Source organism: Petromyzon marinus, chromosome 31 (genome assembly GCF_048934315.1).
Source record: "Petromyzon marinus isolate PM22_M1 ecotype Great Lakes invasive population chromosome 31, UKy_Petmar_22M1.pri1.0, whole genome shotgun sequence".
NCBI lineage: Eukaryota > Metazoa > Chordata > Hyperoartia > Petromyzontiformes > Petromyzontidae > Petromyzon > Petromyzon marinus.
Window position 1 is genome coordinate 9,696,849 of NC_133697.1, and position 101,050 is coordinate 9,797,898.

At 48.4% G+C, this 101,050-nt stretch overlaps 5 protein-coding genes across 12 annotated transcripts; 3 read left to right on the plus strand and 2 right to left on the minus strand.

Annotated features, from left to right (window-relative positions):
- Positions 1–519: 519 nt before the first annotated feature.
- On the minus strand, positions 520–14,625 carry LOC116947796 (activator of 90 kDa heat shock protein ATPase homolog 1-like). Of its 2 annotated transcripts, none has more exons than XM_032963945.2 (9): positions 13,445–14,625; positions 9,540–9,730; positions 8,468–8,553; positions 7,946–8,063; positions 7,255–7,343; positions 6,720–6,845; positions 5,916–6,017; positions 5,178–5,229; positions 520–4,695 (listed from the first exon to the last, which is right to left on the minus strand). In XM_032963945.2, exons 1-9 carry the CDS (start codon positions 13,522–13,524, stop codon positions 4,514–4,516), a joined length of 1,026 nt encoding a protein of 341 aa, XP_032819836.1. In that variant the 5' UTR covers positions 13,525–14,625; the 3' UTR covers positions 520–4,513. The 2 variants fall into 2 exon arrangements, with proteins under 2 accessions (XP_032819836.1, XP_032819835.1); XM_032963944.2 differs by having other exon boundaries at positions 6,720–6,848; positions 13,445–14,624.
- A 993-nt stretch (positions 14,626–15,618) lies between these two features.
- ANAPC1 (anaphase promoting complex subunit 1) lies at positions 15,619–58,396 on the minus strand. 5 transcript variants are annotated; one of them, XM_032963950.2, is made up of 50 exons: positions 58,303–58,396; positions 56,551–56,835; positions 55,931–56,101; positions 54,739–54,799; positions 54,194–54,288; positions 53,762–53,844; positions 53,095–53,168; positions 51,911–52,056; positions 50,668–51,086; positions 49,799–49,999; positions 49,313–49,408; positions 48,111–48,204; positions 47,892–47,957; positions 47,374–47,517; positions 46,424–46,567; positions 45,753–45,813; positions 44,756–44,943; positions 44,307–44,381; positions 43,355–43,471; positions 42,827–43,008; positions 42,202–42,296; positions 41,704–41,861; positions 41,431–41,509; positions 40,984–41,020; positions 40,144–40,214; positions 38,972–39,147; positions 37,800–37,899; positions 36,884–37,127; positions 36,399–36,517; positions 35,453–35,733; positions 34,435–34,669; positions 33,788–33,879; positions 33,409–33,543; positions 32,716–32,798; positions 31,719–31,797; positions 30,317–30,391; positions 29,446–29,531; positions 28,359–28,449; positions 27,642–27,695; positions 26,917–27,110; positions 26,179–26,265; positions 25,534–25,651; positions 24,961–25,038; positions 24,437–24,504; positions 23,616–23,754; positions 22,409–22,495; positions 21,875–21,970; positions 20,440–20,677; positions 18,327–18,464; positions 15,619–17,079 (listed from the first exon to the last, which is right to left on the minus strand). In XM_032963950.2, the coding sequence occupies exons 2-50, from the start codon at positions 56,812–56,814 to the stop codon at positions 16,985–16,987; spliced, it is 6,309 nt and encodes a 2,102-aa protein (XP_032819841.1). In that variant the 5' UTR covers positions 56,815–56,835; positions 58,303–58,396; the 3' UTR covers positions 15,619–16,984. The 5 variants fall into 5 exon arrangements, with proteins under 5 accessions (XP_032819841.1, XP_032819842.1, XP_032819837.1 ...); XM_032963951.2 differs by having other exon boundaries at positions 36,884–37,124; positions 37,800–37,902; XM_032963946.2 differs by having other exon boundaries at positions 37,800–37,902.
- Positions 58,397–59,357: 961 nt separating this feature from the next.
- RCE1 (Ras converting CAAX endopeptidase 1) lies at positions 59,358–75,262 on the plus strand. Of its 3 annotated transcripts, XM_032963953.2 has the most exons (9): positions 59,358–59,614; positions 61,745–61,847; positions 63,142–63,165; positions 64,955–65,044; positions 67,159–67,237; positions 67,911–68,078; positions 69,209–69,280; positions 70,615–70,677; positions 71,975–75,262. In XM_032963953.2, the coding sequence occupies exons 1-9, from the start codon at positions 59,505–59,507 to the stop codon at positions 72,193–72,195; spliced, it is 930 nt and encodes a 309-aa protein (XP_032819844.1). In that variant the 5' UTR covers positions 59,358–59,504; the 3' UTR covers positions 72,196–75,262. The 3 variants fall into 3 exon arrangements, with proteins under 3 accessions (XP_032819844.1, XP_032819845.1, XP_032819846.1); XM_032963954.2 differs by lacking the exon at positions 63,142–63,165; XM_032963955.2 differs by lacking the exon at positions 63,142–63,165 and having other exon boundaries at positions 64,961–65,044.
- A 1,523-nt stretch (positions 75,263–76,785) lies between these two features.
- Positions 76,786–81,382, plus strand: LOC116947799 (uncharacterized). Its single transcript, XM_032963956.2, has 2 exons — positions 76,786–77,054; positions 79,228–81,382. Exons 1-2 carry the CDS (start codon positions 76,979–76,981, stop codon positions 80,016–80,018), a joined length of 867 nt encoding a protein of 288 aa, XP_032819847.2. The 5' UTR covers positions 76,786–76,978; the 3' UTR covers positions 80,019–81,382.
- Positions 81,383–88,577: 7,195 nt separating this feature from the next.
- LOC116947961 (uncharacterized) lies at positions 88,578–97,131 on the plus strand. The gene is made up of 3 exons (XM_032964309.2): positions 88,578–88,662; positions 89,689–89,856; positions 91,985–97,131. The coding sequence occupies exons 1-3, from the start codon at positions 88,578–88,580 to the stop codon at positions 95,611–95,613; spliced, it is 3,882 nt and encodes a 1,293-aa protein (XP_032820200.2). The 3' UTR covers positions 95,614–97,131.
- Positions 97,132–101,050: the final 3,919 nt, after the last annotated feature.

Below are 101,050 nucleotides of genomic sequence, written 5' to 3' on the forward strand. Positions count from 1 at the left end.
CGTGTTACGAGCGGAAGGCGTACCCACACTTTACCCTACCACTAACGTGTGGTCTAGCAAGTTTATACTGACGCGGTGGACAACTTTCAATCTGATGCTTTTCCCGCCGCGCCGGGCGATCGAGTCGAACAGGCGCCCTCGGGATTGCAAGCACGGTGTGCTAAGCTCACCCTTCCGTCTTTTCAGGTTTAAAAAAGGTAAACATCTCAACAGTATATACATTTTTTTGAAGCTTTCGTGACTGCAGGAATCCATACTCTTTGGTTATTTCGGTAATGTCACGTAGTTAGAAATAATAATACAAATGTCTAAGTATATCAATTGCTGGACATGTGTGCGCGGCAAACCGGTAACCAGTTTAACTGTTGAGTTTTTTTTTTCCACGTGATTACCGATGACACTGGATGAGCCACCCAGCAAACATCGTCTGTGGGCCATCTGGGATCGCGAGGCCTCATGGGATCGCGGGCACCTGACCCACGCGAATAATGTCGAACACAATGAAAACGCGTGCAGAAGTTTGTTCGATAGGAGTGTGGCTTTAATGCGTAAACATTTTCATTCCACCTCCCGACATTCGCAGCAAGCCTCCAGGCCGAAGTACACACCGTGGCTTGATTTAATGTTACAAGTGGGACATTTAAAAAAAAATATACAATGGTCGACTTGGAAGCGCAAGAGGATTGTAAAGCACGACGTTGCCCCAGGCGCAACAGTTGTGGAGGATGGACAGAGATCTGAGAAGACTGGGTTTTTTAGACCAACATCTGGTATTGATTCTCAGGAAAAGAACTTGCCACTATTTAACCGATACCACCTCCACCCCCCCTCCCTAAGACTCGCCGCTTAAAATGGAAATCTTTTGACATGCCCTATCCACCCATATATTATATTAAATAACATAAATTATAAAATACATAAAATGTATACATGAACACACGCGAAGCTTGTTGTGATCACTAATGCAATTGTAGCGAGGCATATATACTTTTTTAGTACTTTTACCCTGTAGTATACTAAAATCAAGTTCAATTCGCTGTGCTTAAGTGCAAACATGTGGCGGATTCATGATATGGAATTTTGGCATGCTAGAGGGGCTTGGGGAGGGCCTTCATCTAGCAGTGGATGAAGCGCGGTTGGTGATGTAAACGGTTAATTCTGGTAAAGAATTACCCCTACCTATTTCGCATAATCAACAATTTGGTAGTGCATCACGATGTTGGGATCACGGTACATTGGATTTCAGCTGGTCTAACTTAACACAGCAAAGTGGGCAGTCATCACACAATCTGACGAATTCTTGCCATGAATTACCATTAGCGAGGAACGAATAAGAACTGTACAATGCACCAGGTGCAATTGGGTGGCACTACATGCTTCACCACTGTCATCTCCCACACAACAGATAAGAGCTGACAGTTGGTGGTCGCCCCTACATCCTGCCTCTCGAAGGCAGAAAACTGCCTGCAAGCCAAGCCCAGAGCAACACCACTGACGATGTCAGTGTTCACCATCCATGCAATAGTAATCCACATCCGTACGATGGCCCGTGACGAACCGTGGTGCAAGTAGCACATTTGCTGTTACCATCTTCCTACAAAGGCCGGCAAAGCACACGAGGGGGTGGGTGGCCAGCACCACGCCCGGCCACCTTTGTCTCCCTTGTAAGTGTTCACACATCGCACCATGCACTCATTTGAGTTGACCTTTGGGAGGCCCAGGACCGGTTCAGATATGGCTGTGTGCGGGGAATCGAATTTGAGTCACTCGGTTTGCAGTGCAACGGGCGAACCGCTACACTTATCGCTCCCAATAACCGCCATTCGCCACTCAGTGGCAGTGACGTCACCACGACGCTTGCTGGTAGGTCACGGGGCAGACCCAGGTGCCACGGGTCGACTGAGATGACTGGCTGATGCACCACCTGTGCCCCCTACTGTGCCAACTTGCTGTGCTTTAGCCACCTGGCGCTCTGCTCGTTGTTGTGAGTGTCCCTCCTCCGCCCTCCGTTGTTGTTGGAGGGCGACTGCCTCCAAATGCCCAGTAGCGTCCTTCATGAGCCTCCTCCACAGAAGCCGATCTTGACACCGCTGGTACTAGTCATCGGTAAGTCTACTCAGCTCCACATCCTCCTGTACCACATCACTCCATCTCTTCTCTAGCCCGTGCCGCGCCCATTGAGCCCCCTCGATCCGGCAGAACAAAAGCTGTTTAGGCATGCGGTGACTGGGCATGCGGGCTACATGGCCCAGCCTGGTTAAACCCAAGATGGATGGTAGGCAGGCCAGCCTAAATGTTTCTAACCAGTGAAGATGTTCCATTAGGGGGGGTCCACGTTTCGCAAGCATAGAGAAGGGAGGGAATGACCGTGGCCGAGAAGACCTGAAGCTTCGTGCAGAGCAACAGACCAGGTAGCTTTCACACAGCGTTATGCAACCGATGAAAAGATAATGCCACTCGACTGATTTGGAATGAGACCTCTGCTGTTAAACCGGAGCCGGTCATAAGCACACTGCCCAGATATGGGAAACTCTCCACTCTCTCCACAACTGCCCCATCACCAATTGGGCGTTGTAGGGGTGGAGTTTTGTTGGGTTTGATGGTAAGGCCCCACCTCTTAGTGACAAGCTCCAGGTTTAGCAGCAGCGCCTCCAACTCCTCCTCTGAGTGAGCAGCGATTACCAGATCATCGGCATACATAACGTGGTTTCGCAATAGGGAGCTCGCTCCCAACACACAACATGCATACAGGCAACTCTCATTTGACTCAAACATTTAAACTTAGAAAAACACAGATCAGTCTATGCAGCTGCTTCTTGTGCAAGGAATACAAAAAAACTAGAATAAAAAAACACATTTACAATCAATTCTAAACAATATATAGTAATAAAAACAGACATTTTTATAAAATGGGAATGGACGAGTTAACATTTCAATAATATAACGCAGATTTACAAATAAAAATCGTACAAAAAAATGAAAACGTTGCACAAGTTCGGAAGCATTAGGAAACATGTTGTCACGTTAAGTAGCGTGTGGGAGACTGTGTTATGTGGCGAGCGTTGTGCGAAGGACGCTTGTTTATGTCCACCTGGAGACAAATAAACTCGCGGAAACCGCACACTCCATGGGTCCGATTACCCAACCGGTCTAAATATGGATTCACACCTCCGGCGATCAGTAGCGCAACCATTCCTTCTTGGAATCGCACAACTCAATCGCCTCCTTACACGTGAACGTCCCTGGTTTTGAAGACGTCCGCATATAAGTAATTCAATCGCACACGGCCAAGTTGCGCAACCGATCGCTCAGGTGCGGACCTGTCTTAAGGCTTGTCGAGGACAATGTCCTTCTTACCCCTTAAAATCAAAGGAAACCGCCCCAGACTTGACGCGCCTACCAAACCTTCGAATGGCATTGCACGGCTAATCTGCAGTGCAGTTGCGGCTCGTGTAAGTTTACAATGTGGACTGGGTTTAGCAGACCGCAGAGTGCACTCGTTCTTGTTAGATTTAACAGTTGGGGTGAGGAAGGGAGCAAGGCAGAGGCATTTTGAGAAGCCCCCCCGCGATTGGGGGAGGCAGTTCAGCTGCGGCGCGAGTCTGTCTGGACGTCTAGACACACCTTGCCACTGATGGGACACTGCGTTGTGCAAATTGCATGTGGGCGGCCACAAAAGCGCTTCTCTGCAATTTTGCACCTCTTAACTATCCAAGGCATCAACGCCGTTACGAAGGCCACTGCATAACTGGATTCGCCTTTTAATTATGGATTGGTAAAATGGTGTGTCGATTCACTGCTCTGATCCATTACACCTTCAAGGTAGGGGCGGTTTGTGGTCTCTCCAAACACCTAGTTATCCTTCAGAAGAGGTAGCAGCATTGGCTGCATATGAAATTAACATTAGTGGTATTTTCTTTCCTTTTAATTTGCCAATGGCAGCAACAAATGGTGAGCAATAGAAATTGCAGCAGGCCAAGTATTGCCGCTGAAGCAAAAGTGCAGCTACAACACATCCTCAGCCGACCTCTTCTCACCCCTTACAGTCTTTCACACATCGATCCCACTAACTCCAAAGCACAGCTTGCAGAGACGACAACCGAGCGATCACTCCGTGCCGCACGCCACCCTCACGATCCAAGCCCAATACTAACAGCCGTGCAGTTGGTGGACATGTCAGGCTTATAAAGAGGGCCCACTATTCACAGTCTAATATCAAAGCATGGGAGGGCTTTAAGTCTGCACAAGGGGTCCCAATTTGAGATCCCCCCCCATGACAAACAATAAAAGTGCAATCTTTCCCATCCGCCCACCCATCATCCACTTGACATCCCCTCCCAGTGGGCCCCAGATCTGCATCATGAAACTAGCGCCCCCTAGCGCTTGGTAACGCAGCCACCTGTTCCAGTCAACGGGAAAAATTGTGCGGCTTTCGGTAGGAACCGTGTGTGCCGCGGTGTGGCGTGCGCGGTGCGATGTTGCGGTGTGACGTGGCGGGGCGGGTCGAGGTGGCTCAGAGTGGCGGGGGGCTCGCAACCCATCCGAAGGCTTGACGGATTCTCTGGAAGTAGTGGCGCTGCCAGTCATGGCGCGTTGCCTCCTCGTGCCTGAGCGGCACGTGCAGGCACTCGAGCCGCAGCTCCGTGTTTCCGCCGTCGGCCTTCCGCAGTCGCAGCGTCACGTCGGCGTAGTGCTCTGCGTCGCACCGTCACGTCGGCAGGCAACCGGGGGAGAGCGAGGAAGGGTAAGGGCGCGTCGATTCATCCATTTTCACGGTCAACGATACGTTTATTGAGAGTTTTTGGCCGATATAAATGTCCACGTGATAAGCCACTTCGTTGAGCCATCATTTGTGGCGAGGTCGCTTCTGAAAAAGAGCTATGTAGCTCAGTGGGCCTTGTCTGGTAAAATAAAAAAAATAGTTAAGTTTTTAGTAGTGTGCAAAAGGTAGAGGGGGCACGTGTTGCAGATTTTTTTGAATTAATCCCAAAAAAATCTGGCCTTAACACTCAATTTCGGAGGATATGCAACTCAGCAAACATTTTTAAATGATCTGAAGCTATGGTGACGTCAGTTCTGCTGCCAATTTACTGCCAAAAGTGGTGTCACATTGCGTAGGATTAGAGGTGTGCGTTGTATCCACCAAGCCCGAGATGACAGATGGCATTTACACTCACCCTCTGGCCACGTCTTGCATCGCCACTTCATGACAATTTGCTCGTTCTCAATCTGCAGGCAAACGCACAGAAGACACAGTACACACTCTTGTTGTTGACGCTGTTGTAATTTAGACTTGAGGGTTATGGATCATAGTGGGCGGTAAGTCGAACATTCGCGCCTGAAGTGAAATCCATTTCCGTTTACTCTTAAATGAATATAATGGGGAACAAACATCACTGAAGTGGTTCAGAGTTGAGGTTTAAGATTCAGTTTCGTACGGTGGTATATAGAGGTGATGATTTGTATTTCGCATGAGAAGTTATGTTTATGGGTAAGCATATTTCTCATCCCCTTGAAAATCCACTGCTGGATAAAGGCCTCCAAAAAATGTGTCAGCTGTGGTGGTTGTATTGACCGTACTTCATTATGCTGGTCAGTGCCGGTAGGTAAAGGTGGGGTCATGACCGGTTCAGATGTAACGCACCACTTAAGATGTCCAGGTTCATAGCACAGTGCGCTAACCACTGTGCCACTGCTAAAATGGATTAAAATATATTTATAATTTTTATGCCGAGTGTCTGCTGCTGCTGTATCCTGTACAGCGCATTGAGATCCTTGATGAAAAGCGCTACATAAAAGGAATTATTATTAGTGTCTAGAGTTTTGTTTCAGGGTTGTGGGTGAGAATTTAGGGGTCAGTATTTAGGGTTGGAATGAGATTTGGGCACAGGTGTTAGTTGGACCCGGGGCCTCACCAACTCGCAGAACTCGCCGCTCACGTTCCCGTTCAACATTCGGATGCGGCCACCCTTCTCCGGTTCCACCAACGCTGGGGCATTTGTGAAGAGGGACACCAGCTACACAGCAAGACACAAAGATCCCACTTAACAAACCTGTTGAAGACAAGTGCTAGTAGCCGAGGACCTACGAAGGCCAACAGCACACGCCTGGCCACCTTTGTCTCCCCAGTGGTCATGTTTACACATTGGACCAGGTACTCATTTAAGGCGACTTAGGGGAGGCCCACAACTGGATCAGATATTTTTGACCAGTGTTGGCCTTGAGTGGGAAAAAAAACTAAGGATGCAGAGTTCGTCGTACAGTCCACTTACCACTACACCAACCGCTCCCCCACAAATCGATCCATCACAATAACAGCAACCACCATTTACCATTAAGTGGCAGTAATGTTACCGCAGCGCTTGTGCCAGGCTAGTCCTCAAAGCTTTAACAGAATGTTGGGGCAAGTGCTGTGAGCAAGCACCTACGAAAGACGGAATGGCAGACGAGGGGGTGGGTGGGCAGTACCTTGCCCAGCCACCTTTGTCTCCCGAGTAGCGATTTTTAGACATCACACCAAGTTCTCATTTGAGGCCGAGTCGACTTAGGCGAGGCCCAGGACCGGTTCAGATAATCGTCACTGTTGGTGGCCGTGAGCGGGAATCGAACTCAGGATGCTGGGTTAGTAGCGCTACGCGCTAACCGTTACTCTCCGGCTCCCCACAGGCTAGATCCCCAACCCCCCTCGCACACAGGGGCGTAGTTATCTCTGGCCGCACCTCCTGGGAGGTGAATGTGCGGTACAGCTCCTCGGCGCACGTGGGGAACGTCTCCATTAGAACCACGGAACACGTCGGGATGCGAACTCCGACCTCCTGGCTTGGCCGCCGGGCACAAGCGTCTTTCTGCTGTGCAGAGACACAAGCAAACACAACACGCACATCATGCACCTACCACAGGCACAATACATAAAACACACGCATTACACTATATATATGCAAACACGCACTATACACACGCACCACATGCACAATGCATAACACACGCCACATGCCACGTACATACCACATACAACATAAAGACAACACACACATTACCGTATTTTCCCGCATATAGCCCGTATACGCATATAACCCGCAGATGCATATACCCCGCAGGGTCTTGTTTTGTTTGTAAAAAGTGGTATACCCCGCGGGTTATATGTGGGAAAATACGGTACACACACTACACGCCTCGGTAAGGAGACGGTCCCCCCAGCCGTGCTTTAGGTAATTTGAACACGACACTGGAGGTCGTGGTGCCACACCGACCCACCTGCTCGTCATGCCCGCTCGGCAACGTGGCGTCCGGCGTTTGGCAAGTGATGCCGTTCTTGGCAGGGAGAATCATGCCCTGCGTGAACTCTTTACCAGCGGCGAGCGGTCAGAGACGCAGAGAGGTGTAGGGGTGGAGACACAGTGAAAAGAGACAGGCAGAAACACAAAGATACAGGGACACAGAGTGTAAGAAAGACACAGAGAAGGAAACTAAGACAGAGCGAGGTTTAACCATAAGTGTACATGTTATTGCGAGTGTAAACCAGTGGTGTAGCTTGCACTTGTCTGTCCCAGAGGGGCCAGCAGGAAGCACAATAATGATCACTGTGGAAGTGAATGGCAAGTATTCAAAAGTACAATTGGTTTGGATTTTCTACTGTATTCACAGAACTTTGCTGTATTTGTACACTTTGCATTTAACGCACGACTATTAGAAGTAATATTATTAAGTGTAAATCATCGTCATCATGAGCAACTGTCTTTCCACTGCTAGATGAAGACCTCCCCATGTCATTACCATCCCTCACTGTCCGGCGATGCCACAATCAATCTCACTCATCGCTCCGTCTCCGCAGAGTGTCCTGCCCAGCCTTGCCGACTTTTTTTAACGGTTCCACGCGACGCCTCTGGTTGAACGAAGTGTCAATTAACTTCCAATGCCACGGGCCCGTGGGTCGCGGCCTCCTCACCGGACTTGAGAGTGCGAACGTAAGTGACCAGCGCGTGCTTGATGCCGTCGACGCCCGCGGTCCTCATCACCTCCAAGAGTGGCGTCTCCGCCTCATCCTTCTTGAGGCTCACTGCCACCTGCAGTCCCCCCCCAGATGACACGAACGTTTGGTATTAGCGCCTATCCTATTGTGCAAGGCTATAGCACGGTCGGCTACGTACGGTGCGAAAGAAGTTCCACACACATGCGTTTCACATATGTAGTCTCCAGCAGTGTTGGACGATGTTCGTTGCGTGTAATCCCAACTGGGTAATTCGGACCACGAAGCCGGCACACAATGGCTTTCTCATTTCGAATGACGACAGAGGGATCTTTAACGTCCACTTTGAAGTAGACAGCACGTATTATACGGTTAATACACCCGCAGTAATAACCGGGGGTGGGGCCTGATAGATTTGAACCGTGTGAACCTCTGCTTCAAAGCTCCTTGAGAATAAACGGGTGGGGGGGGGGGGGGCCGCCAGGGTCAACAGTGATGCACCTCTATCTCGTCAATGTCGTTCTCCTCCGAGAGGTTGGGAATCTTCACGATACCACTGTACTTGGTGCCCATGGCACTGCCAGTCGCTGCAGGGAAGCGAGACGGACACGACACACAGTTTAGAAAGAGAAACCAAAACCGGGGGACATAAAATCGGCAGCCAGGTGAGGTAGTCTTCAACGTACGAGTAAAAGGGCTGAAAACGCATCGCCCATCAAGACACCGAGGGATCAGTAACCCAACGCTCATTCAAGCACCTCCCGATTAAGACTGTTGGCTAAGTACGGTGCGAAAGAAGTTCAACAACCATATTGGTCACCTGCCCCAACCTCTTTCTGAAATGCAATCAATTGTCAGAATTTTGGGTTGTCATTCAAGAATGAATTCGTTTGTCTTAATTTTGTACATCTTCTTGGCATTATTTCTCACTCTCAATTATAAATGTTTCGTCTGCTCTACGAGCATACATTTCTAATGATCAAATTTACATATGATTTGCATAAACTGTAAATGACTTTCATCACATGCACAATATGATGCAGGTGTCAAAAATATAGGAATGAGTATAAGTTTTAATAATGCTCTTTAATTAGCGAGGAAAGCCTCATTGAGTCTCAAGAATATTTGACTCAAGAGGGTCCTACATTGTGGTGCTTGACCAATTCCATTAATGAGTGCTTGGCTCATAGTGCAGCATATATGTATGTTGAACTTCTTTCACACCGTTCGTAGCCAACCGTGATAATCGGAGGTACAGTGCGCCAACCCCTGCGATTTCACCCCACCTTTTTGTACGGCCGTCATAACAAAAGCGCAAACACAGTCCCACAACGGGGACTGCTACTGCAACCGGAGTTCCCATACCTGTCAACCCCTAATCAGTGCCAACCTTATTACAGACCCATTCAGATCTTATTGGTCACCCCGTGCCCTTATAAATCTCAACGTTCATCCTATCACAAACAGCTGCACGCCGTATGGACCCGAAAACTAAATTTCCCTGTGCTAAAATACGGGTAAACCGTATGGGTTGACAGGTATGTGTTCCTGTCGCTGCTGGCCCGCGCCACACCTTGCCAAGCGAGCTCCAGGTCCCACTCGTAGAAGAAGATGAGCTTGCCCTTGCGGTTGTTGCAGGAGGCCTCGCCCTGCACGCGGGTGACCTCCGTGACCTCGCACGTCCCGTCCAAAGAGGTTGCCCGCACGTCCATGAGCAGCTGCCGCAGCAGATCCTCTGACCACTTGGTCACATCGCGCTCAGTCCTGCAGCGGCGAGTCAGGTGGTGTTATAGGTCGGAGGTGGTGGCATCAAGGGAAGCCACACAAGCCAAAAATGTAATGGCCGTTATCCTGTACATTAAAGGTGTGGAACCTACAGCCGACAGGCTAATTACGGCACACAGCCACGAGACGTAAGGCCGGGTACAAATTGCTGAGCAGATCGATGCTTGAAAGCAGATCTCTCTATTGTAACCAACTGGTTAAGCAAACTGCTCACAACTGGTAGCAAAAATGTCCATGAGATTGAGATGCATGCAACTAATGTGAGCAACTGATTGCTTAAGTGTGGACCTGCATTTACACTTAAAAATGACCACTTTTTCAACGGTTTTACTTAACTTGATTCCTCTGTTTGTCGTGGTCACATCTTGTAATCAAATTTTCGTCCACTTCCCGTTGTCCAACCAATTCCACATTTTGCACACGTACTCAGATCCGGTGACAATGCATGCCTGTATCAAAATCGGCATAAATTTGGTATGGATGCCTTATTATTTATATATTTGTTGTCAGTCAAAAACGCCGTGGTCCCTAAACTGTGGAATCAGCTCGCACAAAAAGCAGGCGCCGCATGTCTCAGGCACCATTGATGTACTTCTCGACCGTGAGTTAAACGAAGTTGTTAATAAAACTGTTGTTTTTTTACTCTTTTAAAGGAGTGCATGAGTTAAATGCTTCCAAAAAGACAGACTATAATACACGGAGCAACTTTATAAACGGCATGTGACCAGCTCCGTGATTTCAGGTGTACATTGGTGCAATCATTAAATCTCTTTTTTGCATGGGTCGAATGCATCAGACAATTAGGGTTATAATTACGATAGAAGTAACGTGTGCACCCTTATTGACACAGGAGACACGCTCGTGAAAATTCCACAGGGTCAGAGGTATCCAAACTGACTTGTTTTATTCATGCTGGGATGGTGATGGTGCATTTATTTTCATTTCTTTGTTAAACCATTGACTTTTTTCCATAAATAAGGAATATTTTCTAACGTAGTCTCCAAAGTTACTTCCTAAAACTGTCTAAATGACACCCCATATGCATTTCCGATGTCAAGGGTAATCTGCAATCAAGGTCGCAGTTTCAATTTCGTGGCACAGCCGTGGGCAAAATTATAAAAATTCTCACCCAGCAGTATAGATTGGTACACCAGTCAGTCGATCGGCACGTCAGATGCGGTGGGGTAAAGTGTGAGTATTCCCACGTCTGGCCACCGTGGAAGAGTAGGCTGAAATACCATCAAGAAGGGCTCTTTAGCAATTACTTGCACTAGCAGTGGAGCAAGTAATTGCTGGGCTGCAGTTATTTTTTACGTTGCTGGGATGATTTACATGAAGTAAATTGTTCTTGTAAACCGATTAGGGTACATCATTACCAGCACCACCAACGTCCGTCCCTTTGTGGTTGGAAAAATCAGCACCATTGAAGTGACTGAATGGTGGCAAGTCAGGAGTAATATAATACTCATACAAGCGCACAACTTTATCTGTGATGAACGCTGCACTTTCTGTCATTTTCATGCAGGGGGCGCTGCAAACCTACGCGCCCCCAGGAGGGGCAGGGTCAGACGTTCGATCTGCAGACGGCGGTCTTCTCGTACGGCCAGCTCTATGTCGCCTCATCTCGATCCCGCAATCCCAAACAGGTGAAAGCCCACCTCGAACCGAACCCCCAAGCAAGGCCATCTACTTAACGACGAGAGAAAAATCACACAAAATGTTGATTTCAATGAAGTCTACCAGATGTAAAATGATATATGCTTTTAATGAAGAAATAAAATGATCTAATTCAAAACAACACAATTCAAAGATGTTTCATTTTAAAACTTCAAAACGGAGCATCGGGTGCTTGCGTGAATGCGTCGTTCGTGTGCAGTTTTTTTTGGTGACTTTCCTGGCCGAAGGCCGTAAATGATTGTGAACAACTCCTAGTGTTATTATAACAGTGGATTAATACCTGTCATAGGAATGAGGAATTTCAACAATTTGCACCAGACCCTAGAAAAACCATCACCATGAGGCAAGAATATAACCCATAAACAGCCCTTTGTCAATCCGCACAACTGGAGAACAAGGCCTACTCACGCCGTTTCCGTCACGGGGCCTTTGTGACCATACTTCACCACGGTAGGGGCAGTGCAGGTTGGTGAATAAGGGGGGGTTGTAACGCAGCATAGCACATCTACTGGAACGTCTGTGAAAAAGAGCTTTATAGCTCATCGGATTCCTCCAGGATAAACATTCTGAAAACGATTCAACTGAAAAGAGCCTCAAATGTATTGCAATGTGCATTACTCGAAGAGTAGATTTTCTTTAAAGATTGAAAGTCACGCCTTAAGTTGCATCAGCTAATAGAATGCTGCTGTAATTAAACACTCCCGGAATGCCGCGTGACTGATGGAATGTGCATACTTTTGTAAATTACATGTTCAGCTAATTTTTTACATTACACGCTACGAGAAACGTCAAAATGGTAATTGTGCACGCAGCCTTTTCTCACTCCACTGCTGAATGAGGGCCTGGGAGAGAGTGGCAACCCCCCCGTGTCAGGGGCGAGAGGATCGCTGGACCATCCCCATCCATCCCTCACCACGCCGGTCAAGTGCACGGTCGGCGAATACTGTACACATGAGTTAGAACGGCAAGACGATCTTTAATGCAGATGTCGCACACGTCTCTTTAGCATCATCGCTTCACCCAGCTATACGATACAAACCGCAACGCTTGACGATAATAGCGCTAATTATTAATGAGCGGATGGTACACGCGAATTCATCATGGGTGTCACAATATGCATTTATACTGGAGAAATCCGACGAGCTATGTACATCACAGATGCACACTTGACGATAATTATACATTAGCGGATGGTACACGCGCATTCATCATCGGTGTCAGAATGTGTTTATAGTGGAGGAATCCAATGAGATGTAAAGATATATATTTTTTCCCCTTAGATGTCCGGAGACATCGGAGGCGATATGGGAGCGTGTGGTTTTTTGTTTTAACAAAGCTTATTCCGCCAAATTATCGTGCGCACGTTGCATGCACCACATTCCGATAAAAAAAACGATTTGGTGATGCTGCTTCGGTTAGTTGGTGCACAATCACAATGAAACGTTACAAGCAATATCGCCCATCAACAAACAATATCGCACATCAACAACAAACAATATCACCCATCAACAAATACCACCCATCAACAACAAGCAATTATATCACCCGTCAACAAACACTATCACCCGTCGACAACAAACAACATCACCAATCAACAAGCAAACAATACCACCCATCAACAAGCAAACAATACCACCCATCAACAAGCAAACAAAACCACCCATCAACAAGCAAACAATACCACCCATCAACAAGCAAACAATACCACCCATCAACAAGCAAACAATGCCACCCATCAACAAGCAAACAACATCACCCATCAACAATCAAACAATACCACCCATCAACAAGCAAACAATACCACCCATCAACAAGCAAACAATACCACCCATCAACCGTGTCCAATCCACTGCTGGATGAAGGCCTTCCCCTCACCCCCCCCACCACCACGACCACGGCCCAGCGACATCCACGCAACGCAACCCCCCCACAAATCCGCTTCGCAAATGTCGCCTTCACTCGGCAGGAATTGGGTTGAAGAATGCCGGTGGAGGAGTACCTCGGCGAGCTACGCACCAGTGCCAGTTGTTGACGTTCGTGGCGTCGGCTCTCTCCTCGACGATCCACCTCGGGTCTCCCTCGCCCCACTTGGCCATCGCGAGCGCCTCGGCGGCAGAAATAATTACGCAGCGAGGCGATGCGGGGTTTTCTTTTTTGTACGGGTGAATTTATTTGTGTTGTGTTGTTTTTTTTTAGAGAGAGAGAGAAAGAGGAACGACGGCCGCCACCGCCACCGACAGACAAACAAACAACAACGAAAAGACGTGGGGGAAGAGTTTGCAACAAAATTTTTAAAAAGGCTGCGCTCAAAACATAGTTGATCGCTCGCTTGAGCGCAGAGGGGAGAAGGGGTGGGGGAGGGGCCAGAGCCGTGAACCGGAAGCAAAGAACCTTCCAGACGTGACCCCCCCCAAAGGTCCCCCGTGTAGCCTTGCCCACGGATTGTTGGGGCAAGTGCCGTCGTCAGCGTGCAGCGCCTATGAAGGTTGCCGGCACTGTGGCACGCGAAGTTGGGGCGGGGGGTGGCCAGCAAACAACCACGCCCGGCCGCCTTTGTCTCCCCACCCCCTCCCACACACACAGAGCGGAGATGTTTACTACACACCCGCCACCGGGGTGCTTATTTGAGGCCGAGTCGACCCTAGGGGAGGCCCAGGACCGGTTCGGGTATTTCTCCACTGGTGGTGTTGGTGGCCGTGAGCGGGAATGGAACAATGCGGTGGTTTTACCGGTGTCGGGGGGGGTGGGGGGAGGGGTTGCGTAACGTGATGTCATCGCGTCGTTGTGACGTCACGCGCGTGGTGTCGGGTCAGTAAGAGGTCAACACTTTTCCAAGGGCGTGTATGTTGAACTTCTTTAGCACCGTACGCGGCCGAAAGCGCGAATCGAAGGTGCGGGTTAAGTACAACAAAACTAAACACACAAAAACAAGCAGCTGGAAAGACACGAGTTCGTCAATCTAGGTGATTTAAAAGCGCCTAGCTCTGGTGGCTTACCGAAAATTGGAAGAGCGTTCCAGACGGCCGCAGAAGCGCGTTCGAAATTGCGCGCGACGCAGTGACCGTCAACCCCAAGGGGTTTCAGAGCAGCGAGACCCCTTTACTGAAAACCGAGAAATAAATCCAAGAAACCGAGGCACTGAACCATTTAGCCATCACGTAAGGGGCCGTCCATAAATGACGTCACGCGATTTTGGACGATTTTTGACCCCCCCCCTCGTCACACGGCGTCACAAAAAGTCAGACCCCCCCCCTCAAATATGACGTCACAAAGCTCTACCTCCCCCAAAACCATATTTCCATTTTTAAAATAAAACATGCTTCAAAACGCTTTAAACTATTGTCATTGTAGTGCGTATTTAATGTGACGCTGCACTGTTGTAGGAGAAAACATTTATTAAGTCTAATTAAGTAGAACGTGTTGTCTATATTTATTTAAAGTTGCGCATTTTGATGTGACGTCACATTTCTCAAACCCCCCCCCTCGTCACACATCGTCACAAATGTCTAACCCCCCCCCCCCCCCAGATGCGTGACGTCATTTTTGGATGGCCTCTAAGGCAAGGACAAGTACTTTTGGAGAAAAGGGTCTACTGGTCTTGTCTACTTATAGGTGGACGGGTTACGAATTGAGTTTGCGTAACAGCAACACTCATGTCAAGCACTTGGTGAACCAGCTTTGCCCCCCCCACCTCCATAGCAAAGGAAATGAGAAATACCTGGCTTGGCTCTCATACAAAGGCTGAGTGAAGACAACACTTTTGGAGCTGACCCTTATGTGAGACTTTAACCACTGTCCAGTTTCCTGGGTGAAAAGTGGGCCGAGTTTTGTTTCCCAACCATGCCCAGTTGGCTCACAAACTTAAGAAACGAATTCTATTGTTTTTAGCTATGGGAGGGGGGGGGGAACCGAAAAACCGGAGGAAACCCATGCAGAACAGGAGAACTCCACACAGTACGGTGTTCAAGGCAAGATCGAAGCCGAGTCCTTTCTGTTGGGGCACACCTGTCAACCACTGCACCACAATGTTACCACCCAGAAAAGCTTCGGGATAACCAGGACAGCCTTCCTTAAACCACCGGGATGGTCGGGGCCAAACCTGGACTTTGGGTATCATTACCCCAAGCACGATTGTGGTGTACCCCAGTATTAAATGGGTGGTGGAATTCAACTGCTTGGGAGTCTGGCAGTGATGCTGAGTTTTACACTTTTATTTCAGCGAATGCCAACGAAAATTACGAGGGCGCAACACGCACTTGAAATGTCCACGAGGGCATTGATTTTATACACGTAAATTACTGCAGGCCCACTCTCCCAAGCGAAGTTCAACAACATGACAGATGCATGATTTTACAACTTTGCTTCATATGAACACACTTCACTATATTTTTGTACAGTAAACGTGAGCGACATATGCATCCATCTTACAACAACACCAGTGCTTATGGCTGTACACGCCTTTAAGCCGTGGAGGGGCAAAGGGAGGGAAGAGAATGGGCAACAGACGTGCGCTAAGTCGAACGGAAGGATGAAGGGGGCAGTTAATGTAGGATCACAGAGCTTCGGTAATTGTTGGCGCCAGTTCGTTGTCTTCCCGCTTGTCCGTTATTTCCTGCGCTCCTGAATCATTCTCTCCCGAGATTTAGCAAAATCTGCATGCGTCACAAATGCAGGTTGATGGCCCATTGATTCTGACACATCATCTGTTGAGTTATGTTTACCAATGGCCACTGCAAATCAGCTCCCCGATGTGTTTTCGGGGTTGTACTGGCTGTCTGTTGTCTCCACACGGAGCATGGTGTCCCGACGTCTTCGTGCCATGTGCAGAATTCAGTTCCTGAAGCTCCCAGTACTTGGGAGCAAAACGTCCGACATCGTGCCGAGCAAGCGGCACAACCCAAAAACACATCGCAGAGCTCTACAGCACATCTGTGAAAACCTACGCAGTAGGGACCATTGCAAGTAGAACTTTGTACCCGCTACAGTGGTCTGCTGTAGGACACAGTAGATCTATGAATCCTGAGCAGAACCACAATTATTAAATGAAAAGCACAAGAAAGCAGTGAACGTCCAGAAGTTGCCTACACATGGAACCAATTATTCAATAAAAATAGCTTCAATTCCACCCGTGCAAACAGCCATTATTGCCAGTTCTTGAAAGATCCTTTCTCATTAAGTGGAAAGTCGGCTGTCGTATAAATACCTTTTTGGTTTATACTCAACTCACCTTACGTCATTAACCATCACTTATTTTGCTGAAGGGAGCAAGACGACAATTTTGCGTTCATCCGGTGCTGCTGCTGCTGTTGAACATGTCTGTGCCTGTACACCACGTGCTGCTCATCAACACAGCGAATGTCATCGTGAGGCCACCCTACGTCGGGCACATGTATCTCCCACTACGATCGGCTATCAGGAGGACGCTGGTGCGGTCCTGAATGCCCGTCCACTTGCTTCCCCCGCATCGGAGACTCAAGGTGGCCGCGTGTCGGAAGGCCGTGGAGTGGGGCTACGTGGCTCCTGAGTGGTGGTCTCGGCTCAGTCACGTGGTGTGACTTATGCGCCATTGAGGAAGATGGGAGCCAAGCGCAGAAGCGTATGTGGTGCCAGCCCGCGCAAGCGTAACATGAGCTCCGCGAATGTCCCCATACCTATTGGAAAAAAAAACAAGAAAGAATAATCGTGCACATGCATGAATTCTGTGCCACTTTCTAACAAAGCTTGATTTTATTTTCCATGTCAAGTCTTCTTCAACTCTGAATAATTACACTATGTAACACAATTTTTGTTCCTGGGTAGTAAGTGTTATTTCGTAATTGCTTATGTCTAAAAAGTATAGAAAATGGCTATTATTCCCCACAAACTCTGCTTTGTAACCAGGAGTGATATTTTGAAATTTACTTATTTTCAATGCAAAAACGGGGGAATTTGTGTCTTTTCATTCACATAAAGTCAGAAAAAAACAACATATGAATAAAAATTAACATGTAATTATTCTAAAGTAATACAAAAATTACTACAAAAGATTTAGAAGTGAGTCGTTTTTCGAAATTGTTCCTCCCCACAGAGAAATCGGTCCGGTGTGGCCAGTCCCGCATGTGGTAGTGCGCCTTGGTGTCTAAATCTTTTGTAGCGTGACCTGGGTCACCAACATGACAAATGCACTAAACACAAGCACAACAGTGCAGCAAATAGAAATCGCAGCAGAGAAATGACACTTTGCAGGTGTAAAGCATTGTCGTGAAAATATTTCTGCTCAAAATTTGAGGTTCACGCCATTCTTAAAGCACACCGCTATCATGAAGGCACTATGTTTCACATAGTGTGCAGTGTAGTTTCGCAGTAGGTTGCGACGTTGCTATGTCTAATCCCATTTGAGTAATTTGTGGGGGAACTTCAACCATGTCGCCGGCACAGAATGGCCTGTTTCGAATTATGCAATGGAAACTTTCATATTCACTGTGAAGTGGACAGGTTGTGAGTAATTTTACGGTTAATATGCCCATAGTAATAACCAGGGCAGCCTGCCGAATTTGAACCGCGAGATGTTAACTACCTCGCGGGGTATATAGGAGGTTGTGGGTTCAATCTGGACCCTGACGCCTGTATATTTGAAGTTTACCTGTTCTTCCCATGGCCAAGAAGATTTTTCTCCGGGTCCTCTGGTTTTTCCCTCCACATGTTTAAACATGCGTTTAAGAATATTTGGCTGCTATAAATATCAACATGATAAGCCACTTCCTTGAGCTGTCATTTTTGGCCAGGTTGCTTCTGAAAAAGAGCTACTGTATATAGCTCAGTGATCCTTACTTGGAAAATATTAAATAAAATAATTGTAAGGTTCCATTCTGAACGCATATATATTTTTTAACGCTAAATTTAACTCTGAACTCCTCACCTTCCATAACCGCGGGGCCGAAGGAGGCCGACGTGGGCAGGTCGTGCATCACGAGGAAGGCGGCGAGCATCCCAAACTGCGACCTGGCCACCGTCTTCCCGAGCAGGTATGACTTTACAGCCGCTGCTCCTGCTTGGGCTGCGCACACAGAAAGGGATGACCGGAAAATTAAACAAGTCAGGTAAAAATGGTGCACGCGCCGGGAGCATGTCACGCTTTGTCTGCGGAAGTATCAGTTCGTTCGTGGCACCGGAGCTGATGGGTAGTGAGGGAAAAAAGTATTTGATCCCCTGCTGATTTTGCACGTTTGCCCACTGACAAAGAAATGATCAGTCTATAATTTTAATGGTAGGTTTATTTGAACAGTGAGAGACAGAACAACAAAAATCCAGAAAAACGCATGTCAAAAATGTTATAAATTGATTTGCATTTTAATGAGGGAAATAAGTATTTGACCCCTCTGCAAAACATGACTTATTACTTGGTAGCAAAACCCTTGTTGGCAATCACAGAGGTCAGACGTTTCTTGTAGTTGGCCACCAGGTTTGCACACATCTAGAAGGGATTTTGTCCCACTCCTCTTTGCAGATCTTCTCCAAGTCATTAAGGTTTCGAGGCTGACGTTTGGCAACTCGAACCTTCTGCTTCCTCCACAGATTTTCTATGGGATTAAGGTCTGGAGACTGGCTAGGCCACACCAGGATCTTAATGTGCTTCTTCTTGAGCCACTCCTTTGTTGCCTTGGCCGTGTGTTTTGGGTCATTGTCATGCTGGAATACCCATCCACGGCCCATTTTCAATGCCCTGGCTGAGGGAAGGAGGTTCTCACCCAAGATGTGATGGTACATGGCCCCGTCCATAGTCCCTTTGATGCGGTGAAGTTGTCCTGTTCCCTTAACAGAAAAACACCCCCAAAGCATAATGTTTCCACCTTCATGTTTGACGGTGGGGATGGTGTTCTTGGGGTCATAGGCAGCATTCCTCTTCCTCAAAACACGGCGAGTTGAGTTGATGCCAAAGAGCTCCATTTTGGTCTCATCTGACCACAACACTTTCACCCAGTTGTCCTCTGAATCATTCAGATGTTCATTGGCAAACTTCAGACGGGCATGTATATGTGCTTTCTTGAGCAGGGGGACCTTGCGGGCGCTGCTGGATTTCAGTCCTTCACGGCGTAGTGTGTTACCAATTGTTTTCTTGGTGACTATGGTCCCAGCTGCCTTGAGATCATTGACAAGATCCTCCCGTTTAGTTCTGGGCTGATTCCTCACCGTTCTCATGATCATTGCAACTCCACGAGGTGAGATCTTGCATGGAGCCTCAGGCCGAGGGAGATTGACAGTTCTTTTGTGTTTCTTCCATTTGCGAATAATCGCACCAACTGCGATTATTTGTTTGGCAATGGTCTTGTAGCCCATTCCAGCCTTGTGTAGGTCTACAATCTTGTCCCTGACATCCTTGGATAGCTCTTTGGTCTTGGCCATGGTGGAGAGTTTGGAATCTGATTGATTGATTGCTTCTGTGGACAGGTGTCTTTTATATAGCTGAGATTAGGAGCACTCCCTTTAAGAGTGTGCTCCTAATCTCAGCTCGTTACCTGTATAAAAGACACCTGGGAGCCAGAAATCTTTCTAATTGAGAGGGGGTCAAATACTTATTTCCCTCATTAAAATGCAAATCAATTTATAACATTTTTGACATGCGTTTTTCTGGATTTTGTTGTTGTTACTCTGTCTCTCAATGTTCAAATAAACCTACCATTAAAATTATAGACTTATAATTTCTTTGTCAGTGGGCAAACGTACAAAATCAGCAGGGGATCAAATACTTTTTTCCCTCACTGTAGCTGTTAGGGCAAAAAAGTGTTTGCAATTTATCAAATTTTCCATTTCTGCTATGATTTTATGTGTCCTCAGTTTTGGGAAAGAGATCCACTTTCACAAAGGTTCATAGGTGAATGATCAAAGCAGGCAGTGGTATCACCACGTGGACCATCGTTTGAAATTGGCGACCACAGTCAGTGTAGGAGGAAACAGCCGGATCTGCCATGTGATGGGGAGACCCGTTCTGCACATGTGCAGACACGCACGCACATCCACATGCGCGCACTCACTCTGCAGCCACGTGTCCAGTGCCTGGTCCACCACACCCTTCATGGCATCGAGGAACTCGGGCACGATGAGGGGACGTGCCTTCCCGTCCGTGCCGGGGCAGCCCTCTCCAGCGACGGCTGCCGCGGTGACCCCGGGCGACCCTGCGACTCCATGCCGCCCGCTGAACTCCAGCAGCAGCCGGAGCTGCCAGAGTGCGGTGGTGTCCGGGATGCTGCGTGACTGTAGCATGCGTGTCGCCTGCCCAGTCGAGGGGTTGACCCACGGATGAGGGGGGGGAGGGGGTACAAGCAGCAATACGTGAAAACAGCAGAAAACCACTTCGTGTGTCACCTATGGCCAAGACCTGGCTGATGATCAGAGGTGGTAATTGTTCTGGGGGGTGATAATGAAGGGGGCTTTAGATTTAGGGACTCAAGTTGAGTTCAAGGTCCAGGCAGGGTTGACTCTTGATTATCGTAACCATCATGATCGTCTGCAAGCAGTTTCAGTTTCCTTGCAGTTACAGATCCACAGCACCGTTTTTCACCAAGGGCATCTTGTTCATATGAACACATCGTGCCTCAGAGATGAAGTTTCACCGATTAAACCTTTTTTTGTTACCAACCCCACTAGGATTAAACGTACATAAATTGAGCTGAAATTTAACTGAAACCAAATGTAAGAGAACAGTGGCAACTCTAGGATGCTTTTCTGTGGTTGTAGGCAAATACAATGTGGATTTGAATATCATCTACATGTGACAACGTTATCATCATCATTATATCCTGTGTAACTAAATCATGAATCATTAGGTTAGAATAAACAATATTATATTCATGATTATCATCACCATCATCTACATTATATGTGATGGTAAAGCGAGTACCACCACCACTACCATCCACACAGTGGTGGTAGGCGGTTGTGTTAATGTAGTCTGGCGGTCAACTTAGAAAGGAAAAATCTCCACCGTTGGCTCCGGATCAACAGTGCAGATGACCGCCATCCAATCAGTGTACGTGCTGAGCTGTGAACGTGCTTAATCATCGATCCCAATACAAAAAAATTGCAGCAACTGAATCGATTGTCACGTGCAAATGCTAATAAACGCTTGGCGCATTCCAATGTGATTGGTCAGTGGCAGCCTTCATAAGGCATCAGTGTCAGAGCTCATCAATCACCACGTAGTTTAAACACACACAAGGACACAATACAGGGCTGACCAAATTCTGTCAGACATCTTGAAGTGCGCGAGGCCTTCGCTTTGCTCGTATTTATCCTGAGACCGACTTCGCAGTATTTTTTTGTTGTCAGACATATCGATAACATGTGCTGAAGATCTATTTTAATCCGAGTATTTTTGTGTGTACGCAATAATTAATCGATAACGTTAAAAACCATCATGAAACGTAACAACGCCGGTGCTGGCACGAGCGGGTGGCGATTGACCCCCACCTGGTATGCGGCCATGTACGTGGGCAGCAGCTCAGGCTTCTCCTGCGTCACGCACTCGTACAGGACGGACGACAGCATGTCGCACGCCGCGCGGCCCTGCCAACGGCAACCGCACGACACGGCACGCGGTTACACGGCGTCATTAGCCCAGGAGATACCTTGTTCGAAGACGCCACAACCAGAGTCCGATCTACGAGTCCATTATTGTGCAGCCCTATCAGAGACTTGGTCTGTGACGTTAGTGTTCAAAGACTATGAGAGAATCGTCAGTCAGCTGTCTAAAGGCCCTTTCGAAGATAGTCATTTAAAGATCCCAGCTGAAACAATTACTGTCAGAGGCTCGTCATTTAGGACCATCATAGGATGGTCTGTCACAGTCTATTGTACAAAGTCTGTCGATCTACTTCCTGAAGACCACATCAGAAACTCTTCTGCCAGGCAATTGTCCAAAGACCCCAACGGAGACTGATCTGCCAATGTATCATCTAGAGGCATGTCCACAGAGTGGTAAAGAGTCAAGCAGGCATCTCTCACCTCTTCAGAGCTCTCGACCGCCTTGCAGAAGTGCTCTGCAAATGCCAGGATGGCTGGGTCGGAGGAAAACGCTTGGATGGCTTCGGGCTGTAAGAAAAAAAAACAGTTTTAGAATCATGCCAATCAAGCTGACTGCAACACACCAAATGTACGACTACAGTTCTGCGCTTCTATCTTACACAACCATTCCTCAACGTGATGAAGTAAGGCGCTGATGCCTGCAGGATTTGTGAAAGGACATTTTCCTTACACGAGCGGTGAGGAATCTTTTCCTCACTGAGAGCCAAATAGGACGTTCATATACCTTTGGCGGGCCACACATTAGCACCTCCGATTAGCACGGTTGACTACGTATGGTGAAAAAGAATTTCATATATATACAGCACACATATCAGTCACATCATTGCAAAAGTCACGCAAGTGACTGAGCACGCTATAATTTGAAATACAGTGTTGCCAGATCGAAAATATTCTCCAGTAAACTCGATTTGGTGCTTTCGTGACTGCAGGAATTAATCTGCGGTTATGTGTTTGTGTTTCCTCTACCTGATGATGATTGCTTGTGTTGCAATCGAAACGTTGTATATTATGTAATTTAATTTTTTTCTTATTTCTACGTGACTTTACCGAAAAAAACCAAAGATTTATTCTCCAGTATCTGATTAGTGCAGCTAATATGCTTGCAGCGATGGACACATTTATTTTGCGGGCTGCTTGGAAGTGATATGCCTGAAGTGGCCGGAGGCCATATGAAATTAACTCACGGGATGTATCCGGCCTGCAGGCCATGGGTGTTTCACCCCTGTGTTAGTCACTGTCTTGTCAATCGGTTGCCTACTTGTTTGTCTACTACTGCTACTTTCATGTTCATCACTATGCCCACTCTCTCATTGTTTATCTGCAAATTATATTCTCATTATCGTTATTTACACCATGTCACGAAACCAATTACTCAATTGGGATTACACACAACAATCATCGCCCCCCCCCTACTGCCAGAGTGAAGCCCGCTTGCAGGCCAGGTGCCGAGTCACCTTGTGCCGCACAAGGACAGCTGTCACTGGAGATGTCCTTTCAATTAATATTTAAGATGAGATGTTTTGCAAGTCACTTATCACGTGTCAAATGCTTCATGATGCCACGGCATAAAGGGTGCTATATAACAAACTAATTATTCTTCTTAGCAGAATGAAACTGCAATGGTCACCCGGACTCTCTGTAGCTCGGGGCTCTGATGAGTGAAGGTCTGGGCGAGGAGGCTGCGGTAACCCATGGGGTCCTCGGCAAACGATAGGTGCCCAGCGCGTTTCTTCACGTACAGACGCCCATCCCGCTGCAGCATCGACCTGGGAAAGGGCCAGCGACGAACCCACGTGGCGTTGGTCAGAGCAATGAGGGATGGTGGAGGTGGTAAATGGGCAGACAATTGTTTAAAGGACGAGTGCAGGAATATTCTTGTTACCGAGGGCACAATAGGAAATTTCGAATACCTTTGGCGGCAGGCCACAAACATTAGCATACACTTTAGCGTTATACAATTATAAAACTAAATATAATTAGGGATCATGTAAATCTCACGAATGCGATGCCCTGCCCATGTGTTCGCTTTCCTCACACAAACGCGTTGATGTCGGGTCCAACGATATCTCAGAAAGATGATCCAATATAATTACACGTTAGTATAAAGAATTTGCCCTTTAAAAAAACGGCCAAATTGGACAAAGGATTTTCCAAAACTTGGCATGACGTGAACATGCCATGCACACAACTCCGCTTCTCCTCCTCCTCTTCTACCCTCCCAATAACGTTATGACGTCGTCTCGCAGCATCACACGAACAGCTCTACGTGTGACGCCATCGCGTTTGTGCGGCTCAGAAGGTAACATTTTTTTTATCAGCCATTAAATACTTTCCTAGGACAAAATTGCACAGGCATGATTTTATCTCCCCATTTCCTTCCCCCCTCGTTTTATAAAATGTATTCTCGCGTGCGTTCAGGTGTGCTCTGGCAGCTCGCGAGACGCTCACCTGAGCTCCTGCGCGCTGTTGCTCGTGTCGATGGAGATCTCCCAGTGACGCGGCCCCTTCACTTTCACCTGCATTGAGAGAAGAGAACACTTGAGAACACAACACACATACCCCTCCCCCATTTACCCTTGAGATTACTGGGTCCGTGATGTTAGTGAGCACCTATTAGGACCAACACGGTACACAAAAGGGGTGGCGTAACCACCGACACGCCCAACTGCTTTTGTCACCACCATATCACTTATGTATTTTATGCTCAGTAAACCTAGAGGAGAATCAGGCTAGGTTTTATATATCCGAAATGTCACCGGTTGTTATAAGAAAGTAAAACCCGAATTATTGACATTGTAAGGCAACATGCTCATCAGTACTCCCAATTAAACACAAATACAAAGATCCCCCATGTAGCCTTCAACAGACTGTTGGGGAAAGTGCCGTTAGCGCGCCCCTATGAAGGCCGGTCCCATAACACACACACACGCACAGCCCCGAGGGGAGAAACTACAGCCCAGCTGCAGAAGTACCTCCTTGAGTAGGTGGAGCTCGGGCAGCAGGGTGGGAGCCATGAGGTCCACGGATATCTCATCGTACCACATGGTCGCCTGCAGGTCACGGAGTCGGGAAAGAACAAAAAACAAAGGCGCGCATTGCTGATGAGACCCTGGAAAGTCAAAACCGGTCCAGATTTTGCCTGTTTCCAAACAAATGCCACTGGAAAACACTGAAGGTGAATCGGCTGATGGTTACAATGTTAGACATATCGACTCTTGCTTGTCTGGTTATTGCTATGTGTTTCCCAATTAAGTAGTTTGCAATTATTTTCTCAAATTTGGACCATGTTGCCGGTGCACAATGGCCTACTCTTCTTAGGATTACATCACAAGATCTTTCAATGTCCACCGCGAATCAGACCAGCGCGTATTTTATAGCTCGTACGCCTGCGGTGTATTAGCCGGGGCGGCCTGTCAGAATTGAACCGCAAACATCTGTATAACAAGCGGCAAATGCTCTACCGCTCGGCCGTGCATGCCACCGAGTAAGGTGCGGAGGGGGGGGGGGCGGGGGAGAGCAGCTGCGCCAGCGTGGGGCTGCCGTGCCTGGTACGTGGCGCGGATCTTGGCGTAGCAGGGCATGCCGGTGTCCACATCGACAGGCACCAGAAGCCGCGGCTCCACCGCCAACACGTACAGGTGGCGCAACGCCTGTAGGTGGTACCTGGGGTGGCACGCAATGTCACGTGTCAACCACTTTAACAGTGGAGCTGCGTTGATTAGTCGATCAAAAAAATTACGAGCAACTAATCTTTTTGTGGTCGATTACACGTGCCCCTTTAAAAATACCCCTTCCCACAACATGCTGCCTGCCGGAGGCAGGAAATATGCAATGAGCCATGCGCAGCGTGACGCGTCCGATGATGGGATAAGTTGGCAGCCACCGTTATTGTATGTGTGTACGTTGAACTTCTTTTTCACCGCACGTAGCCAACTGTGATAATCGGAGCTGCGGGGGAAGCACAACAACTAAAGACAAAAATCAGTTCTGAAGAAATTAATTTCCATGATTAAATAAGCCTGAATATAATTGGTGACGTTTTTCATCGCTTCATAGGTTAAAATCGTACCCACCTTTAATAAGCTGTTTCAATTTCACTCTACATACGGTGATTGTTGAGCCACGTAGTTATCGGCTTTGAAAACGGGTCTAGGCTGGGAGTAGTGGCGGGTGGGAGGATGCCCTCTGACCTGTTGTCGGTGCTGTGGGCCGGGAAGCGTGGGTAGAGAGCACACAGAAGGGCGGCGATGGCAGAGTTGGACGTGCTGAGCGAGCACCTGCAATGGGACAAACGGAAACTTTCAGTGTCCACTCCCGCGTGGAGATCTCTACACTCCACCGGGATGCTGGTACGCAAGCTGCGGATACGGCTATGACTTTGGCACGGTGCTCAAGGAAATGATGAACCGGAATAAAATATAGTGAACGTAAAATCCTGGAAATTATTGTCGAGGTGGTCGTTGGGGGAGAGGTGAGCCCAGGACCAACTCAGATATCACTCCACTTACATTAGCCGCAGACAGGAATCAAACTCAGGTCGCTGGGCTCATAGTACAGTGAACTAACCACTGCACCACTGCTCCAACAACACATGTACATAAATACAGTCCTTTGTCAATCCACTGCTCGATGAAGGCACCGCAACACATTTTGGTCATGGGGGTTCTTTGACCGTACTTCACCAGGCTGGTAATATGCGGGACGGTAAAGGGGGAGGATCCCAGGGCTGGTTCAGATATCACTTGGCAATGATGTTAGACGTTGCTGGTAATGGAACTCATATCACCGGGTTTGTAGCGCCACTGCACTAACCACAGCACCACCTCTCCACCCATGGCCACTAACCCTAGCCCTTTAGTATTTCTCTCCGTGCCGCCACTGGCTGTGTAGCGAGTCGCTACGGGCAGCGGCAGGGTGACCGCACTGACCTTCCGGCGCCGAGGAACAGGAAGCCCAGCGCCATGTGCGAGGCCATGTGGGCGCCGTAGTTAAGCTCCCCGCCTGTGCGGTAGTGCATGAAGCGGCACAGCTGCAACGCCTGCAGGTTCCCCGTGCCGGCCATCACGAGCGCCAAAGCGAGCAGCGTCACCGACAGGCACGACTCAAGGGTGTGCCGCCCAACCTGTGGTGCACGCCACACCACGGCCAAGTGGGGGGGAGTGGAATCAGGTTTGGTGAATGTGGCACAGGCGGCAGTGAAGATGGGGCGGCAGCACGGCACACTGTGACAGTGACAAGAGTGTCGAATGCGGCCGTCTGGAACGCTCTTCCTTCCGAAATTAGGAAGCCACTGGAGCTATGCACTCCTAAACCTAGATTGAAAACTCATTTCTTTAGAGCTGCTTTTTTTGTTTAGTTTATTGTCCTTCCCCCCGCACCCCCAATTAGCACAGTTGGCTACGTACACTGCAAAAGAAGTTAAACGTATATACATAAATATTAGAATCACAGTTGCTGCCAAAATAAATCGCATCTCGGGTACCCGATTAGAGCAGCAAAGATGGCAACAGTGATGGATAATGGTGGGAAGTAGTATTTGGTTCGTGCGCTAGATGTTCCCCACACACACCCACTCATCCATTCCAGCATCAAACACATTTCTGAGGTTCCACCACAGGGAATAAAATCATGGGTCGGTAGGACAAACGCTTACCAGCTCTACGACGGGGTCGCTGGTCATGCCCAGAAACCTCCGCGCACATTTGTACTGCAGCAGGGAGAGATCGCACATGGTTGTGAGCACACGTGATATGAAACCTATGACAAAAATAACGACGCACTGGCTCAGGGCCTCAATCCTCACTGAGCAGGAAATCAGTTACTTTTGAACACAGGCCATGGAGGTGGTTGTGTGGCTATGGGGACTCAATAGCCTATGAACAAATCACCTGGGGATTTGCCCAATCTTATCAGATCTTGGAAGCTATGCAGCGTTGAGCAGTAGAGTGCTTGGATAGGTGACCACGATGCACGTCAAATTGTCACAAGTGGCTGCATGGCTGTACTACGTGTAGGTCAGCAGTACAGCAGGCAAACACATTGCTGTACTGTATTTCTATGGACCTAAGTCTACGCTGCCCACCGTCACCAACCCTCACTGAGCAGCAATGGCCAAGTATGATCAATTAACCCTCATGACCCGCACAGTGTGGGGAAGCCCTCATCTAGCAGTGGATTGACAAATGTGCTGGGCATGAAGAAATTCTTCAGTCAAGTTTCCAAACCACTGGATGAAATCGCGACTCCAAATTGTGACAATTTCTTACATTGTGAGGGGGGAAGATCTGTTACAGGCCTGTGTGAGACCAAAAGTAACAATGTTAACAAATAACGCACGCGAATGTGCGTGTGTATGTATATGACAACGTACCAGGCAGGTGCAGGCAGAATCGTTGGCCGATCCGGCAAATCGAAGGCCCATGGCCATGCACGCACCAGCAATGATGTTAACATGGGCCTGCCTGTGGATAGAATACCCGTAGGTTTGGAACGAGTGTTCACAAATGCATGTTTGCTAACAAAGCGGGTCATTTTTCCCCCAAGTCATCACCATCATAAGCCAAGGCCTACCCCCAAGCTGCTGCCACCTCTTAACATCCCTACGATGTAATAATCTGCCCACAAATGAATTCATCCTTCCATCTCCTCGGTGGCCAAGTGGTTCAGTGATAATACCATGTCAGGGACACTGAGCCAACACTGCTGGGATCCTGGGCTGGATATTAGATCCAGCTACTGTGGCGAGATGTTAACTACTTTGCCTGTTATACAACAAGTTATGGGTTCGATCCCGACCCTTACACCTGTATATTTGGAGTTTGCATGTTTTCTCCGTGGTCGTATGCGTTTTTCTCCGGGTCCTCCGGTTTTTCCCTCCACAATTAGAAATGAACGTTTAAAAGTATTTGGCTGCTAGAAATTTCCACATGATAAGCCACTTTGTTGAGCTAGCAATTGTGGCCAGGTCACTTCTGAAAAAGGGCTATACAGCGCAGTGGGCCTTACCTGTTAAACGAAAAAGTTGTAGGTTTTTTTTTATAGATTTCAATCACTCATGATTCTCCGGCGTAGCGAGTTTCTGGTCTCGGTATATGTGTTTTTTTAATTTAATTTGACATATTCCAATTCTGAAAATTAAAATCCTTGGTTTGATCAATTGACATGGGATGAACATCTTTTGCAGTGCATACAGAAGGTGCGTCCATAGTGTGGATTCAGGGGTGGTTGAGTCTTCTTCTTCTTCCTGTGTGTGGGGTCGTTATCTGACCCAAGGTGCTTACTCACTCCGAGAGATCCCAAATGGAGACCTCCTTCGTCTCATGACTTGATACAAATCGCAAAAGTTGAAGACAATTGATTTGAAAACATACATCAACAAAAAATGGTTCTAAGGCACGCTCATATTTCCCCCCCCCCAAATAGTGGCGGCTGTACTTTTGAAATCGTGGCGAGCTCACCACATGGTCTGCAAGTTGACATCATGTTCCAGGACCTGAGCTGCTCCGTTCTCCACATCGAAGTCCAGTCCGTACTGCCGAACAATCTGTAAGCAAGGGAACAATTCGGGGGGGGCTGATTAATTACAAGTACAATGGACACACTTGGTCTTGGCGTCATTCCTACAGCCTCAGGGCTATCATGAAGGCGCTGTGTTTCACAGACTAATAAAGTCCGCAGTTGTTTCACAGCAGGTGGCGGTGGTATGGGTTTCACGTTAGTATTCGTACTGCCGTACAGTTTAAAAAGAGGGGAACACAAGGGGCAGATATCTATATTGCCATTAAATAGGTAATAAGTTGTTAGTTCAGAGGAATTCAAATACACTGTACACACCGAAAAGGCACAACAGAGGCGTGTAAATAAAATAACAAAAGGTCAAGGAAATGTGGTGACAATTGTAATATAGCAAAAACACAACACACAAAAAAACGTACGCCCTCTAGTACTCAATCAGTGCGGCTGAGTTCCTGGCAGTGATAGATAAATATGGTTTGAGGGCTGTTACGAATCGTAGGTGCCCCCTCTCTGTGCTAAGAAAAGTTTTCGTGGAGAGGTTGCTTTGTGTGGTCTAACGAACGCATCAGAAACCAGCCTGTCTGTTTTTAAACAACCCTGATGAGGAGGCCAATCTGGGGTGACCTCAAGCCATATTATTTCTTTTCCTGACCTACAGAGAGTGCTTTGTGGGGCAGAGTGTGTGGTGTCTCCAATGGTGTGGTGATAGTTTCCCTCTCTCTGATGTAGAGATCCTTGCTTGTGGGGGGGTGGGACAGGCTGTGGTGTGGCGTTTCTTGTGGGGTTGGTGGGGAGCGGGATAGACAGCCTCACCGCTGGCACGTTGCTGTTTATCCACGCCTCCGTGGGCAGCACCTCGTCCCACATGATGAGACCCTTTGCCAGAATCTGGGGGGTGGGGGGGTCAAGGGTGAAAAATCAAGGGCAGTTGCCTCTTCCAAAATTTAACAACTGTTTGTTTTGCGATACTGCGTTGGCAGTGGTGTACAAGCACACATAATAAACGCAACACAATCGTCAACAACAAATGCACGAATTTCAATTCACTGTAGACAGTCCTGTCCCATATTTACTCTTCTTAATACAGATTAAGGAAGCATAGAGGGATATAGATGTGGGACAAGACTGAGCATCTAAATTGAAAACTCATTTCTTTAGTACTGCTTTATGTGTTTAGATTGTTGCCCTTCCCCACACCTGTGATAAGTACGGTTGGCTATGAACGGTGCAAAATAAGTTTAACATACATACATACAACACTGCCATAAAAGAAAAAACAAATACAAGTCTACGTTTCTGGCAATGGCCCTTATTTTATTTGGCCATAGTTCTAAAATATATATACTAGAGCCGGGCCGTCATCTTTTATACAGTTTTGTTTCGCTTTTAGGGCAGTGTTATAAAAACATATTTTATGGATATTGGTCGCGGCAGCCTACGTGTTAAACATTGTTATTGATCTACATCATTGGACCTCCTTTGCCAGTACCAAAATATAATAACAGGGTTTTTCCCCTTTTTTCTGGCAAAAAACTGAAACCGCCTGTTGGCGTCATCTGGTCTAGCACCAATTGAGACGAGGCTCTAAAGAAAGCTGTCTCTGGTGTGGACCAATCAGTTTCAAGGACAATGTATATTATTTTATTTGTTTGCATTTTGACTGCAAGTATTGTGGTTAATGCAGACATGAAACCTTGCAAAAAAGGTTTTAGTTTTTTGTCAGAAAAAAGGGGAAAAACCATATTATTATAGTGTTATTGATGTAATGTGTTGAATGTGTTCCTCTTTCAATGCAATCAGCCCCCACAAATGATTAACAAAAAAGCTCATGATGCATTGCTCTGGTGCATGATGGGTCATAACATATAAACAGAGCTCAGAATTGCGTCTTCACGTACAAAATACTTTTGAGTCATCAGCTTATTCGTGTCAATAGCAACCAAGCAGCATTTTGTTTAACAAGCCTGACTGATATTCTTGGTTCTTTACCGAAAGAACCAAGAATATGAATCCCTGCAGTCACGAAAGCAGCTTTAAATCAAAATTTAAGCCTAACTGAGTTTGCTTTCTTAAACAAATATTGCTGGATAATTTTGGTCTGGAAAAGAAAATAGGCCGATGATATAAACAGAGGCCTGTTTATATCACTTAAAAAAAACCACGACGATCAACTCCAAAAAAACCTGGTAATATAAAGGGCACAATGTGGACTCACCCGCAGCATGAGGAAGTCCGGCTTCACGAAGTCTAGGAGGTACTGGGTTTCTGGTGCCTCAAGCCAGTCGGCTATTGACCTAAGATGTCAAGTATCGCACACATGTTGGTTAAACGAATAGCGACACAGCCATCCAACTACAAGCATTGAGCATGTTTGGTGGAAGGAAAGCCCTGTCTGCATCAGCAGGCCAGATTCACATCTTGATGAAACAGAGAAAGAAAATCCCCTTCGGTGGTGCACCCCATTGTCGGTGATGGGGACGTGGGACACTTTTCGCCTAAATGCTGCTGTGGACAGATTGCTTTGTCAAGACCGTTGTCAAGAGGACGCATCAGAAACCAATCTGTCTGTTGTTTACAGACACTATCATTGGCCAATCAGGAGTAGGGATATCGGGCCATTGGTTCACAATCCCTGATTATGAGAGGACCGTGATTGATTGGTGGTGCAAGGTGTGTGCGGTCCCTCCGATGGGGTTGGTGGGGAGTCGGGTAGACAGGCCAAGATGAATAAAAATAAGATTTTAGGCAAGATGTAAATCAGGCCACGATGGAGATTTTGGCTGGCGTGTTTTGATAACTGTGTTGCAACGTCCTTCATGGTCACTGCTTTCCATTGGCCATCCAATCCTTCTCTCTCAGAACCTAAGCTGAGTTGAGCCTGGGCAAACGCCATGCACAGCAGGTTGTTAAAGGGTGCGCAGTGCTATGCGGTGATCAGCGATGGGCTGTGCGACGAAATAGATTCCTGCTCTGTGCTTCTGCACTTCCATGCCTATGCTCCACTGCCTTCACCAACCAGCACTCACAAACACGGTGAAGTATGGTCAAATAATCCCCATGAGCCGCACGGCCTGGGGAGGCCTTGATCCGGCAGTGCATTGACAAGAGTGCTGTACACGTGCACGTCCTGTTAATTGCGGTTTGGCAGTACAAAACTTTTACGTACTGAAAATCATTATGCAACAACGTTAGTACTATGTCAGTGTGGTCACCTATTGTTGGTCTTCAGGTAGATCATGGCCAGTGCCAGCGTGGCCCCTGGGCAGGTGACATCCACGTTTACGCTATCTCCTTCCTGCAGTGTCACACACACACACATAGCAGCACATATCTCCATCCACAATGAACCCAGCAATCTGAATTCGACTCCAGACCATGGATGAAATCAGTGGCAAATAGTCTCTGAAGCTGCAATAAGCCTCCTTTATGTCAACTCAGCCTTAAATGGTGCAATGTGTAAATATTAGCATTGGGGAGACATTGGCTGTCGGGCGTGGTACTGGTATAATTTGTGCCATTGTGTTTTGTAAGCCTGTGCGTAAGAGCGTGGGTGAACGTGTGCGGGCATGTGTGTGTATGTGTTTGGGGAGTGGCAGCGTTGCGGTCAGGGGACAGTGTTACGGATCCGGCGACCCGAGCTCAATTCCAGGCCACGGCTTATATCAGTGGCGATTCATATCTGAACTGGTCCTTGGCCTCCCCTACGTTGACTCAGCCAATCACCATCCCAAAGATGGCCGGGCGTGGTGCTGGCCACTCCACCCGCCCGTGCGCCGTGCCGGCCGTTGGTAGGCGCTCGCTAACAGCACTGGCCCCAAAACTGCGTTTACAAGACTGTAGCGGGCACCTTTGTGATATGCTTGTGTGCGTTTATGGACACACGAGGTGGTGCTGCTGCTGCCAACCTTAATCTGGTAGCTTGGCGACTTGTGGCGCTCCCGCGATGCCCCCGACGTGCTCCGCCGGTGCCCGCCCACCATGTACTGGTAGAGCTGATCTGGCACATTCAGGTCCGACATGCCGATGAGGTTGCTGCCGTGCTGAGCGCCGAAGAGCAAAGGGCCCGCAGCCACCGCGGGTGAGAAGAGGGAGCGGCAGACAGGAGGAGGTCAAACATCCAAATATAGGACAACAGAGGTCGGGTAATTGTTGGCACTGGTTCTGGCTGCCGCTTATGAAATCTGCGCGCGTTACATTTTCTAGAGCGTTTTTGAGATGATGGAGTTAATAAACTAAAATAAATAAACAACAAACCATTGCAGCACGGAAGTGTGCATCACTCACCCCGAGGCACACCATGCCAAGGCCCAGTCCGGCGGTGAGCGAGTACGACTCCCGGTCCGTGCAGTTTTCCATCTCCGGCCCGGGCGCCCTCCCTGCCAAGAGTCCACGGGTCATCGTGTTTAAACATCAGCGATCCAGGCACATACGCGAAAGACATATGACATGCTTCAGAGCAGGGATTTCCCAGACTCCAGTCCTTGTGAATCATCACAGCACACCTTTGCACATTGGCCAATCAAATGCAGATGAAGTTGACACACACTGCATGAACCTAATAGTTGGTAAACATATGTACGTTGCGGGACAAAGATCCCTCTATAGCTATACAACCATCTGGGATAGTGCTGTTAGCGAGCACCTAAGAAGGCCGGTACAGCACACCAAGGATTAGTGTAGCCAAGACCATGCCCTGGTACCTTTGTGTCCCCAGTGTGATAATGTTCCCATGACACACCACGTACTCATTTGAGGCTGAGTCGACCTAGGGGAGGCCCAGGACCGGTTCAGATAATCATCACTGGTGTTGGCCGTGAGCGGGAATCGAACCCGGATCGCCGGGTTCATAGCGCAGCGTGCTAACCGCTACACTACCCACACACACAAACATTCACACGTGCGCCCGGCCCCCCGCACATGCCCTGCCCTACCGATCTCGTTGAGTAGCGTCTCGGTGATGTGGCGATATGCCGTGCCCTGGTAGACGAGGCCCACGGCCATGGCGGCCGCCACCTGCACACCGTGCGCCACGTCCATCTCTGTGGTGGATGGCGGCAGCAACGCGGGCAGGTGCACGGCGAGCAGCCGCGTCACTGCCATGTCCATGGTGCCCAGCTGCGCCGCCGACACGCCCAGCAGCAAGCCGATGGTCGTCATCTCGTGGCCCTGCACACGACGGTGAAAACGACACAGCCTCAGCTGCCACCTCCGTCGTCATCATCGTCATCATATTCGTCATTGTCCACACTCCAACTGCCACCGTCGTCGTCGACACCGCCATCACGTTGGTGCTCTCACCATCAGGACTACAACTAGGGTGCTGCGACCCTTAGACGTGCACTTTAAGGCCGATTCACTACGGCGGCTCTCCCTCACTGCCGATCAATCGCCTACTTGTTTCTCCACTACTGCTATTCATTATATTATCAGACGTGGAGCGGTGGCATGGTGCTTCGTGCCCTATGCTACAAACATGGCAACTCGAGTTAAGATTGATGGCCGTGCACCGGCCTTCTTAGGCGCTCGCTAACAGCACTATCCACAGCAGGTTGTATGGCTACGAATGTGCGTGTGCGTGTATGGGGAGCGGAAGTGTAGTGATTAACGTGCTGAGCTACGAACCCGGTGACCCGAGTTCTATTCCCGCTCAGGCCAACACAATTGATGATTATTTGAACCAGTCCTGGGCTTCCCCTAGGTCGACTCAGCCTCAAATGTTACCTGGTGTGGTGTGTAAACATTACCACTGGGGAGACAAAGGTGGCCAGGCATGGTGCTGGCCAACTACCCCCTCGTGTGCCGTGCCAGCCTTCATAGGTGTTCGCTAACAGCATTTAATCCCAGGCTACCACGGGGGATCTTTGTCTTTGTGGGTTTAAATTGTTGAAATTACTCCCAGCCTCCGCCAGGTAATCCGCCACACTCCCGCCGTGGTTGTCCCCACCACACCTTGGTGAGATAGTCGTGCACGTGCATGATGGGCAGGTCGTTGAGGTGGCCACTGAGCCCCAGCGCGAGCAGCACGCCGGCGTACTCGGGGATGGGCTCGCCGGCCTGTGGGCGGTTGTTGTAGGAGAGCCACGGAGCGTGCAGGCGCAGGCGCTGGGCCGGTGCGATGCGCAGGCCGCACGCCACGCCATTGTGGAAGCTGGGCCAGCTTGCCATGTTGGCCGGCATGTCAATGTTGCCGCTGCTGAGGTCCACGATCATGTTGCGCGGTGGCGCGCGGCCTAGTTGGGACGGGCCGGGATGGGATGGTGTCGATATGTGATTAGTTCGTGTGTGCACCGAGAAGCGGGAATTGGTATGGCCAGAGGTGGCAATGAGAGGTTATAGTTGCCGTTTTCTTCGGATTATGAGATGCTCCAAAAAGTAAGATGCACCCCAAACTTGTGCCCGGTGTCAATAAAAATCTGGTCTCGCACACACAAAACGCTTTTTTCCAATATTAGCCAGCCACTGGAGCTTTGCACTTTTAAATCAAATTTGAAAACGAATTTCTTTAGAACTGCTTTTTGTCTTAAGTTTGTTGTCCTTCCCCTGTAACTCCGATTAGCACGGTTGGCTTTGAATGGTGCGAAAGAAGTTAAACATATATACATACACACAGAGCGGATTAAAAGACGGATTCCCAACTGATTAATCCAGAGAATACAGTATATGTAAAGCCTTTTGTCAATTAGATTCAGCTCCTGTTCTACCACTACAGGGCAGCTGCTGATGTTCGTGACAACGGATATAATTCTAGAGCTGGAACTATTACGATCCGTTCAATCGTGACTACATTTTTACTGGATTCGACTATGACGTCCATCACTTTTGAAACGCATGACAACAACGATTGAACGAAGCACCCACCGGCGATCGAAGAACAACCCCAACTGGAGGCACTGACCGGTGAGGTTGAACTTGGTGATGGGGAGCGGCTCCGTGGGCAGCGGGTGGTGGGTGAATAGGGTGAACATCCCCCGGCCCACAGGAAGAGCCATGGTCCTCTGGCAGAGCTGCAGAAGCCTGCGGCGTCAGCGACATGGCGGATGGAAAGAGGCTTAAGAGAATCCCTGTGATCCACGGACTGACTCAAACCCGTTTGAGCCGGGGGCGAAGCGATGACGTCACACGGCGGCATGACGTCGCAAGACGACGCGTCACGCCCGGCCACCTTTGCCTCCCAAGTGGCGATGTTTACACACTGCACCAGGTACTAAATTGAGGCTGAGTCGACCTAGGGGAGGCCCAGGACTGGTTCAGATAATCGTCACCGATGTTGGTCGTGAGCGGGAATCAAACTCGGGTCACCGGGTTTGTAGCGCAGCGCGCTAACCGCTACACCACCGCTTCCCACACACGCACACACACACACACCGCATACACACTCACCTTGCCTCCTTCTCCTCGATGAAGTCGTGGTCGCTGACCTCGGGCCTCTGCACAACGTTGATGCGCACGGGCCGAGTGCTCTGCAGCAGCCGCCGCACCTCCTGCGCGCGCAGGTCGCCCGGCCACACCAGCGACATGACGCTGCCGTCCAGGTCGCCCATGCCATCGTCGTCCTCCTCCTCCTCCTTCGTCATCGTCGTCGCTGCTGCGGTTGTTGCGCTCGCCGCTCCGAGGCCGCCGCCTGCTGCCGGGAGATGACGGATCGCCGGGTTGGGGAGCATCGACCGCGGCACCGTCCAGAAGGTGGCTCAGCGGTAAAGCATTGAATCAGAATATTTGTTTAAACTGGAGGAATCGGATGAGCTACAAAGCTCTTTTTTCACAGATGAGGAGATGGCTCTGCATTCGAGCCAGAGGCTCGCAAGTGAAAGGTTGCGGAGTTAAAATTCTGGTTGAGCGCGACCCAGCCCATCACGACCCCAATGGGGTCGATAAAATGGGTACCACTTTCTGAGGAAGTCAAGAGTGGTTGTCACCCATTGTCTTTGAAGTGGTTTTGAGCACATGGTCAATGCATATAGTCCTAGCCAGATCAAGAGTTTCTCATCAAGCAATGTTCTGTTGAAACTCCTATTCAGCCCTTAATTAGGAAAGGTTACCCAACCCCTGAATTAAAGAAAGGTGATTCGTCATTTTGGGTCTCCAAAATGACGAAATAAATAAAGTACTACAATGAAGAAAATAGAAAATAAGAGAAAAAACAAGAAAACCACATTACAGAAATGATGCGACGCTATGCCGATTGCGAGCCTAGTGGACGTGACATTTCTTCATGTCGCCCGACAGCAGAACTACGAAGCAATCAGCGATAGGAGCGAGCGAGCTGACGACCCGGCACACCAACTGGGTCACACACCCGTGTCCGCACCGCCCGCCGTCCCCAAGCCCCGACCACTGGCGCCGTTTCCGTTGCTCCAGCGCTCGTCCCCTTGAGAGGTGAAGCCGCTCGTCTGCGCCTGCTCCCAACGGCAACAAGCACACCCATCATGTCACAACGAGTGAGAAACTATCTGGGAGAGAAGGAGTCCAGATGAATGTTATAAATGTGGAGTTTTATGCCTCATGGGCCATGCAGCCACATGACTGTGAATTTCAGCCAGATGGCGCTGTGAAGGATTCCAAAAACTGAAGAGGCTCTTAATTACACTCGGGATGGGGAGGAGGCAGTCTGTGGGCAGAGTACACGAGCCAAATGTGAGCGCTACCTCTAACCCGAACAGACTAGCCAACCAACTAGCCCTCTCTCACCAACCGTATACCTAACCGATAGATTGCCATGTTACAGCGCAAAATAAGTTGCCGTTATTATTATTAACTAGCTAACCAGTCATTTGTACTCACCCCATTATTGACTCTAACCCAAACCAACCAGTCATATGAACTAACTGAATGGCTGAGTCACACTCAACCAGAATTTTAACTCGCAACCTTTCACTTGCGAGCCACTAGCTCGACTGCAGAGCCATCTCCTCATCTGTGAAAAAAGAGCTTTATAGCTCATCCGATTCCACCAGTTTAAATAAATATTCTGACTCAATGCTTTACCGCTGAGCCACCTTCTGGACAGTGCTGCGGTCGATGCTCCCTAACTCGGCGATCCGTCCTCTCCCGGCAGCAGGCGGCGGCCTCAGAGCGGCGAGTGCAACAACTGAGCCTAACCTTAGCCATAACCCCACCTCCAATGCTTTGGTAGGATCCCTTTTCACAGTTTGTTGTCTTTTCCATTGTTTTTCCATCGAAGTCCTTGCATAGCAATGGTTAGTGCATACAACTTTCAATTTGAAAGTCTCAAATCTGAGAGTTGTGCTTAGGGGTCGTGCAAAGCGTGCCAACCAAGAAGCGGAACCCCCTTATCTTCCCAGCCTTGGAAAGGTACACGGAGAAGGACGATGCGATGGAGGGATGGAAGGGTATACAAGCATAAAGGACAATGCTTAAGATTTGAACTCACAACCCTCCAATTGCAACCCATGCTTTCGACCCAACGTGTGCCACCCAGCAAAAGGCTCATTTTGCTCCTCTGGGTACCGATTTCTCGTGCTCGCTCGCGGTGCGGGCCTGCAGGGAGAGGTCCTGGCGGCCGACGAGGGCGTACGCGGCAAGGGGCCAGCGCTCCGGCGGCGCTGGGCGGCAGCGGCAGATGGCCTCGTGCAGCGGCAGGGCCACGCCGAACGGCAGTGACGCCAGGTCGTGCAGCGTGAAGCCTGGGGACATGCACGCGCGGTTCCCGCTCGACGATTATCCGTGGGCAGACGATCCGAGGAGCAGATTAATAATGACGGTAAGAAATGTGTACATGTGATTCGATGCTCCTCAATAAATTCGCGTCCGTCGTACCAATGTAGTCAGATCGTCAATGACCAATTGTGAGCGTCGGAACCACGCACAAGGGTAAATTGCCCAGCTTTATACTAAAGGTTTCTCCTCTTGTATCATCTTTCATGGAGTTATCGTACCAACTCCCACCCCCCCCCCCCCATTATAGGCAGATGAAAAGACAGAATAGCTACACACTTTCAACCTGGGGGCAAATGTTATTAACAGCACCCATTAAGGGCGAAACAGTTACGGAGGTTTTGATGTGGTCAGCACCTGGCATGCCTCGCCACCCTTTGTCTCTCCACTGTTTATGTAAACACAGGCAGTAATTTAAAGCCACATTTACCAAGCGGAGGCCAATGGCAGCTTAAAGCAACATTTTTAACTAAACTAATTTTATCTTAACAGGTAAGGCCCACTGAGCTATATAACTCTCTTTCATAAACGACCTCGCCACAAATACAGGCGTCAGGGTCAGGATTGAACCCACAAACGACTGTATACCAGGCAAGGTAGTTAACATCTCGCCACCACAGTACTCCATTTCATGGATTGCTCGTACACTCGCTCACAACAGCGTGTTTAGCATGGGTCCTGGTGCAAGGAATGGAATGGGGTCCCTTGTCCAATTTCCACCCCCAACTTCGTAGCCCGGTGTCTAGGCGCTTCCGACCCATGGACTTCCGTGCAATGGCACAGCCAGCACTCAACAGCTGCGCTTCCGGATGTCGGTGATACGGTCAGGGGTGCGATTCGCACGTTGTTGGATGGAGAAATAAAATCCTGTCGGAGCAAATCTGCCAATGCGTTTTCCCGGCTGATGACGATAAGCTTTGCTTGTGCAGTCTCACTGCCTGCACACTGCTCGCCCGCTCGCTCACCCATGTTGGCGAGGAAAAACACCAGCTTCTCGGCCGGGCTCGGAAGGGACGAGAGCTGCTCCGTGCAAATTCTGAACAGAAATCGGCATAAAAACCACACAAAAAAAACCCACAAACGCACAAAAGTTAAATTACACGGAAAAATATTTTTTGTAACAATAGCAGCTCAAGATGCTGTACAGAACAGAGGGACGTATGCATCGCGGGGTATAAAAAGTGTACACTGGAGGTGACCAAATACGATTTCGTCTAATGCAGGGCTAGGGCAGCTACAGCTTGTTACGGCCTGGCAAACAGTATCCATCTGTTACTGCAAGCATCTTAGCTTTACGAACTAGGCACTCGCGGTTGATTATATTTTCAATACTGTGTTTTGTAAATTGAGCACATTCAGTAACCTGTTGTCTTTCAGAGCACGCAGTCCTAAAGAGTGCATCATTGTTTAATAATAATAATTTCAACTGTTATGCGCCACCGCACAGTCTTCTGCACTCTAGGAGAGAAAGAGGTTGTGACTTAAGAGGCGTGAGGCAGGAAGGCAGCAGCCAGATGGTGATTTGGTGCCAAAAATTGCCCGAGCTCTGCGGTCCTCTGTACATTGAGATGTTTTACACCGATTAATGAGTGTTACTAAATGTGGGAGCACCCGTGGCAAACCGACACAAATTGAACAGATGGAGATAAGTCCAGAATTGGCTGAATTTCCTTCTCCTAGCAAGCCAGGGTATGTATGAAACCTCGCCAATGGGAAGAGAGTTTAGTAACATTTGTGCGATCCACCAACCCTCTCATGCACAGTGCTGCATTGTAGGCGTGCGCCACTACCGCCCATTAACTCACCTGCTGGTCTCCTGCTCCGTCTGTGACCAACCATGTCCTAACAAAACATTAAAAACAACACACACATACAATTACGCACACATGCATCACAAAAACAGTACTGTGATGTACAATTCACTGCTCCATGAAAGCCTCCCCAACACCAGAATCAGAAGTGTATTTCTCGAGTAAAGCCCATTGATCTCAGAAGCTCTTTTTTTTTACCCGGCCGGCAGACAACATCACACCGTGTCCTTCACGGTGGCTCTTTGACCATACTTTACCACCAAGCTAGTCAGTGCCAGGAGGATATGGACAGTGCCATGCCTGGCTGCCTTTGTCTCCCCAGTACTGATGTTTTTACACATCAACTGAAGTTAGCTGTGGCCAGGAATCACACTCGGGTCGCCAGATTGGTTTCGCGTCACACTCACCGCTGCACTGCTACTCATCCCGCGCTGTCCTTACCCGCGGGTATCTTGTCGAGGTATTTGCTGGGCTCCAGGAACGCTGCGCTTTCGTCTCCGAGGATGTAAATGGCGAAGCTCTATGGGAACGCCCGCACGGTACAGAGAGAAGGGTTGGGTGCGCGCTCACTGTGTTCCGCTTAGGGCCGTAAAGTGTTTTGTGCGTGTAAACGGTGATACAAAAAAAATATACATCAGTTTTCCACACATATCGAAATGTCCGTTATCGTAGGAGTAGCGGTGCCGGTCAAACGGTTTCTCCGTTCCAACTTACCAGCACCACCAGCCGCGTGCGCTCACACACTCCGGGCACAGATGGGAAGGGTGGGGGCGCCCCACCGGCGCGCCACCCGATCATGTGGCACAGCCAGCGGCACACGCAGGGGGGGTCGCGGGTGACCGCGTGGTACTGCGCCATGGTCTTTAGCTGGGCTGCACCCATGCACATACACACGCACACACGCAAATACAAAGATCGCCCGTATAGCCTTAACAGAGTGTTGAGGTAAGAGCTGTTAGCGAGCACCTTTGGCGAAGTTTACACATCGCACCAGGTACTCATTTAAGGTTGAGTCTACCGAGGGGAGGCCCAGCACCGGTTCAAATAATCGTCACTGGTGTTGGCCATGAGTGGGAATCGAACGCGGGTTGCCGGTTTCATACCGCAACGTGTAAACCGCTAAACTTCCGCTCTCAACTACATACACACACACACAAAAACACACACATAGCAATGCATTGGATGGGTGTATTGTCGGTTGCTGTGCAGTACCTTGGGGCATCAACACCGCATTCTGCCCGAATGATTTCAGCAGCGTTGGGTTGTCGCGGAGGTAGTGGTCGCAATAAGAGGTCAGGCGGAGGTCGCTGTGAAATACAGATTAGGTCAAGCACAGGAATAATGACAGGGTTTGGTTTTTAAACGTTCGTTTATGAAACCACACAGGGCAGGACATTCATACAGTGCGTCGACGTGATCATCATCATGTACCTCCTGTAGTTTGGTACAAGAACAATGTGCATGCATAATGTACGTTTATTACCATGAATAACCAAACCGGCAATTGATGCCCACTGTAATTTATATGCATTAATTAATCCCCCCCCCTCCCTTCCCACAAGGGCTCACAAGTGACATCTTCACATATATCCCTCTATTCTTTTGTATGGCTCATGTAGATGCAGAGTAACAACTTACAATTTCACATTCAGGTGGTCAAGCCAGATAACCACGTTGGGAGCAGCAGAGTGTATCGCTGCGATGTCTCCTTCGTATTTGCGGATCAGGCATTGCGTCGTTATGCATTGTACGGTCTGTTCTGGATGACCATGGTCGCACATTGGAGAGTTTAATTTGTGCATCGGGTATCCGCATCTGCCATTGCTTGAGCGCCCACCTAGCAATCTGGTAGAGCAGCGTGCCAAGCGCGCGGCCCGTCTCGGCGAGGGCGCTGTCCAGCTTGGAGTCCTCGTACACCAGGTGCAGCGCCCAGAACACAGTCGGCAGGTGCGTGAACAGCGGCGCATCGGGGTTCAGGATGTGCACCCGGGAGAAGGGGCCCCTCTCCGCCTCGCCGCGCTGGGTGGGGGGAGGTGGGGGTGGAGGGGGGGCAGACACACGAGGAGGAAGAGGAGGTGGATGAAAATGAAGAGGATGAGGAGCATTAGGATGACATTTAAACAAATAAAAGTCGGCCACGTGTGCTGGAGACACGGTCCAACTGGGAAAACGTATCGTAACACCACCCCCCCTCCTTTCAAACTACCGCAGACTTTACTCGTCCTGGAAACATCGCGCCTTCGTGATAGCCTTGCACCGTAAGAACAGTGCGAATACCAAATGTACTCATAATTTGATATAGACGTGACTCAAAAGTTTCTCGCTGCGGGAGAAACTAAAGAGGTTGCAGAATACCTCCCCATACCTCTTCAACGCCACCGTCGGGGTTGGCCGACTCGGACATATCGAGACCCAGCATGCCAACCAGCGGATGGGACAGGAGGCTCTGATGGTAGCTGCTGTTCAACAGAAACTCCCAGTCCTGTCAACAGGCAGCCACATACACAAAGCAATCAGGCACCCTGCAGTAGCGTGGCATAGTTGGTGTCGGCAGTGTTTTTTTGTCTCCAGGTCTTCGTGCAAGCCTTCGACAAAATGTGACCCGTTTTATCACCGGAGAAGTCCCCAACTGCCACACGAGGTTATATGAAAGTTCCGCTCACAATGGATCATCCTTTTGGGGGGAGTGATCGCGCTTCCCAGTTGACGTTGTGCGTAAACCCTTCCTCCATTCACGGACGTCGTGACCGCGTGACCGTGAACGTCTCGGGAAGGTAACAGATTTCTTGAAGAAATAAAAATAAACGGACGACACGATTCTCCCATCTTCAAAATCATCCTACGTAGGCAAACGTTGCACATAATTTTATCGCCTAATTTATGCTTCCCGTTTAGAATTCGTTGGAAAGCAGAAAAAACGTCCAAGCTGTACTCTTAAGAAACCAAAGTAATTCTTTATCAGCGGAGGTGACTTGCACCACGGCAAGCGCAAAATGCAGCGTCGGCTGCCGTTTTTGCTTCTCAACAAAAATGGTGATATTTAAAGAAGAAATGTGTTTAAATACGTGGAAGACTGAGAATGCATCGTGTGTTTGTATTGCTTGTTAAAGTAATCGGTCACTGTGTTGCAAGCGAAGAGCAGCAAATTGTAGAACCAGTGTGCGAGTAAAGAGCCGCGAATTAGCGTGGAAGAGCACATTTTCTATTTATACCCCTCGTTCCCTAGCACGATTAAAACTGCAACCAGGATAATCCACCACGGATAAGCAAGAATTAAATGTGCGCGTATTTGTATATATATATGGGGGGGGTATCACCTCGTCCGTTCCCGCGTCGGAGGTGCGAGGCTTCTTGGGTGTGAGAACAGGCGACAGGCACGGCTCCTGCTCGGCCTGGGTGACACAAAGCAAACGTTCACGCACGAATCCACAAGCAGGTGTGTTCGTACGCGTGCGCACGTACGCGTGTACACCGGCATTGTGTTAATACTGGCGCGTGGAGCGGTGGCGTAAGCGGTAATCGCACTGTGCCATGTGAACCCGACTACCCGAGCTTGATTCCATGTTACGGCTAACATCAGTGGTCTCCATGAGGTTAACTCAAAGCCACCGGGTATGATGCGGGAGAGTTAACACTGTATGTGGTTTCCGGGTCGTCTACCAGGGCAGAGCTGGTTGAAATTAAGCTCTGTTTAATCGGTTTGTCCCTCGTGTGTGCGTGCGTGTGAGCATTATCGACAACTTGTGCTCATGGGTGTCACTCGTACGAGCTGTGCCCAGGGCAGGTTCTCCATGTCGTATCCGCTGGCCGTGAGTAGACAGTCGCGGAAGAGTGCCCACTCGCTAGCCAGGCCCGGGCTGCCCATACGATTGCGTGCCGTGTACCAGCGCAGTTGGAGCTGCAGCGCCGTGTCCCGCGGGAGGGCGTAGCACGCCGCGCCCAGGCACATCCGCACTGGCGCCACCAATGCATTCCATGACACAGGCAGAAAGAGAGATTAATCATATGTGGCACCGCCACACAGGCACAAAGATAGAGAGACAAAGAGACAAATTACAGTGGCCTTTACCACACACAGGGAGAGACAAATCCACGTGTGTACGAGTTAAACATACAAAGATCCAGCGATTCCTCGATAAACTTTGTTTCTTACACTCCAACACGTGGATCAACTGTACATGTAAAAAATGGTTGTTTATGAATTGTCATCATCATCGCTTGTAACTTATACTGTGTCTCACATGTAGTACATCTCGAGCTGCACTGCGGCATTCTAGCCAAGGGGACCCCCTCGTGGCAACTGTCCCTGTGTGGTACAAGGTGAACACAGCACAGGCCTACAAGTGGGCATTAGTTTTCCTGTAGAGGGTGACGTTGCTATTTTACTTTTCCTCAACTATGTAAATTGCAAACAAATGATCAAACGTGGAAAACAAATCTGGCTGTCGCCTGATGAAGCCAGTTGTAATTACTGACAAAACGTCGTACTCGGATTGTAAATGTTGTGGCTTGGCTCTCCAACACACCGGTGTGCGCTGATTACATTCCAAACCTTACTAATTGGCTGTGTCAGGTGGTGGCGGGTTTAACGACATTTAGATATTTACGTGATCTAACCCAAACAAACCTGTATCATAGGGGAAAATCTGAGATATTTAATTGTAAACGGAGATAATGTCAGAAGCGGGCAGTGCGGTGGCAAAATGTGATGTTGTACTCTACTATGCCCCAACGCCTGCAGCAAAACAGATATGGGAACTCACCCAGTGAACAGCTCGCAATTTCCGGGAAGGAAACTCGCCTCATCGTTCCCCCAACTAACTCCTGTGGACAAAACACAAGCAGTTCTTATGTTCCACATTAAACGCATAAAATAATGTGGCCCTTAATCAGTAAACTGTTGGATGAAGGACCGCACATGCCGTATCAGTCGTGGGGCTTGTCAGCGAGGGCTAGTGAACTGGGGGGGAGGGGGCCCATGAACGGTTCTGATACCACTCGCCACTGCCGTTAGCCACGGCCAGGAATCGAACGCGGATCACCGGGTTCTACTGGACATATGTGAAAAAGAGCTTCAAAGCTCATCAGAATCATCTGAATAAAGATTGTGATTCATAGCACATTGTGTGAGAACCACTACTCTATTTTTGTTGTTGTTTAATTTTTACGACGTTTAGGGGTTTCTCAATAAAAAGATTACACGGAGGACAAGGTATACCTGCCCACATGATTTTGAGGACAAACTGTACACCTGAAAATAGATTGCAATGATTCGTTGGGTTTTTTCTTGCACAAAACATATCAGTGACATAGGCCTCGGGGGTGTATCTACGCAGCAAACAGCCTTGGGTGTGTACGCTCGTACGTTGAGATGGCACCAATTACGGGGACCGGATTCCTGTGTGACGTCTCCCGCGCGGTGCATGATGCTCACGAGGGTGAGGCGGGACAGCACGGGGTCGCGCAGGCCGGTGATGCAGCTGGGCCTGCTGGTGTGGAAGAGCGAGTCATCGAGGTCGGACTCCAGCCGCATGCCCATGGACTCGCTCATCTCGGGCACGGGTGACACCAACATGGCCTGAACACGAGGGGGCAGGTGGAGGGCACGCGCACACACAATGTCAAAGTGTGAGGCCAGCTCTCAGTTGAGCTATTTTTTTCGTGTGTAATTTTTTTTACCAACTGCCTCCTGTTTTATCGCCGTACGAGCGGAATGACTTTAGCAGATTCTATCAAAGGCATCTCCGACCCATGTCTGTCAATGACAGTCCATTACCAGTTGCGCTCAACATCTTTTTAAAATCTATCATTTTTAGGAGAGATTTAACCGTCAACTATAGCAATGTTTCAATAATCTATAAATTCTGTGACAACTAACGGAATAAAACATTGTAAAAAATTTGCATGTAATTTTCTGAACTATACAATATCTACACACAAGGCTCAATACGTGTGTTTTAAGCAAGGGATTTAATGTACTTGATTATGTCATCGCTGTTGCCACGTCACACCCCATTGTAGGCATTGGCTACGATCTCTTGGCAATCGTGTGTTATGGTATCTCATAGTGATGTAGGCCTAATCAGGAAATTGAGGTTGCGATGGGTAGGACACGTGTGTGTAGGATGGAGGACAGATAACAGCGACAGGTACTGGAGTGGCAACCCAGAGGCCTGCAACAATGAGGAAAAGGGGAAGGCCTAAAGCCAGACAGTGGCACACTGGAACAGCATAATGCCACTCCTTAACAACTACGAGATCTAACAGAATAAAGGAAGTGAAATATAATTTGCAGGTCAAAACATATTCGGTCGACGGCCCTGTAGGTTCCCCCCACTGCGCTGTTGAAATCGTCACTGTTGTTGTTGTTGTTGCTGTACCGACCTCGTGCATTGTCACCGCCGAGGTGCCGTACGGGCGAGCGGGCGTGCTGTTGCTGTCGAGCGGCGTGCTCGGACGCAGCATGGGCTGCAGCAGCGAGTGGCAGAGCGACGGAGTGGGCAGGCCGGTCACGTACACCTTGCTCACCTGGGCACCATAGACAAAAGCAGCCGCCACACACGAGAAACATTCACCCTGCCGTCCCCCTGCGATGTGTTGAATTGCCACGCATTATCAAGATTGGTATCGTCTGTTGACTCAAGAATCCCAGAGGCACCACAACCCTTCCAGAACCTTCCGCCTGCACCAACACCACACTGATCAGCAGAGTTAATTATGGTAATATAGCCCCCACAACCTGCACGGCGTGGGAAGGCCCTCATCCAGCAGTGGATTGACAAAGAGGCCGCAAGTTGGACGCATGTACACGACCCAGCTGGCCACACCGCCAGTCCATACCCAGTGAAGCTAACGCCGCATAGAACGGCACAGGCAGTGTGGGAGCGACAAAGCCCTCTCACCTTGATGAGGCCGGTGAACAACACCAGGCTCCTGGTGTCATCCAGCACCAACATCATGTTCAGAGACTGCAGCAAAAACAGCAGCAACAGCAGAAACATTAGTTCGGTGGAGCAGAGACATTGCCACGATTTCGCTAAAAAGTGGACTAAGAGGAGGAACATTTTGCAGCACGCGAACGTGGGCCCCGTGCCCGCGACGGAACGAGAGGCGAGCGTCACCTCCAGCGGGGCAGCGTCGCGAGCCGGAATATCGGTCACGACCCCGAAGACGAAGCTGGAGGGGTTGTCGTTGCTCTCCTCGAATTTGACGCACCTGCAGGGGGGGGGGGAGGGTAGGGGGATGGGGGGGAACAAAGCCTTGAGCTGCTCCACAGCTTCGAGAAGTGGACAGGTGTTACAAAACAATCGCGTGCCGTTATCGCCTCCTTTGGTCGTGATTGGGGTTTGTTGTCATCTATTTTATTTGTCCGCTATCAATAATCGCGCACAAAAAGAGATTAAACATCGGTTACTGGTATACCGCACTTATCGAAATCCAAACATTTATTTAGCCTGGAGGAATCTGTTGAGCTATAAAGCTATTTTTTCACAGATGTCCAGTAGTGTCTAACAATAAAAGTAAAGTCCAGCCCTGTGCGCTGTGTCTATGGTTGTCTAAACGTACGACATGGTGACCAATGAGCCCTGCCGCTGGTGCCTTACGATGGCTGACGCTGACCAATTTGTATTGTTTCTAAAAAAAATTGTCTCATTTGAAGTTTTTTTCTAAATTAGCCTTCTAATAACGTAAAAATATCAACCGCATACACCTAAAATAATAAATTATTGAGTGAAATAATGAATACACCATCATATGTCTAATCATTACAATAATTCTGTAGCTTTGACTTTTTTTCTGTTTGGCAATACACAATTTTTTTAATTACATTTAATTGTAACTCTGAAAAAGGTCTTTGAATTAGGTGGTCACATGGCGTAAGAGGTCAAAGTGCTGAGACGGTTCCACTGAGGTCCTGGGTTTGAATCCGGGTTCCAGCATGCCTATGATGAAAACACGTCCCTCAACGTAGTGCGTTGATGACCTCAACCCAATCACCCATGACTTCACAAAAAACTATTATAATACATTTGGTTTCGACCTTTATTTGGCTACATTCTAGCTCCGAGAATTAATAAAATATGTACCAGTTTGACTACCATGCAACAATCTATTAGCGGGTCCCATCCTGTATAAAGGGTAAAAATGTCACTTTGCATGATTTTAACATCAGCTAAAACCATGAATTTCTCCAACACACGGTGCTCCGTGAGATTCGCAAAACAGCACAATTTGAATATATTGGGGAAAAGTAGAAAGAAAGAAAAAAAGTATTTCGAATTGACAAAGGAAATTTGCCCCAGTCACAGGGGCCCAGGCAAACCTGAGCTCGTGGTGGCCGTCCATGAGGTAGCAGAGAAACCTACGGCCGCACAGGTCGGTGGTGATGAAGGCTTTGCTCGCTTGGCTGTTCGATATCCTGAACGCACAGGCACACACGGAGACCGCACATCCCACACAATCGCCCCCCATCCGGTCTCAAGAACAGTAACAGCAGTACGCCATTTGGTGAGCATCTATTAAGGCCTGCAAAATACACACATACAAGGGGGTAGTGTTGCCAGCACCATGCCCGGCCACCTTTGTCTCTCCTAATGCTAATGTTTTCACACCTGTTCAACACATTTCCTACCGTAGTCTCCGGATCATAAGATGCATAGAAAAGACACACCGCCAAAATTGTGCCCGGTGTAAAGTTGGAAATGGGTATTCAAGTCTTCTTCGGCACTCGGTGAAATAAAAAAACTTCCCCGACCTTGCACTCTTAAGAATGGTAAGTGGCCTTAAATGCAAGTAGATTTGTCCCCACCTGTTGGTGAGCACCTTCTCAGTCCACAGGTGGTCCATGCAGAGGTCGGGCAGGTTCAGCATGGGCTCGGCTACGGATTTCCCCGCGGAGCTGTTGAGCGACTGGTTAGCCGACGAGTTGCCCTGACCGCGCGGGGACGGCGAGAGAAAGCGCTGCGAGAACGCGGCCAGGGAGCCGCCCGGCGCCGGGGAGTGGGACCGGCTAGAAGGAGACAACGGCTTTTGTTGTTAAAAAATGATGAGGGAGGAAAAAAATAAACGCGCGTTTCGTGGATCCTGTAACTCTTTGCAAAACGCGTTGGTCCTGTGAATGATTTCATGAACGATAAAAACATTGCCTTCTGAGCCGCACGAGGTGACGTCATGTGTAACAACGTTGTAGTGAGCGGAGGCCTTGGCCTAAAATGCTAACGTATTTAACGCTGGATTGTTTTGCTAAGTTTTGGGTAACCCTTTGATAAATATATCGGGCTTTCTATAAGGTCTCTAAAAGGAAAACAACTTTAAAGTAACATTGTATTTATACTGGATCGTCTTCATGTAAGCTATTGTGACCCCTCTGCTAGACACTGAAAAGCGTGAATAATAATGTACAGGCCTTTGTGAATCCACTGCTGGTTGAAGGCCTTCCCCTGCCACGTAAAGGGTTGTAATGAAGATAACAATGAGTAGCAATGACGATTATTAATTAATTGGTAATTATGATCATTCAAACGATGACGCACGATGACGGTACAGACGACGTTAATTGACAACAACGATGACACAACAAGGACAGCAGCAGCAACGACAGCAGTGATGGCAACGGTCACAACGGTGACGAAGATCGTTGTGACGATGACCACAATGACAACTCTGAGGAATGCTCACCTCAGCGACGCCATGTTGGACACAGTGGGCGACCAAGACCACGAGTAAAACGGCAGCCCCGAGGCCGGCGGCAGAGTTGCACCCAAAATCGATCCTGCACCACCGCCGCCACCACCAACGGCACCACCGCTGCCACCACCAACACCGGACCCGCCCCCCGCCGTGGTGGAGGCGTGAAGCAGCTGCTGGCAGTGGAGTTGGTGCAGCGGGGATGAGAAGCCACCGCTGTGGCCCAACGAGCTCTCATTGCGAGTAAGGCCGCGGAGGTGCGCGGCGAACGAGATGGCGCTACCGACGCCACCGCCGCCGCTGCCCATGAGCTCGTCGGTGAAGCCGCCCACGACGCTGCCGCCCAGCGTCCCGCACAGGCTGCCCACGACGGACGATGGCCCGGGAATGCCGAGCATGCTGCTGCGCTCCTGGCGGAGAGGAGAGAGCCGAGCGAGGGCGGTTAGGCTGAAGATAATGATGGTGTTTTGTTGAGCTGGGACCAGTTACATTCTACTGGACATGTGAAAAACTACTGGACAGTTGTGAAAACCTATTGGATGTCTGTGAAAAAGAGCTCGAGAGCTCATCAGATTCCTCCAGTATACATAAAGATTCTGATTCTGTCAAAAAAACTTAGGCACAACATTTCCTTGGCTCCTGCTGGAATAAGTGTCCATGAAGGGAGATTTTCATCCAAGGTGTTTGATGAAACTGGTCACCGGGTGAGAGTTCACACCCCCCCGCCCCTCCACCATGTGTGTAACGATACAGAGATGTGATCAGATTCAAAATCTACCATTTTCTATGAACCAATCACAAACAACATAGAGTAAAAATAACAATAGTAATAATTTACAGCACTTTGTCAATCTACTTCTGCAGCATGAAGACTTCCCCACGCCGTGTCAGTGGTAAGAGGTTATATGACCATACTTCATCACGCTGGTCAGTGCCGGTTGGTGACGGGGGAAGGAGCAGGGCCGGTTTAGCTATCATTCACCAGAGATATTAGCCTTGGCTGGGATCTGAACGCAGGTCACCGGGTTCAATGTGCTGTGCACTAGCCACCGCACCACTGCTTCAACCCTTTAGGGGTGTACGTACCATACAGTTACACCTCTAAACACATCTACCTGATGCATATATCCTAACATTAATAATTGATTCTGGCTGACAATCATTTCAATGAAGCCTTTCAGGCAAGATAGTAGACGGAGGACAGCCGGGAGGGTGAGCGAGCCGCCACCTGTACCTGTGGCGTGGCCTTTCTCAGAAGCCACACGGCGTGCAGGCCAAGCGTCGGGTCAAAGGTCAGCAACAGCGGAGACTTGGGGGAGGCGAAGACGATGCGGTGCGAGTGCTCGTACGTGTAGCCGACGCGCGGCGTGCCGCCCACGCCTGCCGTCGTACGCACACGGGGCAATACGCACATGCACGGTCAAGCGCGTGCGCACACTACGGTGGCCGTGTAAGGATGAGCATAAGTCAGCGGTCATTTACGTACAAATGGGGGTTTTATCTATATATAAAAAAGGGAAATTTGTGAATGTGTCTGTTCGAAATGTTTAGCATACTTCCCAACATGCAACAAACTAGAAATTTGGCATGTGGGTAGCTTCCAGACGGTACACAATGCAAAAAGTATAAAAATCTACTTTTGTATTTGGGGGGCGGGGGGGCGGCGCAATAATGGTTATATTTTGCACGGCAAATAAGCGGTGACGTCACATCTGTAATGTCACCCGCATGCGGCAGCATCATGCAGTGTGCCTGCTGACGTCACGCATCCCCCCCCCACCCTCCGCGTAGGCCATGTATTAATCCAAGACAAGAATCCAAGTCTCGGGCGAAGCCGGATAGTAAAGCTAGTTTGGACCATATTTGGCATTGGCCCCCGGCTGTTAACACAGATGAGAGCTTCCCCGTTGCTCCTTTGAGTAGGGAGACACTTTATTAGTTTGTCCTTATAATACCGTGTGCAATATACCGCGCCGCATCGCCATGTTGCGCAGAAACACCACGTGCCAGGGAGATTGGTGTTTCGTACTACACCGTACGACGGTAGCTACTGCGGCGTTGTGCATTCTAAGATTGGCTTGTGATTTTTGGTGGTTTCAGCGGTCTTATTTTACCTTTATTTAATTTCGCTTATTATATTTTATAGTAAAAAATAGCAATAGCAATAACTTTACAAGCTGTAAATGGGCTAAATTTGGTATTAGTAAATTCGGGGTTTTGTTGACAAACCGAGGCACACCTCAGAATTAAGAGCTGTGCTTCAGGGACACACTGAAATGGCTGACGTTTTGCCAACATTCACAAGTTTAAATGCTTTAACCACGGTTGCGAGAGACTCGCAGGGTAAATGGGGAAGGATGGGCGTGAACGACTGACATGGGTCAGAGATGCCCATGGAAGAATCTGCAAAAGTCATACCGCTCGTCCGGCAGAGGACAGGAGACACTGTGTCGAGAGGATGCAGCATGCTGTAAATCATGGCCAGCTGCTCCCTGAGAAAGGGGAACACAGACACACACACTATGACCAAATTACCTGGAACGTATATATGTATGTGTAAATTATTTCGCATCGTACATAGACAAACATGCTAATCGAAGGTGCGGGGGAAGTACAACAAACAAAAAAAGCAGTTCTCAACAAATTTGTTTTCAAACTAGATTTAAAACACGCCCGATCTCGTCAAATCTCCAAAGCAAAGCAGGCTTTGAGCCTGGACAGCGCTTGCACATGCGACCGTCATGCAAAGCAGGTTGGCCTTATAGACTGCTGTGAAGGCTACATGTTGGGCAGCCAAGGGAGATGCAGCAACAGCCATTGTGTTTACTGTCTATGCTCCCTGCATTCGGCAACCTGCACTGACCAGCGTGTTCGGCATTTCGGAAGTGCTTCTCCAGGAGGGGATTGACAAAAGGGCTTATATGCTGAAGTGCTATTAATGAGCACCTAATAAAAAATTGCACAGCTACAAGTTGCAGAGATATCACTAAAACAACATCCAGCCACCGTTGTTTAATGCCACAATTATCCATCGCCTGTATGCTGCAATAAGAAAGACACAAGTGTTTATAGCAATGTGTTGTACCTAATCGACCCTGTAAGCATCTCACAAGGAACGGATTCTCTCTCAAACAGAAGACCTTGTTTGGTGGGCCACGTGTTAGCGACCTGCACAAAAGGGCATATATAAGTAAAAAATATGCATCAATATACACGTCTCAAGTTTCGAGTTGATTTCTTTAACCAGGTGAAAATTCAAGCGGCCAGAACAGTCTCATTTGCAAGAGTGACCATGGGTCACCAAATCTAGAAGCAGATCTTATGGAACTCCCAGTCTTCTGCTCCAATGGACAGAAACATCTTTAAGCAACGTGATCTACCAACTTTGCGAGCAAAGCGCTGGCTTACATACCAAGACAGGGCGTGAAACAAAGGGCATGTGTTTTTAACAATGAAGCTAAAGAGCCGCAATAATTTTGAGAAGCGAGGGTGCTCATAAAAAAGCACGACTCATCACCTGGAAGGGCAAGGAGGCGGAGAAGTCCTGCCCATCGGCCGTGTGAATATCTACGCACGTGGTCTGCGCGATGCACACGCAGTGAAGGACCTTTGCTGCAAAGCATGCCCAACACACACACACAAACAGAGGAAACGTCAACACACACAACAACATCATCACATATATGAATGTGTTTGTATATTTAACTTCTTTCGCACCTTCAGGAGCCAACTGTGCTAGTCGGAGATGCGGGTGGGAGGACAAGAAACTAAACACAAAAAGTAGTTCTAAAGAAATTAGTTTTTAATCTATATTGAAAAAAAGATATCAAAACACACCATGGCAATGACAACACAAGCAGAAATGTCAACAAACGGAACAACATCCACACACAGTAATATCAACACTCAGTGGTAATGTCAGCACGCACAGCAACGTAAACACACACAGCAATATTAACACACACGGCAATAGACATAGAGGCATGGTCAACACACACCGCAACACCAACACATAAGCACACACGTCATTATCACACACATTGTTAACCCACGGGCTCTCACCAGCAGGGCTCCCACCATTCTTCTCATTATTGTCCCACTCCTGGAAGTCACACCACAGCACCTGTGGGAAGAATACACAAGGAATGATTGGGCAGTCGACCTCTGACTGGAAGCTGATCTATACATGACGTTACCGTGTTCCTGCTCGAATTAACATGGAGCTGTGCTAATGTCCATTACGAGTCCCGAGCCAGTAAATGAGATGACCTTAATTTAAGGTCACCGAAATACAAAAACATTAAAACGAAACCTCTTCTATCAGCACTGATGCAGAAGGGCTCTTTTGCAAATAAAGTGATCATCGTCATCATCACCATGGATCATGATTTGCAATTCACAAATGGTTGCCCCTTAGGGAGATAGATGGAACTGTAACAGAAGACAGAGATTGAATGTTAACATTTTGAATATTAGCACTTTGAATCTTAATATTTTATACAGCTCAACAATGGAAAATAAAATCCTACATCGCAACAATCATACCGTTTCTCAGATGAAGGTGAAGAAGTTCGGCATGTCATACTAGGTCAACTGTGCCCTTCACAGTCAGAAAAAGGGAAAGCTCCTGAACCAGATGAAATAACTGTGGATAAGTGGTAATGACATTTTATGTGAATAGTTCTAGGTTTAGGTTGTTATGTTGCAAACCACATTTGCATGCACACAGGAATAGACTCATCAAGACTTAAATGAAAAAAGCTCCTTGGCCATATGTATGTGTTTATAGTACACGTAGTATAATGGAAAGCACAACGCTATATGAACCCAGCCACCTGAGTTTGATTCTTAACCGCTGCTAACATCAGTGGTGATTTAGTTGACCAGTTCTGTGTCTTCCCTAGGTCGACAAAGCCTCAAATGAGTACCTGGTTCAGTGCGTACACATCAGCACTGGGGAGACAATCTTAGCTGGGCATGTTGTTGGCCACCCACCCCCTTGTGTGCCGTGCCAGCCTTCATAGATGCTCGACAACAGCACATGCCCCAACAATCTATTTCCGTAATAAGAGAAGGTTCCTTGTCTTTTTTCTCTATGAATTAGGAATGTGACTGAGGATCTGTTAATCGATTAATATCGATTCTTAGCTCATGAGAGATGATTTAGTAAGTAACCCAGCAGTAGATGGACAAAAGAGCCGTGCATGCACACACGTGCAATAAGCAGACTGCGGAATGGCATGGCAAGTGCCACCTTCTGGATGGGCTCCTCGACGGTGAAGGACTTGTGCACCGTGGCGTAACTGCTGGACGAGCCACGGCTCCACACGGCGACGCGCCCCGAGGCGTAAAGCTCCTCGTCAAAGTTGTGCTCGTCAGAAGCGGCGCCCGGCTCGGAGCGGCCCGCCCGCATCTCCCACAGCTCCTGTCGTCGTGCGAGTTAGCACTGAATCAAACAACGATGCAGGCGCTGCGTTGCCAGCGGTGCACAACCACCAAACAAATAGGTCAAGATAGCTGAATGGGTACAATCGAGATTGTGGGTTCGAATCCAGGCATCAGCAAATACTTGCACAAACAAGAAAACTACTGGTAGCTCTGGGATTTGATTAAGTTGGTTAACTGAGTGGAAGTTTTACAACTTTTTGAGCAATTACTTTGTAGATGAACAAATTTAGACCACTTTTTGATGTTTTATTACTCAGGCCAATGTGATCAATGATGGCTGCTAAGACATCCCACCTTCTGAAGGTGGGAAATATGCACCAGCAGCACATGTGAGAACAGAGGTGAGACTCTTTTTTTCCCCCTTTCAACTTTTCCCAATTTCCTCAATTTATTATAATTTCCCCAACAGCCAAAAGCATCACGCACGCGTGGGTGCTCCTGAATGGTGACCTCGCGCAGGCACCCGGCGAGGGCGCCCGTGCCGTCAGTGGGCCACGCATCGGGGACGGGAGTGCGTAGTGCAGCGTGCCGTCCAGCCGGGGAAAGGTTTGCACTGCCACCGCAGCCGATATCGCCGACGCCGCAGGGGTGGATGCGGTACAGCCGGCGTCCGCACGGTTCGAACTCCTGCGCGTCCCACGCCGAGATCATCGTCTCCTCGTCCTCGCTCGGGTCAGGCTCGCGCGACATCGGGCAGCGCTATACGCATCTCTGCTCCAGCGAGGGACAAGATGGAGACAAGACGGGGGAAGGTACCACAAGGCGGTGAGACACAATTTAAACCCGCGAGTATCTCTTTACAAAAAACACGTTAGGTACAATTCATTCGTATATGCAAATCGCATTTGAAACATGCATATGCATGGATTATGTAAAACTTGCAAACATGCGTTTGTCTTAGGAAGTATTTAATTAACAGTAAGCAAAATGCAATGGCATATTTTAAAAGGATTTTCAGCTGTAGTTTGTCTCCCATGTTTTGGACAACCCTTTGATTTATACAGTGTAATATCACAGGACAAGATATCATAAAAATGATTGCATTTACACCTCATCTAATGCAGCACGGGTGATTAAACAAGGAAACTGTGCAGCAGTGGTACCACACATGAGACAAAGATTTGCATGGCAACATATACATTAGAACGTATGTTCACTGTCACTCATTTAAATTCACTTCATTCATATTCTAATTCACTCCGACTCACACTCTGAATTTTGTATTTGCTCAGTCAGTTTCAGGTTTACTTTGTTTGAACCAGAACCAATCTGGGGCGATGATTGCTATGTATAATCGCAATTGCGTAATACCTCGCTCATTGACTTACCCGTTATCTCATAATTAATTAATCAAAACTGCTGCAAGCAAAACTAAGGATCATACGTTTAAACCACTGTAGTCTGCGCTCCTCAAATGGATAGCAACTACACGATCCATCTCCTGAAACCCTCTCGTGGCAAGGACATTGGCTTTTAACTCCTGAACGCACTGCTACAGGCTAGAATAGAATAAAACTACTCCGTGGTTCAGTGTATAGCGCAATGCACTGTGAACTCGGCCACCAAGCCGTTCGATTCGAGGCCAAGGGATAACTTCAAAGGCGAGCAATATCTGAAGCGATCCTGCAATCACCATATTAACCCCCACTAAACAGAAGTGGGGGGAGGGGGGGGAGGCGCAAGTATGGTGAAACATCCCCCATGATTGCTTTGGTGCGCGAGTCCTTCCTCCAGTAGCGGATTGTTGACAGTCATCAATTCATTATTCAACACGCGTCGGGGAGTTAAAAACACCTCGCCGCTTGAAAAACCCAAGCGTGGTAAAACGAGCACTTCGCAACTCCCGGCTGTCGTACAACTTAAACCACCGACTGAACCCGCACGAGACGACCCCTCCAAGGAGGCGTTCAAAGACTCCCCGACTCCAAAACTCCACTTCAAAACACGCGGCAACGTGCCGCCTACTGTACGTACAGTAGTGATTTTGCTGCATGGCGGGAAAAGCGGTAACTGGGCGCGAGCTTAGACAGCGTCCATGCTGTCGGGGTGTCAGTGTGTGAGTGTGTGTGCTGTTGCGTTGGTGTATAGCGTGAGTTTAACGCGGTTTGTCCGAGGCCGTGTATTTGTGTTATTATGTTTGAAAATGTTGTAATTTTGAATTGTATGCGCCGCCAATACCAGATCGGTGGCACGGAGGCCGCGTTGTCGCCGTCTCGCGAGTGACGCGACGGCGAGCGGCGGCGGACAAGCGGCGGAGGCCAGAAATACGAAACGCGTTTTGTGTGCGCGCGCGCGTTTCCTGCAAAGGCCAGGAGTTCATTATAGTAGTATCCCGATGTACGTCGTTTCGCAAATACGTCGTGACTTTAGTCGTACTACACACCTGATTTGCGCCGTCTCAATAAAACAACAAAAATCACGACGTTTCGGCCACAACACAAGTGGCCTTCAGGTGAATGATTTTTGTTGTTTTATTTTTTACCTACGTGACTTTACCGAATAGAACCAAAGAGTATGGATCCTTGCAGTCACGAAAGCTTCAAATCTAGAAATGAAGCCTTGGGAGCAGTGTTGGTGTGGACCAATCAGTTTCAAGGACAATGCATATATTATCATAGTATGTGTTTTTGTTTGCATTTTGACTGCCAGGTATTGTGGTTAATGCAGACATGAGTCCTTGTAAAAAGGTTTCAGTTTTGTTGCCAGAAAAAAGGGGGAAACCCCTATTCTTATAGCAGTGTTGTTGTTCCACTCGTTTCGAGAGGTGATAAGACATCATCAGTGTGAGCTCAGCCACACGTTAGAAACCATTGTTGTGTTTGACAGCAAGCAGATTGATGGTGATTATTTGTGTATTGTCAGGGGGGGCAGCACTAAAGGACACCAGAACACTGACATAATAATGTTTTTTTGGGGGGGGGGTGGGTGGTTTGATCGCGTAAATATAGAAATGTGTCGTTAAACCCGCCACCACCCGACACAGTCAATTAGTAAGGTTTGTCACGTGAACAGAACGTGCCGATTCGTCGCTAGTACAGCACGCCGGTGTGTTCGAGAGTAAAACCACAACATTTACAATTCGAGTACGACGTTTCGCCACCTTCCCCCCCCCCACCTTCCCACACCCCCCCCCCCACCTTCCCACACCCCCCCCCCACCTTCCCACACCCCCCCCTCCTTCCCACACCCCCCCCCACCTTCCCACACCCCCCCCCCCACCTTCCCCCCCCCCACCCGCCATATTGGATGAGGGGTCTAACCGTTTGAGTCCCGTACCAAGAGGGCGGCCGCGTGTGTTGTGCGTGGTGTGGAGAGAGAACGATGCGGATGCCACCTCCGCCGCTGCCGCCGCCGCCGAGTTCCAACACTACTATCGTTAAATGGCTCTGAGGTTCGAGCAGCTGAGCTGCCCGCAGTCCGTGCCCGCCTGCCTGCTGCTCGCCTGCCTCTACGTGGGCAGCCTCTACGTGTGGCGGCACGAGCTGCCCAGGCGAGTCGGCAGCTGCGGTCGATGGTGGTGGTCGCAAGACCTGCCGTGGGCCGCTGCTTTTGGTTACCACCTCGCCCGGGTTTGACCGGGACATTCCGGGAATTGCTAGAATTAAGCGTAGTAGTTAGTAGTAGTCGGACTTGGCTTAGTCCAGAAACTAACCGGGGTTGTTCAAATTGCGGGGCTGGCTTTTTGTTGTTGTTGTTGTTGCGTACCGGTAACCGAACGAACAAAACGTGCGGTTGTAGCTTTGCGGCACACGTAGCAATGTGTAGCAGTGGAAACGCAATGTTTACGTCTTGTCTGACGATAACGAGGGGAATGTGGTGGGGTTTTTTTTGGTAGCACGCGGTGAACTTAGGCCGCCGCGTGTCGCTAGACGCATTCATTTCCGCTTCTCGACTTTGGGAACCGGTTAACCGATTATGAAAACCCAAATTTGCAATCGAGATCTGCCATTGTTACGGTGCCGCTATGAACTCAATGCCAGTGCTGTTCATCGCATGGTCTTTTGCTGTTGTTGTTGACAAGACCTCGGAAAAGATTCCCCGGGTTTTTTTTCCCCCAGTCTTTATTGGGGGCGGGGGAGGGCGGAAAGGTGGCAACCCGGTCCGCCCTTGCGTGTGTTAGGTTAGGGGGTTGTCATTGAATGCTTTGACTCGGCTTCGAGTGCACCACCGTCAACAACGTGTCCCCTTGCTCTTGAGTGACGAGCTCACGGAAGGATAGCGCCCTGCGATTAAATTTAGCCGGGTCTGACCCAAGTCAGTCGCCCTAGTCAAACTTGGAAATTATTTCATTAACCCGGCACACCACACCCTTGGAGCAGCAGCAAATACATCTCGCTGTGGGTTGTGGACACTGTAAATTGCCAACAATTTCTCAAGGAGAATTTAAGCGGCCTGATTAGTTGTAGGCAGTGGTGGGGGGGGGGCATTGATAATTGGTTCAGGCTTTTTCCTTTCAGTACCATTGTTCAATGATTCTCTCCGCTTGTTTTTTTTATCTCGGATGTTCTCTTTCCTTTTGCCTTATGGTCCCTAGTTCATGCCGATCTCTTTTTGGGCCCCTTTCTCCCTAATTTGTCTGGTTCCTTGTGGTCAATAGTTCCCCTAAGTATTTGTTTAGGTTCCTGCAGGAATGAATCTCTCTATAGGTAATTTGGCAGGTTCCTTCTGATCTGTACTGTCTTATGTCGCCTTTTATGATTGCTTCCACTCTTTGGTCAGGGCTTAATTTATCACGGAATATGACCCAGGAATCAGGTTCGCCGGAGTTGGCACGTGATGAATAACCACAGCCATAGCGAGAAGTACACTCGCTGTGGTGTCCTGGTTTTGATTTCCGAGTCACCAACCCATTCCAGTTTAAATTTAACTTTGTTCCCAGTCCTTGGTCTCTTTCTCCACCTTTCTTCCTGCTATTTTTTCTCTCACTTTCCCCTGCTGCTCCTTTCTCCGGGGTTCCTGGTCAGTCACTTAATTAGTATTGCCCTGGTTCCTTCCTTGCCACCACCCCCCCCCCCCCTCTCGTGCCCCAGGTGTTGTATATTTCCTGGCTTCCTGGTTGCTTCCCTATCTCTTCATCTCTAGCCTGATCCCTGTCAACAGTTTCATAAAATGCCTTATCGATTATAATTAGCATTCCTTTCTCACTTAACTGCTGGATGAAGAGGGTGTCGGTTATTGGGGTTGTTTGACCATACTTTGCCACGCTGATCAGTGTGGGTTGGTGAAGGGAAGGGACCGAGGACAGCTTTAGATATCCCTCGCCACTGACGTTAGCCGTGGCCAGGAATCGAACGACTGCGCCACCACTCCAAGATGAATCATTCATCCTCATCAGCCATGACCAATCCATTGCTTCATGACAGCCGCCCCGAGATTTCACCATGTCGCGCAAGTACATCGATGTAATAATCCACCTAGCACCTGCACAAGAGTTAATTTCATCACTTCATGATTACAGTAATTTCTACGTGCTTAATAATGGCATTCATATGTGTGTGTGTCTTTGTATACATTTATTGAAAGTGGGCATGAGTTTGGGGGTGAGGGCATCTTACTCTTCGGAGCAACTAATAATCCAGAGAACATGTTAACAGGTGCCAGTGTTGTTGTGTTGCCACAGAGACCACCCCGATGTCATCAAGCGGCGCTTCACCAGCGTGCTCGTGGTGTCAGCGCTCGCCCCCTTCTACCTGTGGCTCTGGTCGGTCGACCAGGAGAACCAGGTGACTCCCAAAGCGCCACGACCGTGGTGTTCGACGCATTCAAACGGCGAATCTCACGCTCCAGTGCTCGTGACCCACCAATGTGGCCCTGCCTGCCAGCCTGTGTTGTCTACCAACCATCCGTTCAAACACAAAAACTCAACACATTTGTTTACAACATTACCTTAAAAGGAAAACTATATATATAACTGGGGAAATTTAAGGAAATGGCCCTGTTATGAATAAGGCCCACTGATCGGAATGTCACCTATTTTTTTATTTTAACGAAGGGTTAAATAATTGTATAGATGGGGACAATCCAGGCAACGGTCCTGCCATGAAGAAGGGCCACTGCCAAACATGTCACAAATTGCATTTTTTCCTCCTTTTAGGGCAGTGTTATTAAATAATGTTTTGAGTTTTTGTTATTTGTGCTCGTGCACCACTGGCAATGCAGTATCGCAAGTAAAATAGTATTTGTTCAAATACAAGTCGTTACGTGCTGCGTGCACTGTCACGTTTAGTGAACACATCCCACTTGACGGAAAGAGTGTTGATTCAAATTAAGATGGTGTTATTGTGTGTTTGTATGTCTGTGTATGCAAATGCATTAGTGTATTAGCTTGGTCCCTCTAATGAGTGGGCAATATAACTCCGAGATGATCCCATGTGAATGTAAGTTGAGCGTACAGTTTTGTGGCTATGAGGAGCTTTCTTTGTTGAAATTCAGCCACATTGATCAAAGCATTGACCATGCCCTCCTTGGCAGTGCCACTATCCATCCAAACCCTGTTGTCTCATCGCAGCCTATAGACGTACTACTTCCTGAGGACTTGGTGCGAGTGCTGCTGTTATTATTGCTAATTGGATAACTCCGAGTACAAATGCACGTGGGAAAGCATTTCAGAGCACATGTTTAAATATGATAGTTCTTCCTTGTTTTTATTGATAAATAATTTAAACTTGGTATTGCAAGTTAATATATTTAATGTGCAGGATATGTCACTGTCAAGGAAATGCTTCAAGCTTGATGTTCAATGAATCACAGTGGAACATTTTATACTGATGTGTTATGTCATGTACAGTGTTTAAAATGCTGTGTGAGACTTCATAGTAATACAAAACCATTGTCTTTGCATTATGCTTGATTAAATATGAAAAGAGGGAAGCACATAAATACGTTTTTTAAATGTTAAACAATGGAGCCTCACAGAATGGCTTGAGACCTTTCTCCCACTACTCTTAGCACCTTCGATAAGTTACTTTAGTTTGGCTGTTGAAGACTGGCACTGAAACTAAATCTGCTGTGACTTAGGCAATTTGCAGTGACCCAGAGTTCGTAAGTACATTTGTTATGAAGCTAATTATATGCTTCGTATTCATAAGCTAATTATTATTTATTGTTATATCATTACGCATAATAGTAGTATTAGTGTGCTGAAGTCTTAGCAAAGCTTATGCGTGCGCATTGGTTTTAAGCTTGATGCGGCTCGCTCTGATGGATCCTGCGAGCCACCATCACGTGGCGCTATCGCACCGCAGAATCCACTTGTAGCTGTCGACAAAAATTGATTGTCTTGTATTCAAAGGTCTGTGCTTTTTATAACATTTTGGTGTATGGTAGAGCCTCATTCCTGCTGTGTCCAACCATGCAAGGTGAATTAACACACTAACTTGTCAAACTTTGTATATAATTTGCCTTCCAATAACAGGTTAACACCTCATACTGTGTTAGAATACAAGCAGTCAAGTGTCTTGCAAGTTAATGAATCGATTCATTTTAGGGTTGTAACGATCCAGCAATTAAGATCAATTCCCTTGTTCTTGATACTTTATTGAATTGTGCGTATAATAATTATCAATTTTTTTATGGAAATAATTTGTTGTTATTTGATTAATGGACCTAACAATACTCCGATACAAACGACAGTAAACTAACGAAAACCAGCATAAGCAAAATTGTTAAAAATGAAATCTATTCTTAAATTGAATCATGCATAAGTAATAAGCATGCTTAAAGGCGCATTAGTTTAGAGGCTTGTGTACTGTATTAGTGCTTTGTTGTGGTCAGCAGAGGGTATAGCAGAAAACCGAATTGTTATATGCTTCTTTATCTATGCTCCCCACCTTCACCAATCTGCACTGCCCAGTGTGATGGGGTTAAATTAAACCCCCACACCCACGTGTCATGGAGAGGCCATCATCCATCCAGCGATGGGTTGATGAAAGGGCTGCACATGCACATACAAATCCATATTTGCTTGTGTTTCCTTAAATGACTAACGTGATCATAATACCGTTCCCCTGAACTGTTTTTTTTTAGTTCATTGGGGTGCATTGTCTTGCTTGTGCTTTTTTTGCCTAAAGGCACATTTCCATACAACCGGCATGATGTGGAAAGTTTGATCGGAATAATATTGGGATAAAACCTAAAACAAGGTGGCAAGCCAGCCTATTAAAGGAGCCTCTGTTTTTTGGGGGATTACTTAGGCTATACTAATATCGGAAACGCATGGGATGTAAGGATACTCGACATACGATGATATTGTTACACATTCCAAAGAGAAAGTCCTTGCAAAGCGGAGCTGATCGCACGAAGTTACGAGTGTAGAGAAATATGCGCACGCGAGTGTATGCTGTCTGAAAGCCACTGTAAGCATGAACAATCAATTACAGTGGCTTTCAGACAGCATACATTAATTTTTCGTCTCCCCCCTCCTCTTTTCCAAACATAGATGGACTAGTCCTTCTAAATAAACTGCCAAATCGCTGCGCGTGGCGCTGACGTTTTTTATAAATAAGTAAATGCACCGTTTAAAAATAAATTAATTAATGCGAACCGGCACACCTGATGACGACCGTTTGTGTTATGGTCGAAACGTCGTGAGAATTTTTTTATTGTTTTATATATATTTTATTATTTTATTGTTTCCCTTCAACGTGACTTTACCGAAAGAGCTAAGAATATGAATTACTGCAGTCACGAAAGCTTTAAATCAAAATTCAAGTAAATATTGTTTTGGCAAGCACAGTTAATCCACAAATCGGATAATCAAAAGTTTATCTGTAATCGCACGAAGGAGGAATGTGTGACTGACTGACGGTGCGTCTCGTTTGTGTGTCATGAGGATCAGTCATGGGGCTCCCTGCTGGAGACAATGGGAATTCACACCCGCGGCTTGCTCCCTGCCATCGTTCTGCCGCTCCTGCTCACCGCGGTAAGTCGGCTTCGACGCCCCAGTTTGGCATTGCTACAGCGCACGCAATGTTGGCCGCGGCACGGGTATCTGCGAAGCACCTTGTAAAAATCGGAGCCACAAGTCTTTCGCTTAAAGCAGGGGCGGGGGGAACCTTTGGCCCAGAGGCTGTATTCGGCCCATGTCTTAATTTGATACAGCCCGTGACCACATGACACCTACCGTTTTAAATCGGCCCCCGCAAACCTTATTTTTCTGTCACCACAAGCGTCTTAACCGCACTTATCGGGTACTAGAGGGCAGTATTTTTTGAGCTAACAACACTCCGTTTCTAACTTTACCGCGCTCACTCGCTTATGTCACTCCAATGGCCTCTAAGCTCGGCGGGCACTCACATTATCTTTTGCGTTGGTATTTTGAAAGCCAAAAAGGGTGCCCACTCCTGGATTAGAGAGGAAGATGTAATTCCGAAAATAACGATGTGTGGATTCTCTGTTAGCACACTGTAATCTCTGCTGGTGCACATCATTAATTTATTTACCATTTACAGCCATTTGTGATTCCACTGCTAGATGAAAGCCTCTCCGCGCTATGTCGGTCAAGGGCGTTGTTTGATTGTAATCCACCACTTGCATCAGTGCTGGTCGGTGAAGTGGAGTGTACCCAGGACCAGCTCGGATATCACTCACCATTGAGATTAGCCGTGGTAAGAATCAAACTCATGTGACTGGAATTACAAATCGGTGTGCGAACCACTGTGCCACTACTCCATCCAGTTGTTATCAACTGATGAAAGTGTAATTGAAGGTCTCAACATAAAATATTTCAAATAAAAAGATTTATTAATACATTTTTAGCAAAAATATGCTACTCGAAAGTCGTTCTTATACCAGCATAGTCCTGTTTTGTGTGTACGTTAATGTTAGTAAATCACTCTCTAAGAGGCGGTGTTCGATTTACCACGACCCTGGCTGATAACAAACCTCGGTTTAAAGTTGAGTCGGGGAGCCCCTTTTTGTTCGGGCCTCGTGCTTGGTTTCCAAAAAAAACGTTGTTACAGCACGTCCCGTCGCCATGAATTCACGGGCGCCAGTAATTTTAACCGTGCCTCTTTGACGAGGTGTACTTTGCGAGCGATGCTTTCATCCCGTGTGAACAAATTAATCCGCCGCCAGGTAAGAGGTTTGTCCACAGCCTTCTGGTCTTTGTTAAAAACACTGGAGAGAATGTAAAGGGCAAACACCTCCACCATCTTAATGAAGTGAGCACCAAACAGCACTGTAGGAACATCAAGGACCCCCCCGGGTTAAAGAAGAGCTCTCTGCTTTGTTTTGCTTGTTGCCGCAGTGGTTTAGTCAGCAGAATTTACGTCTGTGTGATGAAATGGCTCATGGCTGCCTGTGGGTATTGTTTGGTGACATTTGCGATGCGTTTCCAACTGGAAACACTCGAACTGATTGTGGTTTTAAAAACTGCCTATTATAGAACTGCATTGGCATTTATATTTTACTTTTATTAACAAATACCTAACCATGAGGTGACTGGGTGGCTCATTGCTTTGGGCAAGACTAGGTTCAAATCTGCTCAGCCAGGTCCTGTCATTATTAAAATTAGATCTTTTCACTTAATATGCCTTAATTCCAACTCTAAGAATGAAAATAACTCGAGCGACAAACATCAGTCTTATTCGTAGAGTGTGTCGGAAACTGTACCCCCTCGTGTGTGAATATAAAAACGTCACTTGGAGGATTTTTCATAAATAGTTTACTGAAAATTGCTTGGGCGGCCGTTTTCAGGCACACAGGACTGTGCTGCTCTGTAAGGTTTCTGAATGGATTAATTGTCACATGATGCCAATAGCACGCTGGAAATAATGCTGAGACAGCTTTACATCCCATCCAGTGTTTTATGTTTGACGTCCAGGCAGATCCTGGTTTTCCTATCCCCAAGCACCTTGGAGTGTTCCTTCCATCAACATCTTTTACAGCCAGTCACCACGTGTCTGAACTATTGCAGTTTCCTGCACGTGACCTGAGCTAGTCTCCTTGATTCTTTGTAAAAAAAAATCCAGGACTTCCACCACTGATTAATTTCATTTACGGAGTAGAAAAGCATCACGTGTTTCTGTGATGCAGGTTCTCTTCTTGGGTCCCATCGTTCAGCTGACCCTTGACTGTCCCTGGGACTTTGTCTCTGGAGTGAAAGTGTTGATTGGTAAGGCCCCCACTCACAGTCCAAAACATAGAACACAGGGTTTCCCATAATCCAGTTCTCACGACCCACCACGCTCCTTCACTCCACAGTTAGCAGTCTTCAATCAAATACAAATGAAGTCTGTGCACGCTTCACATTCCTGATGATTGCTAAACGCATCCCACATGACATAAAGAACGATAGTTCGATTAAACCGACCTCTACATCAAGTGGGACACAATACACACGATGTTGGTCTTAATTTGAATTGACAGTCACGATTGCACATGGGACATATTTACCAATCATCAGGCCAAACTTCATTGGTACAATCTTCTTCATATGACCATTGACATTTTATTATGCAGTGAATTGTGATGAAATGGAATTCACCTATAAAAACCATGCACACTTTGGATGAAGGTCACGGGCAGTGTATAATGAACGGACACTATGTAGTGCACAGGCAAGATGTCCCATTTCGAATTTATAACGAACAGACTGGAAGCCCATCATCATCATCTCTGTGGTGCACACCATCTATATGCTTCTTGTTATTCGGGCCCAATAATTAATTGCCGTGCTTGTTCTATTAGCTTTTTGTAACCCAGCTCTCCCCTGAACAAGAGCCATGTAGCCTCAGCAGGCTCTGCCCCTGCTTATGAATAACGACCATTCTTTTCTCTTGGGCTAGAGCCGCGGTTCTGGGCGCTGTGCGTCTCCGACATCTGGTGGGTGCGCAACCACGTGGTGGCGCCGCTCACGGAGGAGCTGGTGTTCCGTGCGTGTATGCTGCCCCTGCTGGTGCCCTGCACAGGCCCCACCATGGCCGTGTTCGCCTGTCCCCTCTTCTTCGGCGTCGGTACGTCCCGACTCAAGTCGGTCAGGCGGTTGTTCGGTCAGTCAGTTGGTTGTTGGATCAGTTGGTCAGTTGGTCAGTTGATCGATCAATTACTTTCTTCAGTCAAGTCAGCCAGCCAACCATTCAGCTGGCCAGGCGATCGGTCAGTCAGTTGGTCATTTGATAAGTTGGTTGGTCAACAATTCATGATTCAATTTGACAGCCTGTCAGTAAAGTGATCAGTCTGTCAAGCAATCATTCTGTAATTTAATTGGTTAGTCAGTCAGCCTGCTGATCAGTCGGTGAACCCATCAGTCAATGAGTTTCCTGTAAGCCAGCACTTGCCAGATGGAGTTGGCTCATGTTGACCTCACAGCGTGCGCTAAACTCCCATTTTGTGGGCTGTTTATTGTGGGACATCCAGCATTTTTTTGGTGGATGGTGGAGACTGCCCTGAAACTTGAATGGCTTTTAGCCGATATATGACTTAATGTATTTGTGCAAGAATCGGTGACCGTGTTTTGGATGGTGGCTGAATGTGGAAAAATGAAAGTGGCATAAAAGGTTGCATAGTGGTTCGCGCCATGAACCTGGGAACCTGAGGTTGATTTACCACCCACGAGTGATACCTGACCCAGTCTTGGGCACCCTTCGCCCTTCACAAACCCGCATTGACCAGTGTGGTGAAGTATGGTCAAACAACCCTCATGACCAATATGGTGTGGGGAGACCTTCGTCCAGTAGTGTTTTGACCAAATGCTGTAGATTATCATTATTATTATCATCATCGTGATATATTCTGTTGTGCATGATTACTTATTAGAATTGGTAAAACATAAACCAGAATCATGGCCGTCCAGAGGTGGGTGCGGGGGCCCCCCGATGCCTTCAAACTAAACCGGAAGTATTACATCTGACACTGATGTCGAGGCGCGAGGCCCCCCGAAAGAGCGGCGCCCGGGGCAGTCGCCCCTATTCGCCGTACCCTCGGGGACGGCTTTAACCAGAAGGCACGGTGATGGGATGAATCCCAAAGTGCGCAATTACTCTTGAACGAACTTTGTTGCCTCGAACTCGGCCACATAGATTCTTGTCGCATAAAGGAGTATGCTCGCTTGCTCAACGTGTGTCACGTGTCTGCTGGCTTTCAGCTCACTTTCACCACGTCATCGAGCAGCTCAAGTTCAAGCAGGGCAGCGTGGAGATGATCCTTTTGTCCGCAGGTAACCAACAGTAGAGACTGCCAACCAACAGTAGAGACTGCCAACTTTAATTATTGTAGATTTGTTACGCTCTAGGTAACGCTCGATAATTATCCGTGGGTGATTATTCAGGTTGCGGATTAACTGTGCTTACAAACGGTCACTGCATCGCGTGCTTTCAGGTGCACCTCTGCGGCCTTCTGGAATGCTCTTCCGATATTAGGAAGCCACTGGGTCTATGCACTTTTAAATAATCTAGATTTAAAACGCATTTCTTTAGAACTGATTTTTGTGTTTAGTTTGTTGTGCTTCTCCCGCACCTCCGATTAGCACGGTTGGCTACGTATGGTGTGAAACAGGTTCAACGTACATGTATATGCATGCACGCCGATTTAATTATTGGCTGCTCCCCACTTGCCTCAGGTCAGTGACTCAATAAATGATCATTTCAACTCTTAGTACGCATAATATTCGCTCCCTCCTGAAGAGAGAGCACGACTCGGTGAGGAACCACAGACGAGCGGGGAAAAAGCAGCAGCCACACAGTGAACTGGAACCATCAATTTGCCAAAGCTCTGCGGTCCTCTGTATGTTGAGATGTTTTCAACCAAGTAATGGGTATTTAAACATGTGGCAGGAAACTGGAGGAGCACCTGGAGAAAGTGTACCTGTGCAAGGAGGGGGAACAAATACTCAGGGGACAGATTGAGTCCACACTGCTGCAAAAATCAGTTTTAATCAATGAACCATGTATGTATGTTAAACTTATTTCGCACTGTACGTAGCCAACCGTGCAAACTGGGGTTGAGAGGAAGGACAACAACACAAAAATAAGTTTTACGCCTAGTTTGTATGCTGTTTATGTCCAACTCAATATATCTGTATTTTTAAAGTATTTTTTTTATTTGCCCTTGTGAACATTGGATTACATTCGGTAACATTGCAACTGGCGCCGAGCCAGTGGTGGAAATTTCATGTCACCATGGCGAGTGCCTAGCTGATGCTTAAACACTGGCAGTCATCGTTGACTTAGAACCACGTGCGCCGCTGTTTGACCATCGTCACGATGTTCCAGTACCTTGGCCAATTGCTCAATATGGGCGTGAGCTGAGTTGTAGGGTCACCTCGGGCACACGCATTCACATGGGCAACCTCAGGCGAACCCCAGAGAGCACCGCGACGCATTCACATGCAAACAAAAGAAGCGCCACAAGCTCACCCAAGCCATCGCTAATTGGCCGAGCGTAACTCTTTGTTTGCGGGACAATTGATTTTGTGTTAATGTTTTTTTATATTATTGCCTATCCTAGCCCGCGTGTGTATGTGTCCGGCCCTTTACCCTTCTATTGTTGCAGCGTTCCAGTTCTCCTATACGTCGGTGTTTGGTGCCTACACGGCCTTTCTCTTCATGAGGACAGGTCAGTCATATCAGGTGTCGCGGATAATCCTAACCTCCCGGGCCGCACACGGTTGAGTATCAGATTGCTGATGTGCCATCGTCAATGCTGTGCTTTGCTGACTGCCAACTGTTGATGCCCAATCTCGATATAATATTAATATTAAGGAGAGTCATTTTACAGAGCCCCATATCAATCCGCTGCTGGATGAAGGCCTTCCAACGCCGATTTGCTTCTGATGTTAGCTGTGGCCGGGAATATAACTCCAGTCGCCGGGTTCGTAGCACAGTGTGCTAACCACCAGGTCACTGCTCTACCCACAATATATTTATATTATTTAATATTGAACACTTTTTGTTCACCCAGTTAGCACATTGCATAATGTGATGTAATGTTCCCTTGCTGTGGTTGGTGTAGCCAAAATAGGTTTGATAACGTGCATTTTTTTTGTAGCTATGCCACAAGGGCACCATGAGAATCGCTAAGCTCCTCTATACACATGCACGCACATACCCTCTTTTGTGCACACAAAGATAACACGATACCCTATTTGGTTTTCCAGGCTGAGCAGTGATTGTTAGCAAACGTCTTTTTTGTCTGCCAGGGAACACGTAGCGACGCTTTGATGAGCACCGTGCACACTCACACTCACCCTTGTCTCACCAGCATCGGGGCAAATGTGCTGAACCAATTATCTAATTCTCTGACTTGTGAGACATGCTTTTCCTCCTAGGAATTTTCAAGCAAAACATTTACGGTGGGTCTTATAATCTGGTAGCTGTGTGCATCTCTTTGTATATTTAGTGTGTGACCGCAGTTTTTTTACTGGCACAGGTTTGGGGGTGTGTCCTACTTTCCAGACTGTTTCTTTACCTGGAGAATATGGTACTTCTTCTTGGGTCTTTCGGTAAAGTCACGTAGAATGGAAATAAAATAATAAAAATAAAACATTTTGTTTTATTTTTATTATAAAAACATAATTTTATTATGTTTTATTTTTCTTATAAAAACAATTTTATTATGTTTTATTTTCATTATTTTATTCCCATTCGACGTGACTTTACCGAAAGAACCAAGAAGATGAATCCCTGCGGTCACGAAAGCTTTAAATCGAAATTTAATACGGTACTTGTTTTAGGCTAAGGGATGACCTAGGAGAGACCCAGGCCAGCTTTGGGGGTGCATTCAAAGGCATAAGCCAACGCTCACCTCGTCTTGCCCCTGACCAACCTCTCATCACCCTCTGTGACGACTCTCCCGTCGTCTGTCCAATCCGCCCCGCCACCCCCTCCCCACCAACTCCGCCGACTGCACGCAGGTCACCTGGTGGGCCCTGTACTCTGCCACTCGTTCTGTAACCAGATGGGTTTCCCGCCGGTGGCGGCCGCCCTCGAGCACCCGCGGCGCTCCGCCATCGCAGGCTGCTACGTGTCGGGCCTCGTGCTCTTCCTGCTGCTGCTGCACCCGATCACGCAGCCCGCGTTCTACGCCGACAACGTGTTCGGGCTGCTCGGCGCGAGTGCGACCGTGGGGCGGTAGAGACGCGCGTGGTGCGTTTTGCGACTCGCCTTCCCCCCGCCGAGCCGCTATTCGTGAAGTTCGCCATCTGATTCGAGTCGGCGGTTGTCTCGTTGTTTGCGCCGCGTGTACCGTTTCATTTTTGCTCGTTCGTTTGTACTGCCGTGTTTGTGTTTAGTGCGTCTTCTTTTGTGCTGCCTGTACGGTTTCGTTTTGTACTCGTTCGTTTTTATCGGCTGTCTCATTTGTTTGTCTGTACAGTAGAGCTGCGACGATCGGGTGATTACTTTAATTAATCATCTAAAAATTGCAAATTGACTTTATTTTTTGAGAGCGATTTCTCGGGCCCCTTTTGACATTTTCCCTCCTGAAGGTAGAAAACCCCCAACAAGCTACGCCCAACATGACGCATCTGACACACCGATGGTGTCATGAAACCCCGCCCATCACCTCCCATTCAGCGACACGCTTGGGAACATTATTGAGACTTTTCCAACTAATTTTGCATTATCCCCAAAGTAATCTACTTGAGCATCTCCCGAGGAATCGATTTTTTTCTATTTTGGCATCTCTCCTCTACTGTACAGTTTCATCCTATCTCGTTTGTACCGTCTTGTAATTCTGTACTGATGCATTTGTACTGTCTGTTTTATTCGTGCTGTCCTTATTTGCTTTGCCGCTTTGTCTGTTCTGTCTCATAACTGGCTCATTCATATTTTCCCTGCTCTGTTCCGTCACTATGGTCATGTTTGTACCATCTGTTGTTATATTTCTTGTTTTCTTCGTTTTCCGTACAAGCTGCATGCACCCAAAAACAATTGATCCTTACACGTACAAATTTGTGAATGTATTACGATCGTAAGGTTTAGGAGATGCATTTTTCTTACAAGGGAACTTTTTGGTGGCAACTATTGCAGTTGACAGTTGCGGATAACGGTTGCCCTTAAAATTTCCCAAGTGTCTCAGGGCCTTGATGGGTGCCACTGCTTGTGCACACAAAGTGGGGCTTGACGGTACTCCCATAACCCAATGATGGAGTTTTCATTCAAAGGTCACTTCTGATATATTTCCCATAATAGTTTTCAGCCCTTATGCCATTCCACTGCTGGATGAAGGCCTCTCCATACCCCTGTCGGTCATGGGAGTTGTGAAAGGGGGCAACAGGGATGGGTTCAGATATGGCACTCGCCACCGATGTTAGCCGTGACCAGAAGTCAAACTCGGATGGCCGGCTTCATAGCGCAGCCTGCTAAGCGTTGTGCCAGCGCACCCACCCTCACCTCCCTTTTATCACAAATAATTCAATAGGCGTAGCAATGGCATTTAACGAATGTGATTCCCATACCTGTTTTCGTTTAAGAAAATTATTTTTGGCGGCAGCAATCAAAACTTACACCGTGGAGGCGTTTTGCAAAACGTATTATCGATTGTGACAATTTATTTTGTAGGGGGTAATTATTATCTTGGTTATTTGTTTTTGTATTGTTATTGTCTGGTGATGGTGCTTTTTTGGACTGGGTCTGCAGTCATGGCGTTAACCTGTTTGCCGTTGGAAAGCGCTTATCGATTAATTAAACTCGCATTGCGATGCCTCCCAGTTTTAAAATGCGCTCAGAGTTAACATCCATCGGACGATTTGAAAGGGCTTGTATAAATTTGCAGAAGCATCAGACTCCCCTATAGCTCGCCCATATAACAGCAGCCCAATTGGATGATGGTCTCCCCATACCTTAAAGTCATGGGTGGTGTTTGACCAAACTTCATCATGCTGGTCAGTGTGGGTTGGTGAAGGGGGGGTGCCCAGGTTCAGTTAAAAATACCACTCGCCACTAATGTGAGCCATGGCTGGGAATCAAACTCAGGTTTATGGGTTCATAACTCAGGGCACTTAACCATTGCACCTCCTCTCCTGCGTCGGTGCTTCTGCAGATTTCTATACACACTCTGTTCTTGTGTTCTGTGCATTAATTTTCACATGTTTTGACTGCCCTGCAATTTCAACTTATCTTGACACGTACCCCATTCGCTCAATCCCCCCCCCACATCCCACCAATTAACCAATCACAATTGTTCACAAATTGGTTGCTGTTTGGCTTTTTGGAGTTTGTAGGTATTATTTTGTGAACATACAAACAGACGTTACAAGTACTCGTCATGGCTTCATGCAACACAAGCGTCAATGACAGCCGGTACACCATTTGTAATACAGTATACATATATACAAAGGTCCCCTGTATAGCCTGCGTCGGCTGTTGGGGAAAGTACACACATGTACGTAATGCGAATGTATGCACTAGAGGTGTATCGATTCATCCATCCCCACAACGATTTCATCAATTTCAGGATTTAGGGGTTGCCATTCGAGTCAACATTTTTTTTAAAGATTATGGTGAATGTGTGGCCTCTAGTGGCTGCAGGAGTCATGTGACCCCTATACAATACAATGCAACATAAAATCGATATTACTCAAGTAATCAGTGTATCCTTACACCCCTAGTTTATTCATGCTGCACCCAACATACCACATTCTATCACGCGTGTATATTTTTGATGTGGGTGGGGTAACAAAGGGAAATGCGTATATATATTAGAGCTACTAATTTGTATTATAATACTGACAGGTTTACTCTGCTGGTACGTGCGTTCAATGCATACCTTTTGGGATATTGAATATTTTGTAATACCGTATTGAGCCTTTATAGAACTGTCTCATGACACAAATAAATGCAGTTGTTTCTAAATGCGTTGGTCTTATAAAAGATGCTTCAACCAAATACTCAGATTAATATATATTTTAAAATATAAAAAAAAAATAGTTTGGACCAGTTTGTGTCTCAGGGCCCACTTGGCCACAACAATAAATGCTTAATATTTTTTTAAAATGAAGTGCGTTAAATGTAATCGTCACCTGATATTTCTTCAGGGTGTCGCTTTGAATCAAAAGTGAAATTGCCTGTTGTAAAATTCACTTTAATGAGGACCCTGTGACATTGTTGACAAGAGTGGGCCATTGTGTGCTTGTGAGCTTGTTATAAGTTGAAAACTTTGAAAAAATGTTCCTCTGCTAAATAAACTGCAAAAAGTAAAAGGCATTTGGTCTGTCCTAAAATTTATATTCCACCTCCATCGCAGGCCTTGGTGGAATGACACTTTCTATGAGGGCAGTATGCAAAGTTTTCAGCCGAACACATTCAGTACAAAATACATTAATGATTTTAAAAAAGTCACCCTCACTGTGCATTTTGCCGATCATTCTTAAAGCTTTTAATTTGTATCCACCTCCGGTGGTTACCCAACCTGCGGTCCGTGCACCTCCGGTGGTTCCCAACCTGCGGTCCGTGCACCTCTGGTGGTACCCAACCTGCGGTCCGTGCACCTTCGGTGGTACCCAACCTGCGGTCCGTGCACCTTCGGTGGTAACCAACCTGCGGTCCGTGCACCTCCGGTGGTTCCCAACCCGCGCTCCGTGGACCTCCGGTGGGCCGCAAGGAAGTGGCCAAAATAATCAATGCAGGTGCCGCAGTTTTTGTTCACTAAACAATATATTTTTACTGCCGATTTCACAACTAGCCAATACTAAAGCAAGTTGATCGTTTTTTATGACATTTTAATCAACATTTCATAGCAGTTTGTAAGTACAGTACTGTAGTTTTCATCTTGAAAAGTTGCTTTATGGGTGCATTGGCAGTCCAGTGATCCACGGTCCGGAGAGTTTTGGAAACCACTGCTCTCAACAATTCCCACGCCTCAGGTGCCTCCTTCAGGTTCAGAAACCGGTGGAAGCCACTGGGAGTCACGTTCGGAGAATAGGCAGTACAGAAGAAAAACAACTTATCCGCGGTGAGATTGGACGAACCGATATCGCGGTCCCATTATCTGCAATTGTACACCTCTTATCCGTACATTATGGGTAAAGTGACGATTAGAAGTCGCCGGTGATATATGGCCGCGGATAATAGGAGTCCTGTATGCAGGAGTTCTTCCGAGTGGCATTCCCTGATAGCATCAGCATTCGCGACTCCTCTCACGCGGTGCGTTAATTATATCTTGTCTCTTGTCATCTCATTGAAGTGGGCAAGGTGGGCGGGGGTGGCAATAGTAATTTCTGCTAGGGGCCTCCATTGGTTTCAACAAAAACACAGCCTTACACGATGTGCAAAAACCACCAGTTCCCGAAGAACTGCACCGTGGCGTGCCGTCGCACGCGTATCGCTGAGACTCGGGCCCCCGTCTCGTGAACTCCGGGGGCCAATTGTCCCTTGCCAAAGCAGGACGCAACAACAACAACAATACGAAACAGAAAAACCCGCCAACTCACGCGGGAACAATGCGACACGTGTAATCGTACACGTGTGAATACCAAAACGTGAAACACAAAGAGGTGCGCGTACAAGCCGCGCGGGAGAGCGACACCGCCATTGGAACGCTGTGTGCCCTTCGCCTTTACATCGCACAAAACCCCACATCGCAAGGCGAGTTAACAAATAAAAAAAACGGCCGCAGCAACAAAGAGAAACAAGGCGATCAGAACAACACCCCCCCCCTCACTCCACCCCAATAAATCACCGTCGGCCACAAAGAAGAGAGAAAAGCCTGCCAGGAGACGTTGAACTCTCGTCTCAAGTGTCGACAAAGTATCGGGTTGCGGCGCGAAGCGAATAAATGCAGGAGCTTCGAGCCCGTGGTTGAGCATCATCGCCTTCCGAGCCCGTGGTGTCAGTGCAACGTTGCCGAGGAGCAAAACCGACCGACCGCTTTTTTTTTGTCTTCCTCTCCGACAGCCTTAGCGCCTCGACCGATCACGATGGTCGCTCACACCAGGAGCCTGCTGATGGCGCTGTGTGCGGTGGCCCTGGCGACGGCTCAGGGACCTCCACAAGGTGATCATCCACTCTGTCGCAATTTCATACACGCGTGTGTGCGTGCGCGCGTGTAGCGTGTGTCCGGAGGGCAGAGGAGCGACGCTCACGACAACGAGCGGAGCGTCGGGTGGGCCAAGCGCAGCAAGTTGGCACAGTTAGGGGGCACGGGTGGTGCATCGGTCAGTCATCTCGGTGCAGGCGACCCGTGGCACCTGCTGGGTCTGTCCCGTGACCTCCTGCCGGCGGGCGTTCGACACTTCACGTGGCCTTAACGTGCACATAGCATGGCACAAGCGCCGTGTTGATGTCACCGCCACTTCGTGGCGAATGGCGGTGGTTGCAGCGCTTATTTCAGCGTGCCACCAACCGGCCCTGGGCCTCCCATAGGTCGACTCAGCCTCAAATGAGTACCTCGTGCGGAAGTGTGAATATTGGTACTTTGGGAGACAAAGGCGGCCAGGCATGGTGCTGGCAACACACCACCGCTATGTTTAGGCTATACAGGGAGTCTTTGACTTTGTACAGGTGTGGGTAGTGGTACCGCAGTCGCTCGCCCAGTGTGATTGACTGCGAATTGCCATGCTGGTTAGTACGCGTGTTTTCTCACGACTCTCTTTCAGGAGGGTCTTGCCATATTTTTCGCAGCAGGGAAATGCAATTTGGGGTTTTATTTTTTCAAATTTTGACCATAAATCCGGCCTATTGTGACGTCACGCGATATGTAACCCCCACTTGCGACGTGTCGTACTTTTATGGTTAATACTTCCGCAGTATTTAAACTATGTTTTATTTTACCAGGTAATGTCCACTGAGCTGTATAGCTCTTTTTCAGAAGCGACCTGGTGACAAATGATAGCTCAACGAAATGAACTATCATCATGTGGAAATCTAGATTTGTCAAATACTCAAAGCGCATGTTTTTCTAAACGTGGAATAGAACAAAATTGGAGGACCCGGAGAAAAATCCACGCCACCACGGGCAAAACATGCAAATACAAATATACAGGCGTCAGGGTCAGGAACGAACTCACGACTAGCGGCATACCAGGCGAGGCAGATAACATCTCGCCGACATGGTGCCGATATTAATGGGGGCGGCCGCTGAGAATCGAACCGTGAAACCTCAGAATTCTTTGGTGGGAATTTCACGGCAACGATTGCCGTCATAAGCTGACAGTTCCCACCGACTTTTCCCGGTGTCGTAATGGTTGATGGCCTTTACGTCCGCAGTTTCGATTCACGTGTCCGCGAATAATCCCTCTCCGTCATATCTTCGGGTGAACACGTGCTGACGTCCCACCATCATAGACGACGACGATGGCCACTGCTATTACTACTTTTTCTGGTGTGACTCCACTTGTTTACCCAGGAAAGCCCCATCGAGTCTCTTTCGCAGTCGGGGGCGATGCCGCTTCGTGTAATTCCACTTGAGTAATTTGGCAGTAATTATTTGAAGCATTGGGATGTTTGACCAATATCAATTACATTGATTGAAATATATACACATATGTATCTATATTTATGAAGAAGGGCCGTAGCCCAAAACGTCACCTATTGTATTTTGTTTTCCTATTCGGGCAGTGTTATTGACCACTGTGTTGAGTTTATGTTACGTGTGATTATACACTACTTCCAACACAGTATAAGAAAAAGTTTGTGTTTGGTTATGGAGATCACAGGAATTTGGAGAATTACAACTCAGGTCACATTGTGCCCTATGTGGTCTTGCATTGCTGCCCGAACCGGGTCCTTGAACCTGCCACGAGTGGCAAAATAAATACCTGTCCATCCACATGAAACGTTAAACAGTTGTTTTATATACATCCCATCCGTCACACTGCCTTCTGGGAATGTATACTTTCAGCTGCATTGCTCTAGTACAGAAAAATTCTGGACTGCTTTTGACATCCAGTGTCTTATTGCGACAGGTCTAGTATTTATCTTGTTCTGGCGAAAATCTGCTGTAAAATGATCACATTCAGTCGATGTGCGACAATAATATTTTCATTAACGTGAGATTGATGCCCTCTGTAAAAATAAAACTTTTCGGTTAACAACATTTGGTGCCCCCGTGCTCGCGGGTGTGCGTGTGTGCGCGTGTATGTGCGTGCGTGCAACATACATCGGGTTCTGCTCCTCCTCTAGTTCAACTCTGCACGAAATAAGTACCGTACTGCCTGTCCTCCCACAGTGATTCCCGGCAGAGCGCCGTCCGGCAACGCGCCGTCCGGCAACGCGCCGTCTGGCAGCACGCCGCCAGCACCACCATCACCGCCACATCAGCAGCAGCTCCCGGCCAACGGACAACAGGCCATGGACGCGCTCCACCAGATGATGAATCTGGGCCAAGGAGTCCAGTTCACCGACCTCAATGCCATGCTTAAGCACCACGCGGAGGCTATGTCGCAGCTGCTCCAGACGGGCAGCCTGCCCTGCCCTCCTCCCGCGATGTGGGACTTCGCCTCCGCCCATCTCCAGCGTTGCGCTCAAGGCGGTGGGCCGTCGATGCCCATCCAGATGAATCTGGGCCAACGAGCCCAGACCCTCGACATCAATGCCATGCTGCAGCACCACGCGGCCGCTATGTCGCAGCTGCTCCAGACGGGCAGCCTGCCCTGCCCTCCTCCCGCCATGTGGGCCTTCGCCTCCGCCCATCTCCAGCGTTGCACTCGGGGCGGTGGGCCCTCGATGCCCATCCAGCAACTGCTCGTGCGAGGGTTTCCGTTATTCTCGCCGCCACAGATTCCAATCCATTTTCCAAATATCCCAATGATGCCGCTTGACCCAAATATCCCACCTATGCCGAATATGAATCTCCGCTTCCGGCGCAGCCCAATCCGCGGTGCTGGACTCGATTCGGTGTCACCACGTCCCGACAATCAGGGAGGGCCCAAGCAGGAAGGGCCCAAGCAGGAAAAGCCGAAGAACCCGATCAGTGACAAAGGAGGGCTGGGAGACCACATGCATCCCATTCCAGCTTAGGGTTCTAAGGGGGACCTTTTTGAGGCCAGTAGATACGTTAAGCCATCCACCCAGCAGTGCAGCCGGCCCACGGTGAGGTAGATAATTAATGAAATAATGTCCAAGGTTTGGCAAGGACAAACTTTCATGACCCACCGACTGTCCAAATGTTAAGCATTTTAAATGATGCTGTAAATTATTATTATTAATTATAATAATTATGCCAATTATTTAGGAAAGCATCAATGAGTTTGGCCAGTAATTTTACGGATATTTTACAGATTGGAGGAAACCAGGGTCAGCTAGGGGCACGGTGCAAGTGGCTCAATGGTTAACCTACTGAATTATGAACCAATTGATCTGATTTTGATTCCTGGCCTTGACTAACCTCAGTGGCGTGTGATATCTGAATCGGTCTTGCAAACCCCCTCCGGGACCTCGTTACTCCTCCCTGCCATGAGGCTATGTTGCAGGCAGTAGATCCACTGTTGTATCGTGCTTCTATGCTCCCATATCTGGTGCATTCACCAACCCACACTGAGCAGTGTGGTGAAGTATAGTAAACACACAAAACCCACGATAAACATTGTGTGGGAAGGAGGCCTTCTTTCATCAGTGGCTTGACAAACGGCCGTACATTCTTATTATTATTAATAATGATTATATTTTATTGAATTTGCAATAATGAAAATTATCCAAATCTTTAGATTAGGAAAACTGAATACAAATCTCTCATCGGGTCCGGTTGCACCGGCTGTTGGCTTTAGACATCAACATAGCTCGTAATATAAAACTACTCGATTTTGTTTAACATTTTCAATTATGTTACAAGATTCAATTAAGAAGAAAGAGAACAATCATCGGGGTGTCGTTATTCACGTACCTGCTCAGCTTTTACACAGATAGCACGTGGACAGAGGCAAAACCATGCTCGAGTGTTTGAGTGATACTCACATTTATGTGGACATGGCTTAATCAATGCAGAATTCGGAGTAATTGTAATACCGCGCAAAAGATGATTGATTGCCTGTGTTCATAAGAGACGAGGCGCTATTGTGACCATACTATCGGGCCTCCCATCATCCCCTGCATGTCACATGACATCGACGACACTGCGTGGAGCATAACGCACACAACCCTGTGTGTTCGGCCATAAAGAATAACATCAATTGTGGCCGTGTAGATTGCAAGTGACACTCTCGCGCACGTCACGTACACAGTGATTTGGAGGGCGTACAACCCCCTACGTACACCAACACAAACATATCCAAGTACCTACTCACTGGCTTACCGTCGTCTAGTTTCTGTCTGTTTTATTCTCGTGTGGGAGGGCAGCGTGGGTGCGTTTTGTAACCCCTTCGTTAATAAATAGTTATGCAATGCAACCACGTGTGTCGGGTTTCTTTTTGTTTCACGCTCACGGAGAAGCCAATAAAATAACATTGGCCGTGTTTCCGATAATAATCATCATCATCATCATAACAAATAACAAGATCCCTTTTATCTGGGAACTGCTGGGTGGAGGCGGCCGCGCATGCCGTGTCAAAGTCGTGGCGGTCGTTTTGTCACCATATTTCACCCACACCGGCCTCGCGGTTTGGTGTACAAGGCAAGAGGGCTCGGGACCGGTTCAAATCGCGCCCACCACTGACGTTAGCCATCAGCGGCAGGATTCGAACTCAGGTGGTTGGGTTCCTGGCGATACCGACCACCTTCTAATCAAGAAGAAGAATACAGTACTGATGATAACGGAAGTTATGTATTCAGAAGTGACGCAGCACCAGCTGAACTGGTAACACCGAGATTTCGGGTTCGAATTCAGGCACCAGGCAGCTGCTTGTGATTAGATTTGGTTCTCAGGCGTTGCGAGTTGAATGGGCTCAGCCCAGTCACCGTTGACGCACGAGAAGCCATCACAGTGCATTTAAGTACAGTATTGCACTTTAATTTGGCTAAATTCCCAGCTGTGGGAATCAGAGGACGAGTTTAACTGTCATACGATAGACATTACTCTCCTACGCAAAGCGTACCCAGAAAATTGTGCCATGTGTCTCAATATGTTTATTTCATTTCCTGGTTAAGTAAAGGATGCAACAATAGCAACAGATTGGTGCCCTCTTCTGTGTGGACCAGAGCTCACTTTAAACGATCTCGTAGGTAGCTCTGTGACATCTGCTTTCGTGGGGCCCTTCTCTAACACGGACGGTCGCATTGCACTGTGACAGATGCGAATGGATATTTCGTGTTATGACGTGACAGTGACGGAAACATTGGGTAAAGTTAAGGGGAAATTATTAAAATCATATTTAAACCAAATAATGCTTTGAGTGTAACTTAAGTTTATCCTGCTTAAATTGATATCTGTATTATTGTTATTTTCAGAATTACTGAAGCAAACTTGCTAAATTCCTGGTCTATGAGTCCAGGTGCATGCGAGGAATTTTCACGGCACGAGGATAGGGTAAGCAATTTGGCCGTTCGGCGCAGAGACCAACCACGAACGGACACTCTTCATAGACAACAGAAAACCAAAACGTCTCTTCCGGATGCGATGAGACCATCGCACGTGGCACACGCGCGTGACACGTGTGTGTGTGTGTGACGTGCAGAGCGCGTGGCACGCGACGTCTCAACGCACACCAAGATCGCTCGTTCGGTCTCGGCCATCGGGTGGCGTTGGCGAGCGCCGTGCAGCGCGTTCGCCTCGCGTTGCAGAGGTTCACGGCTTGAACCCGAGGCGGCCGCCCTGGTCATGTTCACGTGGGTGCATTCACCGAACGGCGATACGCGCCGTCTGCTTGCAAGGGCGACTCGGCCAGCAGACGGCATCGAAGCATTCGCGGTGGACGTTAAGGAGCCCTACTGGCGTCCTACGCAAAAAGTAGGCCATCGTGTGCCGCCGGCGTCAGGGTCCTGATTTTGTCAAATTCGAAACTTACCCGCAAAGTATTTCACCATAATAATAGGTTTTATTCCTTTTTTTCTGGCAAAAAAACTGAAATCTTTTACAAGGAATCATGGCTGCATTAACCACAATACTTGTGGTCAGAATGTAAACAATCAACATACCCTGATAATATATGCACTGTCTTTGAAACGGATTGGTTCGCACCAGAGACAGCTTTCTTTTGATGTTTTAACATCTTAACACAACTGTTTTGTTGCCAGAAAAAAGGGGAAAACCTATTCTCATTTTTTGGTACTAGCAAAGGAGGTCCCATGATGTAGCTGCTCAACCCGAGCTCTCATTACTCCGATAGTGGAATTGTCTTTGTGCTCCAAAGAAAGCTGTCTCTGGTGTGGACCAATCCGTTTCAAAGACAATGCATATATTATCAGAGTATGTTTTTTGTTTGAATTCTGACCACAAGTATTGTGGTTAATGCAGACATGATTCCTTGTAAAAAGGTTCAAGCTTGTTTGCCAGAAAAAAGGGGGAAAACACCATTCTTATATTTTGGTACTGGCAAAGGAGGCCTCATGAAGTATTTAATCAATTTGGATTATACACAGCAGCAATCGTTCCCCTACTGCCCCCCCAACCCCCTACTGGTGGACTCATGCCCCAGGTCACTCTCGCAAATGGGACTTATTCTGGGTCACCTTGAATTCTCACCTAGTCACTCGAAATAAACTTGAATCACAATACAGGCAGACTTCGCTTCGCGTTCAAGACGCGTCCCTGGATAAGTGAACGCTAATCGAATCAGCGATCAAAGCACGGCGGTGGTGGCGGTCACCCCGCAACCAAATCGCTAACCAGGCTCAAATTCCCCTGCTAAGCTTCCAAGATGACTGCGCATCCTGTTTGATGTGGTCATCGTTTTCCTATCTGCCCTTGACGATCAGCAACGACAAAAGAAAAAAAACCGCACTGGAATGTGGAACGAAACGTCAGTGACAGCGGTTCGTCTCCGCGGAGAAATATTCATTCCAGTCATTCGTCCATTTCACCCGTTGCGCAAAGCTGTGGGTGGCAGCTTGCTATTTTAAGAATCAATTTCGGATTCGCAGCACACGGTTGGCATTCCACGTTCCGGTGTCGCACACACGCAGTCACTTGCTCAAGCCCTTCTCTAGCACGGGTTCGCGTTTCCCTCTCGAGCCTGTAACGTCGCACGGGTCACAGCAGCATTTTTTTTTCACATCACTTGCGGGCAAAGTGTCAGTTTCAGTTTCTTTATTTTGGTATAGCCCTGTGAGCCATTCGGCTCTTGAATCGGGTGCAACCACAACAAAAAAAAACACGAACAAGAAAACATCTTAAAGTGACTATGTGACTGTGCAAACAGAAAATCCATGGAAAAAAACCAGCAAAAATATTCCTGAAAAAAAGCACCGTACACCAACGCTGTGCAAAAAAATCCCAGTGGGATGCAAGTCAAACAACAACAACCACATGAAAACTTAGATTAATGCCATCAGTCTAACTCCGTACTACAATAAAACAAACATGTCCAAACCAAAAAACTTTTTGAAATCACCAAAAAATAAAGCCATAATTGCAACGTAACAGTGATTATAGGGACCGTGACCGAATTTTTACAATAAACTACATAAATAACATGTAACACCAAATCCTAGAGCCATAGCTGGCTGCATGAGTTACTCCACAACAACAGAAGCATCAGTCGGAGTATCAAATTTTTCAATGCACCTTTAAGATCAGCACGCTAAATCAAAATACAGATAATACTTTGCAGCGTCATCCGGAGCGAAAACATTTTATTTTATTTTACGCCAATGAATAGCAGTGGCAGCTAGGGGTGTACAACTCCTCTAGAACAGTTTTGAGAGAAGATCTCATTGGCAGCGTTTCAAGTTGCAGTTTATTGGCAATAGCATTCCAGACCTTGGGGACATCAATAGCAAAGGCCCTTCCTCCAGTTTTTGTACGGCAATAGGGAATGTGAAGCTGGTAAATGAGCGAAGACCTGAGGTCAAATTTGTTCTTTGAAACAGAGAGGAGATCCAGCAGGTAGTCTGCGGATTTTTTTGTAAGTACATCGTGAATAAATAAGATCTGGTGCACAAGCCGTCGAACATTAAGAGATGTTAAGTTTGACGCACGTTGATCTACGTAACCGTGATCCCGCTTCACACCGAGACTCAATGCCTCTTGTGCAATCGTGAACCGAGTCACCCCCCCCCCCTCCTGCAACACCACCATATTAGCTGCTTTAGTGAAGATCTGGAACGTTGCTTAATAATCAGTCATGGTCAACCCACTGCTGGATGATGACATCTGAAAGCCGCCACCTCTCGTCACGATCATGGAATGTAGTGATGATAATAATCCACCTGCACATTATCGATCTGCAACATGAACTGATTTCGTCGCTCCATCTCTTTGGGAGCGCTTCATTCCTTGCCATTGATTACGGCTATCTTAATTTTATTTCTACTTATTTAAAGTATATACGTGCTGTATAGGAGGAAAAAAATAAAACCATTATTATAATCTGTCCCTTCCATCAGCTCATTTTGGGACAGTGGCGACTGAATGAAATTTCAACAACGATGTTCTTACTCTTCTTCGTTCTTTCGGTAAAGTAACGTAGAATGGAAATAAAATAATACAAATAAAACATAATAAAATAAGATTCTCACGACGTTTCGGCCACAACACAAGTAGCCTTCTTCAGATGAATAAATAGGAGTGTCCAGAAGACAGCGCTTCAGTGAACATTGCCAAGCATGAACCGCGTCTTTTAAGCTTGGCGGGCGGAATTAACATATGAATTAGCATGTTACCCAGCACCACCACCGGAGCGGAGGAGGGTGGCGGCGGGTACACAGAAAAAAGGAAAAAAAAGAGAATAGGATAGGTGCGCTGCTCTGTCCTGTGTTGCGTTATAACTATGCTATAAACTGGACTACTATATCATATAATACTATACCTTCCAATCTAAACTACATGGTATAATATCATATCTATAGACAAAATTCCACCTTTTAATTATACAATGCGTTACTATACACTGCCCTATACTTTAGACTATAAAATATTAGACTTGTAACTTTACACTATGTCTTATTTTATCAACCCCACTATATGCCACACTGCTGTATATTCACTATACAATTATGATACTATATATTGCCATATGCATTGTGTTAAACATTACGATGTTATACTAAATTTTGATTTAAAGCTTTCGTGACTGCAGTAATTCATATTCTTAGTTTTTTCGGTAAAGTCACGTTGAAGAGAAACAACAAAATAACAAAATATATATAAAACAATAAAAAATTCTCACGACGTTTCGACCATAACTCAAACGGTCATCATCAGGTGTGTCGGTTTGCATAAATTTATTTTGAAAACGGCATATTTATTTATATATATAAAAATAACGTTTGCGTCACGCGCAACGATGGCAGTTTGCCAGGACTAGTCCATCTATTTTTTGAAAAGAGGAGGGGGGAGACGAAATTTGTTTTTATGTATGCTGTCTGAAAGGCACTGTAAGCGTGAACAATCAATCAATTCTGTAAGCGTGAACAATCAATCAATTCTTGATTGATTGTTCACGCTTACAGTGCCTTTCAGACAGCATACATAAAAACAAATTTCGTCTCCCCCCTCCTCTTTTCAAAAAATAGATGGACTAGTCCTGGCAAACTGCCATCGTTGCGCGTGACGCAAACGTTATTTATATATATATAAATAAATATGCCGTTTTCAAAATAAATTTATGCAAACCGACACACCTGATGATGACCGTTTGAGTTATGGTCGAAACGTCGTGAGAATTTTTTATTGTTTTATATATATTTTGTTATTTTGTTGTTTCTCTTCAACGTGACTTTACCGAAAAAACTAAGAATATGATGTTATACTATTTATGATTATACCACATGCTATAAACCATACCATTGACCGTTATGTGAAAGGTATTAAGAGGCAGTGCCAGCGAATAGACTTCGGTCTGAAGATCACCATAAAATACAATAAATTAAGAACCGAAATGGTTTATAACATCTTTCCAATGGTTACTAAGCCAGAATCCATTTTCTCGGTTGAAATTGTCTCTGTGTTTGTATATGTGGATGGCCTCATGAACGAATCTCTCATGGTAGCCGGATGGCTTGCAGAGAACCTCCGTCTTGGAGAAGTCAATGTCATGTGAGCCTACTGAATTATAACAGTGATCTACCACGGCTGAGGAGTTCGTCCTACCGTGTTTCAAGTCTGCTTTATGTTCACAGATGCGGTCCGAGATATGTCGCTTGGTTTCTCCAATGTAGCTGCTACCACAGAGGCAACTTAGTTTGTAAACGCCCGGGTACTGTATGTCTGGGACCACATCTTGTACAGACGGAACCAGATCACGGATTTTATGTAATGTGTTGAATCGGACCTGGATCTTGTGTTTATTCAAGGTTTTGGAGATCTTTTTTGTGATCCCCGCAATCTAGGGTAAAGTGATGGTTTTGAAAGGCTCCTCAAGAGGGTCCCTTCAACGTGACTTTACCGAAAGAGCTAAGAATAACATCATACTCTTTGGTTATTTCGGTAAAGTCACGTAGGTATAAAATAAAATAAATTAAATCACGACGTTTCGATTGCAACACAAGCAATCATCATCAGGTGGGAAACCACAGCAAGAAACTTCAAATCTAGATTGAACTAACATCAGCAATGTAGTTCATATTTAGGCTGATTCTAAGCAGCAGTTTCACATGCCCAGAGAAGCAGAATGATTAAATGCACGTGAACACTTTCAGTATTGAGATAACTCTAATATTGTAATGAAAGTGGGGAAGGGGGGGGGGGGGCGAGGTAAAATTTCGAGCAGATGATGACATTGGAATGTTAAAAAAATAAGGATGTTAATAATAAGCTATGGAAAAGCTGAACACAGTGTGCAATAAACAGACATCTTTAAAACTGGCAGCAGTAATAATAATACTAGTAATAAATAGTGTTTTATTTACGGTTGGGACAATGCGTGGATTCATTCATGTTTATTAATTACGTTCACGAGAGATGGAGCTGATACCGAGTGCACTGCGGTATATTTTGTGTGTGTATCTTATTTGATGGCAGGTGGCACAGCAGAGCGCACACACACACACACACGTATATGCGCAATCGTATGCGAGTACGCATTGCAATGCGACAAACTGATGCGCCGGATAATTTTGGAAACGCGACATCGCGCGTTGGATCGTGCCAGGGCTAAAACGAGATCACGGCAGCCTTCAACCACCTTGAGTCTCCCTTCGCGGGTTTTACGCAACGGGCAGTACAATAGAGTTGCACAATCGACCGCAGGCCCTATGCAAGCGCCCCGTCTCTCCTCACCTTGACCAACAGCCCCCAGCACCCCACCCAGCATGTGCCCAGAATATACACACACACAGTCCAGGTGCCTGGAAAGAACACACCTGAATGAATGAATGAATGGGGGCAGGTTTTGCGCAGCCGGGCCTCTATAAAGCGGTCAGTCTGCTTGGATAGAGAACATCAAAGCTGGCAAACTGCCTCTGTAACCACGTGGACTCAATATCTCAGCGCTCGTGTCCACGCTCGCCGTCTGCTCAGCTCAAGTCATGCTTGCTGCTGCTGCTGCGATGCGTGCCCTGCCCGTGGTTATCCTGGCCACCTTCCTCTCATCCTCCGCTCTGGTTTCGTGCGCTCCTCTTCCCGGCGCCAACGGTGAGTGAGCGGTTTGCGAAAGATCACGGGCGGCTGCAGAGGACCTTCACACGCAGCTGTGGCGGGCAGTAATACCCACGCAATATGTAAACACGCGTGCGTATCGTAGTAGTAATAATCTCAACTTGCGAGGCGCCGCACCGGATTCGCTGACTCTCGTTGAGAGAGGGAACGACTCGGAGGCGCGAGGAACCGCAAACCAGGACGACAGCCACGTGGTGAGCCCGGCGCCAACGATTCTCCAAGCTCTGCTGTCCTCTATTAATAAAGATGGTTATTGGCCAATGAACGAGTAGATGTGGGAGAAAACTGGAGCGCCCGGCGAAAACACACGCGTGCGAGGGGGAGGGGGGGAAACACTCTAATCCACAGTTTTGCTCTCCAGAACAGTATTGCATTCTCCTGGCGGGCCAGGGCACGTGCGGCTCCCCTTTGACGCTCACGGGACCGGATTTTCACAACATTTGCGCGCTGATCCGTCAACCCTCGCTGCATCCACAGTGCTGGATCACGTGCCGCGCAGAGAGCCAACACAGCCCGGCTAATGCCGCGATCACGACCGTCACTGCAAGAGGGCCCTTGCATTGACACACGGTTGACTGGGCGCGCTAAAAGTACACATTACGCTGTGTTGCTTCCAGGTGAAACATACTCTCCCTTCAGTGCCAGATTAATGCGGGTTGAGGTTGTCGATCGATCCGTGCTGCGCGTAGTGACTCCGCGAATTGTGCGGTGTCCGCGGTGTCGATCGATCCGTGCTGCGCTTCCAGTGACTCCGCGTTGTTAAGTGTCACCTCGATTGTGCGGTGTTCGTGGTGTCGATCGATCCGTGCTGCGCAAAGTGACTCCGCGATTTGTGCGGTGTTCGTGGTGTCGATCGATCCGTGCTGCGCGTAGTGACTCCGCGAATTGTGCGGTGTTCGCGGTGTCGATCGATCCGTGCTGCGCACAGTGACTCCGCGTTGTTAAGTGTCACCTCGATTGTGCGGTGTTCGTGGTGTCGATCGATTCGTGCTGCGCTTCCAGTGACCGCCAACTCCTCGGACCCGCTGCTGAGTGTCCTGGAGTCGCTCCGCGCGGCGCTTGGGAACGGATCTCTGAGCGCCCTGGGGGTCGTGCGGCTCCTCAACAAATGCGGGGCGTCCGACCTGGCGTCCCCTGCGCTGCTCCAAGTTGCCAGCAACTCCAGCCTGGGTAACACACGCGCGCACGCAGCGACGTCGCTGTGCAGGCGGTATCACACTCCGGGAGAGGGGGGGGGGGCGAGGATGGGGAGCCCTATTTGCGAAACTGCTCTCAGCCACCGGACATCATAGAACTCAACAAAGACACCCATAGACCCACGGAGAGACCCACATGCTCGTATCGAAACCCGAAGACTCACGTATAAATCCATATGCGTATGTAAAAAACCCAAAGATTCAAATAATTAGCCATAGACTCACAAATATACCTATAGACTCACAAATATACCCATAGACTCACAAATATACCCATAGACTCACACATATACCCATAGATTCACAAATATACCCATAGACTCACACATATACCCATAGACTCACAAATATACCCATAGACTCACAAATATACCCATAGACTCACTAATATACCCATAAACTCACAAATATATCCATAGACCCATAGACTCACAAATATACCCATAGACTCACAAATATACCCATAAACTCACAAATATACCCATAAACTTGCAAATATACCCATACACTTACATATTGACCCATAGACTCATAAATATACCCATAGACTCACAAATATACCCATTGACTCGCCAATATACCCATAGACTCATAAATATACCCATAGACTCACAAATATACCCATAGACTCGCAAATATACCTATAGACTCACAAATATACCCATAGACTCGCCAATATACCCATAGACTCACAAATATACCCATAGACTCACAAATATACCTATACACTCGCAAATAAACCCATAAACTCGCAAATAAACCCATAAACTCGCAAATATACCCATAGACTTACATATTGACCCATAGACTCGCACAGAGAGCCATATGGCGACATAGATATCAGATGTGCAGGCGGTGCAACTGCACAGGGACCGAAGGGGCTCAGTCCCCGGGCTACGAAGAGCAGGGGGGGGGGGTCATTGAATTCCTCGCTTCACGTCTCACGCCGCTAAGCACGCGACACCACTGCACGTGTCGCTGTGCGCGGGGAACGGTGGTGTAGTGGTTAGCGCGCTGCGCTACGAACCTGGCGACTCGAGTTCGATTCCCGCTCACGACGGCCAACACCCGCGACGGTTATCTGAACTGGTCATGGTCCTCCCCTAGGTCGACTCAGCCTCAAATGAGTACCTGGTTGCGATGTGCCTTCATAGGTGTTCACTAACAGCACTTGCCCCAAGCGTATGTTAAGGCTATGCGGAGGATATTTGTCTTTGTGTGCGAGTGTGTATAAGTTGCGATTATCTTAACTAGACCTGGGCTTCTCCTAGGTCGACTCAGCGTTATATGAGCACCTGGTTCGGTGTGTAAACATTCGCATTGAGGAGACGAAGACGGCCAGGCGTGATTCTGGCCACATCACCTCCTCGTTCGCCATGCCAGCCTTCGTACGATCGCTTAACAGCACTTGCCCTAACAGTCTGCGCGAGGCTATCCGCTGGACCTTTTTCTCGTGTATGTTTTTGCGTACATGTGTGGTGGTGGTGTTGGAGCAGGCTTCCTGAGGGGAGGGGGCTGTGGGGTCGGTAGGATCCCACAGGACCCCACCCCTCTGGGAAGCGGTACAAACCTGTTGTGGGCGGTTGTGTGTCATGTGGGTCCTGGGCCTTCCGTGGGGAGGGGACTGGGGGGTCGGTAGGATCCCACAGAAACCCGCCCCTCGGGGAGAAATTGTATAGAAGGTGGGACCCAGAGAGCAGAGAGGGCAGTTCGACCAAGCCAAGATGAAGTTGCCAGTGAAGAGAGAAGACCGACTAGCCAGACCCTGGAACTCCTCTGACTCGCTGCCATTTTCAGGGCCGGGCAGAGCAAGCCAGGGTGCGACCCCAGAGCCGCGAGGGCCGATATGGCTGGTGGTCGAGACCTCCTTGTGAGGGGGGTCTAGAATAGAGGGAGGCAGGGAGTTCACGTGGGCATTAACTCGGGGAACACTTCCCTCTATATAGGACGGGTGAAGAGGCCGTTACCTCTTCAAGTGTCAGTGTCGCTACTGTTGAAGCATTTGTAATAAATACGTGTTGCCTCAAGTCAACAGTCTTCGTCGTCAATAAGGCCATTACACATGCATGCACCTGTTAATGTATCTCACCGTGGTGTTACAGATCAGTGGCCCGCGACCATGCCAGAGGTCGCTGCCAAGGTCCAGAAGACGTTCAACGTGACAACCCAGGACATTGTGTCCTGGGTCTCCAAGGTCCTGCAGCTCTGCTCTCCATCAGCAGCCGCGGCGGGGGGGTCGACTGCTGCTCCTGGGAGCCAGAACCCCAGTAGAGCTTTCCCTTCAGCCAGCCAGAACCCCAGTGTAGCTTCCCCTTTAACCAGCCAGAACCCTAGAAGTGCTTCCACTTCAGCCAGCCAGAACCCTAGTAGAGCTTCCCCTTCAGCCGGCCAGAACCCTAGTAGACCTTCCCCTTCAACCGGCCAGAACCCCAGTGTAGCTTCCCCTTCAACCAGCCAGAACCCTAGAAGTGCTTCCATTTCAACCAGCCAGAACCCTAGAAGTGCTTCCACTTCAGCCAGCCAGAACCCTAGTAGAGCTTCCCCTTCAACCGGCCAGAACCCCAGTGTAGCTTCCCCTTCAGCCAGCCAGAACCTCAGTAGCGCTTCCCCTTCAGCCGGCCAGAAGCCTAGCAGAGCTTCCCCTTCAGCCAGCCAGAACCCTAGTAGAGCTTCCCCTTCAGCCGGCCAGAACCCTAGTAGAGCTTCCCCTTCAGCCGGCCAGAACCCCAGTGTTGCTTCCCCTTCAGCCGGCATGAACCGCAGTAGTGCTTCCCCGTCAGCCGGCCAGAACCCCAGTAGAGCTTCCCCTTCAGCCGGCCAGAACCCTAGTAGAGCTTCCCCTTCAGCCGGCCAGAACCCCAGTGTTGCTTCCCCTTCAGCCGGTATGAACCGCAGTAGTGCTTCCCCGTCAGCCGGCCAGAACCCCAGTAGAGCTTCCCCTTCACCCGGCCAGAACCCCAGTGTAGCTTCCCCTTCAGCAGGCCAGAACCCCAGTGGAGCTTCCCCTTCAGCCGGCCAAAATCCTAGTAGAGCTTCCGCTTCAGCCGGCCAAAACCCCAGTAGAGCTTCCCCTTTAGCCGGCCAGAACCCCAGTAGTGCTTCCCCTTCAGCCAGCCAGAACCCCAGTGGAGCTTCCCCTTCAGCCAGCCAGAACCCCAGTAGAGCTTCCGCTTCAGCCGGCCAAAACCCCAGTAGCGCTTCCGCTTTAGCCGGCCAGAACCCCAGTGTAGCTTCTCCTTCAGCCGGCCAGAAGCCTAGTGGAGCTTCCCCTTCAGCCGGCCAGAACTCCAGTAGAGCTTCCCCTTCAACCAGCCAGGAACCCAGTGTAGCTTCCCCTTCAGCCGGCCAGAACGCTAGTAGCACTTCCTCTTCAGCTGGCAAGAACCCCAGTAGTGCTTCCCCTAAAGACGGCCAGAACCCCAGTAGAGCTTCCCCTTCAGCCAGCCAGAACCCTAGTGGAGCTTCCCCTTCAGTCGGCCAGAAACCTAGTGTAGCTTCGCCTTCAGCCGGCCAGAACTCCACTAGAGCTTCCCCTTCAGCCGGCCAGAACCCCAGTAGAGCTTCCCCTTCAGCCGGCCAGAACCCCAGTGTAGCATTCCCTTCAGCCGGCCAGAACCCCAGTAGAACTTCCCCTTCAACCAGCCAGAACCCCAGTGTAGCGTCCCCTTCAGCCAGCCAGAACCCCAGTAGAGCTTCCCCTTCAGCTGGCCAGAACCCCAGTAGTCCTTCCCCTTCAGCCAGCCAGAACCCCAGTAGAGCTTCCCCTTCAGCCGGCCAGAACCCCAGTAGAGCTTCCCCTTCAACCAGCCAGAACTCCAGTGTAGCGTCCCCTTCAGCCAGCCAGAACCCCAGTAGTCCTTCCCCTTCAGCCAGCCAGAACCCCAGTAGAGCTTCCCCTTCAGCCGGCCAGAACCCCAGTGTAGCATTCCCTTCAGCCGGCCAGAACCCCAGTAGAGCTTCCCCTTCAACTAGCCAGAACCCCAGTGTAGCTTCCCCTTCAGTCGGCCAGAACCCCAGTAGAGCTTCCCCTTCAGCCGGCCAGAACCCCAGTAGAGCTTCCCCTTCAGCCAGCCAGAACCCTAGTGTAGCTTCCCCTTCAGCCGGCCAGAACCCCAGTAGAGATTCCCCTTCATCCGGCCAGAACCCCAGTGGAGCTTCTCCTTCATCTGGCCAGAACCCCAGTGTAGCTTCCCCTACAGCCGGCCAGAACCTCAGTAGAGCTTCCCCTTCAGCCAGCCAGAACCCTAGTGTAGCTTCCCCTTCAGTCGGCCAGAACCATAGTGGAGCTTCCCCTTCAGCCGGCAAGAACCCTAGTGTAGCTTCGCCTTCAGCCGGCCAGAACTCCACTAGAGCTTCCCCTTCAGCCGGCCAGAACCCCAGTGTAGCTTCCCCTTCAGCCAGCCAGATCCCCAGTAGAGCTTCCCCTTCAGCTGGCCAGAACCCCAGTAGTCCTTCCCCTTCAGCCAGCCAGAACCCCAGTAGAGCTTCCCCTTCAGCTGGCCAGAACCCCAGTAGTCCTTCCCCTTCATCCGGCCAGAACCCTAGTGGAGCTTCCCCTTCAGCCGGTCAGAAGCCTAGTGTAGCTTCCCGTTCAGCCGGCCAGAACCCCAGTAGCACTTCCGCTTCAACCGGCCAGAACCCCAATAGAGCTTCCCCTTCAGCCGACCAGAACCCCAGTGTAGCTTCTCCTTCAGCCAGCCAGATCCCCAGTGTAGCTTCCCCTTCAGCCGGCCAGAGCCCTATTGGAGCTTCCCCTTCAGCCGGCCAGAACCCCAGTAGCGCTTCGCCTTCAGCCGGCCAGAACCCCAGTAAAGCTTCCACTTCATCCAGCCAGAACCCCAGTGTAGCTTCCCCTTCAGCCGGCCAGAACCCCAGTGTAGCTTCCCCTACAGCCAGCCAGAACCCCAGTAGAGCTTCCCCTTCAGCCGGCCAGAACCCCAGTGTTGCTTCCTCTTCAGCCGGCCAGATCCCCAGTAGAGCTTCCCCTTTAGCCGGCCAGAACCCCAGTAGAGCTTCCCCTTCAGCCGGCCAGAACCCCAGTGTAGCTTCCCCTTCAGCCGGCCAGAGCCCTATTGGAGCTTCCCCTTCAGCCGGCCAGAACCCCAGTAGTGCTTCTCCTTCAATCGTCCAGAACCCCAGTGTTGCTTCCTCTTCATCCAGCCAGAACCCCAGTAGTGCTTCCCCTTCAGCCGGCCAGAACCCCAGTGTAGCTTCCCCTTCAGCCGGCCAGAACCCCAGTAGAGCTTCCCCTTCAGCCGGCCAGAACCCTAGTGGAGCTTCCCCTTCAGCCGGCCAGAACCCCAGTAGAGCTTCTCCTTCAGCCAGCCAGAACCCTAGTAGCGCTTCCCCTTCAGCTGACCAGAACCTCAGTAGAGCTTCCCTTTCAGCCAGCCAGAACCCCAGAGGTGCTTCCTCTTCAGCCGGCCAGAACCCCAGTAGAGCTTCCCCTTCAGCCGGCCAGAACCCTAGTAGCGCTTCCCCTTCAGCCGGCCAGAATCCCAGTAGAGCTTCCCTTTCAGCCAGCCAGAACCCCAGTAGAGTTCCCCCATCAGGGAGGCAGAACTCGAGTGCCAGACCTGCTTCAGTCAGTCAGAAATCCAAGGGGAAAGATCAGAAGGAAGACGAGGGGTCCACGGAGGAGAAAGAGAATACAAAAGAGCCCAAGAAGAAAGAGAGTAAGAAAGACGAGCCCACGAAGGAGAAAAAAGCGTCCTCGCGCAATGAGAATTAAATGCTTTCGCTGGGCATTTAAGGAGTAACAGACCGGAAAACAAAACGTTGATAGGCAAAGCGTCAGCCAGACAAACAGGCAGACAGATAAGCAAAGCTACGGGCTGTTGAACCATCAGACAGACGAACGAATATGTGTTGTCTGTTCAAAATGTTTAGCATACTTCCCGACATGCAACTTACTTGAAATTTGCCATGTGGGTACTTTCCAGACTGTACACCATGCAAAAATTATTAAAATACACTTTTGTTTTTTTTATGGGGGGGAGCTCAATAATTCATATATTTTTTGCACAGCAAGTGAGCTGTGACGTAAAGTCTGTCACATGACCCTCGCATGTGGAAGCGTAACGCATTGTAGTGTTGTGGTTAGCGCGCCGCGCTACGAACCCGGCGACCCGAGTTCGATTCCCGCTCACGGCTACCACCGGTGACGATTATTTGAACCGGTCCTGGGCCTCCCCTAGGTCGACTCAGCCTCAAACGAGTAACTGTTGTGGTGTGAACATCGCCACTGGGGAGACAAAGGCGGCCGGGTGTGGTGAATCCAAGTCCCGGGCGAAGCCGGGTAGTACAGCTAGTTACCAATGTATTAACAAACCTGATGAATGACTTAAGAGTGGGCATATATATATTCTAGTAGCTACCACGTGTTCCAACGATGTGGCGGGTTGCTTTCGTGTTGATTACGCTTCGTGTTTCATTTGCTGCCGTGCAGAGGCCTACCTCGGGCCCTGTGAAGGAATTGTCTTATGGTTGTTATTGTTTGACTTGCATCACACTGGGATTTTTGCACACAGCGTTGTAATACGGTTGTTTTTAATAGAAGATTTGCTGGTTTATCCAGGATTTTTCTGTTGCGCGTCGTCGCTTTAAGATGTTCTCTGTTCATATTTTGTTTGTTGCGGTTGCACCTGCCTCAAGAACCGCATGGCCCACAGGGCTATACCTAATAAATGAAACTTGAAAACTTGAATCACCCCGATACCTCTGGCAAGCCCTAGGCTAAAGAAGCTCTCATAGCCACTGCCTGCAGTGGTGTGTGAACCCGATGGGTTCCGTGCCCCAACCAATTGCTAGACCTGGCGGTGGTGGTGTCTTAATGGATAGATTGCGGGCCCTGGACATTCGTTGGCATCTGAGGAGTCTGGAGTCGCTGGTTCGAATCTGGACGACTCTCCGGAAGAGCTTAATTCAGCTGCTGGGACGACGGCGTTCGGTCTACCAATCTTACTAAGCCGAGGCTACTGGGTGGTAAGTAAAGCAGTGTTTAGATACTGCTGACCCCTTAAAACTGACCCCTAAACCTTAATCCCTAATCACTAACACTTGGCCTTAAACCCTAACCCCACCCCTCGAACCCATAGTTCCTAACCGTTCACATTACCTCCTAACTTTACACCCGAACGCCTAACTCTTTACGTGACCCTAAACCATATTTTATGACCTTATACCCTAACTTCTAACTCTACGCCCTAAACCTCAACCAGGGGGGGGGGGCAACTCACACCTTGTGCTCCCCCCCCCCCCCGACGCCTTCAAACTAAACCGGAACTATTACATCTGACACCGAAACGTCGAAGCGCGCCCCCCCCCCCAAAGCGCCAGGCCCGGGGCAGTCACCATGATTCGCTGAACCCTAGGGACGGCTCTGCCTGCAAGAAACCCAACGGAGTGGCGTCCCTCCTCATTCAAACGCCCTCGGAGGAGTCTGGATCCTCTCCTCTGAGTGCCACACTCTCGGTGTCTATGGGGCAGCAGCAGCGGTCACTACCAGCCTTGTGACTGGAGTCGCGCTATGCTTTGCTAAAAAAAATGTACCTCGTGTCCCGACAGCGAATGCCTTTGGAATGTAGACGCTTCGCAGCTTTTATTAAAGTGGCGTGCTTACGAAACGTGTGCACCGACGAAAGTCCTTTGTTGTTTTGTCTGTTTAATGGTGACTGTGTCGACAAGTTCTGCCAACGCGAATGATTAAACACTGATGAACATGGCCTAGCTGAACCCCGAGTCTCTCTCCTGCCCGCATGTTGCACACCCGAACGTGGTTTTACATCGCGATGGGTTTGTTTTTTAGACGTGGCACAGGAGAGTCGTCGTTTCGTCCAACACTTGCGCCTCTAAACAACTCACACCATGCACTCAACATCAGAATTCGAACAATGATTTGTACTGGAGGAATCGGATGAGCTATAAAGCTCTTTTTCACGTGGCGCTAAGCTGAGTCGAAGCCAGGGGTTGGTCGTAGAACCTCTTACCGAGGGCCGAATAGGACTTTCAGCTCCCAATCTGCGGGCAACCACCACACATTGCCACACACCGCAGCGTTATGTAAAAAGTATGAATGTGCGCTCACCTTTACAGGTGACCGGGCGGATTAAAATTAGAAACACAGTGGCACCAGCCACGGTGGCGAGATGTTAACTACCTCGCCTGGTATACAGGAGGTCGTGAGTTCGTTCCTGACCCTGACGCCTGTATATTTGGATGTGCATGCTTTCCCCGTGGTCGCGTGGATTTTCCTCTGGGTCCTCCGGATTTATCTCCACATTTATAAACATGTGTTTTGAGCATTCGGCCGCTATACATTTGCGCGTGATAAGCCACTTTCATTGAGCACTAATTTGTTGGCCAGGTCGCTTCTAAAAAAGAGCTTTATAGTTCATTGGGCCTTACCTGGTAAAATAACAAAAATGTTTGTAGTTTTTAGAAATATTTCCCCCCCCCCCCCCACCCAGTACCCGATTAGTGCAACTCAGAAGTTTGGGCAGCGGTTTTGAAGATCGGCCGCGACATGGATAACGGGGGGGGAGGTGGAGGGAGAGGGAAAACGCGTGAGACCGTCAACACATGGCCGGGCGATTCATCATCACCATCATCATGATCATCGTGAGCCATGGTCAATCCACTGCTGGATGAGGGCCTCCCCAAACCGTCGCCATCTCTCACGCGGCACACGCACGCAAATTTATTTGGGGTTCCTTGCAGCTGCCACCTTGGCATTGATGCACAAGCACAGGTAACACCAAGAACAAACAAAAACATCAATACCACTGTGGCCTTAAAAGGACACGTGTATGTATGGCATATGTAATAGGCGACAATATCACTCGTTAAGCATGTGAGTAGGTAGTGGGTATGCAAAATGGTACTTTTACGTAGCATTGGAGGTGTGTATTTATATCTGTCCTACACGTATGTGACAGCACAGCAAGTAGGTTACAACCAGGCTATTCATTTAAGTTGTCGAATACTGTATTACAAATATAACATGAAAAATAAGATTAGGTTTTACCCTTTCCAGCAATAAAGCAGGTGTTAAGATGTTCAAACACCAAATAGGTACCTTTTGAAAGGAATCAAGTGACTGAATTAACCACACGTACTTGTGGTGAACATGCACACATGCTCTGATAATACTGGTAGGAACCTCCTGGTTACACCAGCCCACAGGGGATTATTTTGTCCGTCCGTCCGTCGTGCATCCAAAAATAGGAGGGCTGGGTGGAGAGGGGAAGGTGGGGAGGGTGGGGAGGGGCTGGGTGGGGAGGGTGGGGCTGGGTGGGGAGGGGCTGGTCACCCCGTGGTGCCCTTATAAAACTCAACGTTTAACCTACTCACGCCGGCTTGTGCCCGCCCTCATAGTCGGGCATATTTGCGGAATGACCCTGGCCATTGACTGAGCAACCCAACGTTCCTACCAGCTCCCTCCGCTGGAATGTGTTTTATGGCCATTGTCTTTGATACGATTGGCCTGCACCAGAGGCAACCTCCTTTATGGCCAAGCCTCACCAGTGTCAGACCAGAGAACGCCAAAAGGCGAACAGTAGAAAGACAATGCAGGTGTAATGGGCTCGAATTAGGCGCACACACAACTTCTTGGGAGGCAACACTATTTATTATCTCAATGTAACACTTTAACATAGGGTGGTGACCACCGACCTATCCTCGCTAACACTGCCTCTCGGTTACAACTAGCGTGACCCAGCCTGGAGGGCTACTGGCTGGGTCACGCTGACTGGAGGCTTGACTCTTCTTCACGAGGCGTCTTCGCGAGGCGTCTTCTTTCTTGACACGAGCGGTCTCGAACCCGCTGAGGAGGCCGCTTCAATGCTCCTCGGCGTGCCCGGGCCACACCCCCGGCCACGCCCACCTTCGAGAACTCTCGAGAAGCTGCTCGGCTGTCCACGTGGTCCCCCAAGGTGGCCCCGGGGGCCCCCGGCCCCCACCTTGATCCGGTCACGTGTCCAGCCGGGTTCACTCAGAGTGTCACGGCCTTACACAACCCCCGTGGCCCTCACTCCCGGCCTCCAGATCCCCTGAACCTGCCCCGACGTCATTCCTGCCTCCAGTCCGGGATGACGTCGTGTGTGTGTGTGCGTGTAGACCCGCGTGCTAGTGACGCTCCACCGCATAGTGACGTCACACGTGTGCGTGTGTGTGCGTGTACACAGTAGTGACGCTACAAGTCACTACACAGGTAATCAGAGCGTTGATATAGCTCGGGGCAAACAGCTGTATCATAGGATCATATTGTGTCAACACTTGCATGCAACGCGCAGGGCGAAGCGTGGTGGTCACTAGAGGGCAGCACAACAAGCATGTTGCTGGCTCACCACACGACCTGTACCGTCTGGATAGTTTACGACGCACGCTGAACTTCTTTCGCACCGTACGTAGCCAAACGTGCCAATCGGAGGTGCTGCCCGCCTTCAAACAACCCCCGTGACCCAGGTGGCGTGATGAGGCCCTCATCCAGCAGTGGACTGACAAAAGGGCTGTGCGCGTACGTGAAGTATTAGAAAACATGTTGTGTCATTCCTCTGAGTGGCATCGTTGTGTTTCCCTACCTCCGTGTGAAACTCCAGCAACAACAATAGTGCCATTACAGTATTTCCCAAAATTGTAATGGAAAGCGCTGCTGATGTGAATCATCCCGTCGAAGGTGCGGGCGATCTCCAGGCATCTCAAGCAAAACAAAAACAATACATCACAAAGTGGGAGCGTTCCTCTTAAAAAGAATGTGTCTTTGAGATTCGTGAAATACATTGCATATCTATACAGGGTGCTTGAAAAAAAATGTTTACACTTCTGAGAATTTGCAACAATAGCCACAAGAAATGTGCCTCCGCGGTCTGGAGACCACGTGGAGTAGATTCCAGGCGTGCGTTGACAACGATGGCGAACAAGTGGAGACTCTGACTTTTTAAAGCTATTAACATTACATTTGTTATCATGTTACAGTGTATTGTCCGCTCTTTTTCGATTAAAAACGATAGTCCCATGTAAGTGTTAAAACAATGTTTAAGCACCCTGCATTAGCAATGCGCATAGCCTTTGGACGTGACCATCCACCCGTTTCGCCAACCAGCCAAACTTTTTTTTATATATTAGAGTTGTCTCTTTTGTTTGCATTTTGACTGCTTGTGTTGTGGTTA

Excerpts from the sequence above, each read along its gene's own strand:
- LOC116947796 (XM_032963944.2), bottom strand. The coding sequence starts at position 13,524 with ATGGCCAAGTGGGGCGAGGGAGACCCGAGGTGGATCGTCGAGGAGAGA. Across the intron at positions 8,064-8,467 it reads ACGACATTGACGAGATAGAG|GTGGCAGTGAGCCTCAAGAA; the intron begins GTGCATCACTGT and ends GGGGGACTGCAG. Across the intron at positions 4,696-5,177 it reads ATGCAAGACGTGGCCAGAGG|AGCACTACGCCGACGTGACG; the intron begins GTGAGTGTAAAT and ends GGTGCGACGCAG.
- ANAPC1 (XM_032963946.2), bottom strand. The coding sequence starts at position 56,814 with ATGTCGCGCGAGCCTGACCCGAGCGAGGACGAGGAGACGATGATCTCG. Across the intron at positions 54,800-55,930 it reads TCGAGGAGCCCATCCAGAAG|GTGCTGTGGTGTGACTTCCA; the intron begins GTGGCACTTGCC and ends TTCTTCCCACAG. Across the intron at positions 24,505-24,960 it reads AGCTCCACCTACTCAAGGAG|GTGAAAGTGAAGGGGCCGCG; the intron begins GTACTTCTGCAG and ends CTCTCAATGCAG.
- RCE1 (XM_032963953.2), top strand. The coding sequence starts at position 59,505 with ATGGCTCTGAGGTTCGAGCAGCTGAGCTGCCCGCAGTCCGTGCCCGCC. Across the intron at positions 68,079-69,208 it reads TCCCCTCTTCTTCGGCGTCG|CTCACTTTCACCACGTCATC; the intron begins GTACGTCCCGAC and ends GCTGGCTTTCAG. Across the intron at positions 70,678-71,974 it reads CTTTCTCTTCATGAGGACAG|GTCACCTGGTGGGCCCTGTA; the intron begins GTCAGTCATATC and ends GACTGCACGCAG.
- LOC116947799 (XM_032963956.2), top strand. The coding sequence starts at position 76,979 with ATGGTCGCTCACACCAGGAGCCTGCTGATGGCGCTGTGTGCGGTGGCC. Across the intron at positions 77,055-79,227 it reads GGCTCAGGGACCTCCACAAG|TGATTCCCGGCAGAGCGCCG; the intron begins GTGATCATCCAC and ends GTCCTCCCACAG.
- LOC116947961 (XM_032964309.2), top strand. The coding sequence starts at position 88,578 with ATGCGTGCCCTGCCCGTGGTTATCCTGGCCACCTTCCTCTCATCCTCC. Across the intron at positions 88,663-89,688 it reads TCCTCTTCCCGGCGCCAACG|TGACCGCCAACTCCTCGGAC; the intron begins GTGAGTGAGCGG and ends CTGCGCTTCCAG. Across the intron at positions 89,857-91,984 it reads TGCCAGCAACTCCAGCCTGG|ATCAGTGGCCCGCGACCATG; the intron begins GTAACACACGCG and ends GTGGTGTTACAG.